Raw genomic sequence first — 144,179 nt, 5'->3', positions numbered from 1 at the left:
GACTTGCCGATCAGAAGGTCGGCGGTTCAAATCCCCCCGATGGGGTGAGCTCCCATTGCTCAGTCCCTGCTCCTGCCAACCTAGCAGTTCGAAAGAACGTCAAAGTGCAAGTAGATAAATAGGTACCACTCTGGCGGGAAGGTAAACGCCGTTTCTGTGCACTGCTCTGGTTTGCCAGAAGTGGTTTAGTCATGCTGGCCACATGACCCGGAAGCTGTACGCCGGCTCCCTCAGCCAGTAAAGCGAGATGAGCGCCGCAACGTCTGGACCTAATGGTCAGGGGTCCCTTTACCTTTACTTTACCTATTCTTTAAAAATCAATTTGTCTTAATAAGCTTTCTTTGAAGGTCAAATATAGTGTTTCTATGGGGGTCGATATTTTCTTTAAAATTAAAAAATGTGAAACTAAAATATGGTTGTCAAAATGTGCCATATGATATTCTTTGGAAATCAGTGTGATTACAACCTTTAATATTCACTAAAGCTTAAATAAACTCAAATTAAGCCCCTTATTTGTAATGGGTAAAGCTCAAGGTCTGAGCACTTTAATGTCATATAAATCTTGTGTTGAACAATTTATTTGTCATTTATGCATTACGTTTATTAATCACTTCCTATAAAACATTGCAAAGTAATCTAACAATAAAAATTTCAACAATAAATATATACAAAGGATTTCAAATCCAGTACAGATATAGACTAGGATAAAATTGTTTACTTCCAAGAAAGATCTTCAATAGGTGCTGAAAAGATAAAAGCAACCACGCCTGTCTGATATGCCAGAAGAGCAAGTTGCAAAGCGTGCAGCCTGCTGTGTTAAAGGTTTGATTCCTACAGGCCGAATGGAATCTTACCTCAGCGGCCTATTCTGGGTGTGTGGGCACCGCGCCTATACATGGGTGAGCCCACACATGTCCGGATCCTGCTTCATCGGCTACATCGTTCCCGGAATTAGAATATTACCACACCTACCGCCCGGAAGACAACGGAACAAAAGGGAGCAAAAGGAGCTGTCAGACCTGTCAGACGTTGCTGCAAATGGAGAGACCGTAGGCCGAGCACTCTTCCCCGCCTACGGTGCCGGTTCAAACCACGTGGATATTCTCCGACTCACCGACATCCTCCTTAAGTTCATGCAGGAGGCGACTCAGATCACAGACTCTCTAATGTCGGAACTATCCGAGGTAAGACAATTGAGCCTACAGACGAGGATCGCGACAGACTTCCTCTTGTCCAGTCAAGGAGGTACCTGTGCATTAATAGGCACAGAGTGCTGTACATACGTGACTGACCAGACCTTAAATATAACTGGACATTTAAATAACATTCATGAACTAGCAGGGAAACTCCACGACATCCAGCATGAGGGGCTATCCGACGTAGACTTATGGGGATGGTTGCCCAAGCTGGGATGGCTCAGACAACTATTGAAAGTCGTGTTGTTCATCATTTTAACTGTTTTCCTCTGTGTCTCTATCCTATGTTGTACTATGCATTGCATTACCCCTTGCTGCTCTCTCCTCCGTCATTCTGCTTCTGCTAGCTCCTTTCCTCTTCGAGCCTATTCCCGCTCCCGACATGCTCCCACTTTCCCAGACTATGTACAGATGAGACATTTGGGAGAAGGTGAATATGAGATCACCGAAATTTAGTGCTCAAATGGTGCGGAGAAAGGATTTGCAAGTTCTTACAGAACTTTAATGCAAATCTATCTCCGAATGGGGGACTGATACGGACTGAGGGGGGGGGTGCCTATTTCCTCCCTTCCTTTTGGCGGTCCGAGGCGATGACCTCAAGGGTACCACCGCACACCCACCCTCGAACCCCTTCACCGTTGCACAAGCACCACATGTTTCCCAGACCTTTTCCCGAGCGAAATAAGCTCGAGTATATATATATTCCCTATCCTTTCCTATGCCTATCTGCGCTCCATACTTAGAATGAGTAGACCGAGTGTTTCCCTTCTCCGCTTATTCCTATGGCCGCGCTTTGGCCAATCACAGCCATGCATTCGTCCTGCAGGAGCTAGCTCAGGGAGCTCTTGCACGCCTCATTTAACCTCCTGACGAGCTGCTGACGGCCCCCCATGGCGAGAACAATAGAACCGAAACTCCCGACCTCGTAAAACTGTCAAACCCTTGTTACAATGTATCCATTTCTGCAAGAATGGATACATTCTGCTTCCGCTTTTGATCTAGGCTACGGAACGGACTGAAAGTCATCAGAACCTTTCAAAAATTCATATAAAATCAACCGCAGCTCCAATTTTCTTGCTCTTGGTGTCATTCGACTCAGTTTCCCCAGGACTCCATGATGTTGGCCGACTCCATAATCCTCGAGACGGCAAGTCACGTACACAGGAACTCCTTAATCCTGTCAGATCGCTCTGCCCAGCCCGTCCCCCGGGCAATACCAGGTGGCAGACAGTGCATATCAGTAACCCATTGTCTCACCGCCACCGGTACTCATGAAATGTATATTTGTGTATGACCCTCGCTCTGCATATTCCCCCTCCCTTTCCTCAAATGTAAATTAGTCTAACCCCACCTTTTCTCTGACATATTCATGACGTGTGTAATGTATTCATGATGTAACCCATGAAATCCAACCTTCCCATAATGTATTCATGACGTTTCTCGCACTGTGTTATGGGACTTGGTGGGAACTTTTAAAAGTTTATGTCGCCCCATTCTCGGGGTTCAATCTCGTCTTGAACCTGTTGCGCAATAAACTTGGATCTTCGCATTTTGCTCCTGCGTCCGGCTGAGCTTCCTTTTCTTCCGCTAGAATCCACGGACTTGGTCCGATTGGCTGGGTGGCAGGGTAGATACGCACCCAGATTTTCCGTAACAGCTTGGGGTCACTTGTTACATTTGTGTAATTGGGGCTCCATCCTTACTATACTTTTAAAGGAGTGTTACCCCACTTTAAATAGCCATGGCTTCCCCAAAAGCATCCGGGAAAATTTAGTTTGTTAAAGGCACTGAAAGTTGTGATGGGACTCAGTCCTCTTCCAGCAATACAATTCCCTGGGAAGAGGGACTGACTGTTAAAGCTCACTGGGAATTGTAGCCCTGGGAAATGAATAAGTGCCAGGCTCTGAGATTCTCCATCCTGTTTCTATTGGCTTACCATCCTTCCCCTCCTTATCAAGCATATGCTATAGAAAGCAGAAAAGAATTGAACAAATGATAAGAGGGGTAGGTAGGAAGGAAGCAACTGTGTTCTTCTGCCTGACACATATCTTTTAATGAAATAGACAGGATCTCCATATTGCATTCATCAATATGGAAGGGGAAGTGCCTGGAAGGGGAAGATGTATCCACCGATACCTGTGACTCATGGTCAAAAGTCTGGAGGTAGGCAAGCAAACATTTCCCAATTACATGTACTCTCCTGGGCAGTGGGAGGTTCGGGTGGTAGTGCTACCACCAGCACAAGAGACTGTGAAATTTGTGGTGTTTGCATATTTACACATCCATAAGCAGAACAAGAAGGAGATAAGTAGACTCCTTCAGCGAAATTGCTTATCGTACATTAGAGATCTCAGAGCAGTGGCACCCAATGATTCTTCACCCTCAGCCAACTCATAGTTATCTCTCACATGGTCTGTCTACATTTCAAATGCTAACTGGCTCCTAACTATCTTCATTCCCACCTACCAGCTAGAAAGTGTCATACTGCTGGGTATTACATTACAAAAGCTGTAGGAAGTTCTGCAGCTCTAAGAGAAACATCTGTCATTAGTTGAGTGAGCATCAGCTGAAATTACTAGAGAAAAAAGGAGATGCCCTATAGTGAGTTGGATTATTTCCTGGAGACAAAAATACAGTCTACACCAGAGTTAACCAGTGTGAGGCCCTCCAGATGTTGCTCAATCTCCATTATAATTGACCACGCTAGCTGGGGCTGATCAGAATTAGAGGCCAAAAGGTAGTGATTTTCTAGGGTTTAGACAGGGGTCTTTTCAAATGTGGGTGGGTTATATAAAAAAGGTAAAGGGACCCCTGACCATTAGGTCCAGTCATGACCGAATCTGGGGTTGCGGCGCTCATCTTGCTTTATTGGCCGAGGGAGCTGGTATACAGCTTCCGAGTCATGTGGCCAGCATGACTAAGCCGCTTCTGGCGAACCAGAGCCAGTGCACGGAAACGCCGTTTACCTTTCTGCCGGAGTGGTACCTATTTATCTACTTGCACTTTGACGTGCTTTCAAACTGCTAGGTGGGCAGGAGCAGGCACCGAGCAACGGGAGCTCACCCCATTGCGGGGATTCAAACCGCCAGCCTTCTGATCAGCAAGTCCTAGGCTCTGTGGTTTAACCCACAGCACAGGGGTTTAAAACCTTATGCATCCAAAGCATGTTTATTTTATTTTTCTATATTTACTTATTTATTATAACATTTATATCCCATCTTTTCTCCAAAGACCTCAAGGTGACATACACAATTCTTTCCCCACTTCCATTTTTATCTTCACAACAACCATGTGAGGTAGATTAGGCTGATAAAAAGTTATTTCTCCAAGGTCTCCCAGTGAGCTTCATGGCCAAGTGGTGGTTCAAGCCCTGGTCTCCCAGGTCCTAGTCCAACACTCCAGCCACTACCTCACACTTGCTCTACCACAGCCCTTACCCCAAGCTACCCACTGCCCAAGCACCTGGAACAATACGATCCATGTCATAAATTTATTGGTTCTCCTTAAGTGATGCCTTTTGGATTGAAAGGCAGCATTTTTGTTTATTTTTGTTACATTCTCATTGAGTGTTCCCAGCAAGTGGCAATCAAGGTGGCTTAATTACTTGGATATTGACTATTTTAAATAAAGTAAAACAAATGTCCAATACAGTCAGAGAGGTCCTTCCACCTTAAGACAGTCTCACAGATAAACTGAGCAGCAGAGTTTTATCTTTGCTACTGCCAGTGCATTTTAATGTGTCAGCTGATGACATCTCTGAATCCGTCTATCATCACACAATAAAATAATATAGTAAGCCAGACTAAGGCAATTCTTCTTAACCCAAACTAAGGAAAGTAACAAAATTCATCAGGACACACACACACACACACACACACACGGGAATACTCTTTTGCCTTTTCAAAGAATGTAAAGAGACAAGGTATCTTTCTTTTCAAACAAAGTTCTCCTTTATAGTGCACTTTAATTTGATTAGACCATGAAGTATCATGTGTTTCCTAAGGGAGAGTAAGAAGCACAGAATGTTTATCTGGGAGTATGTCAAAGTTCACCTCTCTAGCTGGCTATTTTGATGCACTGACTTCATTAATTTTCAGAGAGTGAGAGGCTGCTGCCTTTCCCCTGACGTTCATCATTGCGAAGGAAGTATTGCCAAGTATTTGGGCTGTAATGCTCCTGGTCTGTCAGTGGGTGCTTCTATAATGTTGCTTGCCTCTGCATTCATTTCAGCTATTATCAAATCACATTAAGGATGGGGGGAAATTTAAATTCAATTACATTTAAAGAGGAATCTACTTAAATCACACTTCGCAAAACAATTCATACATGGAAACCAAGCTGTCCTTTGAAATTTGCACTTCTCTGATTTTCTCAGTGCAGTTCTCTGGCCAAGAAATGTGTAAATAAATGTGTATAGTTGGATAACATGTGCATAAAAATGCATACATTATTGAAATAGCATACAAAAATGCACTGTATTACAGAAATTTGCTTTGCAAATATTGTGTGTAAACGGCAATATTGCATTAAAAAATGTCTTTGCTAAGACAAATTCACACTAAAATACTGGTGCATTTTAATGAGGACTCTTTAAAAATTAAGAAGCACAAACTGATGTGGAAATGTGAAGAACTGAACTGATAACTGGAGAAATGAGAAATGAAGAGAAATTGAAATGGATGGATTCACCTATTCCTAGCTTAAGGGAAAAGATAAACAGAGAACCTTTGAGGAAATTAAACAACACAACAGAAAACCCACTCCCTCAGGCATTATCCATGACAAGGTAGCAAAACCCTCTTCAGTTCCTGGACACCAGATTCGGAATTAGCCGCAAACGTTTTTGATGCCTGAAGCAAGGGGACAAGATAGTAGTCTCCCTTCACTGTACAAAAACTGATCAAGCTAGCAGCTGGATCTTATTTCAACATGTGATTGGGCAGCTTCCGTCACAATACCTGAGGGCAGCAGTCTAGTTTACAGGGCAGATCATGTGACACACATCTCTATCCTCCACCACTTTGCCACCAGTCCTTGCACACATGAGCAATTGACTTAAAGCTAAAGCAGAACAGCCAAGGAAGAGGACTATCAGTGTGGCAAGGTGTCATTCCCTTTACAAAAGATTATATACTTACATGGGATGCTTAAACAAATCCACATGTCCTGGATCATGTAAGCTCTCCTGTATGCATAACACTTCAATAACTTGAGACAATGGTACAAAGGGAAAGGATGATAGCAGGAGCTTTTTACACCAATCCTCTGGCAGAAACTTAGTCCAAAATGTGTCACAGTGATGAGATGGTTCTAAGGAGCTCGTGACACTTTCAACTCCTATGATAGATGCTGTCAGCTAAGCAAGGAGAGACTGGAATCCCTGCATTTAGCTGAAAGTGTTGGGCGGAAGGTGTACCTCATTAGGCAATGTCAGTTTCTGGCTAGATTGATGCCCCCTTTCATGGGGAAAGTTGTTGATTTGGTGTGGGCATCTATGAATCCAACAACTGCATGCTTGCGTAAAGCTGCTGTGGTACATAGGAAGTTGCTAGAGCAAGACAGTTCATCTAGCTCAGTTTTGTTGGAACTGACTGGAAGCAGCACTTCAGGAATTTAGGCAGGAATCTACCCTACTCCTACATGGAGATGCCAAGAATTGGACCTGGAATCTTCTACCACGGAACTACATTCCTGTCTGGTGTGCTCTGTTACACTGGTTTTCTTCAGATGCTTGCAGGTAAGGATGGACATTTCCCTCAGCCTTGCTTTCCCCTTCACCATTGTTTCTCTCTGGTAAACTGTATCGCTGGCCACTGCAGATTGTTCCTTTAAATTAGCACTGTGCTGAAAAATTACCTTGCCTCCCAAAACCATTCTCCACCAATTAATAAGAAAAGAAATTGCATTCAAAAGATATCAAAGATGATAGGAGATTTTTGAAGAAATTCTCATGAGTGGGGTGCAGGTTTTTCATTGCACTTGCCTTACCCTTGAGGTGGTCAAGGGGTATTTTATTTATTCATTCATCCTACAGATCATCTCAGTACTGGTCTATCCTCTGGAGTGCCACACTTCAATCAAAGACCAGCAGAAGACATTCCCAGGAAGCTTTTTCAGATCAGGAGCATGGGCAGCCAAGAGGGCTGCAGAGTGTTTACTGGAAAGAAAATACAGTGGTACCTCTGGTTACGTACTTAATTCATTCCGGAGGTCTGTTCTTAACCTGAAACTGTTCTTAACCTGAAGCACCACTTTAGCTAATGGGGCCTCCTGCTGCTGTCACGCCGCCGGAGCACGATTCTGTTCTCATCCTGAAGCAAAGTTCTTAACCTGAAGCACTATTTCTGGGTTAGCGGAGTCTGTAACCTGAAGCGTATGTTACCTGAAGCATATGTAACCTGAGGTACCACTGTACATACATCACACTTGGCCACCTTGCAAGACTAAACTAATCTCAAAACCCTGTACCCTACCAAAATTCTTAAGTTTTCTGAGAATGGGGCAGAAAAATGGAAACCTCTTTCACAGGGAAAAATAAATTGGAGAACAGATTTTGGCACAGCAGTGATTTTATTATTCATGTGAATTTAGAGAATGCAAAACTCCCTCCATCCACCCAGATTTCTTATTTCAAATTAGCAGAAGGTTTGATACCCCTACTGCAATCATTTTCCCCCCGGGTTGCTGAAGAAGCAATTCCTCATTTAGATAGCTAACAGCATGTTTATCATATAAAAAGAAATTGGACATGAAATGACTTTTTGTTCCAATATGTCATATCATGTGCTTTGAATATTTCAGTCTTGTTGTTTTATCCAAAGCCAGAAGTATGCTAACCAGGATTTATGGTTCTGCTTTAAAATGTCATTTATTTATGAACTTTACATAAGTGTGACCTCCACTATAGCAGGGACACTGTTAACATGGTGGGTTCTTCTTCTTCTTCTTGAAAGCCTCTTTCTACTCCTTCCCCCAACTGCCTGTAATGAATAACTTGGAGCTACTTCCTCTGTGGGTGGATGTGACTGAGAGAAAAAAGTGATTTCATTGATTGTCATAGATGGGTTTCTTAAAGAGTTCAAGACAGCCATGGCATTTTTCACATTCTTCCAAAGATGCAACGGTTCGGGGGATGCCAGGCCCTTTGCATTGGGGACTTGCTTTGTTCTAGATTATTATTGAAAGGAACAGTTATGTCTTCATTGGAGAGGAATGTAGCTCAGTAGTAGAAAATCTACTTTGCTTGCAGAAAGTCCCAGGTCCAATCCCTGGCATCTCCAGGTAGAACTGGGAAAAGATCCCGTTTGAACTCCTGAAGAGCCTACACAGTCAGTGTAGACAATGCTGAGCTAGGTAGACCAATTGTCTGACTCATTCTAAGGTGTATTTCTATGTGCCCCACACCATTCTCCAGACCACAGTGGCAAACTGTTAGTTATTTTAATTTGCAGAACGGGTATGCTGACTACATATTCTCTGCAGCAATCACTTTATGTGAAAGGCAGACTACGGCTTTTGTTCTTCTCACCACACGAATAATCAAATAGCTTTCCGAAGCTGTATAGCATCACCGGAAAAGCTCAGAACTCCTTTGATAATAATAGCTTGAAGTGGTCTTGGTTAAATTAAGCCTCCTACACAAGGCTTAATGTGTCTTTGTAAGATGAGGAGAGGTGTTAAATTCAAAATATTTATGAGCTGGTTATCTTGCAACAAGCCCACATAGTGCCTTGATTTTAACACCTTCTTTTGCGGCTTGTTTGGCAGATATGGCAATTTGCAATACATAGTTCAAGCATCTATTTACAGATTAAATCTTATCCTGGCAGCACAGGGTCTTCTCTTACAGTGCAACGCAATATGTGCTGTCCACTTAGAAGTAAGCCCACTGAGTTCAATAGGACTTACTTCCAGGTATGTGAACACAGGAGAGCAGTTTTATTCTGTCCCTGTCCCTGAAGAGTTTGCAATTTGTTTTCAGCAATAATAGAAATCCTGTTTGGATGTGTAACCTTGTTCATTTTAGCTTTTATCCATTCCATTTTGTACTGTGAGAAATTTGGCAAAACATAAACCAGCCTGAAAACCCAGGGGCCACCTAATAATATCATGATCATGACCTAGTACATTGGCTTCAGTGAAACAACATCAGTGTTGTAGTCACAATTTAATTACCCCTGGGTTATGTAACCAATGTCCAGTTGTGTTTCTTATATACTTTGAGATTGTGCACTAAAAGCATTGTGCATTTGTTGCACACAAATAAAATTTGTTGCACACAAATGTTTCTTTGTCACTGAAAGCAACATAACTGTAATGTGATCTGTTTCCAAGTGTTACTTAAAATAACCAGCAGCTTGCATTTAGATATGTGCCTGTATTAAAGACACATAGATCATTAGTCTATTTCCAGATCGTGTCAATTTCACATGCATTCATTCTGTCCTGTTACTGGATTTATGTGTGGTTTCTTTAAATCCACAAAAAGATTTCTGTTTAGCTATGCTACATATGTAGTATGCATTTCTAAAAGCACTTTAACAAAATGCATTAAAAATACGTGTTTTAGAATAATGGGGTTTATTGAGCTGAGAATTGAATCACAATATTCAGATAAGTGTGAAATTCAAAATAAAAATATGTTCCAATCTATGAATTAGTTTGTCAGAAGTAGATCGGTTCAGTTTGCATCAGAATTCACAGAAACTAAATTCCTCAAGCATCATGCATGCAAAAACAAAAAATTCTATGATGTATGATATTCATTTCAGTTTCCTTTATTGGCATAGAAAGAGTGTGACGTATACAGGTTCAGATTTTTGCTATGTTAGTTAAACACATGTGCAAAGTTACCCAAAAAGACATCTGTATTCAGGTACAGCTTTGTGTGTTTACTTAATCTCTACTATAATTTATCCTCTCTGAGGTGACCATTGTCACAGTCTCTTTTTGATTCTATGCTACCTTATATAATGGCTTTTAAAGAGGTTCCTTGTTTTTCTGTGAGCTATCCAGGTATAAGAAGACTGAAACAAAGGTGTACATTCATTATCTTTTCTTCACAATGGAAAGAATAACTTTCAGTTGCTAGGAGATCAGGCAAATGATGAGCCCTTGGTTAAGAGACTATGCACAAAAGTGCCTCAGCTTTTATTCCTTTACCAGTGCTGCTTGAGCAGTGAGGAGGTACAAAATGGAAAGGTATATTCATTATATCTTTTGCCCTCTTCGCTGGTGATTTAATAGCATTATTTGATGAGTCTAGAGAAGAACAAACATCTCCCCTCATGTTCGCCCCATGTCTGGCTTTAGCTTCAACACAGACACAGCCTCTGTTGTAATGTTGCTCTGCCATCCTGGGTTGCCAGACAATTGCTTGCACTATTTGGGAGTTCAGTGGAAAATCAGGACTGCTATAACTCATAGGGAAGAAGTACTATTTTCTGCTTATTGAGAATCACATACCCTCCAAGTGTCTCAATTTTCCAGGGACAGTCCCGGAATTACAAAAGCCATCCTGGCTTCTGATTCGATCCTGGAACGTCCCTATTTCCCCTGCCAGTGCTGCCGCCACCGAGCTTGGGGAGGAAGATAAGCCAGTGCTTGTCCCAAGCAATGGCAGTGACTTCAGATGCAAGGGGACATCTCCATGGCTGCCTCCTCCCTTAAGCAGCTCCAGCTGCTGCTGGAGAGCAGGCGAGCAGGAGGAAAGGCTGCCACCACCAAGGCCTAGCCCTTCATGATGTGCCAGCTCTGTGGGGCAGGCAGAAGGAGGAAGCCTGGGCAGGAAGAAGGAGGAAGCAGAGTGGAGTGCAAGGAACCCTGTTTTGTTGTTGTTTGTTTTAAAGTGCTGTGTGTGTCCATGTCTCAGCTTGCCCCTTTCTAAAATTTATTTACTGATGTGTGTTTTTCTTTTTGTAGGTCTATCAAAGAACCGCATAAAATAAAATCAAGATTAGGGGTATTTTTCGGGATGGTAGAGGGTGTGTGTACTGCATCACATTGGTGTAGTGCTGGCCCTTGCTCTTCCTCTGGTAGGAAATGCTGTGGGGTGGGAATGGGGGGGAGGATCAGTTGGGAGGGAGTGAGAAATGTCCCTGTTTTCATCTGAAGAAAGTTGGAAGATATAGAATAAGGAAATAATGCAGGTGTCAATAACATGACACCCATGGGCAGCAGTGTGGCTGCCAATACAGCAGTACCTTGGGTTACATATGCTTCAGGTTACAGACTCTGCTAACCCAGAAATATTACCTTGGGTTAAGAACTTTGCTTCAGGATGAGAACAGAAATTGTGCTCCGGCGGTGCGGCAGCAGCAGGAGGCCCCATTAGCTAAAGTGGTGCTTCAGGTTAAGAACAGTTTCAGGTTAAGAACGGACCTCTGGAACGAATTAAATATTTAACCCAAGGTACCACTGTACCTCATTTGGTGGCTGTGGAAGGTCTCAGCAAATACTCCCTTAGAAATTTGCAATGCATGAAAGATTGCTAATTCTTCCTGCTTGTTTGCTCTGCCTCAGCCTTTCTTACATGGAATATGCCCCGTTAAACATTTCATTGGATGCCAGGACTGGACATACTATCTTTCATTTGCAGAGGAGAGATGCAAAGAAATACTCTTTGGGACTGAGTAGGTGACAAAGGTGATTTTTCTTCATTGATGGAGTGGGGGGGGTGCCTTTACGATTTTGTGGTCCTGACTCTTCTTTCTGTGGCAGCTATTTTGTGTTAAGCCACACCTCTAGCGGTCATGCCCTCAAGCACATTCTCAACATTCCAAATCTGCCCACTGATCCAAAATGGTTGGTAGCCCCCAACATAATCATATTTTCCCTGTTTGCCTTGCATAGTTGTGCCTCATTAGCAGTTAGCCCTTGAATCACTGGGGTTGCTCCATAGGATCAGCCAAACCTAAATAATAATAAAAAATATTGTTAATGTCTTAGGACCCACATACTGTGCCCTCAAACTCTACATTTCTGTTCCCATGATGTTAATTGCCTCCATAAAGTTAATTGCTTTTGCTGTGTATTCTCTTCCCTTCTCCACAAAGTACTTATCTCCTTTGAGATGCTGTGTTGATTACTATGCACCAACATAGCAATTACTTGGTTAGGTTGTCAGTCTGTCAATGAGCACAGTAAGTTCATTTCAGAATTGGTTCCTTTCAAGCAACTACCTGGTAATTTTGGTTGTTCTTGAGAACTTGGCCATGGGGCTTCAACTTAAGAGAAACCACATGCATTATTAGCATGTAGTGTGAGGTGACTTTTATTTGGAACAGGCTGCAAAATACGGCAGTTGCGAAGTATTTAGTACAACATCGCATTCCTTTAGTGCTATTTTGCTTGATTGGGTTGCATTCAGGGCTTCTTATTTATTCATTCATGGGAAATCTGTCATTCACCACAGAGTTCCAGGGTGACACATAATAAACATTAAAATCATACTTCACAATAAAATTTAAAACAAACACGAAACAAACACATAAATCCCAAGAACAATGATAGTTTAAAAATAGGCAGCAGAAAGTGAAATGAAGTATCACCGCGTATTCCATACCTTCCCAAAGGCCTGGGCAGAATGCTTACTTTGTCAATGGTGTCAATGGTGTCAACAGCTATTCCAAAGCTGTGGGACTACCTCAGAGAAAGCCCTCCTCTAGGTTCCTGCACTATGAAGCTCACTCAGCAATGAAGCCATCAATGCAGCTTCCTCTGTAGATTTGTTAAAATGAGCAGGTAGGTTGTTTAGGGCTATAACTGAAATCATAAGTACTGTGAAGGAGGCCTGGAATGCTACTGTCAGCGAATGCAGATAAATTCAATGTAGTAACTGGTGTTATATGCATGCAACCAGGATCACCCATTTGTATCCTATCCAGCACATTCTGCAATTGTAACTTCCAGACCATTTTCAAGGCAGACCCTGGTAGAGCACATTAAGTAGCTCAGTATAGAGGTTACTAGAGTGTGGATAATTGCAGCTAGAAAAGCATGACCCTATGCATGTCATCTGAGTTAGGACATAACACAAAATGGCAGTCCATCATAAAACCGTCCACACTCTCCCTGTAACAGTCAGGACAATTTATATGTGCGTTTGGCAACCAGAACTGGCAACCAGAAGTTACTCACCCTAAACATTGCCAAGAAAGGAGAGTCTACTAATTTATATCACAGCCCTATGTTCAGTATGACCATCTAGTTCCACTCTTTTCCCAAAATATACATAGGGTTTCAGTTTTAGTGTTGAAATATATATCATTCTTTTTTGTTAATATCCTTACAATTATTTTTTTTAGTAATTTTGGGTTAGGTATATCTTGGTTTCTTTCCCCTTAAAGATGAACGATCGGCATGAATCCCTTGGCCTGATTTACATTATATAGGACCTTTTAAAACCATTGTGTAGTTTTGTCCAGCGAACATGCAATCGTTACCCACCATCAACTTTGTGCATCTACTGCAATGCTGAACTATTTGGAAAAGGAAACATTCCCCCAACCCCCACTGAACTGGAACTATGTCAGTCATGAGTACGTGGCTGCCTTAGATCCATGAGCAACAATCTAATGGCACCTGTGGCCTAATATCTGCTACTGAATTACGCCATGAGATGGTAACTGATAAGGGTCAACCATTCCAAGACTCCCCCTTATATCTTTTCTGGATAGATATCTCCATCCCTCCATTGCTAGAAACAAGTGCAGGCTGATCAGTTTTAGAGCTACGATAGCCATCACCCCACACCCCATCCCATGCCAATAAGTAATCACACTAATGCAGTTTCTAATGAAAAGAAAGTGGAAAGTATGCACATTGCATCAGCTACTAGTAGGGACGAGAATCCGTAGTAATTAAGGTTGCATTGCCAGCTACATTTTGACTTTATGTTGGTGAATAAATTAATTAAGCAAGGAAGGCAGAGGAGAAACTATGAAAGAGAGAGAGTGACTTTGGCGTGTGTAAAACGATTCCTAAATGATTCTGACAACAAAGAGGCCACATCCTCCCTGCTAGAACACAGCGCTTGCATCTGTGCTTTTTGCAGGGTCATTAGAGATGTTTGGACTGCAGGGACTAAGAGGTTCTGAGTAAATGTGATCCATATTGAATCAATAAGCTTGTGGCCGGTGGCATGAAAATCCATAGCGCTTGTCTCTGTGTTTATTTGATGCCATCATAAATGGCACCAGCAAAATCCATTATCTTTTGTGTCAAGCATTTAGAAATAGATGTAAGGCAACCCCAAGGGAGTACACTTATTTACAGTCTTGCTGCTGATTTAATTGTCAGAACATGCTTTATAGTTCAGAAGGTGCCTGAAGACAGCAGGCAAATAAGCTCGGTGCCCACAACCCGCAGAGATCACGTGGCTCTCCCTAGTTTTAAAAAGTATAGCTTTTCAGTACTCTTTGGCATGCGAATTTGCTTTGGAGGTGATTCATAAATAGGATACAGTCCAATTAGCACAATGTAATATGCAAATAACATCTTTAATTACTATGCATTTCATAGAATCGTAGAATTGCAGAGTTGGAAGGGATCCCAAGGGTCATCCAGTCCAACCCTCCGCAATGCAGGCATCTCAACAAAAGCATCCATGACAGTTGACCATCTGAACTCTGCTTAAAAACCTCCAAGGAAGGAGAGTCCACCCCCTGTCATTGGACTGTATTCCACTGCCGAACAAATCTTACTGTCAGAAAGTCCTTCCAGAATCTCATTTCTTGCAATTTGAAGCCATTGGTTTGGGTTCTAGCCTCCAGAGCAGGAGAAAAAAAAAGCTTGCTCCAACCTCCATGTGACAGACCTTTAGATATCTGAAGATGCCTGTCATATCTCCTTGCAGTCTCCTCATTTCCAGGCTAAACATACCCAGTTCCTTCAATCATTCTCCACAATTTTATGATGTTTCAATGCTTTCTATTTTTGTTTACAGCAGCACACGAAAAATAAATTAAAATTATATTTCCCTCACCAGAAGAATCTCCTGAATTATACTCAACTCAGGGTGGTCTGATAGATGAAATGTTTTCTTCAGGATGGCAGCAAACTCTGGATCCAACTACACACACACACACACACACACACAGTTGTTGTTGTTGTTTTTTTTAAAAAAAACCAATCTCAATGTAATAGTGAATTCCATAAAGGTAAAGGTAAAGGTACCCCTGCCCGAACGGGCCAGTCTTGACAGACTCTGGGGTTTGTGCGCCCATCTCACATCTATTGGCCGGGGGCCAGCGCTGTCCGCAGACACTTCCGGGTCACGTGGCCAGCGTGACAACGCTGCTCTGGCGAGCCAGAGCCGCACACGGAACGCCGTTTACCTTCCCGCTGGTAAGCGGTACCTATTTATCTACTTACCCCCGGAGGTGCTTTCGAACTGCTAGGTGGGCAGGCGCTGGGACCGAGCAGCGGGAGCGCACCCCGCCGCGGGGATTCGAACCGCCGACCTTTCGATCGGCAAGCCCTAGGCGCTGAGGCTTTAGCCCACAGCGCCACCCGCGTCCCAGTGAATTCCATAACTGTCATTAAAAAACTATATATCAGTTTATCAACAAAGAAACACTTGATACTTTTAAGGCACATTGAAAGCACATTCTTTCCTACAAAGAATTCTGGGTAGTTTACCTCTCACAGAGTTACATATCCCAGCAGCCCTTAGGAAACTACAGTGCCCAGAATTCTTTGAGGGTAAATATGTTTCAAAAGTGCTTTAAAGTTATAGTGTGTACATAGCCAAAGTGACAGGGATGTGCATCTTGAGCCTAATAAGCACATTTATGAGGAATTTGCATTGAAATGAAAGGGCTTGTTTCTAAGCAAATGCATTTGGGAATCAGACGGATGGTGTCAAATCATTTAGCTCCATTGATCTGAAAGACATTTCCCTAGCGAGCTCATATTTTTAAGGAGACGTCTTGAGTTCAATCCCATTCAGAGTAAAGTACTGCTTCATAATGGGAGGCATCAATAGCACAGGATGTTTAGTTTCAAGGAAGAAAAAGGAAATGTGCATGTACTGACAAGATGAATGAGGAAGCCAATGTGAGAGGTTAGACTTGGACTGTGATTGGCTGAGATGTTTCCATTCCTGGTTAGACGTAACCATGCAGCCATTATGCAAATTGAAGTGCTCCGGTTGCATGATAATAAGTTCCAACTGAAAGGGGCTTGCATATTGCATGGAGGAAAGCAATAATTGTAATGACATTAGGTTAATCAGCCCCACATAGCCAATCAGGATGCAGAAATAAATGAAGCAGAAATAGCTTTACAGCTACCACCACACAGACGCCACAGTCTCTCCACTGCTCTGACTTCTTGCCTTGCCTTGCTGTGTGTGTGTGTGTGTGTGTGTGTGTGTGTGTGTGTGTTTTAAAAGGTCTAGACTATAGAGTCTCCACTTGTATACTAATTAAGATTAATGTGAATGTGAAAAGTTGTTGACACTGTAAAAGCTAGTAACCCAAGGCATCTTTGAGCAAAATGCTTTTCAAGTTAACTTAATTGAAATAATTGTAATACTATAAAAACAGAACAAAATGGAGTACATTGGCAAAGGCCAACACAGCTTGGGGCTACTGCTTGAATTGTATTATCCTACTGAGTAATGATGTAGTGTGGCATTGCCATAAAGAGCACTATATATTGCTTAGCTTCAGTGGGAGGGAGATAATGTAACGATGGTTATACAGGAAGTCAAGTCAAAAGTTGATTGTGATTGGAAGCAAGTTTCTCTTCATTGTGCTCTTCATCCCCTTTCTTCATCGTTAGAAGTTATCATTGTCATGTTTCTCTCCTTTTATTCAGTGTATCTAGCCATCTGTTACCTTATTTCTCTTGCACTACCTAAACATTTCCCTCCTCTGCTGCCATCCTGAAGAAAACATTTCATCCGGAGGAGTGGTTTGCATTGGAAGGAAATTTCTCATTGGTGTGAATGGTGGGGTTGGATGCAGATTAGATGCCAGCTTGCTTAACTTTAGAGTGGTACCTTGGGTTAAGTACTTAATTCGTTCCGGAGGTCCGTACTTAACCTGAAACTGTTCTTAACCTGAAGCACCACTTTAGCTAATGGGGCCTCCTGCTGCTGCCGCGCCGCTGGACTACGATTTCTGTTCTCATCCTGAAGTAAAGTTCTTAACCTGAAGCATTATTTCTGGGTTAGCGGAGTCTGTAAGCTGAAGCGTATGTAACCTGAAGCATATGTAACCTGAGGTACCACTGTATTTAAAAGGTAAGGGAAAATCCATGATGATCACTCCAATGCTGTAAAACCTGTGAGGCTGCATCCATACTATAAGTGCTGTAAAAGTCATTTTGTTGGATCCCTCTGTTTACTCTGGAGCTGCAAGTTTACAGCTTGGAGTTCACAATTGGGGCAGGGGGAAGCGGTTCAGACTTTTGCCCCCCGTGGTAAAATTTGTAGATCTGACACTTAGCCTCAGTCTAAAGGTATTTGTTGTAGAAATGGGGACTAGTGTTTCTCTTTCCTCCTGGTTTAGCTCCAGACTCCCTGGAAACAGGCTCAGACAAATCTATTGCTGCTAGGGACCTGGGGAGTTAAGAAAGAGGTTCTACCATCAACTTTCCTTACCCTCAGTTCATCTCATGCACATAATAAGCTTGGGGAAAGAGAGAAAATGGTGGAGGCCTAATGATATTGAAGGGCCATGTGAGTTTGGTTTACTTCTCTTGAAGCACATGACCCTTGGCTCCCTTCCAACTAATAATTCTGTGATTCTGTGACTTTGAAGTTTCTGGACTTTCTGTGGGAGTTCTTCAAGAAAGACCTTGTCAATTACAAATTGAGCTGAGGCAAGCTCACTGCCCCACTGCCATCCTACGCAAAGGTAGGAGTCCGTGTTTCCAGCATAGCATGGAGATCGTAAGATCTAATACAAGTGTGATATTTCTTCCAGTTCCATACTTCATGTGACACTTTTCAGCATATATTAAATCTGTTCAATTCCTGATTTTTCCAGGGTAAAGTACAATTTTGTGTGCTTCAAACAAAGCAAAACTTACAAAACATCTATATAGTCTCTCTGCTTCTCACAGCAATCAAAGCATTCTGAGTGGTTGTTTCCTTCCATTTAGTTCCTGACTTTTTTCTACTATGCAGCCCAAGATGGTATACATTGAGCAGATCCAGACGGGATTAGTTCTTCAACTTGATAGTCCTTTAGGAGGCATACTGGAAAATGCTCTGGAAATATCTATACCACATTCTGAGTTTGCAGTTGCTGGTTTACTTTCTTTTCTTTTCTTCTTTTTATTGTTTTCATTAAGAATTTCCAAACAAATATTTTGTAAATACATCTACACACACACACACACACACACACACACACACACACACCCCATAAGGGCAATAATAGTTTTAATATTATATTCACATAATGAATATAAAGTATCAGCATACTAAAGCTGATAAGTAAAAGCTTAAGGGTCAAATGAGGAGAAGTATTATGGATGTTTTTCTTCTGGCCAAGGTAGGTATAGAACGGGTTACTTGTTCCAGATATCCATAGCTGCTGGAAGATGCAATTGCAAGTTTGCCTGTTGCCAAAGAGTTAAATACTGAAAGCTTTACTGAAAAAGGAGACAGGAACACCTCCTCAGAACTGGACATTTCAGCACCCAGGGGGCACAACAGAAAAAATATTGTTCCTAGTAAATTCAACCTAAAGTCTAGAGCGGGAATTCACTGACAGATTTCAACACTGATCCAATTTTTAGAATAAGGCATACTCACATTGTATTCTGGTCTGATCCCTATTATCTGATCACAGGAAAGCTCCAAGCTATGCTGGTCATCTGCAAAAGTGACTTAAAATGTTAGCATGAGGTATAGTGTATTTGGCTACAGAAAATGTGGTTTATGGCTGAGTAGAGATGTATAGGATTGCACTGTAAAGCAGTGATCCAAGAAAGCCACCATGGAGACTTCCCCACACTTTAATACTAACAAGGTTTTGTTTTTGTTTTCCTTCATCGGTTGCAGTCGTGCTTCTAAACAATGATTCCTGAAGCCCAAGGGGGTTTGTGTTTGTTTATTGCATTACATTTCTATCAAAACTGCAATATTCTGTGTTTCTCTTCCTCTAAACTTGCTGCTGCGTCAGGGACTCTTGCTCAGCATGCTAGTAGGAGTGACTGCCCAAAAGCACAACTTGTAGCAGCGGAGCCAATTTATTTTTTCTTCCATGTTGATTTAGACTGTAGCAAAGTGAAATGAACATTATAGGAGGAAATCTCAAATTGCTTTGTTGGTATATTTATTTTCATGCTACAGATGTCTCACCAAAGTTTAGAGCCTTTCTCAAAATTCTAGGCCTGACACAAGCACCAGACATTTGCCAAATTTGCCAGTTATGTCATCCAGTTCTCAAATAAAGAATGGCAAATTCGCCTCTTGACTGACAGGTGTCAAAAATGAAATCACAGAAACCATCAAATGTCAAAAATGGTCTACCACTGTATGCTTTCTACCAAGTGCTATCAGATAAAAATAACATTACATGTCAACTACTAAATACTGTAAAATACTGAATGCTATTACATGCAAACTATCAGATGCAGTTTTATAGGAAGAGTGTTCAATTATTCTTTTAAATTTACCACATTCCATAATATCAGACAAGCTACCCTAAAAGGCAGCTGATCTGTCATTCTCTTCCTCAGTGATCTGCAGCTACAAGGAAATAGTGGCATACTTCACAGTGGACCTCCTAGAACATCTCCCAGAATCCTCTACACATTTTCATTCTTCTGACACCTTGCTCAATTGCTACAACACAGGGGTCGCCTATATCCTGGTCCCTTGAAACATCTGAAACATCTCAAAGGTGACCACCATTTCATCAAGCTCATAAACAGGCTCCCTTCTGAAATTCCCTTTGAAGAACAAGAACAACTGTGGCATAATTTCTTTCCCACACCACTATACTAATGACAAAATTGTTTTCTCCCTCTTTCATAACACTAGAACTCATGGATATCCAATGAAGTTGAAAGATACAGGACAGACAAAAAAAAGGAAAGTACCTCCTTACACACTGCATATGGAATTCATTTCCATAAGGGGTAATGATGGTCACCGTCTTTAAAAGAGTATTGGACAACCTCATCGAGGATAAGTCTATCAATTTCTACTAGCCATTATAGCCATGATAGCCATGCACTGTCTCCACAGTTGAATACCAGTTTGCTGGGAATCACAAGTGGGGAGAGTGTTGTTGCACTCAGGTCCTGCTTCTAGGCTTTCCATAGGCAACTGGTTGTCCACTGCATGAGAAGAGGGTGCTGGACAAGATGGACCGCAACCTGACCCAGTAGATTTTGGGTTCTTGGGTTCTTTGATCCAGCAGAGGCTTCAGTTCAGAGAGAGGTGATTTTTGCAAGCTTCCCCTTTCTCCTGCAGCCCCTACCACATTGTTCCCAAGTGGGCTCCCAACCCATTAGAGCAGATTTTGGAGGAATGTAGGGGGCTGCAGAGGCAAGCAGGAATCAGTGGAAGTTGCCCCATTTCTCTCTTCCTGCTAACAGAAGTTTCGACTGGATCAAAGGACCATACATAATGGTGGATGTCTCTTTGATTCTGACTGCAAGGTACTTTGAGGGCTGCATTCTTTGAGGAGTACTTTGAGGAGCAGCATAAAATGGTGTCAGTAAACAACAAAAAAATAAGCAAACACTGTAGCCACTCCTAAAACCTGAAGATAACACCAAAAAGCGACTGGAAACCGCATACAATGAAATGTTTTATTGGCAATTTTCATGAAAACACTACACTCTCCTTTGAAAATATCGACTTGATACTGTGCATTTACGTTATGGATCATTTTAAGTGTGTGGTTGAGATATGCCTATTATTCTTCAATAAATGTATGGTGAAAGAGACTAGAAAATGTTTTTTTTTTTAAGTGATACATTATTGTACAATAAAGATTTAGCCTAGTGCTCTGGGAAGAACCTGGCAGTTATGGAAACAACAGTTTGCATTTAAAGGTGAGCCAGCCTTGTTTGCACTTTCTCCAGCCTCAACCCCCAAAATAAGGCAATGAAAGGACTCATAATCAATTGCATGCATGAGTTGCACTTTGAAAAATAATGAAGGGAGAGCTATTGTATGAAGAAGGGTCATGGCTCAGTGGCAGAGCACATGACTTGCATGCAGAAAGTTGCCCCTAGGCAGATCTGATATGGAGTTAGAGTGGCTTTGTGTCCTGCCTTATGGAAGACAGTGCACTTTGGTAAGCAGTTGTTGATTTGATGGGCCAGGGGTCAACACACTTTTTCAGCAGAGGGCGGGTCCACTGTCCCTCAGACCTTGTGGAGGGCCGGACTATATTTTTTGGGGGAAATAAACTAATTCCTATGCCCCACAAATAATCCAGAGATGCATTTTAAACAAAAGCACACATTCTACTCATGTAGAAACACCAGGCAGGCCCCACAAATAACCCAGGAGATGCATTTTAAATAAAAGGACACATTCTACTCATGTAAAAACACGCTGATTCCCAGACTGCCCAGGGGCCGGATTTAGAAGGCAATTGGGCCTGATCCGGGCCCTGGGCCTTAGTTTGCCTACCCATAGGCTATCCTGTCCAAATCTGGTTGAAAAATGAGGAGCCTCAAAAGGGGACAGTAAAGCCTTGAAACAGCCTAGCAACCATTAGCAGACTGAACACGCATTAGTCAATGATGGCCACCAACTTGGATGGCTCTCAAAGAAGATTGGACAATTTCATGGAGAATAAGGCTATCAGTGGCTACTAGCAATGATGGCTATACACTGCCTCCACAGATGAAGCCAGCAATGCTTCTGAATGCACAAGCAGGGAGAGTGAATTTGCACTCAGACCTTGATTTCAGGCTTCCCATAGGCAACTGGTGTTGTAGAAGAGCAGAGCAAGCATTGGCGAGATACGTGTGTGTTTGTGTATATATGCACACACAACAAATAGAGCATAACACAGAAACATAAGTACGAACAATGGACTTACTTATATGTGATTGTTCCAAGGAAATGTTTGGCTGGTAGTAATTAGGTACACGGTAAACCACATGGCCCATGTAGGACTCATGTAAAATGTATTTAATCCCATCCACACATCTCTAGGGCTCCTGCCCAAGTTGATCCCTTCCTCATCTTCATGGCAAATTGGCACGGTGGTGAGATTAAAGATCTTTGCAAACCAAAGGGTTATTGTACTTTGCTATCCACCTACAACAGTTATGGGAGCTGTTGTCCTTCAGATATTGTTGGTCTACAACTCACGTTATTCCAGGACTGAATGTGGATCACCCCAATCCTAATTTGACCCTCTAGTAACAATACTATGCTGGAAATACCCTGTGTAGCCAGTATATTCTCATAGCTAACATATAACAAGAAATAATTGAATATAACTTGGGGAGAAGATAAGCTAAGAAGACACCATTCCATGATTTTAGCAACACAGATTCAAACAGCCAATATCTAGATTGCCCGGTCCTGTCATATTTATACTGATGCTATATTGTCCAGGAATTACAGTAGGGATACCTTTACCTATTATTTTTCAAGCATCATTTTCTGGTTCCTTATTTTTCAATCCACTCAAAAGAGCAGATCTACTAATAGTGTTCTTTTAAATAGCAAAAAGAGATAATGGTTTATTATTTAAGTAGACAAAAGCACAGGCAGTTATAGTTTGGAAACATTTCTTGCTCTTGTTTTGTTAGGAGACAGCAGCAATTTTAGTTGACATGGATTGTTGTGGCCCATGGAGCTGGAAAGATGTATTCCTCAAAATGTGCATACTGTATACAGTTAATAGCAGGATACAGCTGGATTATAAAATGCTATTGCTGTTCGTTATTAATAGAAGAAATAAAATAATAGCTTTATTTATTTGCAATATGTTTCTCCCACTTCTGTGCACAAAAAGAAAAGATGTCCAAAGTAGCCGCAATCATGAAAACAACTGTTCAAGAACAAACAGCTACAAAAATAATGTACAGCAGAGCAATAAAGAAATAACTCCACACAGGGTGGCTGCTTGTGTATCACCAAAATAAAAGAAAATACATCAGCATAAAGGAGGACAAAAGAAAACATAGGTTTACATAAAATGTGCATATGGTAATTTCTATGTATAGATGCACATTTAAAAATGTTATCCCATTGTAGTGAAGATTGTCCTCAGATGGCCAGCATGCCTGCTACGGAGGGGGAAGAAATTCAGTGCCGCTTGCATTTAAAGGCAAACTCATCTCATTTACACCTTATTTAGTTCTTCAGCTAAATGATGTGCACAAAAATGCATACCCTAGAATAAATTGTGCATAAAAAGGAATAAAAAGGTAAAGGACCCCTGACAGTTAAGTCTAGTCGATAACAACTCTGGCGCTCATCTCACTTTACTGGCTGAGGGAGCCGATGTTTGTCCACAGACAGTTTTTCCAGGTCATGCAGCCAGCATGACTAAGCCGCTTCTGGTGCAACGGAACACCGAGACCAGAGCAGCACATGGAAACACCATTTACCTTCCCACCGGAGTGGTACCTATTTATCTACCTGCACTTTGACATGCTGTCGAACTGCTAGGTTGGCAGGAGCTGGGACCGAGCAACGGGAGCTCACCCTAAGGCTCAGTAGGGACCACCCGCGTCCCTAAAAAGGCATATGTCAGTGAAAATTGCACACAAGCATGTGCATATTATGAGAGACTTGCACTCAAATCCTGATGTTTCTTTTTTAAAAAAGAATGCAAACTGATGTGGAAAAGTGGAGAATTAAAGACTGGAAAGATAAGAAACTGAAATGGATAGATTTGCACATCCCTCATGCCTACTCAGTCTGCTATTGATTGTTAGGCCACTTCAAGGTCCTACTCTCCCTTTTTAAGGCTCTTCATCTTTTAACCAGGATAGCCCATCAAATCAAAGACTGATTATCAAAGAGAACTGTATTCTGTAAGGTAGGACACAATGCCACTCCAGCTCCATGTCAGATTGGCTATGGGGCAATTCTTGAAGCATCAGCTCTCCCTTATTTTTCAAACCGCAACTCATGCCTGCAATAGAGTTCTTTCATTGCCTTATCTTTGGGGTTGAGGCTTCAGGAATAAAAACAGAATTGAGCTTTAAAAGGCTGAAAAACATGCTCCTGGGAGGTAGGGTTTCTGCTGTTACAACTTAGAAGCTGATCGGCACTGTCCACAGTCATCTTCAGCTGCAAATGTATCCAAATAGTTTCCTTGGCCCTATCCAAGGAGAGAGGACTAGGTATGTTTGACAGCAGAGGAGAGAGAATTGCCTGTGTGGGGATGCAGCTCCATCACTACGCTGACTCCTTTTTATGCCTGTCTCTCTACATATCCTTAAGCTTCAGAACTGGGATTACTCGGGACTGAACAAGTTGTGATCAGGTCTCCTGGGGAAGAAGGGAGATTGAATGATTGACAGTTGAATCGGCAGCACATTCTTTCCCCCATTTTATTGCAAAGGCAGGGCTGGCCAGCCTTGTTCTGCAGAAGGAGAAACCACTGTGACCCCCTGTTTTTGTAAAAAATATATAATATCTGTTATGCACTCTACAAACGGCTCTCTTCTGTTGTGGCTTAGGCACTCTCCTGCAAACTGAGATGTATGATAACATTTTATAGCTAAGCTCCTTTAGGATAGAGCCTGTCACAACAGCAGCTCCTGACTTAAGAGGATGCCTTAAAGGCACAACTGCTGCCCGAGCCATGTCACCACTTATATACTCTTTGCCGTTGCAAGTATATGGATAGCTGGAACTTGGTACATGTTGCCTGTTGGGATATTTTTAGACGATTTTCATGCAAAAGTGGCGACGTGTTTCTACTTTGGAAGCCGAGCAATGCGCTGGGAGGAGAAAGAAAGCATGCTCAATTTACAAGCAAACTATGCTAATGCCTGCTCCGTGGAAAGGGAAAATACAGCAAAAAAATGTATCCATTTTAAAAAATCTGTTCTGAATGGGAAGATCAGGAAGTCCTGAGGTGATCTGCTGAATAAAAGCCAACCACATAGGTGAAAGCTGCCCAGTGGCCACTTTCAATTACGCTTCCACTTTCTGCATTCACAACGCGCAATTAAAGGATCCCGCAACAATTCTTTGCACAAATCAATGCCTCAACTCTCAAACCCTCCCCCCAAAGTGACTATTCAGAGTTATGAACCCAAGTGCATATTGGGGAAAAGACACTGCCTTGGCAGAAGTTATTTGTTTTGTTTTTTAAATCTTTATTTTGTTACATATAACAATACAAATGTTTGTGAGATACAGAAGCAAACAATAGCTTGCCTGTTTGACATCATATGTTCAACAACTTAAGAAAAAAATGATGTAGAGTGGGGAAATGGTTATTGCAGAGAGATGAAAATAATGCTGCAGATAATAAGATCATGATTTTCTGCAAGCACAATGAAGCAGCCAATAAGTCCTAGAATACCATCAAATCCAGGGGGGGGGGGGAATACTTTGCAGGAACTTGTCAGCCACAGGCTTGTCTTTTGACATAAGTCATGAGCAACTACCATGTAGCTGCAAAGTCCATCAGTTTGGCTTTACCCCTGGAAATGTGTAAAGAATAAGTGAGTTTTTTTCAGATATTGAGATACAGTGGTACCTCGGGTTACGAACCATCCTACTTACGAATGCTTCAGGTTATAAACGCCACAAACCCAGAAGTGCTCCAGGTTGTGAACTTCGCCTCGTGATATGAGCGTAATCCATTTCTGGGGCCACGGGAAGCCTATGTAGGGAATGTGTGCCTCTGGTTAAGAACGCTTCAGGTTAAGAACGGACTTCTGGAATGAATTAAGTTCATAACCTGAGGTGCCACTGTATATAAGACTTTCTTTTAAAAAGTATCAAGGGGAAATGCCAAGGTAGTCATCCAATTTGGGCAATGGTTAGTGGAGGGAACAGAAAGAGAAGCCAGACTCAGCACTGGGAACTGTTTGTGATATAGATCAAAGGAATAAGATGAGGGTGGCCCTGCAAATCAGTGGCTCTTCATGAGCCCAGATGGCCTATTATTTTGTGTGCATAGTTCCTTTGAAGCATAAGGAGACAGGCAGGGGGAAAGATAACTTTAAACCGTGATGCATAGTAGTCTGGTTTATTATGATGTCTTCCGTCAATGCCTTAATGGCTATACTTTGCTATTTTTAAGTCAGGACTTGGCAGAAGAAGCTTCTCCTGCAGAGGCAGTTGATTTCTAGTTGAACATTATGGTGCACTGCTGATAGTTCAGTGAATGAACCTGGAGTGTGGGGGAAGTTATCATTCCCCTATTCCCTCAGGACACTCTCTATTGTACCTTCAGGCTACATAATGCATGCTACTCCCACATCAGGCTGGGTTAACAATGTGGATCAGCCAGGCCAAAAATATCCCAGGTGTCTGAGTTGTTGGTGACTGATGCACCCCTGCAAGGCATCTAGTTACTGACACCCCAGGGCCACTGGGAAAGCGCCTACTACTAGGATCTAACCAAATGTAAATTCAGTGATCTATACTCTATACAGGTTGACAGCAATGACTAGTGGGTAGAGTCAATACAGTTTCATCCTTTAAGCTGCTGCATCAGAAATACAGCTTTTCTGATAGCTTCAGAAACAGCTGAGAGTATTTGAAGAATATAAAGGGTGAGATAAATTCTTGGAGAATATGCCATTTATTAGCCATGACAGCTAAAAGGAACTTTTGTGCACAGAGGCAATAGATATCAAAAACAGCATGCGAAGGCTGCAGCTGAACCATAGGAAAGCAGACACTATTATGCATGGCTTCTGATCAGAGCATCTAGGCATCTGTCTGACTGGCTACAAGCATGACTGCTGGGCAGTGCTACATCTCTCTTAGATCACAATGTCGCTGCTCATTTCTACCAGGTGGAATCTGGTTCGAAATGATTTTAACCTTCCCCAAAGAACCTGGGGAGTGGTAGCTGATGAAGCTGTAGTATGCAAAGGAGTGCTAAATTCCCATTAGAGATCCCACAGGGCTAAATAAGAAGTTATGTTTACTATGTGAATGCAAGTAAGGCACATAATTTTTAAATAGCAGCCGTAGAACAGCAAGAGACGGAGAGGCAGAATTTAGCCCTTTCTTTCACTGATTGGGTCCTGATGAAAATCCCCCCACCAGCTCAACGCACAATTTCCCCCCAAACTGCCATTTACATTGTAAAAAGCATGCATGTTTAATTGAAGGTATGCATTTAATGTCACATCTAATTTAAGCCATTTTAAAATTATAAATCCAGAGACTTCCTTGTTTGGGAACCATGGTCTAGATTACCTGTTTATTGCGCAGTCATCATGGCTGGCTTGAACAAAGCAGAGGTTATACAAGGCCTGTTCCTTACTTATCATTTATTTTGATTTGTTTGAGGGGAAGTTATAGGTCTTTCTGGCAATCAATTGTTATCCCAGCCATTTTAGTGTAGTTCTCCATCACTTTCCTAACTACAGAAGTCCACTGTTTGGATAGAGAAAAAAAGGAATTTGTTGTAGCAAAGCCCTTTAATGCGCCTTAACTGCAGAAATATAAATACCCATTATATGATTTGATCTCTCCTGTGAAATAGTGACAGTGTGGAGGCAATCCATAACAATGAAACAAGTATGAAACTGATTTAAATGTGTAGTGTCAATGTGCCCTTCCTTGTTTGTTCTTGCATTTCACATACTGGAGCAGAAAACATTGCAAGAGCATAAGAAGTGTGTGCTGGGTCTTTCCCTAGATGAAACAAGGGCCATCTAATCTAGCATCCAGTTCTCACTGTGGCCAACCAGACCCAGAAAGTGGGTCTTCCTACCTATTGTTCCCAACAGCTGGTATTCAGAGACATACTGCTTCCAACTATTGAAGAAGAACATTACCTTTGTGGCTAATAGCAGCCTTTAACCTCACTGAATTAGTTTAATCCTCTTTTAAAGGTTGAGAGCCATCACTATGTCTTGGGGAATCAAATTCCATGATTTAACAGTGCACTGGGTGAAGTAGTACTTTTTTTGTCTGTCCTGAATCTTTCAACATTCAGTTCCACTTAATGTTCTAGTACTATGAGAGGGGGTGGACTTTTCTCAAGCAACTTTATCACTTCATGCACAGTTTTATTCATGACATTGTCTGTCCAGTTTCCCTTCTTTGAGTATCCCACATCCTTTCTTGCTTACTTAAGTTTCAATGCCTTTGTGCTGCACATCTGCCTGTGATGGATGCTTCAGATGGTGACTTCTCTTCAGAGATGTGCGGCAGTTCATGTTAGCTTTACAGTATTGTTCTCAGGAGCTCATATAGCACCACTTTCCTGGCTGTTTGTTCTTTCTCTGTCTCTCTCTGTCTTCAGTTCTCAAAATATATCTGCATTTGAGTTTCATTTTGATTCTCTAATGCCCTGCATTTTATCTGTGTCTTTTTTTATTTGAATGCAAAGTGCCAAATACTTTTGTCTTTTCTTGTTTGTTTTCAGTAAATGCTGAAATGTTGTGCACCAATAATTCTTTGAATTTCTTCTTTTAAAACTAGTGGACAATCATTGGAACAGACTCAGAAAATAAATGGGACACCACTGATATACTTACAAAGTTTTGTTCCATAATGTCAGAGGTGGAGGACCTCTGGCCCAGGGGAAAAGGTGGGCCTCCAAGCTTCTATATCTGGCCCTCAGAACTCTTCCTACATCATACCGTCTCCCCAGCCACACTGCCTATCCCAAAACCACATCCCATTATTGGCCCAATGGCAACAGAAACTTTATTCGCCTCAGCCGATGGCCATAGCAACAAGAGAACATTACAATATATATGGAAGAAAATGGAAATTACAAAAACACAGTTTAGGGTCCTGAATCGATTGTCAGATAATGGACCTTATTCTGATTGGATTGGCCCAATTTTGAATCCGGCATGAGCGGTTTTGCCTGGCTGGAATGTGTCCTTGAATTCTGGTAATGCCTCTTGCTTGCCTGGATGGAGGACAGGGAGAGGTGTGTGGGTCTATTAACTATTAACTATAAATTCAACTATCAAATATAAACTTTCACCTGTGGGGCAGGTTAGCAGAAGTATGTCATTTGGGTGGGATGCATGGGGTGGAGCACACAAAGCCCTGAAGCTGAAAGGCTGAGTGAAGTGGAATGAAATGGGCTTTGTGAAATGGGCCTTGATTCTGAGTGCGGCAAAACAAAGAGCCTTTTGGGTGAAGAGTATGTGTGCTCCACCCCTCGTGCCCCCCATGACACACTTCTGTGCCTCCCTTAGTGCTCTTCCTCCTCCTTCTGTAGAGGGGAAAGAGAGGGAAGCAGCCCCAGACTGGTGGCAGTGGCCTTAGCATGGTGGGAGACTTGCCCCAAGAAGAATATTATTTGGGGAGGCACAACAGGCCTGAGACCCATACAGTTGGCGCCTATGAAATCTGCCCTTTTGTCCTCAACATTGCCCTCCCCCCCCCTTCAAAAAAAAACAAAACACATTTTATTGGACGGGAACGAAGGAACCTGGTCCCTTCGAGTTGGCATCTATGAGCCAAAACATGACAGATTCTTTATAGATACCTAATACCCTTTAGGTGTAGATTTTCTTAAACGCAAAACAAAACTTTAAAAAAGAGACTAAACAGCCTGATCTGAAATATATTTATGCAGAAGTCCCAGTGTGTTTTCAGTAGATTTTACTTCCTAGTAAACAGCCCTAGGATTGCAGTGTTAAATGTGACTTCTAATAATATCTCCCATTCTCAAATGCCTTTGTTAGTTTCGCTGCTCAGTGAGGTGGAAATATCCCTGCAGATGTTCTTTACAAAGAATGAAAGCACTGAAGCAGCTCTGAGGTGCTTGAGCTTCGTCAATTGCATATGTTGCCTGATTAGTGAGTGTATCTAGCAGATACATATTCAAATAGTGTCATTTATCCTTCCCAGAGAGCTGTGCACTGGATGACACCAATGGGTTCTCATGCCATCATTGCTTTAACTAAGCAGAAAGTTAGCCTCCACAGTGCACAAATCTTTCAGTAATTTCCTGTAATTCAGCCTGGTGGCACTGGCATTTGGGAGAAAACGGCTGAATAATGAGATGAGACACAATGGTATGGGTGAACTGTAATGTACTGACTGTTTACAAAAGAGCTGCAGCTGAAACAGGGATGGGTCGTCACTCTCATTATAATTGGTATTGAGTAAGGTGGCGCTGTGGGTTAAACCACAGAGCCTAGGACTTGCTGATCAGAAGGTCGGCGGTTCAAATCCCCGCGACGGGATAGCTCCCGTTGCTTGGTCCCAGCTCCTGCCAACCTAGCAACTCGAAAGCACAAAGTGCAAGTAGATAAATAGGTACCGCTCCGGCGGGAAGGTAAACGGCGTTTCCATGCGCTGCTCTGGTTCGTCAGTCATGCTGGTCACATGACCCGGAAGCTGTACGCCGGCTCTCTTGGCCAATAAAGCAATATGAGCACCACAACCCCAGAGTTGGTCACGACTGGACCTAATGGTCAGGGGTCCCTTTACTTTTTTAAGGTAAACGAAGCTTGGTCTCTGAGTCTGGAGAAGTCATGACTACATTTTCCTGGAAGCCACAACTTCTCAGGCAATGAAGCAGACTTCCTGAGCCATCCTCTTTGTAGGCCCCACATCTCTAGCTTGGTGGCCATGATTGGCACCAAAGGGAACCCTTACTCTGCCCCCCCCCACATCCCAAAGCCCTGAAGGGCAAGCCTCCTTAAAGGTGCCCCAGATTCTGTTTCTCCAGATGATGCCCGAATTGTCACCATATTAGCCTGCAGCAGCTGCTCAGATCTAATTGCTATCAACAAATTAAAAAAAGATGAAAAATCCTGCAAACATAGGCCAGTACTGCTCATGAACCAATTTTTTCTCCTCAGCACAGAGTGACCAGTGAGCCTATACTAATACCATGGGAGGTTCAGCAGACTCGGGAAAACTGGAGAGATGGGGCCATGGGATGGCATAGAATCAGGGCCAGCCCACCCATGAGGCAAGGTAAGGTGATCACCTCAGGTGGCAGAATCCACAGGGTTCCAACCTCTAAGGAACACATTGCCTGCTGCTGCCACTGCTGCCACAGTCACTGCCGCAATGGCAAGCAACAGCTGCAGTGAGCTCCTTGAAGATTGGATCTGACACCTCCTTGGCATTCCCCAATGCTGCCTCTATAGCAGCGTCTTGATGAATTGGAGGTGCTGCTCATCTTCTCCCATCCTTGTTCCCATTTAGATCTTTAATCTCCATTCCATTCCACTTGTTCCTGATGTAGTTTTTCAATCACACCTTCCCAGGTGGAGGACATCATTTTTTTGTTTGCCTCAGGTGCCAAAAATGTCTCACGTCAGCCCTGCATGGAATTATATAGTCAGCGAGCTCGACATCCACACTTTTGCTTGACCTATATATTGATTGTTTCGTGTACCAATTAATTTCCCTGGGTCCGAGAGCTTTCCTTATCATTCCATGATTGTGCCTTGTGAAAATCCAGTCTTATCCGCTGAATTGAAGGTCGATTAGGCAAAATCTCTCTTTGGATTTTCCACACATAAGTTCTGATTTAGCAGGTAAGATTGGATTTTCACATTGAACAATGAGAAAACCTCTCTGATCCAAGAGAGATTTATAGAGAGACAATATGATCCAAATATGGGTCAAGTGGAAGAGCCCCTCCTCAAGCCCTTTCTTCATAGGTGCATATTGGCATAACATACATCTGCATGTTTCCTCAACTTGGGTTGTTCATGGGTACACACACACACCCTGATGCATGCAACTTAACCCCCACCTTGCACTGTGGTTTGTGGATGGGAAAGAGGGTCGCCTGCATTCTTCTTGTGCTCTTTCTCTCATGCACACATTACTTTATAAACATCGAACTGTCAAAATTAGGCTGTGTGCATGACTTCCCTCAAAGAATCCTGGGAATTGTTGTTTGTTAAGGGTGCTTGAAATTGTAGTTCTGTGGAGAATAGACTGTGGTTCCCGACTTCCGGGGTTGGCGCGATCTGGGAATGGCGGATTCCCTCCGAGCTCCGGAGGGAATCGGCTCAGCGGGGGACGGGTCTTTGCCGTGCCGGCGACACGGGGACCCTTAAAACCGCAGGCACGAAAGCCTGCGGACTGAAGACTCGGTGGGTGCCTTAAGCGCCCCCCCTGATTCGCAAAGAGCCTTTTTAAAGGCTGCGGAGGGGATACGGGGGGTGGCGTGGCACTGAGAGTCCATCGCTACCTCTGCTGAGCGAAGCCGCGAGCCATGACCGGAGAGCGCTGACTTCCTTCCTTGAAATTCGGCTGAGAAAAAGAACCCGTGAGTTAATTGAATTTGGATTCTAAGAATTTCACCTATTGAATTTGAGACGATCGGGGGATGTGTTAAAAGGAAGTCCGCACCCCCCCCTTGCAGACGATCCAGAGCAACGATAAAAGAACTAAGCTGGAGTGCCTACCCTGTAAAGGGTGAGTTTAAAAAGACAGTAACTTCCAAGATTTGGAAAAGGAATCTTTTTTTGAGCAGGAGAGAGGAGTGTTGGAAGGGGTATATTTCTGTTGTAAGCAACCCCCCCTCCCGGGCTCGGGAGTGTCCTACTTTGGAGCTGGGATAAGAAGAGCAGAGTTTGACAGCTGTCAAAGCTGTCAAACGGATTGTTAATAGTAGAAAAATTGCTACTTAAGACCCCTCTGGATTAAAAGGAGTTACAATAGAACTAAAATTGTTGGAAACAAAGAATCAATAATAAGACAGAGGACTGTTGGAGAAAAGAATACTAAGTAACCAGATTCCCTCTAGGGGGAAATCTGTGGAATTACAATGGCTGTGGATGGAAAGATACTGGGAGAAATCGAAAGGATGTTTTATTTGGTTGGAATCTTACAGGAACAGACTACGGCTATGAGTGAACAATTGATGACCTTGAATCCTGAAATAAGTAGTTCTGTTCAATGTAATGAGAACCTGGTTGAGAAAGAATCCACAGCTGAGCCGGAAATGATAACCAAAGAAGAGGAGAAGACAAAACAAGAAAGAGAAGAACTGAAATGGGAAAACATTGTCCAGAAGCTGACATCTGTGGAATATAAACAAGGAGACTATTGGACTGAACCTACTACAAATCTACGAAAGATCCAGAAGATGAAAGTGGAGGCCCTGGGAATTTATGAAATCAAGGAATTTAAAATAAAGAAGTATAATTGGGGCCTCCACATAGACTCTGACTTTGATTATGTTCAAAATTCATGCCTTGTGGAAATTCCTCAGCAGTTGCTTGCAAATATGGGAAGAGATTTTGGACTGATTGTGAAAGAACTCTTTCGAGACGTGAAGACCGACATAAAGGATTGCCAACTAGGCCGGCGGAGAGGGACTGAAAGAGATTTGAGAGCCTCGGACGTAAGGAATCCGGGCTAATAATTGCTATTTTGGACATGTTTTCGGAAGGGACACAAACCGGGGAAGGGAGGGAGGGAAGAATCTAGTTTCAACAACACTTAAGACTATGGGATTTAGCTAACAAGATTATTATTTAAGACAAAATGGGAAATCGTTGGAAGGGAACTGAGGTCCAACTTAGAATAAATTTAATTTTGCTTTTTTTTTATATATATATATATATAAAGGACTAATATTAAGATGGATAAGGAAATGCCAATTTGCTGATACAAATTTGGGAATAGGGATGCAAGGGAGGGGGTGGGGGGGAAGTCAATGACCAGGGTTAGAAAATAAGTTTTTTCTGGAAACTATATATGTTTGTTGTTTTACTTTTCTGTTTGTTTGTATTTATGTTTTTTGTGTTTTTGTCTTTGTCTTTGTCTATATAAAATGTGAAAACCCAATAAAAATTTTATAAAAAAAAAAGAGAATAGACTGTGGTTCCCAGGATTCTTTGGAGACAGCAGTGTGCTTTCATTGCATTATGTGTACACAGCCACAGCATATACCCATTCAAATTTATAGAATGTATGCTAATTATTGCCTAATTTAGCCCCACTGTTTTAAATGGCATAGTTATAACCACTTTTGTTTTCAATATTTTAAACAATGGGTTTTTTCCTGATATTTTGTGCATGTGGATTCTCTTTAAAATAGGAACCGTGAGTTAGAATATATTTGTTCTTTGTTATTCTTCTCCAGCCTCCCAAACTTACTAATGCACCTAAGTGGATACTTCCCCTGTGACCCATATACAACCACCATTTTCAAGCATAACCATATAAAATGTTCACTGCAGAAGAAAGATGTATAAGTTTGTATAATGTTACTTAAGACTATACCTCCTACAAACAGCAAATGCATAGGTTAAGAGAATAGAGCGATTCAAATGGATTTCAAGAGCTCTCTGTGTCAACCGTCAATATAAATCCAAAAATGCTACTGTTGACAGTAATAGCAAGGTATTTTTTATAGAAATAATGCACCAGGGCTTTGGGCATGCCACTTTCAGCAAATATAACTATACATTCTTAAATAACTTCAAATTCACATTACTGTTTAGGATTGCCATGGGATACACGCACCAAATAAAAACATACTTTAAAGCATGTGAAGGATGAAGTTCGCATTTTATTCATAGCAAACAGTCGGCTCCCATCATGAGATTTTGTTAAAAGCTTTGCCAAATCTGTATCGGGTTGTTTATTTGTAAGAGCCAGAACAAAGGATAAGAGAGAATATTTGATAAAGACTGAATGTCAACTACAAATGTTTCAGGAAAAGCTCCCGAGCCTACTAGAAAAGGAACGTTTTGATGGCTGCCTAACTCACATATGATATGTGAACCACTCTGAGACTTCCAGGTATAGGGTGCTATATAAATTCAATAAATAATAATAAAATAATTTATAAACAGCAGAGAGAGAAAGAGAAAGATCATGAGATCAGTTGGTGATAGTGGTTCTCTCTTTTCACCAAGGCTTTTCTGCTTCATTGTGATGTCATTCCATGATCCAAACCTAAACCCCTGGATTAATTCCATCCCAGGACTTCTGTTACTCTGGAAAGACAAGAGCCATTCCATTGTTAATTGACATGCTAGCAGGAAGAAGGGACTTTTGAGAAGTCCCTCACCCCTAATTTTCATGTCGACAGTGCAACTGCCTAAAGTAATCGGGCCTTTCTATTCGTAGCCAGACATGCCAAGACTTCCACTTGACTTGGAACCCAGATTGTGCAGGGTTCTTGGTCATGAGGAAGTCTTCACAAGGACAGTTGCACATGCAAAGGCTCTGATGCTACAGATGGTCATGATTTCCTTTTGAAGGTTAGACATTGGGACTAATTGGCACATCCCCAGTCCTGTGCTGAGTGTTAATGTGGACTTGAACTAAAAGAGATTCTAGAAAGAAGAATAAGAGACTGCTCATGGTTGTATGGAGGAAAGGAACCCAAGCATTGAACATTTACATCTGCATTCAGATTCTTTTTCCTAACAGTCCCAGGTCCTCTGACTACAGTACATTGTCTACTGCGTCATTTTCTGTGTGCAGAATTATTACACAAACACACACACACGAAACATTCCTATTAAAATTACATACTGAATACACTACAATTACTTGCACTGCAGGGCAGTAGAGAGGAGAGATACATTTCCATAAGTGCTTTGGAAACAAAGAAAAGTGGCAATGCATTCTGAACTGGTATATAAATTTATTGGTTTTTAAGATACTATATATTAGGATAGTTTCGAGAGCCTCCCCAACTCTTTTTCAAGCACCTGCCGTTTCAACATTTCAATATTTTCTTTGGAACTGATAATTAGCATGCCAGTGCATAGCAGCAGTGACAGGTAAAATTATCCTTTAAGAGCATTAAAATATTCTCTGGATAAACTATTATATTAAAATATGTCTGAGCAGTATTTTTTTTTTTCCTTCTGGGTCATAAAATTATTACTTTTAGCCAGCAAAAATTACTATGAATTAAGTCATCATTTGTATTTTTTTATAATTTAGGTACAATATAGTCTTTGGGAAAGGAAAGTGCTTTAAAATAAAATCCCTTTGCCCTTTGAATGCCCTGCAAGCTTCAAAATATCGGCTGACAGACATCCAAATGGAGAAAAAGGATGTTTAGGTTTTTAAGGCATTGCAAAGCCAAGACATCTTCTTAGAATTATGTTTAAGCATGGCTTGGATTTAATAGCATGCATAAACAGGCTGCTTTCAGACAGTGACTCTGTTTGCCTCCCCCAATTTAGATTGTTATGTACTCAAAAGATATAGCACAGGAAAACTACTATCCATGAAGGTACTGCGACACATAAAGCATATCAGAGAGAAGGAAATTCTGAGGCCATGGTGAAGTGAGTATTCTTATTCATGATGCTTGATTCTCACAGGACATATGGCACCTGTGCACAACCTCACTCACCTGTCGACATGATAGACAAGGGATCATGGCAGGACTAAGACAACATTAGAATTATTGAACCGAATCTACATTGTATATTGCTTTCTTAGATGCTGCCTTCCACCCTTCCTGGCTCAAGTGGGCATACAGGAAACAGGCATATAGATAAAGTCCATTACCCCAGTCTGACAGCCACAATTGTCCTCTGAACCATTCTGGGCATATTTCTCAAAACCAAAAGCAGAACTAGATGAAAAGTTAGCAGACGATGCCAGATTTCATAGTTTCATGTTACTACTCACTTTGCAGGGCAAGTCAGCTAGGACCCTCTTCAAACATTGTATCATTATTCACGCCCAGCTGCACCACCACCACTGCATGCATGCCTCCGCAGACATCTTTGCCCGCACCGCTTGGGAGAAGCCCCTTCCAGTGCATTCCTCATCTGGACACGCAGGAGACATACACATGTTCGGGGAGTCCGAGCCTGCATCCGAGTCCAGACTCCACTGCCCTCCTGTCAGCCCAGTGGACAATGCTATCCAGACATGCAAGGCAGATGGACCTAGGAATGAACAAAACAATATTAATAACTGCACCTCAGTGCCGCTTCTGCACATAACCCCTGTATTCATCAGACTTCCAGCAGCCCAGATCCTTAATCCTGTCAACAGACAAGCCCTAGTGCGCAGCAATACACCAATATGGAAGGAATGAGGTGCATAATCACTGGCCAGCAGGCCACATGCTGCAATTGCCTTATGCATCACTGCAGCAAATTTATGCCTCTTTAACAAGGTCATGTCCTCATGAACCAGGAAGGGACCATCCCAAGGTGGGCGAAGTGACAATATCTCTGGGCATCTTTCACTTGACAAGGGACGGGCTTACCAGTGGCATGCAGCTTCTCTTGTCCAAAAAAAGATCTTAGGTAAGGAATGGTGGAACTCTGGCCCTGAACATATTGTTGACTACAATTCCCATCATCCTTAACAATTTTATATGCTTACTGGCACTGATGCTGAAGTCCGGCAACATATGGAGACACATAGGTTCTGTATCCCTGTCTTTGACAGATCTGAGATCTTATAAATGGACTTGTTGGAGATTCAGCCTAGGACTATTATACATGCTAAGAATATGAGCTCTTTCTGTATTTGTCTGTCGGCCTGACTCTCTCCCTCTCCCTTTCTGAATGATGATAAAGATAAGATTGTTTTTCATATTTGATTGCATACATGCTCACCAATGAAGCCCTTACCATTGAAGAACCACGTGGAATCCTTTCACACCTGGAATTATAGCAACATGCTCCTGCTCACAGAACATGACTTCCAAACAGGCTGACATCTTCGCCTCTCTCATTTTGCAAAATCAATTATTGTTTTGTGTGATTACTACTTGAAGCCACTCCAGCCATTCACTTCTTCTACATAGACAATATCCGATACTGACACATTTTTCAATTTCAGTTTGCAGCATTTCAAGGCATCCTGGTGATTTGAAAGACATAGCACAAGATTAGATTTTTGGCTGTAATATGCCTTTGCCTAGGTGTCAGGGTCACGAAATAGCATGATATGCCTTTCAGAAGCATTGCTATACATCACAAAATGCTGCTGACTTTTTTTATGCTGGCTTGCAATACATACAGTTTTTGTTCTACGTTGCACTTTTATACCATAATAGCCCTGAAAATGCTGCTAACATTTAATTAGGTAAGTAAATGATTACTATTGGAAATGGCAATGCAGATAGAGAACATCTGGGGCTTAGATGATTCAAATGTTTTTAAAGCAAACTTGTAGCTCACACAGATTTCTTTACATTATATATATAGGCTAATTAATTGGTTTTCTCATCATGAACTGCAAATTGAGAGCTTGGTTTCTTATGACAACCATATTTTTAATTCCAAACTTAAACAGAGGAACATTAAACAGAGGAAAGGGCAGTAGCAAATGAGATGGCACAGAATTAACAAAACTGCTAAAAGGGGCATCAGTAATGGAACTGTTCATGTTTCAGCCTCATATACACACCTGAAGCTGCCTTAGAATGAATGAGACCACTCTGAACTGAAGAGACTGACTCACGGGCCTTTCCTATAACCTCTCACCATACCATTTAGCTGCAGATGTCAGGGATTGACCTCTGGACTTCCTGCACGTGGAGCAGATGCTCTGCCACTGAGCTGTGAACCTTTTCCCATCCTCTAAAGCTGCAGCCCCTATTCCAGACGTATGGCAGCCCTAGGCACAGGTCTCCTGCAGTTGGTTGTGACCTTCCTTCACATGCCGCACAGCCCACCTGGAGACCTGATTGCCACAAAGGCCATGTTCACACCATACATTGAAAGCACTATGATACCACTTTAAACACTCATGGCTTCCCCCAAAGAATTCTGGGAACTTTAACATGTTGAGAGTGCTGAGAGTTGTTAGTATACCTCTTTCCCCCTCCCAGAGCTACAATTCCCAGAGTTCTCAGTAAAGAAGGATTGACTGTTAAACCACATCTATGTAGCTTTCTAGTAAGGATTTCATTTTTTCAGATTTTCAGCTGGTCATAGGCACCCTTAATAAAATGCAGCTCCCAGAATTATTTGGGGGAACCTATGGTGTTTTGACCAAACTGCGGGAGGCAGTGGAAGACAGAAGTGCTTAGCGTGCTTTGGTCCATGGGGTCACAAAGAGTCAGACACAACTAAACAACAACATGGTGTTTTAGGGTTGCAGATGGCACTGTAGTCTAAACCACTGAACCTCTTGGGCTTGCCGATCAGAAAGTCGGCAGTTCGAATCCCTGTGATGGGGTGAGCTCCCATTGCTCGGTCCCAGCTCCTGCCAACCTAGCAGTTTGAAAGCAAGCCAGTGCAAGTAGATAAATTGGTACCGCTCCAGTGGGAAGGTAAACAGTGTTTCTGCATGCTGTTCTGGACTCGGTGTTCCGTTGTGCCAGAAGCGACGTAGTCATGCTGGCCACATGACCCAGAAAAACTGTCTGTGGACAAACGCTGGCTTCCTCGGCCAGTAAAGCGAGATGAGTGCAGCAACCTCAGAGTCGTCTGCAACTGGACTTAACTGTCAGGGGTCCTTTACCTTTACCTTCTATGGTGTTTTAAGGTGGTAACATGGTGCTTTTAATGTAAGGGGTGAATGTGGCCAAAGTAAGAGAACAGAAAAACATATGAGAAAACTACAGCAGGAGAAACACAACAAGACATGGCTGCCTTTCTTCCCCCTTTTGTGCAAGATGGGTAAATGCTAAATGTTGATTCAGGAAAGGAAGCTACATGGAGTGCAGGAACCTGACTCCTTTGTTATGTGCAGAACTCTCAATAGAGCTAGTCAATGTACATTCCATCTTTGATGTGTGATAATTTTCAAAGGAGAGTTTGCATGGATTTATAGAGATAAGAAAATCAGAACTCTCCTCATTTAGTTTGCTACAAATCACATCAGCACCTACAGCTTTCTGTGATTATTTATCTGCAAGCGACAGCGTGCATTGTTTATTACACAGCCTGCTCATGAGGTATATTGCATTTATGAATTATATCCCCAATTAACCAAAGCCATGGAAAGTGCATCAGTAACATATGCATGGTTAAAGCTTCTAATCTTCAGCCACATGGCTGCACAGTATATTTCAGGTCATGCTGAAACCTTGAAAGTGCTGCAACTAAGGGATGCTCATTGAAATTGGCCAATTCAGAGCTTTGTAACACACCCAACAATTGGGAACATGGTAACAACTTACGATTTCTGTACCTGCCGATTCCTCTACTTGTGATTCCTGTACCTGTTGTCTTTCAGCCTATGACCAGACAGCTATTGTACATCTGCTTCTGAGCAGAAGCTCTGAGTAGCAGAGGCAGAAGAAAATGGAGTGGTCTGATCAGTAATGGTATTCAACCTTTCTGTTGCATAGACAGTGTTTAGTTAATCAGCCTGGGTAAGATTTCCTTAGGCCAATCATAGACAGTGGCTTTGACAGCTTGCTGATGCAAGAAATCAACTACTTACAACATCCTTGATAGAAAGTCGTCTAGACTCTGCTTAATAATATCTAATGAAAGGGAGACCACCCACTTCTGGGGCATTTTTCCTAATGCTTATTCAAAATCATATTTCTTGTAATTTGAACCTATTGTGTCAGGTTTTACCTTCCAGAGCAAGAGAAACCAAATTTGCTCATAATCTATGGGACATCCCTTTAAATACCTGAAGATTTCCCCTCTTAATCACCTCTTTCCGAGGCTAAAAATACCCAGCTCCTTCAACCTTTTCTCACAAGATTTATCCATTTCCATCTTTGGTACCCTCTTCTGGTCATGTTCTTTGGTCCATATCCTTTTTAAAGTGGACACAGTACTCCAGCCAGGAAAGAAAGATACCTATATGCTGATTTCAGGGAACCATATGCAATACAGAGGAGGTCACATTCACAACGTAGGTTGAAAGTACAAATATGCTACTATTAATATGCCTGCTATTATAAATATTGCCAAAATCTCAATGTATAGTACTGAATATTGTCCTTCCGCCAGCAGGTGAAGACTGTTTTTTATTCTGACAGACCTATGGGAACTGACTGGGTTGTTGTTGTTTTTTTAAAAAAGAAAATGCTTTTAATAAAGTTGTTTTGTTGTTTTCCTTTTTATTATCTGTAATTTAATAGTTTCATTTTATGTTGTTTTAATTTTGTTACAGTTTAATTATTTTTAATGACTATCTGTTATATATTTTTAGCTTTTTGTATTTTAATCTCTCTGCTTTTAATTTGTGTAAACTACATTGAGTCCCAATCTAGGAGAATCACATTGAATACAATTGGCCCCATTTCTGTTAGTCTTCCTATAGAAGTAAAATCCCACAGAAATTCTTTCAGATTACTAATTTAATATGCACAAGCACGAATTGGTTTGTATTCCAAGAGTGTGGTGAAAAGCTGCAATTTTGTCCCCCCCCCCATTTTTTTAAATGTCAAACCTGAATCTTCAGTAGCATCCTTGCTATGTTAACACTTGGCAGAAATTCTGTAGTGTTCAAATAAGGTTTTAAGTCAAATATCTAGAAACAAATGAAAGCTAGAGTTGAGCAAACATCCTACTGTTTGCCTTGATAGTTCAGCCGCTTTCCCAATGATAAATGGTTATTCACAGACTAATGATAATTCTCTGAGCATGAGTTCCCAACTTTTCCGCAGCAGAGTGGAAATTATTTTCTATTAACTCTGAAACGGCATCTGTTTCTTTTACGTCAGTTGCAAAGCTCTCTAGAGGAGTAGGTTCAATGTCCTGCTGAAAAGATACGGTTCTGTCTCCTGCAGGGCGGCCCTCTGTACAAGTTATTACTCTCCATGAGCACTTTGGGAGTAGGGTGACTTAAAAGTCTAGGGAAATTTTTTGCAGAGAGTAGCACTTCTGATGCAGAACTGAGGAAGAACAAAGGGATACAGTGAATACTAGGTGACTCTCGGGGGAATCCAGCAGCAGTGAGTAAGCTTAAGTGTAGCTAGTGAAGTACTGATGAGTGAGAAGCAGCAGAAGTTGAGATCTAGCTTCTAGATGCCCCTTTCCTGGATTGTGGAATGAGTTATTGACAGGGGAGCTATTCTTCCCCTCATTTTCTTAATGGCTCTAGATTTTTCGATGCAATGGAAACCATTTTAGAAGTTATCATTTTAGATTATTAAAAATCTTAGGCCCACCTTCATGTCCCCCTTTTTACAAACATTAGGTAGGTGTGCACCTGAAGAGTCTTTTTGGAGGTAGTGTCCCAGCTTGGTGATGGCATCCAGAGCTCACTTTCATGTTTCCTTTTGAGGCAAAGCTAGACATGACACTAATTTTCCATTTGCAGTTGCACATGGTTGCTATAAATCCCAGGGGGAAAGCTCCCATTTACACCAGTGGGGACTTCCATCATAGAACTAGTTTAAGTATTTTGGAGAGAGGGATTTTTTATCAGGACACAGGTTACTGTCAGGGATTTGGCAGAGGAGGAAAGGTGGCGATCACCTCCCCATCCTGACCCTTCCAGGGAAGAGGAAGACATTACAGATTTACAATAGGGGTTTGAGGGAGGTCACAGCTCAGAGGCAGATGAGGGGGAAAGTTGGGAAATTGTGGGAAAGCCGGAGCAGCTGGCTGACACATCATTAGAAAGCATTCCAGACCCACCATCTCCCAGAACCCAGCAGGTTTTAAAAGTAGGAGAGCGAAGAACTCAAAGACAGAGGGCACTTAGCAGCACCTGTAGAGGAGGTGATGATGATGATGAATGAGGAAGTGGGAGAGACAGGGGTGGAGATTATCCAAGAGGCTGGGTTCTATAGCATCTCTCTGTAAAGATTGGAATAAAAAAAGATGGTAAGAAACTTTTCCTTGTCTTTATACTTTCCTGGGCAACCAGCCGGGAGCCGCTGACAGCATCCTGACAGTTACCCTTCCTCATCATATGCCTCAGTCCTTATGGAAACTGGCCCACACTTACTCAGCCAATAAAAGTCATCCAAGCAACTGATGTCATGGTACTTCACCTACAAACCTTCAAAGATTCTTAATCTGAGCAATACAATGCACAGGGGGATAGAACGAAGTAATGCTCTGTTACCTTCCATCTGTCCTGTACCGGTCTTCCTCTTGTAGCTATTACCACCTTCCCTTGTTCCCTATATTTTGCTTAGCTCACTTGGACTCACTTCTTGCCTTCTCAATTTCACTTTGGACTATGTTGTTAGTCAAACCCTATGACGGCTGAACTTTCCATTTTGACAGCCCTGGGTCTGTTCCACTGGAGGAACCTGCCAGACCTGCCAGACCTTCCAAGGGGAGAAATGTAGCTAAATCATCTTCTAAATACATCTTCAGGCCAATGTGACATTGAACTGGCTTGTGGACACATAAACATGCAGAGAAAGGATTGTCCAGACAAACATAACGTTATAAAAGGAGTGAGTTAAAATATGAAGGGAAAGTTGCCTTCTGACCTTTATCTTCATAAGTGATAACTTTCATATAATGACCCAAAGGTTAGCTGAACTGAAAAGGTCATCTGTCAGTTCTCACTATGAAGACCCCTTTGCTAGATGTTCAGCTCCTGTTCGTTCTAAACACCTTTTCACCGTACTGTGGTGTGTGTGTGTGTGTGTGTGTGTGTAGTTTATTCCAAAGTAACATTTCCCATTCTGCACTTTAAAAGAATATGGTTGAATGACACCCCAATCTCTGAGTGAGGGAAGGACGTTTGCCTGCTCCCTCCCAAACATGAAGGATCACTGATTTCAGATGAAGGACAGTAGTCAGCTTTTACAAGAAATGATCAGAAGAAGGCTGCAGTGAAGTAGGTAAAAGAAAAGTAGGTGGTCTTCTGGCGATATGCTTTAAAGTGTTGAAAACTCCTTGGGGATATGTCAGTGCTGTGTGTACAAAAATGACGTTCCAGAATTAGGCATTCAAAAAGAAGAAGAAGAAATAGCTGGTGCCTGGGTTAGGAACTGATAGATCACTACAGATGGTTTAGGTTGTTTGGTTTAATGGGCCGAATGTTGCCAGATGGCCAAAGAGGTCCATGAAGTGAGACAAATGTTAGTTGTTACAGGGGTGTTCCACTATTCTCTCAGTAGCAGTAGGTAATGGAGTGATATTGAACCTAGGAAGAGAAACCAACTGGTTCAATTAGTGTTGCATATAGGAAAGCAATAAAAGCAACATGGCAAGAAGACAAGGAGTAAAGAGGCCACGTTTTGCACCAGATGGTTGGTTAGTGGCATATCTAACCTGAAGCCATGTTTCCACAATTTTTTTTATATAAAAAACCCTCTAATACATGTTATAACTAATGCAGCGCTACAGACTGCATCAATTATTTTTCTCAATGGCCAAGGGTTATATTATATTAATATTAGTATTTGCACAGAAAACAGCTGTAGACTACTGAATTCCAAATTCATTGTACGTTGTCTAGGATGCTAAATAAATAGATAAATAAGAATAAAAATGAATTCATGACAACTGAAAGCACATCCTTCACTTTACATTGCTGAAAAAATACTTTATTTTATATGTTACCTGAATTATTTATTCAGTTTCTAGACAACCCAAGTATGCAACAACCCAACACAATTCATATAGCTCCTAGATACTGCCCTGTTACTGTTAATTGTTGCTAATTGTTATAGTGTTCACAGTAATAGCTGCCCCCATTCCCACTTTTTAAAAAACCGCTTTCTTAAATTCCTGATCCTTCCGTGTGGAATTCTTGCTCCTCAGTAGGAATTGAGTAAAAAGATTCTGGAGTAAAAATGCCTGTGAGAACATAGCTACAAACAGATGACTGTACTGTGGCCATAACTGAAGGGACTGACTACATATTACACATAAATGCATGTCTTGGACATTAGAAGAAGAAAAATAACTTGGCGGAGATCAATCTGGAACCAAGGAGGAAAGGGATTCCAAAGGCTTTCCCCGGTGACCATTTCCCTGTTCCTAGCTTCTAAGGCTGCTTTTCTTTCTTTAATTTATTCAAGCATCACATAGGTTTCTCTCACATAGGTATGTGTGTAATGTGCAGTAGCCATGAAACAGTGATGGGAAATGACATTTTGTTTCAAAATGACAAGATAACTAACTTTCCTTCTACACTATTAGTCATTGTTGCTAAATTGAGGCTTGATATTAAGAAGCAATATCAGTGGTGTGGCCAGAGCTTCAGCCTCAGGACTGAAGAACAGGACCCTGCAGACTAGGGTGCCTCCAGATGGCCATTCAGAGAAGAGCTGGTGATGGGGAAGTGGCAAACAGGCCTGCTCCTAACACTTCAGCTGATGCTTCTCACAACACCCTTTCTTCTCATTTATAAAAGCATGATATCGTTAGGAGTCAGCCGGTTGGGCTTTTACATGGTTACAGATGCTCATCTGTTTTATTTTTCTTTACAAATATATGATCTGCAACAAAATGGTGCTTATTCCCAAGTAAGTGTGTTTAGTGTCAGGGTAGTAGAGATTAAAATGTGGAACTGTATGCATTCAGAGCATTTTTTCAAAAAAGCAATATAAACGGTTGGCAAACTGTTTACTTGCTTGTTTGTTTGATCTATGTATGCCAGATGTTGGGACAAGGGCTTTCATGTCCTCCTTAAAAGCTTCTGGAACCATCTGACTGGACACTAATGGGGACAGAATGTTGGATAAGGTAGATCTATGGTCTCATCCAGGAAGGCTCTTCTTACATTCCTACACAACGCCCCTCAGAATGAAAACTGGGACAAATTGATAAGACAATGTAACCAACTGATGTTGAAAAAGCTGCCATGTCTACTATATTGAAAAGGCTCAGAATGTGTTAGTGGTTCCCTGAAAATATTACCCAGCCAACACTAGAAAACACTTTTTTCGGGAAAATATTCATCTGTCTGTCTTTACAGCATGTAATGTAATTCTCCTTCAGTCTAGAATGTTGATAACACCTTAAATGTGAGGGGAAACTGACAGTATGAAAAGCTCTTCTGATCTATGCGGCAGATTTAGTTTGTTGTGCCACATGAAAGGGCCAAGCCTTAGAAGCAAATGAATTCCTTTCAAAGTACCAGGCCAAGTCTTGTTTTGTTTTCATACCCTTTTTAAAAAGATGCCCATGCTCCCATTAAGAAAACACTTCAAGGCATTTGCACTCTCTAGACAGAACAGATGGGTATTGATGGACATGTTTTTTCTAGTGAATGTGAGGACTGTGAAAGGTTCAGTTTCATGTTGAATAGAATTAAATCAATGGAAAGGAGCCCATTTGGTTGAAGGGCATTGGCGAAACAACTTCAGACTGTGCTAAGCCACCGCCACCCACCTTCTTACTTGCAAGTTGTCTGGGTGGTGGTGGCACTGCCTGTCAGGTTCCTCCTCTATGGTCTCAGCGTTGCCCTTGTAGAGCTCAGCCATAAGGTATATAAAGGCAAAACTAGAATTTGTTGGCTCTGCCTGTCATTGGCTATGGCACCGCCTACTGTTGATTTCCCTCTTTTCTGTCCTACCAATCCCAATGAGCACCAGCTACCACTGAATGCGCTTGGTGCTGTTTCAAAGCTTACTCCAAAGCAAAGAAGGTTACACTTCTGAGGAACTCCCTATCCAGCCTGGCTCAAAAACTGAGAGTGAATTTATTGCCTAATGAACCAAAGGTTGATGCATAAGACCAATCTTAGCACACACACTTCTGAGAATTTTTCCAGAACATCTGCCAGAGCATCAGAGTAATCAATGGACCTTCCTTGCCCTGAATGAATATGTATCTCTGCAAGATTTCTCTGATGTCTTCTCCCTTCCTCCCCTTACACTTAGGGCTGAATGACTTCAGCATGCGATGAGACTTTGAATATCACTAAGTTCACTTTCTCACATCACTTAATGACTCACATATGATTGTTTCATCTGTCTCCACTGATAACCATTGTGTTTGAGCTAAGATGATGCAGCAGTAGTACCCTATGGCAGTAAAAAGAACATTATTTGACCTCTAGGGATTGACATGTGTATGTGAGCCTGTCATCAATAGACCCTTTCTCCCCTTCCCTTCAAACATCAGTGTGTTGTTATATTTTCTGCTTGTTCCTTTCACTCTCAGGAATAGCAGGTCCTTTGCTCAAGCTACAGGACAGGCCTGTACATTCTGTGGTCTTTCAAGCAAGGAAGCACCAGCTCAGCTGCCATGGCAACTGGGCAGCCATCTCCTTAAACTGGTGTACCTTTAAAAAAAGAAAAGTGTGACAAATCATCCATAGAATACAAGAATGTTTCTGAAACATCCCACCCAGCTTGGCTCAACATTACTATAAGTAGATAGCAAATGGTCTACAAAATTATGTTCTGATAGCTCTGATTTTCATGGCACCCTAGGTCGAAATCCTCTCACTTAATCTCTTTTCAGTCCCACAACAGTCCACATATACAGGCTGTTTCAGCTTGCATTGTCCCCTGTCAGCCCATTTCAGAGGCCAGGACAACATGTGCAGCTGCATAGCTGTTTTCAAGCTATCAAATTAATTTAGGGAGCCTTTCTCCACAGTGTTTCCCTGCAATCTTGCCTGTGTGGTACAGAAGAGAACCAAAGAAAGCATGTGGCAAGCTAGTATTCAGAGCAGGTGCCCAAGTTCCACTGTGGGGCATTCTGCACAATGACATATGTTTTCAGGAAGACTTCAATTTATAATGGTAGCAAATGGGTACACTAACAATACTTGCAGAGGTCACCTAACTGAGGCAAAGCATAGATGTTAGAACCAGTCTTTAAATGGCATTTTACTGTTTCTCTTGCACCTCTAACCTGCTTTCTAGAGAGAAGTCCTAACACAACTCATAAAAAAGATTCTCACACAGCTAGGGATCACAAATACAGTGTAAACATAGAGTCATTCCTGACCTGTTATTTACCTGCCATTGTGTTTGTGTGGCTTTGGTTCTTGAACACTCCTGTTGGAAAGAAAACATACAATTCTCAAAAAAAGAAAGTACTGTAGTGAAAGTGTGTGTGTGTGTGTGTGTGTGTGAGAGAGAGAGAGAGAGAGAGAGAGAGAGAGAGAGAGAGAGAGAGATTAAGGGACTTTTAGTCCCAATAGAAACCACTTTACAAGTAGCTGCATTATTGTGTGCAACAACATAACCATTTTCTGTAAAAATAGAAGCCTGCAGAGAAACCTCTTTAAAGTTATTAAGTGAAGTTACTTTGATCAGACAATTTCAGAATGTTCTGCAAGACAGTTCAGCATGCGGGGAGTCCTGTTCCTTTCAAAAACTGATGTGTGCCTTCCTTTTTTCAAATGTGTTTGAGCATTCTGGAACTTTCTGTTCTCTCTCTCTCTCTGCATCCAAATGAAGATGTCAACGATGAATTTGGGGAGCTAATCCAATGGGTGATGTGTGTGTGTGTCTTCACACACACAGGTCTATCCAATGCCTGTTCCACCCTTCTGTGACACCAGAGCAGCTAAGCCAATGACAGCCAGAGGATTTGTCTGCTAGCCCCGCCTTTGCTTCAACAGACAAAATTGTTGTTGTTGTTGTTGCTGCTGCTGCATACACAGGCTTTTGGAGTATAAACTGATTTGTAACTGTGTTCAGTTGGCTAGATTACAGATGCAACTTTATACGTATTATTAATTGACATAACGAAGTTATATTAGAATACTCTCTGAGAAAAAATAGAAATGACCCATAATTACAATGAAACAGTAGTGTATAAAGAAATTATTGTATTTAATGATATAAATTTCTGGTTTGGTTGTTGGGGTCCCACTTTCAGAGGCATTTGGCAAGTACATAACAAATACGCGAGTAAATAATTCTGATGAACCGATATAGGAAGATTTCAAAGAAAATGCAGAATGATTTAGAATCATAGAATCATAGAATCATAGAATCATAGAATCATAGAGTTGGAAGAGACCACAAGGGCCATCGAGTCCAACCCCCTGCCAAGCAGGAAACACCATCAGAGCACTCCTGACATATGGTTGTCAAGCCTCTGCTTAAAGACCTCCAAAGTAGGAGACTCCACCACACTCCTTGGCAGCAAATTCCACTGTCGAACAGCTCTTACTGTCAGGAAGCCCTTCCTAATGTTTAGGTGGAATCTTCTTTCTTGTAGTTTGGATCCATTGCTCCGTGTCCGCTTCTCTGGAGCAGCAGAAAACAACCTTTCTCCCTCCTCTATGTGACATCCTTTTATATATTCGAACATGGCTATCATATCACCCCTTAGCCTCCTCTTCTTCCTTCTTTAGGAACTTCTTTAATTATACAGAAGAAAAGTAGATTAAATATTTTCTCGCATTAGACTTTCTCACATCCCATCTGCCTCTCTAGAACCAACGCGGCAATCATGCTTCATGCCAAAGTCTTAATGACTCAGTTACTTCCCTCTTTCATGCTGTGAGTCATCACAGGACCAATTCAGTTTCAAGTATTATCAGTCACTAATTGGAGGGTTAGTCTTACAAATGAAATATAAAGCAACATCTTCAGCATGTGGGTCATGCAAGAAGCTGAACAGAAAGTCCCTTCAAGAAGAAGGACCAGTGCTGCGATATACACAAAGTCTCAGCATCTGTAACAATTAACATTATATAGTTCCTATGATGTAGCCTGCAGGCTTCTTTCATTCTATAACTTCAAAACACCACAACATATATTGCTCATTATTAGCTTTGAGCATAGTGTGACAACTTCTGAACTGCCACAATATACATAGGTGGGGAATTATTTCAAGAGCCTGATCTATGCTCTGCAGTGCAGTATCAGCACTGATATTCAATTCAGCAATTGCCAAAGCAGTAGTGGTAAGGCCGTAAGTACTTCTTTTTTTGGCAAGACAGAGTTTTCACTGCACAAAGCAGATGAAATTTCAGAGAATTTGCAATGTGTATATTTTGTGTGTGTCCTAATATACATTTGTATATACATTCACATGTAGAGAAAGACTGGGAAAACTTGCCAATGCAAGTTTCTGATGCTCCAAGTATTAGCTATTGGGTATAGGCAAATACTTCTGAGAATATCCACGGTGTATTAAATGCATTGTGAAATTAGTTTTCACTAGCCAGATACTTTCCTAGACACCTATCCTATCCCATCCCATCCCATCCTAGAAGCAGTGTTGTCCGATGCCCATTGGGAGTGGTAGGGTAGAAAGCATCGAAGCTAACAGCAGTTGCAGCTTTAACCAGTGATACACATCTAAGTCTACCGTTGTACTCCATCCTTGCCCCATGCAGAATTCTATAAAGGTAGCTCTGAGATGAAGGAATCATCCAGTCATAGAACTGTATAGTTGGAAGGGGGCACAAGGTTCATCTAGTTCAGGAATCTTTTGCCCTATGGAGGGCTCAACCCATGACCCTGAGATTAAAAGTCTCATGCTCTACAAACTAAACTACCCTGTTCAGGGAAGTTTTTAATATGTGATATTTTAGTGTATTTTTGGTTTCTATGGAAGCTGCCCAGAGTGGCTGGGGTACAAATAATAAAGTATTATTATTATTATTATTATTATTATTATTATTATTATTACCCCCTTGAGTAGTTTGGAAGCAGGCAAGTGGGGACTGGCTGATGGCAGACTGAAGGGGGTGGGGCATTGCCCCGTTCACCTTAATAGACCAGCCTCCACTCCCTAGAAGATGAACATACAATTCCCCCCCCCCAACAATTGTGCATTGCTGCATCATCATCATCAAAATCATTTTCATTATTTTATGCAAACTTTAACAGTGCTAAAGTAAGTTGATATAGAATTCAAAAGTCATAATCATTACCCACACTAGCTTTTCTATTTAAAGTTAACTCCACTTTGAAATAATTAAATGTTTTGCTTTAGTGTTTTTAGAGAGTTCACACTGCTGTATAGTTCTTTTTTCTTTTTCTTTTTGCTATTCTTGTTGCATGGATATTTGGATACTTGAGGATTTAATCTGGTCTGTATTTTGAAATGAACCGATCTGATCAACACATACTGGATTAATGGGTGGATTGCACTGCAGCTGTCCTTTGGATATCACACACCACCTTTTCCAGTGTAGTTCTCACTTCAAAATATGTATATTTAGATTGATAGATTTAGAAAGGTCTGTTGTGAGAGAAAATGCATTTAGAAAGCCGTATTTTGTGGGGAAATACATTGAAAATATGTATTTCAGTAAAATGGATTATTTTTTTTATTTCATCTATCCCCCTTTGTTTCCCACCACCCTTCTTTGTTAAATTTGCTTTTAAAAAAAATAAATATGAATTTTCATGTGGATTTAAAGCAGAATCAGTACTGTATAGACATGGACTCATGAAACCAACATAAACAGGAAATGGGTTGATTCATCCACTCTTAGTTTAAATATCAGCATACTGTACCCTCAAATCTCTTAATTAGGCTGGGGAATTAGTCTTGGGAATCCATTCAACCTACATACCCAATAAGGAATGAAATGTGCTGGTTGAATATATGTGGATACCAATTTATGTATGATTTGCCCAATATTCACAACCTTTTCTTCCAACCCTTAACAAGCAGAAATGTGTTCTCTGTGATATCGGTTGCTTCCACCATTGCTCACAAGCCGGGAGGCACTTTCATCCACTTATTCACAAGCCAGGAGGGACTTAAGAACTACAGGATATTTTGGGAGGAAAGAAATAAGACTTCTCAAGTCTGCCAGCCCCTGTCACTTCTGCGGCTGTATACCAGGTAAGTCTATCACAGTCTTCCAATTCAAAATACGTACTTGAAAGTTTCAATATAAAGTGAGTAGAGGAAATAGCTGTTACATTAAATACATTACTGACTTTTCTAGATAACACTGTTACAATCCTAAAATGCTGGTGTGGCTATAGGAGGGTAGCATTGAGGGAAGGAACAGTAGTGATTTCTGTGATAATTGTGCACAGTGACAAGCCTAGGAGAAGGAAGTGGGATAAGCCTAAGCAGAGAAAATAGGAGAAGCCCATAGGACAGGTTCCTGTGATAAACTGGGCTCCTGAATTTAATAAGAAAGGACCTACCAGGTCTGCTCTGAAGCAAGAGTGGCCTGGCCTTCTGAGGCATCAAGAGTGGTGGGTTAGAGAGGGGACCAGCTCACTGTGAAGTGTAACAAGGTTGCAAACAGACAATTTATATTTATGTACACTTAACCCACAGGTGGGTAACCAATGATAAGAGCTTGGTTCACATCCCACCAGAAGTCAAAAATTACTGGGAACATTAAAATCTGAACTGGCTGTTTCTTTTTCTGCAATGAAGAATGCAACCTATGCCTGCCATTTTTCTCTTGACAGGTTTGTGAGGGCCTTTTAAGTTGTGGTGCCTTGTATGTGGACTCCTCCCTCTGAGGTGGCTTGCTTTTCACCAAACCTTTTCTGTCACCAGGAAATGCCTTTTTAGTTGTCCAGGCCTTTCAGAAAGCCTCTCCTCCTCCAAGAGGGGAGGTGTTGTGGGCAGAACGCGATTTCTGCGTCACACAGGGGGCGTTACGCCCCTGCCCCACTCACCTGGCTGGTGCACCACGCCCACAGGTAAGCACCGAACTGGGCGGCTTGGAGGGGGCATGGTTTGCAGTTTAACTTACTGCTGCACCAACCATTCCGCCTCATTTTCCGCCTTCTCGTCGCGAGTCACCCACCCTCCACTCCCTTAGAGCTTAGGGCTTAGTTTTTCTCTTGACCTTGCTATGGACCTTAGGTTGGTCGCCCAGGTTGCCCAGGGGGGCTGGATGGAATTTTTCCAATTGGCATTAGGCCTTTTGGTTTTTTCGCCTACCTCATAGCAATCGTCACAACTTTCTTGGTATTGGCGGTTAGGTTAGGCATTGGAATGTGTTGATGGTGTGTGGAAGGGCTAGGTGTGGCCATCGCCTACCCCTTCAAATTTGGGTATTCCATTAAAGGAATCCAGCGGTCGTGTATTCTGTCCGATGCCTGTGTGGCGGGGGGCCATGGCACGACCCTCGGTGACATCAGGGGAGAGCTTATAGTTGTATTAGCATCAACAGGCTCCACCTTCTGGTGAATAAACCCCCTTTGGGCTCACCCTTCTCCGTGTCAATCTGTCGTGGTCCAATGCCTAAGCCAATACCTTCTCACTTGCTGTAATCAATAAAGTTATGGCCTTTTCTTGCCCATTAACCTTGTACTCTGTGTCTGTGTGTCTTCATTCCACAAAGCAGGGATCGGGTCCTCGAACCACAACACACATGAAACGCTTTTCAAAGGTTTTTTTTTCTGATCTTGCTTCTGTTGTCCTGTTGATTTTATTGTATCTCATATTTTTAATGCCTTTTGCAAGCTGCCTTGTGAGTTTTATAAACTCATAAATTGTTTAAATAAATAAATGGTCAGGAGAGGCTTAATTTTTTCATGGCTTAATTTAGGATCTTTATAATTGTCATTTACATTTTTAATATATTCAGTTATGTGATAGATGCGTTAAAAGAGTAGAACACTGCCAAAATAGACAAGGGAAAGAAAATGGAATGGGCAGTCTGGGAAAATGAGAAAACAAAATATCAGCCAATTCCAAAATGTTTTTGATCAAGATTCGTTTGCGGAGTTTCATGTTCTATTATACTTCAAAAAATTTCCATAAAATTTGATATTCTGGGTGACTTGAGTCCTGACTGTGACAACATTTTTAAGACCAATGCAAAACATATCAGTTGAGTCAATATTGTGTAGTGGATTGAGTGCCAGACTAGGAGTGAGGAGGCCCAGGTTTATATCCCCACTCAGATATGAAGCTCACTGAGTGACTTTGGCTCAGTCACAAACTCTTAGTCTAACCTGTCTCACAGGTTGTTTTAAGGATAAAATTGTGAGCAGGGAGGCTTGTGTGCCACCTTTTGCTCCCTGGAGGAAGGGTGAGGTATAAATGAAATGAATTATTATTATTATTATTATTATTATTATTATTATTATTATTATTTTGCCACCCATCTGACTGGGTTGACCCAGCCAGTCTGGGCAGCTTCCAACAAAATATTAAAAAAACAATAAAAACCAGTCATTCAAAGCTTCCCTGAACAGGGTTGCCTTTAGATAAATAACACCCCCCCCCTTGGCAAAAGAACTAAAATAACCATTTCTGTTTTCTGCTCAAGACAAAAGATTGTGTTGTAACTCCTCTGAAATCCATGATGCCTGTTTTAGCCATTACAGGAGACAAACTCATATTTAAGGACATGCAGATGTGACGGAAAACCACTTACAACACCTCAGGGGGCTTGTATATGCTTCAAAATATATGTTTTCCTCACCCGTGGCTAGCGGGCTCAAAATGGTGGGACTCAAGTTATGCAGGAAGCATCATAGCTCAGTGGTAGAGCATCTACTCTGTATTCATAAGGTCTCAGGTTCCATCCCTGGCATCTCTCAATAGGGCTGGGGCAGAATCTCCCTGCTTGATATCCCGAAGAGCTACTGCAAGTCAATGAAGAGAATACTGAGCTTGATAGACAAATGGTTTGACTTGGCATAAAACAGCTTTCTATGTTCCTAATTTCCTGTGTTACAGATTTATACAGAGTGTGATGTTTTAATAATTTTGGTCAGTTATGTATGCTTTCCATTTGCAGTACAAGTTGATACTATCCAAAAAAAGGTCTATAATATACATAGCCATTCTTCTTGTCATGTGTCTCTTAGCTTTCTTGTAAGGATTTCTTTCTTCAGATTTTCAGCTGATTTTCATTATTTTATAAGCCTTTCTTTCTTTCTTTCTTTCTTTCTTTCTTTCTTTCTTTCTTTTGAGTGGTGCTTTGTATTCCTCACTCCCCTGCTCCCACAAAAGCGTTATCATTAAAAATAAGTAAATGTCAGCATTTTTTTTCTGGTAACAGCATCCGTTAGAAAGAGGAGGAAAGGACAAAGTGTTGGTTAAAAAAGAAGTGTCCAATACATAAAAGGGATGAAGAATTTCAACAGATGGTATCATTGGACTATATATATATATATATATATATATATATATATATATATATATATGCAGGTTTTGGTGTCTTCGGGTGTCTTCCCGTGTAAGAGTCGGGGTGTCTGTGCGACGTTTCGACGAGGTCTCACTCGTCATCTTCAGGCTGGTGCTTTCGGCTTCTTGTTACCAGCCTGAAGATGACGAGTGAGACCTCGTCGAAACGTCGCACAGACACCCCGACTCTTACACGGGAAGACACCCGAAGACACCAAAACCTGCATTCCTGTACCCGTGAAAATCTACGAAAGCATATATATATATATATATATATATATATATATATGTAAATATATATTGAAACATCCTCCAACTCGGATTGTGAATATGACTCTCAAAGCATAACTGCAGACAGTTATAAAAATAAAGTGACTGTGAAGAACAGTTGCTCGGTTTCGTTTTGTGATAATATGCTGTGCTAGTCCTTTAAACCTACAATTGGAAGTGAGGAGAGAGCAGAGGAGTTTTTAAACAGGAACTTGGCCATAGCACAAAGAGCGATAGAAACTTTCATGCTCAGTTTGTCAGCTTGCCAGTCCTGCTAAACTGCAAATGCAGTACAATGCAGTACACCCACTCCAATGTAGTACATCTACAACAATGTTGGATTTGGGCCATTAGTGTCATGGCAGCTATCCTTTGGAACTTTCTCCCTTTATTTATCAGGCAGGAGCCTTCTCTAGTGTCCTTTTGGCGTCTATTCAACACATTCCTCCTTCTACAAGCCTTCCAAGTGGAGACTTTTAATTCCTGTGGGTATCTGTATTGGATTTGAATGTAGATATGTAATTGTTTATTTCAGGGATTGGGGACCTGAGGCCCATCAGCCTTAGCCAGCATGTCCAATGATCAGGAAGGATGGGAGTTGTAGTCCAAAAAATATCTGGAGGGCATTGTGTTGGCTACCCAATTTAGAAGTACTTGTGCATGACCTCTTTGCATGCTTCTCAGCTTGTAAATGGGAGATGTACTCTAACAACTGAAGGGACAAATGTTCCCCATCCCTGGTTTTTTATTGTAGAATTAACCTGTGGCCAAAGTATAATGCTTCTTTCTTGTGTCTCTTTTTGCACATTTTACGTAGAGTCCACAAAACAGAGACAGTGGTTTCATGGAGGTAAAACAGATTTCAAAGGAAGGTGTGGGAGTTCAGTCTCATAAAATGATTAAAGAACTGCCTTGTAAAGATCACTTTGCTAAGAGAGCCAGCGTGGCGTAGTGGTTAAGAGCAGTGGACTCGTAATCTGGTGAACCAGGTTTGCTTCCCCACTCCTCCACATGCAGCTGCTGGGTGACCTTGGGCTAGTCACACTTCTCTGAAGTCTCTCAGCCTCACTCACCTCACAGAGTGTTTATTGTGGGTGAGGAAGTCAAAGGAGATTGTTAGCCGCTTTGAGACTGCTTAGGGTAGTGATAAAGTGGGATATCAAATCCAAACTCTTCTTCTTCTAATCAACTGTGGGAACAAACACTGCTCACTCTGTTGTTTGGATTAAACTTAGCATATGCACAGGAGAAATATGGTACTATATCAGGCAGGTGTAGACGCTTGGTTGCACTTCTGCAGGGCCAGCTCAATGCATTTTGGCACCTGAGGTGAACCATAAAATGATGTGTGTGTCCCACCCACCTGCCAAGGAAGAAGGGGTGAGAGAAGGTGTAGATTGTAAACAAGAGTAGAGTGGAGATCTGCATTGGGAACAGGGGAGGGGCAATCACATCGACATTACCTGATGGTTGAAGTGGGAATCAAAGGCTGTCATGGGGGTGTGGGGAAGAAGCCAAGTGAATCGTGCCAGGCATGTGCAGAGCCCAGGAGACACCAGAGGGCAGCCCCTGCCATTTCCTCCCTGGAGATGGGAGGAGACCAGCAGTGCCTCCAGTTCTCTGTGAGGTTGCTATAGAGGTGACATTCTGGGGGGTGCTGAGGAGGAGGCAGATCCAGCCTCCAAGGTGTGTACCACAGCTGTCATTGATACAGAGACAGCAGCAGCGGCACTGCATTCCTTGGCAGCTGGATCTGCTGCCCCTGTGGATCCTGCCACCTGAGGCAGTCACCTCACCTTGCCTCATGGGTGGGATGGTCCTGCACTTCTGAATGCAACAGAAGCTGGAAAGGCAACCAGTGAGGTACAGTTGGCATTGCCAATGATATTTACACAGTAAACACAAATGACTTACCTACAGTTGAGAGTGAATCCATGGGGTAGATTTCCATTGGGTGCACATTGGTGTTACGCTATGGATGCAAACTGCATTCTGCCCTATTCCCATCTGCAGTGTGGAGAGGTAAGACTGAAGTATCAGCATGGTGTTTCTCCCTTTTTAAAGTCATTCAATTTAATTATTTGGTTGTTAACACCTAGAGAAAAATGATGTGGCCTTCCCTTTGTTCAATAAAGTGCATATAAGTCTGATTTCTTCCCCGCTGACATAGTGATCCCTGAACACTTCATAGTATATTTATGCCTTCATTTCAGCAAACCTGTATGGAAAAACACAGTATGACTCGACATGAGTGGCTACTTTTTAATTGGCATTTATTCAGCTTTCTCTCTTTTCACACTTCTAGTTTATAAGTCTGTGTTAATAATTTCATTCCTTGCATTCAAAACACTTGACTTTGCTCTCAAGCTAACACACCTTGAGTTAATCAGGTTGTTCTCAACACAGGAGGGACCTTCTGGTCTGGATATCACGGGGAATTGATAATAAGCAGCATAATGGTTTCATTCATTATCCAAAGATTAAAAAATTCAACAGTGAAATGATCAGACTGTCCCCATTCCAGTTTCTATGACACCTGCCCAAATAATACACAGACTCCAGCAAAATATTTATTTATGGCCTTGCTTATTTATTCAGGTCATGTCACTGAGTCCTACGATTGTTAAAACATTCCCTTCGAAAATGTGACACTGGTTCACTTCCCATCAAAATGCATGGGTCTCAGGCAGGCAAAGCATTTTGAAGATCATGACCAAAGCATTTTAAAAGAAAACTGAAGTTAATGTGGGTTATTCTTGGAAAACGAAGCCTGCATCCCTATGTACCCTTTCCCTATGAACACAATGAAACTTACTCTTGAGTAGACATGCATAGGATTTCACTGTAGGCGACAGAGCTCTGGCTTTACACATGGTGGCAAGTGATAGCACGTTTCTGATGCGCCTAACCTCCTTCCATTACATGTGAACCAAAGCATCCAGATGCATGAAAAAGCATGTCCCACCTGTGCAATCCATCTGCCTCTTCTTGGTAGCCAATGCTTTAGGCTGCAGCCTAAAGCTTATGCACATATTATTTTTAATTTAATTTATTTCAAAGCATCCTGTGCTGATAAGTGCCATTATGTACTTTAGCTGCTAAGTGGCATTGGGCACTGTTGTGTCAGGGTAGAGTCAACTAATCTCTGTTGTTTCACAGAATCATAGAACTGTAGCATTGGAAGGGACCCAAAAGGTCTTCTAGTCCATCCTCCTGCAATGCTGGAATCTCAACTAGTTCATACATGACAGGAGGCCATCAAACCTCCGCTTAAAAACCTCCAGTGAAGGAGAGTCCACCACCTTCCAAGGGAGTCTGTTCCACTGTTGAACCGTTCTTACCACAGAAAGCTATTCCCCTCAACGCTTCTGTAAAAGAGGAATGCAACATTTGTCCCGGCTAACCTAAATAGCCAGAACTATTTACGTTTTCAAGAGGCATAAATTGCCTTTGTTGTATTCTGTTCCCTTTTTTATGTTGTTGCAAGTCTGGATGCATTAAACAGATGCTTGATGTATGTGACAGCAGAACAACTATCTCGCCCTCTGAGCTGGGGAGCCAGATGTCTGTCATGTGGATCTCAGTGGAGATGAAGCCTTGGCTCTGGAGCTTCTCTCTCAGTCCCCAGATAGAGGCCCAAGTGGAGATGCCATTCCTTGCTTGACAGCTTAGCTAGATGATTCTATCACCAGACCACCAGGCCTGAATTCCCCCCTGGGGCCAGGTGCCATTCTTAAGGGAAGAAAGCTAAACATGTGGGAGAAGATCAAAGGGAGTGGACATGGTTTATTATTCTTGTTTCACTAAACATCCATTCACCTTCTGGTATAAAAAAGACAAGATAAAAATTGGTAAGGCTATCCATAGGCAGAGGGGTGTTTTCTGTGTGCGAGTGTGTGCTACTCAAGACAACCTTTGTGATTGTATAGCTCCTTCAATAATCTGTCAAAAGCTGCCATCGCTGGGTAAAGAAGAGCTGTTCATTTCTGTATCTCATCTTGGATTGATGTATGTGCCACTTCCCTCCCCCCCATCCTTCAGCTCAGGATAACATTTGCCCTTTCATGTTCTCAGTTTAAGCCACTGGGAATTGAGAGAATTTCAAAGGATAATTATACCAATCTGCATATAAAAGGCTGGATGTCCTACAGAGGCTTCAGTCGAAAAGCAAACTCTTCCCAAAGATGAAAATGAGAAATGAGAAGTAAATCCCAAAACTAAAGATTCAATAAAGTTAATGCATTTTTCATCTGATGGGGTGAATGTGGGTTTGTAAAGTGACTGGGAGATTTGCTAAGCCACTGCCTTGAGTCAGTCTTCTTACATAAAAAGGGAGCTGTAATGGGGCCCCCAAACTCAGTCTCTCTCTTGGTTTGCGCTAGTTTATTGACCTTCAGGGCATGCTGCAAGGCATATTTTTTGCATTTGATGAGGAGAATGGAGGGGTTCTGTTAGAGATCCTAAATGGGATCCCCACCCCCACCCTGTTGGGATATTGTTAGGTCTCCTGAAGGGAGGCTAAAGAGTAGTGTGATCAAGCTTGAGCTATTTAAGAATTGCTAGTACACATCCATACTAAGGAGTGCACATTCTTGTGATTTAAGTCTTGTTGATAATTTTAATAAATAATACATTTTAAACTTGCCTTTACTATATATACACTATCAGAAGTACAGGGACATCCCACATTTTATAGCAGCAGCTGCAAAATGGCATTCCAGCATATCAGATTGAGAGACAGGCAACCCATACTATGACTTGAGAACCTCATTTTCACCTCTAGATTTGATCTAGGGCCCCAACCTTGCTTTTGGCTTTATTTTTTTATTTATTTAAAAGCACCTAATATTTCAAAAAACCCTAAGTGTTTTTAGTCTGGTCAGTATCATCTAGCATTAGCAAATATTTTCTTTCCATTTCATGTAAAATAAGCAGGCTTCGTTTTACATGAACTGAGCTGCTAGGCTATTGCATTCCATGATTTAAGTCACAGGCTTGGACATGCTTTGGGCTTGTGTGATCTGCTGTGTGTGTGTTTACTACTAAAACCTCATGATCCACCAATCAGAGCATAGCACAATAGAAGCAAGCTTACGATTAAAGAATTCTCCATCCATGAGTTTGTTACAAGTCCTAGTAGAACTAACCTGACCTCAACGTCCTTCTGTACAAAAATCTCCTCCTTGTTACCAGCAAGAATCCTTCATTTCAGGATAATTTAGGGACAGTGGAAATAATTTCCCCCAAGTCAACTATTGTTAAACAATTAAGAATATGAAATCCTTGACACTCTACTACAAATCTAATCCGATCTACCTTCTGTTCTCACCTGCTTTCAGATCACCTGCTGAGATCCTCCTTTGTGTGCTGCTTCTTCTAGAAGTAGGGTGGATGCTAGTGGAGGGCCTTTTCAATTTTGGAATTTCCTTCCCAAAGAGACCTGCCTAGAACTAATATTGTTCTTTTCAATACCAGGCAAAACCTGGTGACCTTACATTTATAATTCTAACATGTGGTATAGTCTTGCTTTTATTCTGCTGAGTGCATTACACTGTGCTTTATTGTGTTTTAATTGTGGAATGCCCTAGAATGTAGATAGGTACCTAAATGTTTTAAATATCTGCATCTGAGAGTCCTGCCCCATTATAATATATAAAAGGCTTCAATTTCTATGAGCAGAACAAAATAGCAGAAAATAGTAAGTTCTCTTTCTCCTCTTTAATAAGAATATGGAAAAGATGTTGAAGCTAATTACACTGGCATTGTTTTCAGTGTGGTTGGAGACAAGAATAGGCAGATCTATAGATGTGAATTTTAGCTTTGCATAGTATGCTACACCCCACCCATGCAAAAGTCAAATGTTTCTATAACCACCTACATCTTTCCATCCGGCATCCAAGCAACCAAGCAGCAGTATCACACCTCAAAGACACATTGCCACAAAGCAAAAGTACTTAAGGAGGGTACAGAGCAGGGTCAAGAAGGCGTGCAGCCTGGGGAGAATCATATGGGCTGAATAGAGGTCTGGCAGACTTGAAAGTCCCTACGCTTGCTAGAAAGCCTGGTTTGTGAATGCAACAGAGTAAAGTGGGAATGAAGAGGTAGGATTTTGAGGTATCAGAATGACAGGTAGAACTTCAGATTGCAAGCACCCTAGTATGACATGCATTTCTTTCTTTTTGGAAAAAAACAATTTTCCCTTAGCGGTAGAAAACAAGTGCAGTAGGGACTGGACCCGTCTAGAAGTTTCCCCACCTTGCAAATGTGCTAGTGTTTTAGTTTTACTCTCAGTGATCCCTCCCCCTTATTGGTAAGGATCATTCAAAACAGCTATTTCACATTTTTATAGAATTTGAAAGTTTCGGATTGCTCTTGAACCTCTGTGCTGAAATGCGTTGATGAGCTGTAATAGATGTTGACTGTCTTTTCTGAGAGCTATTTTTTGCCTTCTTTTTGGGAGGAGCCTCTGAGCCTGTTTTGCAGTTGGTTTAGGCCTTGTACAACCCCAGCAGAAGACACCTGTCCATGATCATGCAAAGGAGAAAGGGCATTAACTCTGTCTCGTTTGATGTCTGTTGGTTCTGTCTAATTGTGGAGTGATTTTATTATGACCCGAGACCTGGGTCTCTTTCTGGCACTGAGCAGAATCTGGCACAGGGGGCATCCAATATTAATTAAGCCTTTGGGGTAGATTATCATCTGAAGCCATTAACCTTTAAACAAGCTTTAAAATGCAAAGTTGAGAAAAATCAAAACCAAGCAAAATAATCCAGTGCTCAGAAAATGTTTATGATGATGGTTCTATTTCTCATGGGAGGCACAGAATTGTTTAGTCTGACCATCAGAAAAGCAGGCTTTGCAAATGAAATATGTTTATACTGTATGTCACAAACCTTGTATATTCCAGGAACTATATAACTGAAGGCTGTTAGCACAAACGTGATACAGCACATGGTGATCCCAGTCTCCAACATGAAAATGTGCCTGCCTGTGCCAGCTCTTAATTACTAGCTCATTAACACTCAGGTGTCAATTGCTGGTGGCAAAGGCAATACCCAAATGGCATGGTTGCTGTCATGCACAATGTAATTAAATTGACCTCAGCGAAAGGAGCCCAGCAGTTCCCTGATACTATTTGGACACTGGTTTCAGGCACTATTCACAATAGTGTAATTTGGTGAATCACAAAGTGTAATGAGGGAACGACTCTGGAGAGCAGAAAATTGTACTTGCATATGTAATAATGACTTTAAGGACAATTAAAGGAATATAATCACTGCTGTGTTTTGTTCCAAGCTAGTAAGTGCAGTAACTAGTTGATTTTGCATTGTTGATTTAAAGCTCTCGATGCTATTGGGGAGTGACTTTTAAAAGTCATTTTAAACCCTCAGGATTAACATTAAATGTTTTAACGCTAATTGAAAAAGTCTTTAGTAGTTCCACTATAGGCCCTGGCTTCTAGTGGGTTATTATGAAGCACTTTTATTTGCCCATCACCTCCTAATTGATAGTTGTAGTGTGTGTGTTTTCAGACTATGTGCACTGCAGTTATTGAGGATGACTTTTTAAAATAAAAAAAATGCATTATTGCACACATGCACATCGCTGAAAAACGTTTTCTGTTGAAACACAGTTTACATCAGTCTTCTTTGGCAGGCTGGAAACTGATTCCAGTTACATTCCAGCTAGATCTATGGAGAAGCTGCCTTGTGATTTGTGTCCTATAGAGCAGGCAATAACTGACCACCTGGATAAGCCTGATTTAATTCCCGAAAGCTTATGGGTGGGGCAAACCCAGGGGGAAACTGGAGTTAATTCCTGATTCCTTAATCAGGCCGGGCCTTAGCATCATATACAAAGGATGTAGAACTGGCCAAGAAGGAGAAGAATCTTTCACTGTAGCTGTAGCTCTGAGCAGGCAGGGGTGAAGCAAGCACACTATTCCCTCCAGTGGTTCTGTTAGGGTTGGGCAGAAGTCCAGGGCCCCGCAATGCAGGGGTGCCAAATGACTATGAGAGGAGGCGACGGCAGAAGCTCATAGGGCAAACAATGTGACATCAGGATCAGAAAATGGTGCCCAGGGCTGATGTCAATGGCTGCTACATATCTTCCTTAAACATTTAGCCAGGTGTGTGTACTCCACACAGGGCTGTCTTAAGCATACCCAGTGCCCTGGTGCAAAGCTCCCTCTGCTCCCCCCCCCATTTCCCAGAGTTTTTTTAGGGAGGACAGCGCTGTCAGCGGGGCTGGAGGAGGCAGGGAGCGGCTGGAGGGCAGCTCCTCCGGCGGGGAAGAAGCAGAGGCTGGATGTGGCACCTCCCAGCTCTGCAGGTCGTTTTGTGCCACAGTGGCTACAGCAGATGGAGGTTCCAGGCATGGCACTGCTTCGACATGGCATGGCAGAGGCGGGTGAGGGCGGTGAGCTGATGCTGGGAGGCACCATGTCCAGCCTCCGCCTCTTCCTTGGCGTCCTGGCACCCCACGCCACTAGCCTCTATGGGTAAGATGCCCCTGACTATACAGCAAAATGCTGCCGCTGCATGCCAGAGGCACCGTGGGTAAAGAAAGGTGTTTGGCATGGCTGGATCCTCAACAGCAGGCACTTTGCTGAGGAGTGCAGCTTCCCAAATAGCTGTTTCTTGAAAAAAGGGAATATGGACAAAAAGAGTCTGATTCTCATTTCACATCACTACCTGGGAAGCTGTGGGAGGGAAGCAACCAGGTGGCAGCAGCAGAGTAGCCAGGGTGGGACATTATGGGGCAGGAGAGGGTAGAGAGGATGCCCAAAGAGCACCTTGCCCACTTTCACTCCAACCCAGCACAGCTATTTACTCCCCGAGTTAATTTCCCTTTGACTTCATGGTGGATGTTTGGGCAACAGGTCCCTCCTTGATCAGGCCATGATAGCACTGCATTTACACTAGTATTTATTACTGGGTTGATATTGCTACTAGTGTTGTGGTGATTGTTTGCTGACAAAATGAAAGGGGGGCAGTGAAGTGCCCCCTAAGTGGGGCATACAAATATACCTCGTTGTTGTTTTTATGTGCTTACAGCTGGACTTAGTTACTTCTGTTCGTTGCCTTTTCAGGGTCACTTTTTCCCTTTCACCATGTGGCACTAACCCACTTAGGAAGATTCTAGTCCTCTCGAGATATTATTAAAATGTAGTCATGTGGTGAGTGCAGGGCAGGTGTGCTGGTACTCCCCCCCCCCCCGCCCAGCTTTGAGCATGCTTACAAGCAGGGCTTTTTTTCTTCAAAAATGTTGAGGGGTACTCTCATTTTCCTACTCATATTGAAATACTGCCCCTTAATGAGGCCAAACTTAAATTCACAAAATGTTTAGGGGTATGCGTACCCCTGCGTCACCCCAGAAAAAAGCACTGCTTACAAGCCTCTCCCTGGGAACTTCCTCCTCCACTGATCTGAGCAGAAAATCCTGCTCTTACAGGAAATCTGTGTATGGTTTGAACCCCCAAAATAATCTGGTTTGGGAGCCTGGACTATAAGACATGCTTGGGTTTTTACACATTACATTCAACAGGTGTACAATCTGTGTACCTGTGTACACAAGTAGTTGAGCTGTACACTTATACATATATTCACATGTACTTGGAAGCCCTAAAAGGCACTCCCAATCATGCTTTGACAGTGGAATGAAGCCTGCGGCACCAGCTGTTCAAGCAAGCTCCCAGGGGAAAAGCAAAAAGCATCTTTCTACTCTACCACCTATCAGCTCTGCCCACCTGTTAAATTTGGGCCACAAGGCTGTGACTGGATAAGGATCTGACCTACAGAGCCAAAAAGGTTTTCTGCCCCTGCCATACAATCATTTAAAATCTGGTTCTGTGTGCTTCTATTTCTCTCACCTAAGAAAAGAATTCATTGCTGCCGGATGCAGCATGGCTTGTAGTACCAGAGTGAATACAAGCAGGAAAAATTACCGTATTATCCATGAAAAAAAGTGCAACCCATCTCATAAAGTGTTTCTGAGCTGGAAAATAAATAAAAGAGGCTTTGTTTTCCTTGTGAATGATGTAAACAGATTTGCTGACAAGTTTATGCAAAGGGAGAAGTCATTTCCAGAGGCATTACAAAAATCTAATGAATAGATGAAAGCATTTTCTTGATTATGTATTTATTAAATATTGAGAAATCTGGGGGGAAATGATCTAAAAGAGGGAAGGCAGGGAACAAAAGGAGAGCACTCCCTTGAAGAGTGACAAGCAGTCACACAGAGATGGTTTCCACTGAAGTGCTAACAGCTCCTGCAGGTGGGAATGAGCATGCTGAAAGGTACCCAGCCTAAAAACAGGAGGAAATCAACACCTTTTGGTTTTTCCCTGGAGAAAAACTGCTTAGGTTAGCTTCAATAAACAGTGCTAAGCGAGAGAAGCAGAGATGAGAAGAGAGGAGGGGTCAACACACACACACACAAATCAAAGTTAGGATATTATGAAGATGGGAATCTTGTGGGGGGTTTTTCCATTTCTACAAGAATATATAAATGAGCCCTTTCTCTACCCATCTCCAGGGCTGACATAGTCTCACCCCCACACCTTATGGGAGCATTTGGATCCTATGTACTCACAGCAACTTCTGACATGCCTGCAAAACACCCACCTTTTTGCCATCTCCAACATCATAGCCTGACACAGCTTTACAGCTGAGGTCTGCAAATTTAGACCTCCCTCTCTAAGACCCTTTTCTACACCTTCAAAGAGGGAGATCTGAAGAATCTTGTGTCCCCTGGGATGCCCTCCTGAAGACCACCAGCTTGCAGCCTAATGTATGTTTTTAACAGATGTATGTTGGGAGGACAGGGAAAAATTATATAGCAATTTTGCTGCCATCATTTAAGGTATATTATTTGTTTATTTATTTTCTTATTTACTTATTTATTTATTTACCTGCTTGTCTATTTGTTTGGATGGTTATAGAAATCTGTAGTGCTTCCTGGCCAGATTCCCTGAAGCAGCTTACAACAAGTCACAAAAGACAATCTCGTTGAAATGTTACAATTCGAAAACTGAAATGGAAGGCCTCATTTTGGAAAGATTCTTTTGCAGAAGGATGTGATAAAGTAAACCACTAAATGAGAGCTTCTTCCAAGATTGTGCTGGTTTTATTGGATGTATTTAAAATGATACAAGGACTGCAGAGAATGTGTGATTGATTGATTCCCTTATAACGGCAAGGACTGAGAAAATGGTAAGGACTAAATGGAAAAGGGAAGGAGCTCTCTATTGATGATTGGCTAAGGTTAATGTGGGGCGCGGGTGGCGCTGTGGTCTAAACTACTGAGCCTCTTGGGCTTGCCAATCAGAAGGTCAGCAGTTCGAATCCCCACAACGGAGTGAGCTCCTGTTGCTCTGCCCCAGCTCCTGCCAACCTAGCAGTGCAAGTAAATAAATGGGTACCACTATGGCGGGAAGATACATGGTGTTTCTATGTATTCTGGTTTCTATCATGGTGTTCTGTTGCACCATGACCTGGAAAGCCATCTGTGGACAAACCTTGGCCTGAAAGCTAGATGAGCGCTGCAACCCCTTAGTTGCCTTTGACTGGACTTAACCGTCCAGGGGTCCTTTACCTTTACTTAACCTTTTATTGTGGTGCACCATGCATGAAGGCTAGAACTTGATTAACAAATAATGGAAATTTTGGAATTTTGGAATAGACAATTTAGTCAAAATAGATCATGTTATATGTTATATGAAATTATATTGGCATTGCTTGGAGATATATTCTAATCGGAAATGTGAAAATAATATACATAATCATTTATTTATTTATTGTAAAAAGGTTTTTTTGGGGGGGAAATCACTCATAGATAGAAACTGGGGAGCAGAAAAAGAAAGAACAGGTAGAAAAATAAAAATTAATGCTGAAACCCAACAGCTACAAAACAAAAGCAAACAAAATCTCATCTGCCTTTAATGTCCGCACTTTCAAAACTGTATATAGCAGTCTAAAGTTCTAAGAGGCCCTCTTTATGGTCATTGCTGTTTTGTCCTCTAGTGGAATATTTTATTGCTTTGCTTTTACTGACTCAGTATCTGTCCATGCTGTTCTAAAAGGTGAAAGTAACTGGAGCTGCATCTGCAATATGGCCTGGAATTATTATTCTCCATGGAAGAGCAATTCCCAATAAGTGGGTCATAAAACAATAATGCTTAAGTATTTTAAAAGAAATATTTCTGTTCCCAAGATTGCATTAGAAATTTTGGTCCATGCTACACTCCACTATTCCAAGCCTCCCCTATCACCTCAAGGTTGCGATTTTATAAATGCTTACATGATGTGAGCTAATCCCACCGAACTCAATAGCATTTACTTTTGAGGAGACATGCATAGGCTTGCACTGTTACTACCATTTTCTAACTAGTCTATTTGCAATTATCTTCTATCAGGATGATAGTTGGGTATCTTCTCTTGCATTCTCAATTTTATGCAACTGTTTCAAACTCCCCAGATTGTTTGGTAGGCTAACTTTTCCCTTTTTTTTACGATGTTTTCATTGCTGATAAGCAAAAGCCTATATATGGCAGCTAATAGTACCTAGGGAAGTCAACAAAACCCGAACAAATGGTTAACTTCACTTGTTACTATACAGTTTAGTGCTACATTTGTTTCCACACAGTGTGCTACAATATGGCACCATACAGTTCCTTGGCCAATTTATCACTATGCCTATATAATTCATGGATTTTAGATTGTCTTCTAATACAGTTCTGGCACAAATAATGGAAACCATTAGAGCAGCTAGATCAGTGATGGTGAACTGGTAGCTTTCAGTATGGTGCTGAACTGCAACTTCCACCATCCCTGAACACTGGGCTTGCTGGATGAGGCCAGTGGGGGTTGGAGTCTAAAGCCACTTTCCCCATCCCTGAGCTAGGGTGGAAGAATACTGGTGCTTTGCTTTCCTGATTTCACAAGCTTTAATTAGCAGCAGCTGAGAGAAGGATGTGTGGACATAATCTGAGGTAGGTATCTGTGGAACTGAAATCTTTTTGAATTCCTGGCCTAAGAAACTGATCGTTGCACAACAAACATGGAGAAAGGTAGATTTGTCATAGTGCTACCTGAACTAGCTTTACTAGTCTGCTTGTCTAAACAATCATGCATCTCTGTGGCAAGGCAACTTTGTATAATTACCCAACTCAGTTGAATCTTCTGTTTCTAACCCATTGGTAGAAACCTTGGCCTCATTCTCAAGCCTTCTCCAAAATGTATATTTCAAACTTGCAAATTGTGCTGTCTAGATTGGCTCTGGGCAGATGACTTGCTCAGAACTTCACTGAGGCAATGCAGATGCATTTCTTGTGCATGTCGTGACCCTGTCAACCCATTGGATTGATAACTTGGACTTAATCTGCAGTCTGAATCCATATTTTGTCTCAGCCTTCATGGCCGGAATCCTGACAATACCATCATCATAATGTCTCTTATCCATCAGCCATTAGCAGAACAAAACCAGCCACAAGGCTTTTCTCGAACTTGTTCTCAACTCTTACTGTTCCCAGGTGGAAAAGCATAGTTTAGCTTTGTCTGAGGAAAAAATGATCTTCAGTCATACACACACACACACACACACACACACACACACAGACACTGTTTTAATCATTTCAGGGAAGGTGAATGAATCTGAATAAAATATGATTGTGGGAATTGCACACTGAACTTGTGTGTTTTTGAGTTTACATATTTTAACAGCACACAGTGCACACGGTATGTTAAATATGCTCTAAGCTCTGAGAAGAATTAGTTAGCAAGTCCCTTTCACATAACTTAAACATTCCTGGGGAGAAGCTTGGGAGCTGCATAAGGTGAGCGCCCGCAGAGAGACAGACACTCATTTCTTCTCCTCTGCACATCAACAGACACTTGCCCATTAACACTCACAGTGAGAACAATCCAATCTTAATAAAAAGTTAAAACTGTGCAATCAATCACACCAAGAAATAAAGCTAAAGGTGACGTGACCACAATACATTCAGCTCTATGCTAATTTAAAAGCCTGTGCTCTACTTTAGGCTGCAAGCCTATGCCATTTACCTTGGAGTAATTCCCTTGAAATTCAATAGGACTTCAGTTGGAGCAGACCTGGACTGGATTATGTTCTGAAGAAACCAACAAACAGTACTGTCAAGTCTCAAGAAGCTGTTCAAAGTGGATTAATGCTGGCATAATGAAGTGCTGTCTTTATTCCTGGCAATAGCACTTCCACAATGACATGGAGATTTTTATTTAAAAATACTACTTTAGACAATCTGCAAACTCAGGCAGATGTGTTTCTATTGGCCCAAATTATTGAATTTTGAAAATAGCTCCTCTGACCCCAGATCCTAAAAAAATTCCCTGGTGCTTTCTCTCTGAAATATTGGTAACTCATCCCTGCAACGTCAATACATACATAAAACTGTGCAACTGCCTGTATACCACAGTTCAAACATTTTGTTCTTTCACTGCAAACCTTAGGGATGCTTCAAACCTAACAGATTTCCTGAACAGATGTTACTTATGTGTAATAAGAAAAATATGCATACATATGTCTTTTCTGATATACGTTATATATGCAGCCAAACAGAGAAATATACAAACATCACACATACTCTTTGCTCATCCTCTAACCACTCAAAAGGAAGATCTGTGCAGGGAATAATCTGTTACTCATTAAAATGTATAGCCACCTCCATAGGCCTAACATGCTTCTTCCTACACAGATGTACTTTCCAGTTAGTAAATTGGTCATGTTTGAAGAAGCCCCTGGGATCATGACAAAGATTAATCTAGGGGAGGAAATATAAATATAGAACCAAATAAATGTAATATGGCTTCTGCATGTGCATGTCCCACTACCCCTCAATTTCCCAGGTACAGCTCCCTGTGGGTCCAGGGACCTCTCTAGAGCAGCTCTGGCATAGCATCAGGAGCTGAAGCCAGAAGCAAAAATAAGCAATGTATTGAGAGCATTCAGGAGAACATGCATAGATAGATAGATAGATAGTGTCTATGTGATGCAGGTGAACATTATAAGCAGCCTGAAATTCCTGTGGCCCGTGCTTTTAATGTACTGTATCTTGAGATTGTTTCTACCTACATGCAGGAACATACAAAAACTAATTTCTGGTGATAAAGAAAAACATAACAGAAACACCCAGTATCTGCCCCCCCCCAATATACATATACACCATGCACTCTATAGTTATCAAGAGCTACTTTGGTTATCTGTAGGACCACAGTGAGCTTGCTGGGGGAAAATGATTGTGTGCACAGCCGTCATTGCTAGGCATTTGTTCACTGGGATTCAGAATGCTTAGGACAGAGATTGGGAACCTGGGTCTCTCCAGATGTTGGACTAGAGCTCCCATCATCCTTGACCATTAGCCGTACTGGCTGTGGCTAATGGAAATTGGAGTCCTAAAACATCTGAACAGTCACAAGTTCCCCACCCCTGGTTTAGGATAAAACTCTGGCTAAATTGAAATAGTGGAACATGATTTCTTACAATTGATATTTTACAGAGACCTCGCTTCTATTTCATCTCAGAAACCTAGATCCTAAAAAAACAAACATCATCTAAATAAAGAATTCCATTGTTGACAAGATTACATTAGATTAACTGCTTGTTTTCAGTAGACTTTTGACCTAATAAGCCAGAAATGACAATATAACTATCCCATGGACAAATGCATTGTCCCTGCTCATACTTATTCTTAAAAGTGTATATCATTACTACTTTTGAAGTCGTTGAAGAGAACTGTACACAGAGACCATTGATTTATATCCCCATAATAGAGTGATGCCCAAACTTGGCCCTCCAGCTGTTTTGGGACTACAATTCTCATCATCACTAGCTAACAGGACCAGTGGTCAGGGATGATGGGAATTATAGTCCGAAAACAGCTGTAGGGCCAAGTTTGGCCATCACTGCCATAAGAGGACACAAAGTTTCATGAACTTTATTAACAAACTCAAATTCTAAAACAATTTAAATTTGAGAAAGCTGTCAAAATATGCTCTTGCATGTCACACAGAAGATTATCTACAAAGACACAGCTAATTAGAGCCAGCCGAATACATTTGGGCAGATGCTGTGAACGACAAAATGATGCCAGCTTCTGCCAGTGAAGAAGGGGTGAGTGAAGATCTGCATCAGGAACAAGGAGGTAATAAAGATCTGGGTGGGGGGAGACCAGCAGTGTCTCCGATTCACCCAAAGGCTGCTGTACAGCGGTGATGTAGGAAGGGGGGTGTGGGTTGTTCTGGGTGTCATCCCTGAGGGGGGTCACAAAATGACACACCACGGGGGGCAGCACTTAGCATGGGGCCTGGCCTGCCGTGCGCCCAAGCCACACGTCCCTCCTGGGAGTGACGAAGTAGCTCAGCCCCTGAGCTGCCAGAAATGGCAGTATGGGGCTTGCGTATGCCAGGTGGACTCCATGGGCAGCTCACCACGACGCCCCCATGGGCGGCTCACCCTGCCCCCATGTGTGGATCACCCTGCCCCTGTGGGTGCCAGAGCAGCTAGCTACGCCCCTGCTGTACAGATGGCATTGCAGAAGAGAGCTGCTTAGGAAGTGGAAGATTTGGTACCTAAGGAGCATCCCACAGTTGTTGCTGCCACCATGGAACAGCATCCCTCGGAGGCTGGATGTGCTGCCTCTGTGGATCCTGCCACCTGAGGTGACTGCCTCACCTGCTGGTAATCAGCAAAGTGTGCGAGAGGAAGACAGTATTTATGTGCATACTTCCATTTATACCAGAGGCATATTAGCAGACACGTGGGGTGCAGGATAAGATGGGAGAGCTCTTGAAAAGATTTTCCATCCCTGGTTATATGAAGTCTTGTTGGAATACTGGACAGATTACACCATTTTTATTCTCCATTTAATCCACAACTCCCAGATACATTTGGTCCACCCCTGAAGTTTATTATTAATTTCAGGATTGTGAACACAACCCATTAGAAGCTGCTGTTGACCAAGGCACATCAAAATCAATGGGAATCACACATCTTGTTGGGATGTAACAGTATTTCATTTCACTGAGGCTCACATGTAAAGCCTACAACCAGGACTTCACTGTTCCTTTCAAGAATGGTATCTATGTGTGCATGTTGCTTCCACAAGAGTCCTGTAGGTAGATGAATCTGTGTGTTCAACAGGTCACTTGGATATGAACTGATGGATCAAGGCGCTTGGCCAGTAGTGACCTTCAGGAAACTTTGCAAATTTTCCATCGTGTGTTAGAAGACCACCTGCCATTATGGTGTTGCTTTACCTCCATAGTTGGGGTACAATATGCCTATAAATAGCAAGGAACACATGTGGGGAGTTTGACTACACTCAGGTCCCAAATGCAGGTTTTCTAAAACCATCTGGTTGGTCACTGTGAGAATAGTATGTTGGACAAATTTGTCTTTGACCTGATCTGGCAAAGCCCTCATGTTCATGGAATAATGGCAAGGGCCAGTTAAATCAGATCATTGGTGCTTCCAGCCCATTACTGTCCACACTGAATGGCAGCGTTTTCATAGGGTTTCATACAGGCATATTTCCTGTTGCCAGGGTATGAACCTGGAAACTTTTGTATGCAAAGCCTGTGCTCTGCTACCAAGCTAAGAGCCTTCCCTATATATGCTGCATGTGTGTGTGAACCATGAGTGAGGCAGTCCTAAATAAGAAAAAGAATGTGTAGATGGGCGATAACTAAAATAAATAAATTAAATAAAAACTTGACTGTGCTTAGCAAGAAGCATATTGAAGTGTGTTCAATTGTATTTAGGATGCAATTCAAACTCCCTGCAACCCCTGACCTTGTGCCTTTTTGGAGAGATGGAGCCACAGCTTCTTCTGAAGTCTCATGGGTATGGTTGCCATCTATCTTCTGGCAAAATACAGGGCAGGACATCTTTTTTTCTTCTAGTGCTGAGGTAACTTCAAAGCAATCCATTAAGATCTATCGCAGCCTAATAGGATGGCTCCTCTGGAATTTGTCACACACGCATGCACACATGCGCACATAAACATGAATTTGTAAATCTGTCTGTGCTCGACTACCCAGAGCTTAAAGACATGACCTTTCACACACATTTTCAAACACATGCATTTGGAGAGGATCCTTAACTGGGCAGAGAAAGAGACCTGAAATACAGGACAAAACTGTATCAATACAGGACACAGCATTTTACATTGAAATATGGGACTACTCTGTATTATACAAGACATGTGGCAACTCTACTTATGGGAGCCACAATGGAATGTGTGAGGCAGGACCATCAAGTCCAGACTGGGCCCAATGTCAGTTTGCAAAGCTGCGAGACTGGCTTGGGGGTCAGCAGGTCCTCAGCCAGCTCAGTCCCTTCCCTGGCCCAGAAGGCCCCATTTGGGGCCTCTTCACTGGTTTCCACTGGTGGGGGTGTTGCCTGCCCACAGATCTGGAAGCCAGCTTGCCTCTACTCAACCCAATAAGTGGTGGTGATGGTGGTTGGATTGCTCTCCATTAACTGAGGTTGAAGTTGCAGCTTAAGCTACGGAACATAAAAGGGCTAAATCTTGTTTTCCATCTATTTGTTGGACATTTGAACTATTTGCTGGACATTAAAACCATGATATTAAACAAAGTTAAAAAAATTGCAAAGAAAGTATAGTTTGGAAAATGCTACTGACTTAAAATTACGCTGAATGACCACAGCTCCGTGTTAACAGCAGAGGCTTTGAAAGCTAAAGGTCCAAGGGTCTTTACCTGGCATCTCAAGTAGGGCTTGGAAGGGATAAAAACATGGAGAGCCACTGCAAGTCAGTGTAGGCAACACTGAGCTAGATGGACTAATGATCTGATTCATTATAAGGCAGCTTTCCAGGGTTCCTAACATGTCAGGCTGCATCTGTTTACAATCTCTGTGACATAACCAAAAGCAATTATAATTTAATTGTGTTGGCCAGGCTCAAGGCAACCTATTCAAGCTTTAAACCTGGACCTGCTCAATTTTTCACAGCTGAAATCTCCTCACATTGTGAAATTTCTGGCAAGGTGCAGGAGAATCTTGCTGGACAATGCAGATCAGATCAAATGCAGATCCTATCAGTGGCTTGCTGTTGAAAGGAGGAAGCTGAGGTTCTATGCCATATGCAGCTTCGTGAATCTGGGGCTGAAATACTAAATGACATTTTACATACTTCATCAATATTGAAAAACTTAAACTTCATTTAGAAACGCAAGGAATTGTTTATTTTTACTCTAGAGAAAGATCCTCAAAGTAAAAACAAAACAAAATAAAATATATTGGCTTTTAAAACTGCCCGTCTGTTATGGGATTTGGGGCCCATTCATGTATTTTTGATGAAAAATCCAAACCACACACACACACCTTGATATGCTATCTAATAAGTGGATGCAAACTATTCTAAAAGTAGCTGTATGTTGTCATTCCAATATCCCCCTCCAGGCTGCATTGTTACATGCCAGAGAAACTGACATCCTGTAGTTCCTTCAAAGAGTCCACAACATACTTTTCTCTTGTACTTGGGTGGTTTCCCATCAGGCAGCTTACAAGTCTTAAACCTGCTTAGCTTCAGCTGCAGAACTGCATTTGTACCACGTAAGATATTCTATACCTGTGTAGGCATTTGGCATGCAGAAAGCTAGAAGGAGCCATTCTCTTTAAGCAGATTATGTTGGTTTTAGTTGTGTTGGATAAGTCCTTTAGGATCACACCTGAAACTTCTATATCTTTCACGGCAACTTCTCATACTGTATTGGAAGCTGCTGTGAATGTTTCCCCAAGAGTCTAGGGATGAGTGAAAGTGCAGAGAATTAGGAGTCTTGAAAGAAAATCAGATTCCACATTTGATGGTTCACAAGGAAATCGGGGGGGGGGATCCCAGTTGCCTTTATGCCTGCAGCAAAAGTGCATCAAGTCAACAAACTTAGTATTTAAGCTATTTGAATATTTTACACTCTTGTCTATGCAATAGCTAAAGCAGAGGTGGCCAGCGTGATGCTGTGCTGATGAAATTGGGCTATAACTTCCTTCTAGCCCAAACTGTGCAGCCCATGGTCAAGGATTATTAGAGCTGAAATCCCATAGATCTGGAAGTCACCACATTGGCTGCTGCTGAGCAAGACGAATATGCTTAATTTCTCCAGCAGGTCAAATTTCTCTAAAATTGTTTCTTCAAAATGAAGAGATTTTCCCACATCAGTCCGTGTGGTGAATTGTTTCACCTGCATAATGTGCTACTGGTTTTTAAAAACATAGTTTTGGGTTTCCACCAGGCCACAAATACCAGAAAACGCTCTGCTAGGGACACATACCAGAAGACACATTGTAGTAACAAAAGGTAATCACTGACAGTAGTAGATCAGGCTACCCCACAACCAGATGCCCTCCAGTCACTGTTGGACTACAAGACTTATCTTCCATGAATGACCATTGGTCATGCTGGCTTGAGCTGATGGGAATCCTAGGCCAAAACATCTCTGGGCAATCAGGTTGGGGAAGGAAGTTGCCCTTGAACCATTCCCCTTTGTAGTAGTTAGCATCTTCTGTTTAGGCATCTAAAAGCTTGATCATGTTTCCATGCACAAGTCTCCCACTGACCTCAGTTGCATTGAGCATATACAGAAACAGTAGAATAAGGAAAGGCGAAAGCATGAAATGAATTGATGCATGCCCATGTCTTCTACTCATAATCCATTATAGAGAGAGATGGAATAAATGCACTAGAAAAGACAGATGAAATAACAGCATTATGAATACTTTCCCCAAAAAAGTTGCGGGCAAAATGTGAGGGAGATTTTCAGTAAATAAAAACACCTTTAATAGTCTATAAAAAAGAAAAAGAAAAAGTGATATTTTTTTCTCCACAGGACTAGAAACAACCCTAATTTACAGTATACACCTCCGTATAGAGAGGCTATAAAAATAAAGCAAAACCAGTTCCAGGAGGGGCATTCCATTTCTTGCCTTAAAAGCACGCTCAAGTTGACAGATTTCTTCAAATGAAATATTCTTCACACATTTCATTATTAATAGCCCATTCCCCCCTCCCCGCCATAAAACTTAACAAGGCATATAGGTGACCAGAACTCCCATTACCTAAAGCTAAAGAAGAATTTACGGCTGTGTTTGCTCAAATTAATAGTTAATTTGTGTGCTTTCTTCTTCTTCTGTGATTCATATATAATACACATTGTTAAATGGATCCCAAGAAATCCCTGTCAATATATAAATAATTTAGAAATATGCACTAAAAGTATTTAGCAGGAATATTTTGTTTTGTTTTGTTACGAGTTTGGAAACTAACATTGCTTATAAGTCAACAACTTTTGTACACACAGTTCCCATTCACACAATGGGAATACGGCAGAAAATAATTGGCGGAATAAATTCTTGTAGCTACTACTGGTGTCAGTCTGCTCTGCAACAATTTGCAGCTATTGGGACTCTGATGCACTTACACACCTGGAAGTACAAAGATATGTTTGCAAACAAGTTACCCCCACCACAGAAGTGAATGAGGAAGTCTGCCTGCAGGGAAGCTTCATGTGTGCATTGCTGTATACACAGACTTAATAATAATAATAATAATAATAATAATAATAATAATAGTGTAATAGTATTTTCACTCCCCCCCCCACCCTTACTTATACCGAGTCATATATACCCTGTGAACAGAATTCATTGTCAGCAAGGAAGCAAATTTATGGTCCTAGGGTATGAACCAAAAGCTTCCAAAATAAAAAGAATGGATTCTTATCCTTCATTCAAAAGGGCACTGCATCCATTACCTCCAACTGAAACACAAGACATGCTTTTATGGTTGTTGTTTTCCTGAACATTTGACAGGTAGTCATCAGAGAGAAAGAAAAAGACAGCAGCATTACGACAGAAAGAACAAACGAAAAACCTCACTATATTTGACCTTTCTTTTTTTCAATGGTACTTGTAATCAGAGGCCATGAAAGTAAAGGAAGCCTTTACTTTGTAGCATTTTGAAATTTTGACAATTTATTCTTTTTCTGATAAAAATATCCTTTCTGAGATGCTTCAAACCATCCAAACTACAAAACGATAACACAGGCAGGACTAACCTGCTTACCACTGAAGCTGGTTCTGACTATTCCTAACTTCAAATCGCTTTTATGTTAAAGAGAAATTAATCAAATTAATGGCTTGGCAACATGTATGACTTTGTGGTTGGTCTTTCTTTGAAAACCACTGCAAGTCAGCATGAAAAGATGTATTTGTGCAAAACAAGGTTAAAGGATGATATATGTTGTCAGCTATGAGTCTGGTGGCGCATGTGTGTGTGGGGAGATTGCCTTAAAATAGTTATCTTCACTTAACATTCATATCTTACATTGCAAAATGTACAGACACCCAGTGTACTCTTTAACAACATATACATGTGAGTTTATAGAGCCTTTATAAAAAGTTTTTTGATTCCAAATTAAAAACCATAGAAATAGAATCAAAATAATGGAGGTTGATATATATACTTTGATAGTACATAGTCAGTGCTCATTTTCATAATTATTGACAGCTGTATCTTTGGCATTGAAAATTCAGTACAACTTTCAGGAAAAAAATGTTGTTGCTTACAGCTTTTTTTTTTTTTAACAAGGACAAACAGGATTGACCAAAGTACAAAAATTTGGGAAGTATTATTAAAGATTTATTTTATTTTTAGGCAAGGATAATTTAAGGACCCTGAATTACCTTCTCGCTTTAGTGTATGGTGCGGATTGTATGAATTCATTTAAAAATCAACTAAATGGTACCACGTTTCCCGGAAAATTATATGTAATATAATATATATATTTTATATTTATTTAGAAGCTTTGAAATAGTACAGTAAACACTTTGCAACATGGTGTATAAACTACAGAATGTCTTTGATATTTTGTGGGTCTGCAGATTAACAACATTTCCATGACCCACAGGTGAAAAGAACATGATTCACAATTTCTTTTGTAAAGTTGGAATAGTCTGGGGGACACTTGATCACACAAAAATAATATAAAACAGTCAAGTTTAAAACAGTGATATTGCATTTATAATGCACGTTTCCTTTTTTAAAATCTGTACGATTGGCTTCTTGTGGCGAATATAAACATCTAAAGGGCTCAGTGACATTTTGGAGAGAGAAAGAGAAACAGAGAGCGATATAGTGCTGTAAACAGGCACACACTGATCAGGGAGGCAAAGTCAGTTGCCCCTTGAAGTTTCTACAGTTCCATACATTTCAACTCATTTCTCAGGCCTGCTGAGAGCAATTAGGTCCTATTATTGGCCAAGATGTCTCCAACAGCACAGTAAATCTTCAGTTTTACACAGAATCGGATGGCCAAGATAATGACGTTGAAAAGTTGATGCTTTTGTTGGTCGACTTTTGTGCAAATCATGCTGCTTCAGGTAAGTCCCGTAGAATTGACTAGCATATCCTTTTCCGTGCTGTGGGGGGAAAGAAAGAAACTTCTGAGAAAACAAAGAATAATTCTGTGGCATGTTAACACATAGCTTGTGCTCTATATTAAATAGAAGAAACAGCAGTGGGGAGAGGTCAGTACTCCATAGGGAGCAGTGATAGCTGGGCTTTAATGTTCTATTTCAGTAGTTTTCCATTTTGATAGGCAAATAGTAAAGTTGTTACAACAAAGTGGATGTGGTTTAGCAAAAATACAGTGTTTTAAAGTCCCATTTGTAAAACTGAAGATATTTGAGCATGTGCTTTATTCTTCCCCACTGAAATCAACAGGTCATGCAGCATAAATCTAGGTAAATTCTGTCCAATTTCCATGGGGGTTTGCTCCCAAGTATATTGAAGCATCACAAATTTTTTGATTTGTATAGGATCATGCTGAATTACAGATTTATGAGAGGAGAATTACTGTGATTTTACATTACTGAAACCCAACTTCTTGTTATGACTTCTCTCGTAGCCCTGGTTATAGCTACCTATGTAGAAATGTAACCTAGACTGAAGAACATGGACAATCTATACAATGTATTTTTCCAATCACAATCTATTTCTGCATGATAGTTCTACTATTTCTAGAGCAGCTTGCATCATCAATCCATCATATTCAGAGCTGGTAGTGCCAAAATTGCACACCAGAGAGACAAGGGGCGAGTGGCCTGGTTCACACATAATGCTCTTGTTTATCCCAAGATTGCATTATTGTATTCCAGATGCTCTTGTTTCATGCCTTTATAGCTTGATTACATGTCTGGGATGGGGTGGCCTAACATACTATGGTTAAGGATGTGTACTGGGTTTGCACAAAACACCAAGAAATAGTTAAAGCAAACTATGGTCTGTATGCCAGCAACAAACCATGGCTTCATACTGTGGTTTGTTCACAGTAAAGAAACCCTAGCTAAGTTGCTGGGCAGGGCTTGGACAATCAAACAAATCATAGTTTAAAGAAACAAAGTTTAGCATTATGTGCAAACCAGGCTAGAGAAAGCTTTTACAGTGGTATCTCTGGTTACGAACTTAATTCGTTCCAGAGGTCTGTTCTTAAGCTGAAATTGCTCATAATATGAGGCACGCTTTCGCTAATGGTGCTTCCCATTGCTGGTGCATGACTTCTGCTCGCATCCTGCGGCAAAGTTTGCAACCGGGAGCATCGGCTTCCAGGTTAGCGGAGCTCGTAACCCACAAGTGTTCGCAAGGAGGACGGTACGTAATATGAGGTTCCACTGTACATCAACCACATTCACCTTGAAGACACTAAAAAAAAAATTCATTGAAAACACCAATTCAAGCGATATCAGGTATATGTATAGGAACCTACACTGGACCTAGGAATGGCTGGCTAACCAATAGCAGCTCTCTGGATTTATGAGTCAAACTTTTCTCTGCTATCTCAGGTACTTGGAGTCACCTGGGATTGATAGTGGGATACTATAACTTCAGAGCCAGTGAGCCACTGTCTCTCTTAAACCTACAATCGTTGGTTTAAGAAATGACTGCTGGAATCCTAGTGAAATGGCCAGTAGGATTATACGGGAATACAAATGAAACAACTGGACTTGAGGAACAAACTCCATTTGTTGAAGGCTCTGTGGTACTCTATTTTTTGATAAATAATCTGGTACGCCAAGGCAAGGATTCAATAATGCTTTTTGTACATTTTGGATGAAGAAGAAGCACACTTTCACTTCAATATCGCATTATAAAAGTAGCACTTTGAAACCAATTTGCTTTCTCCTTTCTCCTATTTGCTAAAGCTAAAGATCCCACAAAAATCTTAAACTGGTTTTTCCTTCCCTTTATTATCGTAGTCACCAACAGATATATGTATTTTCTGGGACTGACAGAAAACGAAAATATGTTGCACTAATCCCACCATTCAAATCTAGGCATTTACTGTCATGCTGAAAATTGACCTTCTTTTTTGTAGGTGAAAAGGGCCAGCGCATTAGCAGACGGGTATCCAAATCTGCCAGCTATGCTAGCCATGTATTGTTAGCACCAGACATCAGCTATTTTGACTGTAATTGGGAGCAAAGGTAACAAACAATTTGTAGTGGCATTCAGAAAAGACACCAAATCAAATTCTCATCTGAGTCGCATGCCTGCAGCTAAGATGAGAAAGAAACTTGCTCTCTTGAAGTGTTCTTTTTGAAAATATTACACTTGTGTCAATACACGGTTTGCCATCAAACTATCAAAGGCCACATGGAAGAATCATCATTAACATGTTTTATAGGGTGAAATTTAACCTCCAAGGTTTCAGTGTCTTCAGATTATAAAGTGTGGGTTAAAAAAATAAAATAGCTTCATTATGAGGGAAGGAAATACAAAGAAATTCCTAAAACTGCTTTAATGAAACATTGCTACATGGCAATAAATTAAAACTTTTTTCAGAAATATTGTTGAACATTCTAGTTTGTTTTAAACCTAAATTGCTTTGAACCCTAACTTGTTTCAAACACATTTTGATATTGTGTTTTAATTGTTGTAACCCACCCTGGGATCTTGGGGTGAAAGGCAGGCAATAAATTGTAATAATAATAAAAAAAATATGATCCTATCAATAATTTTAAAAGAAACTATGGCGAAATTATACAAAACACCACAAAAGGTTGGAATAATATTTAGTCCAAAGAATATGCAGCTTTAGTATCTATTATGTTTATACTTGTTTATTTATTTTACCTATGTCTTTATTTGCATTTTACTTTTATGTAGCCTGTGATTATTTTTTAATGAAGGGCAGTATATAAAATTTACATATATGCATTTATTTTTACTGAAAGACATATGTAAAAAATACATATATGCATATTTATATTTATAAAAAATAAGCAACAAATTTACATACATCCTTTCCCCCAAAAGGCTTACAATATATTTTGATGTTATCCTATTGTAAACTAAGAATAAACACAATCCAAATAAAAACTAAAATAAACAACGAAAAGCAGGAAACTCTTAAACTTATATAGGATGCTCTATCAAGGTTCATCACTTGATAAACTTGATACTTTATGGATTTCAGGTGAAAGAATGAAACTCTTCCACTGAAAAGCAATAGGATGAAGATTCCCTTCCTTCAACAGGAGCTTTCTGGCTATTTTGGAAGGCATGATTGGATGTAGTGGAGAAACCATTAGGCTTTCAAAAAGGCATTGTTTAAACATTTTATATTGACTTTTAAATGAACAAAATACATGATGATACTAACTGCCTAGAATCCAATGAATTCAGTTCTATGAGGACAACACTATTAACAACAGTCCTCCATCCCACATGGTAGCAAGTTTTGAAAGTAAGGGGAGTTTTAAAAGGAGTTTGCGATATGGTGTGAGGATCAGTTGCTCAAACAAAGAGAAAAGATCCCACTGAACTTCTTGCAGAACTGTAAACTGCAGTTTGGATTTCAGTACTATGCGGTAAGCTACTAGAATAGTAAAACTGAAAGTAGACTCTGTTCATTATGTATTGGAATACAAAGTATGAAGCGAACTGAGATACTGTTTCCTCTTTAGTGTGGCTTTACTTTACATTTTTAAAAAAGAAAGAGAATGCCTATTTTCTTGAAATGTTACTTTTTGCAACATCCTACAGCTAGTGTTGACATCACAGTAGCCAAAGCCATATGGAGAATCTGTTGTTTAGGTGATTTGTGGGATGGAGGTGTTGGGATCAAAGTAAAATGTGTTTTCATAACCCACAGCTGAATTAATACATGCAAATCATGTATTTGCAGAAGCAGAGACATCAATAAATCAAGTTGTCAGTGGATGTTATTGTTGTGTCCAGTTGTAGTCTCCCCCCCTCCACACACACCTCGTGGAAAGCACTTTGATCCTGGAAAGGCCAGATCTAGAAAGTGCTTTTTCCAATTTCCCTCTTTCTCCTCCATCCTACCTCACACTGTGCCAGTTGGTCTCTGGTCTACAATCTATGTAGCAGGGTTTTGGGGGTATGAGTGCAGGGGCCTGAGGAGGGAAATTAGCAAAAAATAAAAATAAAAAATAAAAAATCCTTCCCCTTCCAGAAGAGGAGAGCCAGGGAAGGATGTAACCCATAATGTCTGATCTGAGCAAAATAAAACAGGAGGAGATCCATGATCTCCATTTTCTTTAAAAAATAAAATAAAATACCAATTTCAGGAGAAAAAGAATCAGAGCATTGGGAATAGGAGGTGTGAAACCATTCCTCCAGATGTTTGCTTAAAGGTAAATGTAAAGGTACCCCTGACCATTAGGTCCAGTTGCGGACGACTCTGGGGTTGTGCACTCATCTCGCTCACTCTATAGGCCGAGGGAGCCGGCGTTTGTCCGCAGACAGCTTCCGGGTCATGTGGCCAGCATGACTAAGCCGCTTCTGGCGAGCCAGAGCAGTGCACGGAAACGCTGTTGACCTTCCCGCTGCCGTGATACCTATTTATCTACTTGCACTTTGACACGCTTTCGAACTGCTAGGTGAGCAGGAGCTGGGACCGAACAATGGGAGCTCACCCCATCATGGGGATTCAAACCGCCAACCTTCTGATCAGCAAGCCCTAGGCTCTGTGGTTTAGACCCTAGTGCCACCCGTGTCTCTCGATATTTGCTTACTAAAGCTCATATTGTGCCCCCTGGAATGACACAGGTTCCATGTCTTTTCCCCATTGTGGAATTGGCAGCTTGTAGGGGGCATTATAAGAGGGACGCGGGTGGCGCTGTGGGCTAAAGCCTCAGCGCCTAGGGCTTGCCGATCGAAAGGTCGGCGGTTCGAATCCCCGCGGCGGGGTGCGCTCCCGCTGCTCGGTCCCAGCGCCTGCCAACCTAGCAGTTCGAAAGCACCTCCGGGGGCAAGTAGATAAATAGGTACCGCTTACCAGCGGGAAGGTAAACGGCGTTCCGTGTGCGGCTCTGGCTCGCCAGAGCAGCGTTGTCACGCTGGCCACGTGACCCGGAAGTGTCTCCGGACAGCGCTGGCCCCCGGCCTCTAGATGTGAGATGGGCGCACAAACCCCACAGTCTGTCAAGACTGGCCCGTTCGGGCAGGGGTACCTTTACCTTTACCTTTTTAGGGGGCATTATATTGGGAAAACAACACAAGTTCTAAAAGCTGATGTAGCCCTGAACAACGAAGTCTCTTCTGCCATGTCAAAAACTGACAGTAATTATGGCATAAGCATTTAAGGATTAACGTTCACCTTGTCTGATGAAATGGACTCTACTTCATGAAAACTTGTGCTGTAATTAATTTAGCAGTTTTTAGAGTACCGCAAGACCCTGTTGTTTATGTTGCAACAGATTAACAGCTATCTCGCTGGAAACTGTACCTTTGAACTGATTTACCACCCTGGCTGCTTTTAAGGTTTAAAAAACAAGAGGCACTCACAAATAAATAGCACAGAGGCTTTGATCCAGTCTCTGTACAACTTTCCTTGTGACCACTTTTATCCTCATCTAGTCCAGCCGCTGCTGTAAAGCTAAGTCATCATGAAGACTCATTCCAAACAAACCACAAGCTGTAACCAAGGTTTGTTTTATGGCTTACCTCTCTTAATTTGTCTTGGGGAGACAAACCATGATCTTGGGTTTGGATGGGATGGTTTAGTTTACGGAAGCACAGTGGCAGCAGGACAAGAGGAAGAGCAACACAGTTTGCTCTTCTTTCTGGAATACTCACTTGTGCTAAGTTATGGTTTTGCTTAGTGTTATGTGCAAACTGGACAACTATTTACTGTTGGGGAAGCCACCTATAAAGCAGTGACCAAATCAAGCTTTATATCTATCTATCTATCTATCTATCTATCTATTCACACAATTTCATTACAGCAGTGTCATGACAATGCTGAATATCCCTTTCCAGGGGGCACTATCAATTAAAAACCAATTTAAACACTCATTAGAATATGCAGTTATTAAACTAACAGACTGTAGGCCTACTTGATCAGATCCTGGGACAACAATTCCTGAACTCACTTAATCTTCTGGAATTTAACAAAGTTAGCATGTAATCCAAGGGTGAAGACTATGACTCTACAAATATTGTTGAAGTCACATCATCCCTGAGCACTGGGCATGCAGGCTGGAGCTGATGGCAGCTATAGGTTCTCTATCCCTGTTATAAAACAATCATAGAATCATAGAGTTGGAATAGACCACAAGGGCCATCAAGTCCAACCCCCTGCCAAGCAGGAAACACCATCAGAGCACTCCTGACATATGGTTGTCAAGCCTCTGCTTAAAGACCTCCAAAGTAGGAGACTCCACCACACTCCTGGGCAGCAAATTCCACTGTCGAACAGCTCTTACTGTCAGGAAGCCCTTCCTAATGTTTAGGTGGAATCTTCTTTCTTGTAGTTTGGATCCATTGCTCCGTGTCCGCTTCTCTGGAGCAGCAGAAAACAACCTTTCTCCCTCCTCTATGTGACATCCTTTTATATATTTGAACATGGCTATCATATCACCCCTTAACCTCCTCTTCTCCAGGCTAAACATGCCCAGCTCCCTTAGCTGTTCCTCATAAGGCATCGTTTCCAGGCCTTTGACCATTTTGGTTGCCCTCCTCTGGACACGTTCCAGTTTGTCAGTGTCCTTCTTGAACTGTGGTGCCCAGAACTGGACACAGTACTCCAGGTGAGGTCTGACCAGAGCAGAATACAGTGGCACTATTACTTCCCTTGATCTAGATGCTATACTTCCTTGCGTAGAGTTGAAAGACAGACAATAATCCCAACAAGACACTCCCTTGACATGATGGGATGAAGATAATGTTAAAATGATCATGTGGACAAACAGCAGGGTCAGTATTACTTGAAGAGATGGGGGTAGAGTTAGCATTTTCTATAAAGAAACACACTGAATTGTGAATCACTCAAAACAGCCAGAAAAGGTGTGTAGCCTCAGAATTATCTGCTTGCTGAGACAAAGGTATCTATTAGGGACAATATTATCTAGTCCATGTGGGAACTGCTGTATGGTTCAGAGAATGATTAAAAAGCTTCTGGAGACCAGCCTGACCATATGGATGGGGCCTGATTGTATGGGTCTTTCCAATGAAAATTGGTATCATGGAAGAAGAGAGGGGCTGAAAGTCTCATGTAGTTGAACCCGGCCCACAAGGTTAGGGCATTTAAACATTCTGCCAGTCTGCAAGAGCTGCTTTTAAATAAACAGCTCCCCCAAAACTGGGAGAATCTCTAAAGATTCAGAAACTCTATGAATCCTGACAGTGTGAAACAGTATCTGATTTATTAAGAGAGAGAGAGAGAGAGAGAGAGAGAGAGAGAGAGAGAGAGAGAGAGTTTATTATTTAGTTAAAAACCAGCATACTCTATTTAATACTGCAAGTACCAACAGGGATAAAATAAAGTAAAACATAAAGGTAAGTAAGTAAAACTGAAGGCTTAATAATTTAAAAGAGAGATAGGAAGTCTATATATATCCAGTAGGTGAGAGTGACTGATTTTATAGGCTGATGTGCAAAACTTTGTGACTAATATTGTAATCTCTGGTTTTCCATCTTCTAGAAGTAAACTAGACAATACCAAATTAGAACTTCTGGACATTCTTCTAAGTAATGTGGCAATAATCTTTCTACGAGCATCCTGGTAGTAGGGGCAGAGTAAAATGATATGGTCTTAATTACGTGAATGTTCTTAATTACTTATGTGGTCTTAATTAATTACATGAATCACCAGTATTTGTATAAATCTGATTAAAGACAAGTACAAGCTACACATGTGTTTTCATCTTACATGTTTTTGCTGTGAACGACCCTGAGATATTCAGATGAAGGGTGGCAAACAAATTAAATAAATAAAACAAATAAAAGTAAATGTAAGATATGGTGGAAATGTTAGTTTCAATTAGTGATGCTGCCAAAAGGTCATAAATGGGGAAAGGGAGTTGGGAATCAGTTCTCCCAGTTTTGGACATCTAATGCCAATAACAAACCAAGCCAATACCCCACCACCACCTGAAGTTTGCACTTAGCTCGTAATGGGCTTGGCTGTCATCATTTAAGCAAATAACTGCTGCCCATTTCTTTCTCTAACCAAACTTACCAAATAATGCAGGGAAGGAATTGCATCTGAGACTCCATGTTGGCCTTAACGGCTAAAGCACTACAGCCACCAGGAAGCAAGGGAGATGTAATTGCCTCTGTATCTTTAGTAAAAGTGTAATGGATGCACCTGGCCATGTCTGCACACCCATCCTGCAATGCTATGCAGGTTTGGTTTGGAAAGGGAAGAGACAAAAGCAAAGGCTGTCTGGGTAGGGGTTAGTGGCAGAGAACTTCTTGGGTCCTGATGGTAATGAAGTCCAAATTAAGGTGTTTTAGTGAAATCCAGATTGAACTAAGTCTGGGGAAGCTTGCACATTGCTAACTACAACCACATGAAATGTAATACTTAGTGTCTTCAATATATCACTTTGCTTTTCATCAGTTAATGAATGATTACCATATATATGTAAGCATCTGCACAAAAATCTTTGAAAAAGAAATATTATTACAAATAGTTTGAGAATGTCAAATCACAATAAAACAATTAACCAGTATTTCCTTACAATTGCAAGAAATAGATGTCAATGGTATGCATTTTGAATATTATCACTATCTCAAAACCAACTCGGTTCCAGGAAACATGATGTTTACCATTCATTTAGTTGCTGCATGTATACATAGGCAACAACTGCTAAATACTGGAATGTTTTGGCAGTCAGAGCCATACACACGCACAAAAAGCAATTTGGTTTTACTAAACCAATGAAGGATGCATAAAGGGATTCACACAACAAATGGAGTTGAAGTATGCACATTTAAATCCATTTAGACCAATGGGAATAAAGTGGCATTCATCTAAGGATTTTGATTTACCTTTATCATCATAACCATCATAACAAACACCACCACCCCTGCAGATCTTGGGGATTCATGGAGAAGAGATTCTGAGACATAAGCTGTTGTAAGAAAAGTCCCTTCTGAGTCTAATCAATATTGATTTTTTTCCTCGAGTAATAACACACTTCTGCTGGGATTTTATTTTCCTTTTTGCTTGGTCTCTGAGGACTCACTGTTTGCCTGTGGCTTCCATATAAGTAAAAATGCTCTTTGGAATCTTGATTAAACTGCCTAAATTTAACTGCCTAAATTTATCTATATAAAAATATGATGCATGTTCATCTGTTGTAAACTCCTTCACTGCTTCATTAGTTTGGCCATCAATGGGATGATACTGAACAATTATTTATATTAACAAACAAACAAACACCTGTATTTAAATTCTTCCAGTTTTGGAAATTTAGCAGTTCAGAGTACAACGATGCCTTTTTTTTTCTTCTTTCTGACCGTTTCTAAATCACATAAAAAAATTATTATGCCGTTTTTAAAACTCTTAATTCACCATACAACGAAAGTTAGCCAATATCCTGCTGAATTAATTCCTTTCCACAAAATTTAAGAGAGCTTTTTTCCACTCCAAACTTCAAGTGGAAGAATATGACCAGCCTCAAAGGTGGGGTCAGACCTAAACGTCTCACTTTTCAGCAGGCAAAGAAATGTGCCTGCACGAATATCTGTCTGAACCTGTATTATTATCCTTACTTTACAGTTGGGGAAATAGAGTCAGAGAGGTTATGTGGAAAGAAGGATTGCCATGTGGTTAAAGCAGGAGATATGAAGACAATATATCTGAGCTATTTCTGGCTTTGTCTTGAGGTTGGGGGAGGAAATCATCACTAAACCTCTCTGTCCATGATTCCCCCATCTGTAAAATGAGAATAATAATGCTTACCTATCTCACAGAGGATCTGCTGGCCTTAAATCACTATTCTTTTATAATCCACTTTGAGATCCACAAATGGCAAGGCCTAGAGAGGCGGAAAGCATAACGGTTATTACAAGAGTTCACATCAAAAATAAAGAATTCTAGCTCACACTATATTGAAGCTTTTTACAGTATCCTCATTATGGTTCACCAAAAGAGAATCAAGAGGATAACTTTATGTTTATCCCTTGAGTCTGATGCCTTTTTTTTTTTTTTGCTTCATTTCTTCTTATTAAATCATTAGCAAAGTTAAATAAAATTGCTACTATATTTGCACAACAAACTAGGTCCTGTAATATGTGTCTAGAGGGACAATGGATTAACAATCAGTTACACAGAAGAAGCAGGAGGAGAAAAGGCTTTTTAAATCTGTTCAGGGGTTTTCTACCTTAACACATTTATTCCAAGAAGAGTTTGGATATTTTTAAGGCAGAAATCACAGTATGGTATATAAAGCAGTTTCTATCCCAAAAGGTGATGGATTTTAAGAGCTACACAGAGAGGACAGGATGTAATATAATACAGCAACCACCAAAAAACATAGCAAATGTATTTATAGCCATGTGTGCATTTATTTCTATGCATGTGAGAGTCTGTAAAAAGGCAATGACAATATGGATAGGAGAAAACTAATGAATCCCATAATCAACAGGGAAATGGGAAATCCTACTTTTTATTTAAATGCTTGTATATAGTGATCTGCCAGATTAAAGCTCCATCCCTAGGTACTTACTGGATGTAAGCTTCATTGAACATAGTAGCTGTTCAGATGTTCGGCCATGGCTCCATAAACCATGGTTTATTATGCATGACCACATGCCATGGCAGTATATTCCTCACTTTCTTTGATACAGAAATCATGGCTTGCTTTGGACCAGAGTCACCCATTGCATCTGAATCAGGAAACTCTCATTTAATGTTGTAAAACAAATCAGAATAAGAAACCAAGATCTGATCTTCAGCAGGTCCTGCATGCAGCTTGTTCACAACCTGTGGTCCAGAGCTGTGATGCTTCACAAATAGACATTTAAATGTCTGGAAAAATAGCCATAGGGATTATTTGATGGAAATTGGCAGGAGAAAAATGCAGCCCTGCTTATGGTAAATGGCAGCTTGTGGCTGTCCTCATCTCAGTAAGTTAGATCAGGGAAAGGCAGAAGATTCTTCCTGCCTTTGTAGAGTTTTCATACAGCCCATGTTCTAAGCACAGCATGTACAAAAATCAGCTGCTGCAGCTCAAGGGAGTCTGTGACTCACAATTAAGTATTTATTCCTGTTCAGATCTGACAGTGCAGTGATGGAGTATTTGGGTCATCCTTTGGGGGCTCATGGCTGATACTAGCAGGAAAGAACATTGCAACCATCTCTTCCAAACACTGAAGCAGACAACTTGCTACTTGTGCAGAGCCAGCAGCCGACAAGCAGCAGAGAAAGGCTGCTTCAAACCATATTTAAGATCAAATAAAGAGCAGATTTCTTTTTTGAAAATGTTGAAAATGTACAATGGTAAAAGGAAAAGTTAAGCTCCTTTGTACATTCAGGAGTCCCAGGGGACTTGTACCCAGGCTAGGGAGAAGCATATTCAATTGTGAATCCAGGGGAAGGACTTTTGAAGAAATCTCAGTGTACTGAAACCCCAAGGATTTTGCAACGAATGGCAAAAGCCCCGTATCCCATAGCCAATGTCTATTTAAAGTGGGGTCATAATTTCCTCTGAGAAGGCAGTTCTGCTGGTCACACAAGGAGCTCTCTCTTTCTGCTCTCCACACCCTGGCATTTTCCTTATATGGCAAACCTGGGGATGAACATTTCATTTTTGGCAGACACACTGTCTGTAGTGTTGTGGGGGGGGGGTTGTTTTTTAACATCTGAGCTTTTAAAGCATCACACAGCATTATGGAGGCCCCCACTTCAGTTCATGGCACCTAGGAGAGATCTTGCTTCAGTTCAAATAAGTCCCAGAACTGTCTTAAATAGCCCACTTTGGTTCAGGATTTGTCAGAATCCAATGCACTCCAGATCCCATCCCAAAACAGATCAGGGCAAAGATAGGGAGTGAGTGATGTAACTTGGAAGACATGACCTCTACTTCACAAAACACTAGAAGCAGCAGCCATTCCACAAATTCACTCTTCATTTCTCTTCAAAAGCAGCACAAAGGAAAGCAGTCCAGCCATTTTAAAAGCATTCTGTAGCCAGACACAACAAGACAAGACAAGACCACCCTTTAAGAGAGCATGCAAAAATGTGGAAATGTTTATAACAATAGAGGAATTTTGGCAGCTAAAGGAGCACAGTTCCAAATGTTTTTAAAAAAGACATTTTACTATCATGTGTTAGGAACACCAGAAGCTGCCTTACAGCGAGGCAGATCATTGGTTCATTTAGTTCAATATTGTCTACACTGACTGGCAGTGACTCTAGGATTTCAAGCAAGAGTCACTCCCAGTTGTACCTGGAGACTGAACCTAGGAAGCATGTTCTATCACTGAGCTATTGACCTACATGATGCAAATGGACAGCCAAATTTCCTTGAATGCCAGCGGTGGTCTCTATAGAATAGATTTCTGGGACAACTGATTTCTATTTTTTTAAAAAGATTCAGGAGCTGATGTCACCGTTATTTCTAAAAAGACATACAAAGGATCTCCTGAGATCTGCATATGGCAGGGATTGTTTTAAAGAGAGAAGAGAATATTCTAAATTGTCTTGGATGCTTTAACGTACAAACAAACTGCATAGAAGAGCAGCTTGTGTATACTATGTAAGTGATATGAAGTCAAAACCTGGATAATCTCAAATGTGGAGCAACGGCAGAATGGGACTGTGCAAAACAGTGGGATAAATTTAAGGAGGGTTTGGACACCCTGGTCTAATAAAAAGAAATCCTATGGACGTTTTAAGACCTGACACCAAACCATACAGCATGCAAACAGCCTGCAGAACACCCATTCCCTTACTCCACAAGGTGGAAATGGACCTGGAAAGGATGGAGGAACATGGCATAATTAAGGAAATCAAGCCTACCTTGTGGTGTGCACCAAAGTTCCTAGTCATCGGGGGAGAGGTGGAAAAAAGAAGAAGATCTGTATTGATCTTTAAAAGCTGAATGAAGACGCACTCTAATAAAAAAAAATGTACTTCCAACACTAGTATCTTTCCCAAAAGTGACAGGAATAAAAATATTTGTCAATTTGGATACCTCAAGTGATTTCTGGCAAATACCTTTGACAAACCAGAGTGCTAAATTGATTACATTCATCACACTCTTTTTGAAGGCTTGCCATTTGGAACAACAAACGCTTCCAAAAATTTTCAAAGAAAGGTGGCAAAAGTCCTTAAGAAATTTAAAAGGAGCAATTGCCCCATGGATGGGATCCTAATACATGGCACATCAATGGAAGACTATGACAAAATCCTGGCAATTGTTTAGAATTAGATGCATGAATCCTAGCTAGGAGAAACATGTTATTTTGCAAGATGAAAGAAGAGTCTATACAGAAGCTGTGCATACAGCTACCATACAGGGTAGGCTAGTTTTGAACATCTATCCTTTTAAGAGATTTCTGCCACCATCTCTTCTCTGCATAGATTCAGCAGACAGAACCCCTGGATGGTCAAAAGAGGTGAAAAGGAATAGGGGGATCATATTCCATCTTTGAGATGTTTAGCTTGAGTGGCAAACAGGTGGGCTCAACCAATTAGATGAGCACCATGTGGCCAGAAAGGAACTCTTGGCACCTTGTGGGGAGCTAGCAAATGAGGTCAAAAAGGTGTTAATTAAAAGGAGATTGCTCAGGCTATTCTCTGGCATATCAAAGGAACTCTCATATCAAAGGAGGTCATTTATTTGAAAGTGTCAAGAAATACATGCATTTACAACAGCACTGACTCATAAAACCTTTCTAGGAATGGAAAACTCATTAGGCCATTATTTGCAAGCCATCTCAACAGAGGACTAGCCACCAATCTAATACTGAAATGTGTAGCATCCTAGTTTTTGAACCAGATCAGGAAATCTAAAGGAAACAACCTCCAAGTATGTTCCAGGATTTATTCAAGCAAATACTTTCAACATCATTTGGTGGGGAAGCAGGATATACATTTAAGAAACAAATAAATAAAGTCATAAAGTCTCAAAACACAAGTAGACACTTAAAAAGTCATTCTGCGCCAATCAAACACCAGTTCTTTTTTCCATCTAGCTGTTAACAGTGCTACTTAGCAGCACGGCATTATGAAATCTACTACTAAATCTGTGTCTATTGCTTCCTTGCAGTTTAGTAAACAGTCTGTCCTAAACAGACTCACTTAGTTTGCTAGTACAATTTGGACAGGGAAATACCCAATTCCTAATTTTGGGACTACAGATGATCGCTCTTAGCTACAGCAATAAGGCCAGACTGTAAGCAAAACCTAACCTTACATTTCACTACCTGAGAACAGCAAAGTACCCAAGCCAGCTAAGTTAGTTTGGCAGTTGAGACGGCAAACACCATAAACTCCCAAGGCATGGTGCACCTTGCCTGAGCTTAACACCTTCCTGAAGCTAAGCAGGTCTGGGTCTGGTCAGTGCCTGGGTGGGTGACCTCCTGGGAGCAACATGTACACCACCTTGGGTTCCATGAAGAAAGGATCCATAAATGGAAAAATAAATATAAAGGTAATAAAGTGAAATATTAAAATAATGAAACAATATAATAATCAATCAATAACAAATTTCTGTGTTTCATGTCACACAAAATCAACTGCCTGAGATTGTAGCCTCACTATGGTAACATTCACACCATCAGCACCTCCCCATTATCTAACTAGAGTTCCTAGGGTTCCTTGGGGAAATCCATAACTGTTAAAGTGGTACAAGAGTGATTTAAACGTATGGTGTGGGTGTGACCTTTGCCTAAAGGTAGTGCTGCCTCTGTCTGTTGATACCATTTCCATCCAAATAGAAACCTCAGCATTAGTCATTATGTGCTTTACAACTAAAGCACCAAGCAATCAATGGCCCAGTACATTACTGTTTTCCAGCATGATGTCCTCTGCTATTGGGTACCTGCTTTCCAAATAGATTTTAAAATCAGCTACCCCCAACATTGCAGACAAACAGATTCCTATTAGTGTTGTGACATGGGAATGGAAAATAAAATAATACTAGCTACTTATTTCTCTCAGGACAGTAAAGCATACCATGACGAAGGGCGAGATACCTGTAAGAAGGCGATGCAGAGCCACACTTGTCTCCAAAATAAAAAATGAATGACCAGAATCCAAAGACCTGTCCAGGCTTTCAAAGGCAGAGAAGCTTTTTCCCTTTTGAACACCACTTGATGGAATGATGTGGCTCAAGGCGCATCAAAACATCTCTTCCGATTTTTTGTAAATATGTTAGGTGTATTACTTTAGGGCATGCCAAGATGAACATTCAGAACTGCATGAGTGGCACTTGTTTGTGTACTGGAGTAACTTTCTCAATGGCCCAGAACCCCTACCCAGGGAGTGGGGGCCTGCAGTGGAGAGTGAAAGGAAGTAGGATGCTATCAATGTGGATGGTTGTAAAAGAGGGTTAGATAAATTTAAGGAGGACAAGGCTATCAATGGCTTATAGTCATAATGGCTATGCTCTACCTCCACTGGCAGAGGCAACATGCCTCTGAATATCAGCTGCTGGGAATTACAGGTGGGCAGAGAACTGCGTGCTCATGTCTAGCTTATAGGCTTCCCACAGACATTTAGTACAGGATGCTTGATGATGTGGGCCACTGGCCTCATTCAGCAGATTTGTCCTAGGTTCTTGTGCTCTTGTCATTACAGGCTATGGAAGACTGCTGAGTACTTGAAAAATTATGTATTCTCTTTAAGACTACTTTCCCAAAATAAAAACAGATATGCTGACAACTGGTGATGCTGGAATACGTATACAATGTTGGTCCTTATAGCAACATTATTCAGTGTTTGAAAAGCAGCTAAATGTAGCAGTGAAGAGCCATTTGAAGCCATTTCTTACCGTGACCCCTATGTGCACTGTCACAATGCTAGTTATTTAACGATACATTTCCTGCTACAGTTCAAATGAAGATCAGGAAGGAATTTCCGCTTTTGGGCTCATGCTCTGAAGACAAGGGTGAAGTTAAAAATAGGCATGTTGCCACACTTTGCAGAATTGGTTTTATATGTTTTCTGGGGAGCCCTGAAACACACACAAGCACAAAGCAAATTAGCAGAAAAATGAAGCATGATGAGGAAAGGAACGGGAAAGGCATCAAGGATGGCTGCATGATGTCAAACACCACAAGATCAGAGCTGACTATATGAATGCACTCTAACCATGAGATCCGTTGTTGTGCAGCGATTATAGTGTAAGACTTAAGACTGGAGAGACATAAGTTCAAATTCTTGGTTCACTGAGTTACTGGCAGCATAGAGAAATACTAGATAGGGAAGGCAAAGAAGAGCCTTTAGAAATATGCAATAGGAAAACCTCTCAGGCTGTGATCCTGGATGAACTAAAATATTAAATACCGAAGAAAATTCTTAGTTTTCATCTGGTAAGGCATGAATTGTATGCGTATTGAAGAAGAAGCTATGATACACTTCAGTTTAAATGTATTCATAAATGCTTATGCATACTGGAATGTGACCTCTCCTCCGCCTCTCCCCCATCTACCCACATATATTGAGGTGCACTGTAGATGTGGATAGATGTTCACTGTTTCATAAAATGTATTAATAAATCAATAATGCATGTGAGAAAAGACAGGGTATAAGGGGGTTTTTTTGTTTGTTTTTTTAGGTAACTAGCCCTAGAAAGCATAAACACACACTTCACATACAGTTCTGTGGGCATGCTGGAATTAGTATATTAACAGTTTTCAATGCCTTCCACATTTCGTTTCTTCTTCTTAAAATGGATGTGAAGTATAAGCTGTTAAGGTAAGGTGCCATGTCTTAAAATATACTCCAAATATGGCTTATGTTGCCTCGACATTCTAACAAAAAGTAATTTTGAGCAGTTCTGCAGCTCTGGATTTTAATATTAATTTGTTTTTTTTAACTAGCTTCCAATCTGTTGTGTTTTTTTTAATCTGCTCGTACTTGATTGTTCTATTGTTTTCACTGTGGTTCTGACATTACATGGTGTTTTACATTGATATTTAATCGCATTATATTGATTAGTACTGTCTTCTCATTATATCAATTAGTACCAGAGAAGAAATAACATCGGGAGGAGCACAGAGAGAAGAAACAACATTTGCACCTTTAGTAGCAAACCTGGATGCCTTCCTCTGCCCCACCTGTACTAAAAAAACATGTCTCTCCCAATCAGTCTCTACAGCCACAGCAGGCACTGTAACTCCCCAATAGTTTGACTTTTTCATTGTCTCCTGTGAAAGCTGGATGGCAACAACTGTGTACTTTGTTTATTAGCCGCTTTGGGAATTTTTAATGTCTCTGCATATAACATTTTGTAAGGACATTTTAAATGTTCATTAGTGATATTATTTCCCTCATCAAAAGCTCTTGTTTTGAAAAAAACAACTTTGAGAATTAATATTCTGCAGTTCAGTGGTGAAACACATGCTTTTGTAAGCAAAAGGTAACAGATCTCCTGACATCTCTAGTAGAGCTGGAAAAGACTCCTGTTTGAGAGCCACTGTCAGCACTGAGATAGTTGGTCCAAGATAGTTGGTCCTATGTTCCTCTGAGCATGTGAGCTATCCATATAACCAATACTCCTTGCCATCACCTATACTCAAGTTTTCTAGCATTCAAGACACCTATATGGCTCTGTCTGTTATACACCATTGGCATAGCATAGGGTTCAAACTAAGTATTTGATAAATGTACAGCATGCAGCTATTTTTACTTACTTAATTATAGGTAGCGGGGACTGAGCAATGACAAACCTAGACAGCATCTTAAAAAGCAGAGACATCACCTTGCTGACAAAGGTCCGTATACCGGTAGTTAAAGCTATGGTTTTCCCAGTAGTGATGTATAGAAGTGAGAGCTGAACCATAAAGAAGGCTGATCGGCGAAGAATTGATGCTTTTGAATTATGGTGCTGGAGGAGACTCTTGAGAGTCCCATGGACTGCAAGAAGATCAAACCTATCCATTCTGAAGGAAATCAGCCCTGAGTGCTCACTGGAAGGACAGATCCTGAAGCTGAAGCTCCAGTACCTCATGAGAAGACTCCCTGGAAAAGACCCTGATGTTGGGAAAGATTGAGAGCACAAGGAGAAGGGGATGACAGAGGACGAGATGGTTGGACGGTGTTCTTGAAACTACCAACATGAGTTTGACCAAACTGCGGGAGGCAGTGGAAGACAGGAGTGCCTGGCGTGCTCTGGTCCATGGGGTCACGAAGAGTCAGACACGACTAAACGACTAAACAACAACAACAAAGTGGGGACTGAGATACTTACTGAAAAGGCTGCATTTGGGGAGGATATTGCATCCTTCCTCCGTGTTATTGGAGTTAAACTCTTTACCCACCTAAACAGTTAGGAATCTTAAAAGAAAAGGACCCCACTGACATAAAGGGGAGCATTATTCTTAAGACTCCTAGCTACATGTAGGGGGTGGAGGGGGTGGAGGTTCACTCTAATCAGGCTGAGGTGGTGAGATATAAGCCGTACCTCCCTAGGAGCTGCTTTCCCCATAAGGGTTGACCCACCATGTCTGTGATTAAGTAAGAAAAAAACTAGGTGCTTAGCAGCGGCATGCTACATGTCTAGCAAACATCTAGTTTGTCATGTGGCTTCCAGAGTAGCTGAGAATAAAGTCCAAGAGTCACATATGAAACTCTAAAGAAAGCTGGCAATGCACACGCTGACATGTACAATGATTTATAAGCTGTGTAAAAATCAAATGAGAGCTGTGAGCATCAGCTCTCAGGGTTGTGCAATAAAACAATGATTGCAGTAATTGCTGTTTTCTCCCCCTTTGCAACAAACATCCTTGCTTTCATCTATATAAATATATAAATACAACAGATCATTTCATCTCTATTCAGTGTACCAGTGGTTTTGTCCATACTCAAGAGGTCAAAAAATAGGGGGGGGAGCACATCCAAAAGCTATCTTGCCCGCAGCAGGAATAAAACCCTGTCCTTCATCTTGTTGCATGTAAGTGCATGTGTAATATTGCTGCCCAAATCAACTCAAATCCATTTTGGTGACACTGATACAAACATAAGCAGGGATGCAAAAGGCACTGATGGACATAGCACTAACCATTCAGAGCTTTTTATCCATCAAAATGACTTTGATGCTGATGCTGTTACCTCCACCATCAAAATGGGGCAGATGGCTCATCTAAATGCAAATAGGTCACTTTTTCTGTCAGAGCATATTTGTGGATACTGGACCAGCAATCAAGTGAATTTGCTAAAAAGGGTTATGAACCAAATTCTGCAGACAGACAGACAGTCTGTTTCGTCAATTCCAGCACAGAATACGTCCTAGCAGTTTAGATGAGTCTGGTAGTCTAGGTTATTCAGGCAATCTAGTAGAATTCTGATAAAAAGACAAAAAGTCCTCTTTATGTTAGCCTTTTTGTAAGAACTACTGGTACATTCTGGGGCTAAAATCTAATCTACACTTACCTGCAACTAAGCATCACCAAACGTGCTACTGAGTTAATATTCATTGGTCTATGCTGTTCATATGCATTCATTTCAAACACTTAATACCACTGATTTCCCTTAGGAGAGCTCTTGACAATTAAGCAAGCATTTAATGTTTAGAATATAAGTGTGTGTGTGTGAACACACACACACACAGTCATACCTCTGGTTGCGTTCGCTTCATGTTGTGGATTTTCGGGTTGCGAACGCAGCAAACCTGGAAGTATATACTTCTGGGTTTCGCCCCGCGAGCACGCCAGAAGCAATCTGCGCACTTCGCACATGCACAGAAGTGCTCTATTGCGCTTTGCGCATGCGCAGTAGCAACACTCTACTTATAGACTTTTTGGGGTGCGAATGGCACCCCAAAATGGGTCGCATTCATAAGTAGAGGTACCACTGTATGTATGTATGTGTGTATGTATGTATGTGTGTGCATATATATATATGTGTGTGTGTGTGTGTGTGTGTGTGTGTGTGTATATGAATGAGACAAATCTGATCCTGATATTCCAGATGCAGCATAAAATGTTAGGTTTTTGTGGTCAGTAGTGTGAAGTAATGTACTTCAACCTATTCCTAAATTTTCAACACCTGGGGGATGGAAAAAGTTATCGCAAATAATTACTGCACACTGATATATTACTGTACATTTGTATTTGAAATGTAGCCTCTGATGTTGATTATCTTGTGACAGCTATCCCATGCTTTCAGAGGCTTTAACTGATTATTCAGTGCCACTGTTGTGGTGACTTCTTTAAGCACATATTAGCACATATTCAAGATCTCTCTAACTAGCGGCAACGTTTAACTAATTGCCAAGCTTGCATATAACTGCTCAAAATACCTGCTAAAAGAAAAGCTTAAAGAAACTTTCTAGAAGTGAGATAAATGTGACTGCAATTAACTTGGAGTGCAATCTCATGAATATCTATTCAGACTTAAGTCCCACTAAGTTTTATGGGGCCTACTCTCAGATAGGTGGGTATAGGATTGAAATCAAAATGTATTAGCATAGCTTTTCTACATCTTCATGTAGCATCATCCCTACCCTTTTCCTAAATGCAGATCTTCCACTCTATTCCCCCAATGTAAACAACACAGGTGATATGCAACCAACCTTCACCACATCCTCCTCATGTTCCCAGATCCTACAATCCCATGTCCTACCATCTCAGCAGTCTGTCCAGCAGGGGTGAGGCATCTCATTTTTCTGCCTGAGGTAAAACAAGAACGTGCTGCTGCACCACTTCTGCAGCCTCCCTTACCTGAATTGCAATGCCTGTGAAACAGCAATGACGATGATGTATTCTGACAAAATTTCATGAGGTCTTTTGCGAGTTCTCATGAAATTTCTGCCACCCAAGGCAGCTGCTTCACATTGACTCATGGGCAGACCAGCCCTGCTGTCCAGATTTCAAGCCAACATGCCTGCATGACACTTTCCCTTCTGGGCCCTTGAGATTCTTCACTTCAGTCTACCTTCTCTCACTGAAGATGCCAAAGGGCATACGTACTACTACAGTTCTGCCTCTTGGAATTATCAGTCCATCACATTTTTTTGGGGGGGGAGACACAAGCCCTCATTACTTATAACGCTGTTGCTATTAATAATATTATTGACTTGGCTCACAAAATTGACTCAAAGTGACTCACAACACAGTATGAACATGAAAACAAACAAATAAAAACTTTAAAAAATCATGCATATAAATAAAAGACAGGTTTTACAGGACCTGCCCATTAAAATTGGCCACAAATACTCAAAAACAAGTACTAAATTGTGTTCGGAGTTTCCGCTTGTGACCCATGACACACATTGCAGCTACTAAGCACCCTCTTCAACTTCTGCCAGTTATGAAGCCACCATCCTACCGTATTCTTCTTTATAAATCCTCCAATTGGGGCTACGTGGTGACCGCCTTACATTTTTATGTATATAGGGATACATATACAGTTTGTACGATAAACATGTCATCATCTCTGCTTTATTTCTTGTATGCCATTTATTAAATATAGATTATTTCAGTCAAAGCACACAGATATTTGCCACAAGGATGCAGAAGAATGTTGAGATACCAATGAAACCAGTATTTCTTTAGTCTCCATTGGCATGGGCAGCTGAAAAAAGGCCCTCCAGCTATTCCATCTAGTCAGTTTAAGGGGGTGGTCCGGAAGGGTCCAACCAGGGCCAACAGTATGCTGATGTGGTTAACTAGCTGACTCAAGGGAGCTAATAGAGGAAAGAAGGCTTCCTTCAGAAAATGGAAGTCATTTCCAAATGAGAAAATGTATACAAATTTTGGCCAAAAAAAATGTAAGCAGTCAATGAGGGGAAAGAAAGAAAGAAAGAAAGAAAGAAAGAAAGAAAGAAAGAAAGAAAGAAATCTAAATACATTAAAGCAGGAAATTGGCTAAGGATGTGTTGGACCTTTGGATGAGAAGGCAGTTGAAAGAGGAAAGGTTAACTCACATCCCTGCCCTGCCAACTGCTCCACTCTGTCACATAGGAGTGAGACCACCTATAAGCAATAACTCATGGAAAGGGTCCTTGCCCTTGTCACATTCAAAAGAAGCAACCCAAAGGGGTACCATTCCCTTCAGAGTTGATCCTCTGGACCTGGGTTGTCAGTGGGTGTTCTCCAAATAGACTTGTATCCTGGAAATCATCTACAGCAATGGAAGTTCTTCCTCTTCGTGTGTAGGGCTAGCTCGCCAAACCATCTGATTACTCCACCCAACTGTTCTCCAGATGCAGTAGAAAAGTTCAGGAAAAGCTAACATTCATAGCCATCTCCTGTCCAGCCATAGTCCTGCTACTGTTACCTATATTCTTAAAGTAAACCCCACTGCATTTTACAATGGAAATGTGATGTTTTCCTTGCAGCACTAAGTTTGCCACTCAGTAGCAGTGAAAATATATCCCAAAGGGTTAGCTGAATAATATATGCACATCAAAAGACGAGTCTCTCATTTTTTCCTATATTTTGCTGGATATTGGCATGGATCCAACATACCACTGCAGTCGTGCCAGAGAAAATCAAAACATACCCTCCAACATTTCTCTGATCTCTCCCCCTCCCCACAAGCACACACACATCTGGCCACATAAAAATCCTCCCCCAGGCAATCTTAAGCATCAATAGACTTTCAGGTGCAGCTTTGCAGGGATACGCGGACTACAGTGCTATAAAAGCCCAATTTCAAACCTAATGTGATAAAAGTCATATTAGATACAATTTCTGAAATAAACATTAACACTTGGGGGGAATGAAATGAAAAAGCAGAGAGTAGATCTACCTATTTGGGGAAAACATGTGGTGCACTCCTCCAAGAACAGTAACCAATTTAAAATGCAACTGGTACTGGTGGTGTCAATGATTTCAATGCATTTTAAAAATCCCTGTGTATGGAAAGTTAACATGGCAAGGAGAATGTTTTAGCAAATCCTTCTGTCTGGCACTCAAGTTTTATTCATGCTGCAAGTTCCTTTTTTCTTCTTCTAATCTGCAGGAAACATCAACCCTGTTCAGGCATGGTGCCTGAAGGACGTATGTGCCAGCCCTTCTTGCAATGCTCCTGCCTGACCTTCCCATACAGCGGTACCTTGGGTTACAGGCGCTTCAGGTTACAGATGCTTCAGGTTACAGACTCCGCTAACCTTGGGTTAAGAACTTTGCTTCAGGATGAGAACAGAAATCGTGCGGTTGCGGCGTGGCAGCAGCGGGAGGCCCCATTAGCTAAAGTGGTACCTCAGGTTAAGAACAGTTTCAGGTTAAGAATGGACCTCCGGAACAAATTAAGTTCTTAACCAGAGGTACCACTGTACCATGAAGAAGTTTGAAGGCTCCCATACTCAACACAGGAAGGTCTCTGGCAGGGATGCTGCAGGTGGGACCTGCATGCACCCTTTTCTTAAAGGTACAAAATGAGTTCACATATCCAGAATGATGCTTTCCATCCATTCTGGCTGTTATTTATTACAGCACAGATCTTCAGATAACAGCATTATCATAATCCAGCCAGTGTTTCCTTAGACTTCTGCACATTTGAATTACTCGTCCCTATTTTCTTCTTTTTTTGTGTCACTTCTTTATCCGCTTTGGTCTTTGATTTTGTGTTCAAAAGCAAAGTAATTATATCGTGTTTTGAAGTGCTATCCTATCAAATTTCAGCCCGTCCTCCTAATTTATCAAGATTATAGAGTACTTAATTGCGTTCCGCAAAAGATTTGCAATCCTTTCCAAGCTTGTATTGTTTAAATATGTGATTAGCATACTCTTCACTGCAATGTCTAAGTCACTGGTGAGTCATATTATGCCTGAAATAGGCCACTTGTTATCCTCTTCATCGCTGACACTAGGCCATCATAACAACAATTAGTGTGCTTTGTTACCGCAAGCTATATTTCTGAGCTCTTGTTTTATTTAACTACAAAAAGGTACTGACACAATGACTTTGATTTGGAATTGGGCAAACTTAACGCTGTAGATTTCTGTGCCCCACACTGGTAGGCCTAACAAAATGTTTACTGCCTCCTGGGTTTCAGATGGCAAAAGGGGCCAGGCAGTTCTGAATCTTTGTTAAAGGACAGGCTACTACAAATATAAACAACTCAATTCTTTTTATAATTTATTATTGAAAGGCAGTTTACATAAAAGAAATCAATTCATTTTGCTTCTTGTAAAATCACAAATGAGGAAAAGAGGCTACTGAGTACCAAGAAGAAAAGGAAAACATAGCCATCTGGCATATTTAAGCCATTTAATGTACATTCTGTCCAAGCTAAATTCTGCTAAATACATTAAATTCCGTACTAAATTAAGAAATGATGGGCCAAATATCTCTGCAGCACCTGCCATGTGCAGGCTGTAGCTAGCTAAGTCTCTGTGTTCACTTGGGAAACTTGACAGGCTAAAACTGTGGTAAAATATTTATTAAATTTAAATCCTACCCTTCCACTCAAAGGAATGCAGGAAGAGGCCCATCCCTCCCTCCCTTACCTGGTATTTGTTGTTTAACAATATTGATGCAATTGCTAATCACATAATTAATGCAACACAAGGTGCTTGGTATTTTAAAATTTTGTCTGAGGGCAACTTTCACCTTTGGCCAGCTTTGCATGGGACACTTGCTAACTATGGCTTGGGGGACACACACAGAGTAGGCATATAGCCTCTCCTCTCTTTTTCTGATCCATGCAGATAATCTGTAGATGGGACAACTGTCTCCACCCTGCTCATCATATGGTCAATCTGATGACTGAGGTGGGGACAATTTGCATCTCCATTAGAATCCCCAAGTGCTGTGTCTACTTTGACTTTTTGTGTCTGTTTCTGCCCAAATTGGTATGTTGTGGGTGGGTGGGTGAAAAAAAGTGCTTGGAGTGCCAGATCAGAGCCAGGAATTAACCACATCAAATGCAATGTATATTTTTTGTTTTTGTTTGTTTTTTATATTTTTTTTATTTATTAAGGATTTTCTTGTTTTACAGTGTAATGCCTCGTATTTTTTCCATGTAACATTTTTACAAATCTGTTTCATTTGTTGAGACATTAGGGGGAGAAGAAGAAGAAAGGGGGAAAAGGGGGGTGGAGGGAGGGAAGATGGGTGGGGTCAGGTGGCGATGTTTCTATTATGCTTAATGTATGTAGAGTTTGGTGTCAGCGTTGCTTGTGTTGTTCTCTTGTGTTCCTTTGGTGGTGAGAGAGGTTGGGGTTGGCCTAGGGTGTATGCTATGCGAAGTTGTCAGTTGGTTCAGAACATGGCAGCTGGAGTGCTAACTCATTCAACGCTTGGGAGTCCCCTATTACAACAGCTGAACTGGCTTCTGGACCACTTCTGGGGACATGTTGAGGTGCTGAATAGTAGTAGTAATAGTAGTTATTAATTAAATTTGTATAATGCCATTAATCAAAAGATCATCAGGGCGGTTCACAACAGAAAAACATAAAATGAGAATACAAAAATACACAATGCAACAAAAACAAACCAATAGCCCCCCTCCCAAAAACACATTCAAACAGTCCCCTCTTGCCTTTTAATTAGATTCTGCTTTAGTTCCTAATGTATTCCAGATAGATTGATTAAAAATGTTTTGCTGTAAAATCACAGAAATGGAGGGAATCCAGTAGCCCTCCCAGTCCATCTCATTGCAAGATGAAGGAAATCCAGAGCTAGAGCATTCCCAGCAAATGTCTGCACAGTCTTCATTTGAATTTTCCTTTCAAGAGAGCCCACCACTTCCCTCAGTAATCTGCTTCCATCATTGAACTTCTCTTACCATTTCTCCTAGTACTCAACTGAAAACCATCCTCCTGTAAATTCAATCCACTGAATCTAGTCCTTTCCCCTGAGGCAGCAGCAAAAAACCCATTTGACTTCACCTAGGTATGACAGCCTTTCAGGTATTTGAAGATTGATATCTGTTGAAGCTGGATGGACAGATCCTGAAGCTGAGGCTCTAATACTTTGGCCACCTTGTGAGAAGAGAAGACTCCCTGGAAGAGACCCTGATGTTGGGAAAGATTGAGGGCACAAGGAGAAGGGGACGACAGAGGACGAGATGGTTGGACAGTGTTCTCAAAGCTACCAACATGAGTCTGACCAAACTGCGGGAGGGAGTGGAAGACAGGAGTGCCTGGTGTGCTCTGGTCCATGGGGTCACGAAGAGTCAGACATGACTAAACAACTAAACAAAAATCTGTTGCAGTCAGCAGAGAGAGGCATGGCCATACACCTGACCTTCCCACAGCAGGGTTGCTACAGCTTAGCAGGAGGGAGAGAGAAATGGGTGCAGTGGTGGGTTTATTGAGAGTGCTGGATCGGCTTGGCTGATGTGCCTACACAGTACAAACTTCTCCACCACCTCACTCCAGCAAGCTGCTGCTGCGTAGTCAACTTTGCCTTTCTCTCTCCCCACCCCTCACCTCTCCTGGTCTTCTCTTCTTCATGCTAAACCTATGCAGTTCCTTCCATTTCCCCCTCACAGAAACCAAGTTGCTTTGAGTATTTTCTGCTTTAAAATAAATCAAAACGCCAGTTCAAGTATGCAAATATGTTTGCCAAGAAACTGCAATGTGTGTGAATATTTAATTCCAATTATGGGAAGCAGTTGCTCATGATACAAGCCAGGTGGGTGGCTAGGGCACAAAATGTATCTTTGGTTGTGACAATGTCCCTGAACGTACCCCAGATCTAAAATACATTTAACTCAGGCACGATCGCCTGCATAACATGCTCATCACAACAGCCCACATGTCAGTCATGAGAGTGAGGCTTTAATGTGGATCAGAAGCAAGCCACAGAGTAGAAAATGCATGGTAGATGAATGACAAATGTAATGCATGTTAAACCTAACAACTTTGTTATATTGAAGACTTTAGTCCTGACTTATTCATGTTCTTCATTATATAATGTAGCACTTAACTATTTTCGTTCTTACTAAAATAGCGTTGGCAGTCATTTAGATAGATAAGCTTCATTTTCTCCTTTTTAGTTTTGACACTACATACATCCTTTCCCATTTTTCTCTACGGGTACATAAATTAAATACACAGTTATGGCAAAGTGAATGTTATTTTCATTTGTGCTTTTAACCTCACAGAGAAATCTTCTGCTTCACATTTTGAGAAGGCTGCTCTCAATCACTATGCCTCAAATATTATTGTGTGTTCCCCACCACTACCTTCCTGCAGATGAGCAGTGGCATAGCACTATATGATTTACTGCAGAACATTATTAACCAGAACTAACACAAGTATTTTACTGTATATGGTGATTACATAGGAAACTGACTTTTACATGGTTAGACTATTTGCTGATTTGGCTGAGCATTGGTTAATGCAGTCTTTGCCAAACTGGTGCCCTGCTGCAGTTTTTGTCTACAACTCCCATCAGCTCCAAGAAGCCCAACTGGCTGAGCTGAGGGAAGTTTTAGTCCAAACCATCTGTGGGCACCAGCGTGACAAAGCCTGGCCTAATTTGACTGGCAGCAGCTTTTCAGGTTCTTCCAGAGATCTTTCACATTTATTGCTGCCTGATCCTTAAAAACAAAAACAAAAGGAATTCCAGGAATTTAACCTATGCAAAGCACATGTTCTACCACTATGATAACATCCCTTGCTAATTAAGTTTGTGTAACTATTATCTTTGGTATAAAAATGAAATCTAGTTTTGAAAAACAGAAACCAGGGGAAGAAGGTTGGGATTCAGATTTAGGACAACTAAATCTCTTTGATTACAAACCATAACCCATTCACAGTATTTTTTTCTCTCAACCGATTTGTCCAATGCAAGCTTGTATTCCTATGCATGCATAAACAGGGGCCTCTCCAAGAGCTAGTTTAATTCTCTGCTCTTCATACGGTTGCTTCTTCTGCAGGACGAAGGTAGTTGAAAGGAAGTCTTCTTAAATGAAGGTGGATGTTTTGGAACCAGGGACCTTAAGATATTAGTGGCAGAGTATTAGGAAAAACATAACAAATTAAACAAATTAAAAATATGATAGCTAGAAAATATTGCTGAGAGATAAATTAATTACTAACAGCTGGGTTTCCTCCCTATCATACAGATCCAAAAACAAGAGAAACATTGCAACAGGAAGCTCTACTGTACACCTCCTTGAGATCAACGGATTTCATACTTCATGGAAGGTATTCCAAGCAGAAAGGACAAATAAAGATGGTATTTATGGGGTTGGGGATTGCTCAGTAAGAATCAGTAATTCTAATGCTTAAAAATTTCTAGCTGTGTACCCTGTTAACTCATGTTCTCCCAAATTAAGAGCAACTATTCCATATCCTAGTTAAGATCTCCACTACTTGAATTATAGTAAATGAAATCATTATGACTGCCTCATTTTAGTACTATCTCAAAACTGTGTCGCAGTGCCATTTTTCAGTAAGATATATACCTAAAATTCTGAAAAACAACCATAACAATCCATAATATGCTAAAATCATTCTTGCCAATTTACAGAGGTGATGGCAAGCTGTCAGACCACGAGTTATGGAGAATGTGGAAGCTGGCATGCTATTTTGTGATATTTCTGGTTTGCCTAATACAGTTGTTAATTTTCAGTTTCTTTGTGCAACTAAATGGTTTCTTGAACTATTAGCGCATATATAATTTCTCCACCTTTTGGTGATGAACTAACATTATCTATTCTTGGTTTTGCAAAGAAGCTTATAGTCATTGTGGTTGAAAGTACTACGCAAATGGCACTGAATCATCTCTGTCCTTGCTGCATTTTATAGAGACATCATACTGCAAAGTTCTCTTCAGCATCTTTACCACACAAAGCAGCTCTTGCAATAGCTGCATAAAATAGCTGCTTTGTCAATCATATATTTAAAACTAGAAAAGTGGATATATTCCCCTTCCTGTTTTTCTTGTTCTTTTTAAGCAGAATTCAAAATATTCATGGAATAAATATTATTTATATGTAATTTTATTCCCAAAATGAAGTTAATTTTCAGGACATTTCAACATAACTATTTTCCCACTGCCCATTATTCCAACCATCCCATGGCTATGACCCTCTGAGAGTGCAAGTAACTGTTTCCTTAAGATTACTAACAAGAGATAAAGTATGAGATAGAAAATCTTTTCATACATTATAACAGTTTAATAAATGATTTTTACAAGATCACATTATTACAACCCATAAAAATGAACAACAACACTAGTTTGGTATGGGGAATTTTTTTTCAATTTGTTTGTTTGGTTTTTTTGAAAAAAGATTAGTTTATTTATTTAAAAGCAGTGATTTTTAGAACTGCAGGCAGTCCTATGCATGTTTATTGAGAAGAACATCTCAGTATGGTCAATGGGGCTTGCTTCTGCTAGGTATGGTATGAATAGAATTATAGGTTTAATATCTCAAAATGCAGGTGGACTAAATGTGGGAAATTCTGCACATAGTATATCTGGCATAGTAAAAGGTCTCTTTTGCATCCTGATATGGTCCAGACACTTACATGAGTCGTTATTTTGAAAGCTTGTCTTCTCAAAAGTTTTTTTCTGGCCATGCCATTATCCATGGCCAAATTACAGGCTGCGGTTATAACATCTGAATTATGTGGTTTCGTCTGAGTAGCATAATATTCCCACTGAAGTCAGCAAGGGTTTGGTTCAGATACAGAGGATCTTTAAATAAAAGCCCAGTGTGGATTCTGCTTGTTGCCATCACAAATTATAAAAGACTTTCTTCATCCTCACTTTTAACTGCAGCCTCTTTAACTGCAGAGGGGCACTGACTTTCAGGAGTGGCTTTCAAAACATGTGGCGGCTGTGAGACGGGCAATCTGGAAAGACTCAGCCTATGCTTAACTCAAAGTTCCCCAACCTGGTGCCCGCCACTATTTTGGACCGCAACTGAAATCACTCCTGACCAATGGCCATGCTAGCTAGGGCTGATTGGAGTTGTAGTTCAACAACACCTGGAGTGCAACCTTTCCTATCTCTTCAGCTGGAGAAGAAGAAATAAGGCTTTTCAATATATGATTACATTCTACCTGACTTGAACAGACCAGAGCCAAGGCTATATCAAATACTTAGCATCATCTCAAGTTTTATAGGCAGATGCCAACTCGAGTCTAATAAAACGCCCTTTGGTCACTTTTCCCAAAGGCTGGACAAACAACCTGGAAACCTTTTTTAATCCAGCTATCGATCAGCACATCTAGTCTCAAGTCTTTGCCATGATTAATTATCACTTTTAGTGACTGTAGAAAGTCCCATTCAATAGGACTTGCTCCTGAGGTACATTCACAGAATTTCCGTTTTGGTCTCAGTCCAATCTTAGAATCCCATTACTTGGTTTTTGACTCTTTAATATCATTAAATAACTCCAAAAGAATAAATATCACATTTGCTCTTTTTTTAAGGCTCCAGACAGGAGAGTTTCATAACCCTAGCTGGAGATGTTGGAACTGAGTGCACACCACTGAGCTACAGAGCTTCCACAACATACCGTTATTATCTAGATACTTACAATCTGGGGCTAACATTATATGTAAGTCTCAAGATTATTTCTGTCCATATGGGAGAAGGGGACAACTTCCCTGCCATTTATACACTCATTACTGTCTCCTTTCCCACTCTATTCCCATTTGGTTTTCCACTTCATGTCCTTTAACCCTTTCTGCTGTCTGTCCTCTCTGCTTCAACAGACTTTATCATTCCTACCATTGCAGGAATTGTGTTTTGCATCTCTTTGACCCAGAATCCATTTGCCCACATTTTGTCTTTACAAATGTCACCAGATAGGAAAAGGACTACTCTTCTCTTAGACATTTCATGTCTCTCAATCCTTATGACGTCTCCTGACTTTTTAGTAGTGTCATTCTAAATGGATGAGATTTAATAACCACAGCAATTATAAAGTATTGCAAACAGAAACATTTTCCAAGTTTAATTTATCTAGAACAAGGGACAGGACTATTTCTGTTGGAAATAAAGTCAACTTCCCCCCTGAAAATCATATGCAACGGTTGGATGAATACCATCTGGTATAAGCAACTTATTTTTATTTAACGTGTTAGTATGTTCCAGCACTTTGTCACTTGACTTCTTATTCTCAGATGCGGCCTCTTAATTACCTGACATGAACAGATAAAATGAATGCAACTGTCATAACAGCTACTTTGGAATCTGCTTAATCTTATGAGTTGATCTCTGCTAAACTAAATTATTTTTATGCTGTTCCAACTACCTTTTAAACACGCAACTGCTAGGCTTGGGCATTTATTAGTTATGTGAGATATATGCTATATTTTATTGAGTTAGCTGTAATTTTCACTAACCCACTCTATATTCCTGACTTACTCTGTGAAGCTCTATTTAGCATATTGAAGTTTTGTGGTGCAGAATGTATATGCCGCTTTTACATTTCTGGTTAAGTATACATTCTTTGGCTATCACAGGAGTGGGGAAACCATGGGCCAAATGTGGTCCCTCATACCTCTCTATATGGCCCTACAGCTCTCCTCGTGCCACACAACCCCTTCAACAACAAACACTCTCGCCAGGCCATTCACCAGCTCTGCTTCACTATCCCTGAGCTTTCATAATGGGATTAAGTCTGCAGCTGCTGCCTGTTGCACTGCAGTCCTCCCCACCCCCTGTTATCATTTCTCCAAATGTATGTTTCACAACAAATGTTTCCCATGTCAAAGGCTGCTCACGGAAACATTTTCAATCACACGCAGGGGCTTCTGCACAGGCAGTGTGAGTTTCAGGGCAGCTCTCCCTCAATCCTAGGAACTGGCTTCTTGGGAATTATTAATAGAGTCAAAAGTCCCAGTGGAAATACAGACTGAAGTTCTAGACTTTATCCATTCTGTTTCTGGGATTGCTTTGTTCTTTATCCTTTGAATAATTAAACATGTTTAATAATATGCAAATAATATATTTCTCTCCTCCCATCCTGAAGCTAAGAAATAACACAATTTAAACAATAGGCATTTTATTTGTAGGGTCGAGTATGGCTGCCCCCCGCCCAGCTGCAGACATGGGTAGCATACCTTGCTCTGTTAAGAGTTTTCTAAATTAGCTTTTTTTGTTTGTTTGTTTTAAATCCCCTTTGTAGCTTTCAACAGCTCCTTGATACTTTTTTGGGGGCACAATTTGCCCCAAGAGAATGTTAAACTTAATTAGCCTGTGATCACTATAGCTCGACTCTAGTTACCACTTGAATAAACTCGGTTGCTTCTCTTAGAATTGCAACTGAGAATAGGCTCTCTCTGTCTGTTGGGTTCAAAAAAGAAATTATTCATTGTAAAATATGTTCTCAACTCTATGAAATATCATGCTCTTCAGTAGCTGGTTTCTTCTCCTTTACCTACCTCTCTCTCTTTCTCTAAAATAACTCTTGCTTGTTATGAAGTTCAAAATCTAACTTTATACAAAAGAAAACATTAATTGCAGGTAGGGGAAAACCTGTCTGATTTTAGATTTAATATAGCTTTAGCCTGAAGTCTAGAAACAAGTCTAGAAGCCAAAAAAAAAAAAAGGCCTGAATCCTATTCCCCTTTAAATGTCTTTCAGATACCACCAACACATTGCACAGGCTTACAAATCTTCAAATGTACATCACAACTTATTAGAAAATAAACAAACTAGAGGGGCAGCTATGTAGAGTGGTATAAGATTTAAATCATAGAATTTTAATCATAGAGTGGTCTATGATTTAAAAAGGCAGAAGCAACAGGAACAGGCTGAATTTGGATGATAAACTTCTTATACCTGTTTGGCACTGCAAAGTTGCTGTTCATTTTCAGCCATTAGGAGAAAAAAGATACACTACCTTCACTGAACAAGCTCAGGCATCACCTTAAAGAAATGTACAATGCTACAGGTCTGAAACATATGACCTAAAATCATGAAAAGGTTATTAGGAATGCATGGCTGAAGTAGTATCTCTAGAGTGAAGGGTGCATTTGGAATGGCTGATCTGCTGAACAGTGAAAAAAAATCTGTCAATCCTCCTCTAGATCATTAAGTTCAAAGGTAACCTAGCAGGTACAAGAAGTACAACCAGATGGTGTTTTGGCTTTTTTCTTTTTTCTTTTTGGAACAAGTGATGTGCCTTAACATCAGCTGCTAGAAACTAAAATATACAAGGCTGGAATCAGAAGCTTCTGCTATGTCTGGCTTCTTAGTCTAAAAGCTAAAATAAGCATAAATAAAGCATAAATTCCCGCTTTAAGATGGGATCCCTCTAGGACAGAACTGGGGAGGGGAGGGCAGAACTGAGAAAAGGAAGCACTGCTATATTGCATTTCAATGGTGACATTACCACTCTCATCAATTAGATTTGCTTTTCTTTCTTTCAGAAAGATCCCTGCAACCTTTGCAGCCGCTGCACTTCCTAAATGAAGGCACTGGTCTTCTTCATTTCCAGACACACAGACTCATCCTAAGCACTTATAATCAAGGGAAGACTTTACGATCTCCTAATAAAACATAATGGGCCGGTAAGCATCGCAATGTAGAATCTCGGGCCAAAGAGTGATTTCAAGGCACTCCACTTGGCACGGAAATGAATAAGGAATTCTCCTCTTTCACCTAACCCTACGCACCATCTTCTGTATCACAAACAAGCACCATCATACTTACAATGGTCTCAAGAATTCAGAAAGCTCCAGAAAAGATTGTTAAAAGTTCATCCCATGAAGGATGGTCAAGAGAACAAAAGGCGATGGCAGCAGCAGCAGAGAAATATGAATCGGAGAAAGAATGTCAAGCCTTGCTCAATGGGGAACAAAGCAGCTGTTGGGTACAAAACAAGTTTGGTACCACAAGTAGTCCCAATGAAGAAGCACCACAAACAGCTTACAAATGTGAGGAAATACTTGTCTTGCTAACTATTTACTTTTAAAAAACTCATTAGGGCAACAGTTCCAAAAACAGCATTTTAAAAAACAAATCCATCTTCAACAAGGTCCTAGAAGTTACAAACTTAAAATGCCATCGGCATTTTCTTTAAAAAAATAATAATAATATATCAACATTGTTCTCTTCAGTGGTTCTTAATCCAAAGGGATTCAGGGCTTCTTCCCCCCATTGCCTCTGGTATACTGTTCTATTCCTAGCAAGCACCCTGGGGAATGGAGTTTTATTCCCATCAAGGGAAAACTCTCTAGCAGCCTTTTGAACAGTACTTACTCAAATATGGTGGTTTGTAAGGCGCTCGTGTATTAGACAGCAGTCCATCCAGTTCCTTCCTCTCCAGAGTGCTGTGAAGGGCCTTCTCTTTGCCAAAGGTGGAGAAGGACCTCTCTGCCCCTGGCTGGGCTTCTGGTGTTTCAAACACTTCAGTGTCTGGAACAGAGTCCATACCGGGCACATGAAGATTGCTGCGGTAATCCGCAGCTTGGCGTCCATCAGAAGGGACAAAAGAGGGCATCCAGCACCGATCCGAGTGGCCCAAGGCTTTACATTCCTCCGTGCAATTAGAGAAGAGATCCATGCCTACAAGCAGGAAAGAGAGAAAAACTGTAGATATAATCTTCAGCATCATGACCAGCTGCTGATGTATGGTGATCAAAAAGGAGTTGGGTGTTTTTTTTCATCACCTTCATTCTCCCAATAAAGAATCTGATCATTCAGTCTTCAAAAGACAGCACCTTCATTTAAAAAGAAAGGAAGTGCTAGAACGCTCCACAAATGGCAAAGCAAGCATAAGATGACAGGAAAGATTGTTATTATATATATAATAAAATATTGCGAACTTCCTCCATCAAGCTATCTGGGAGCTGGTCCCACTGTGTTTGATGGTAATGGCAGCGGCTTGATGCCCAACAATCGTCAACAAGGGGTTAGTATGACACAAAAAGGGTGGCATAGTGGGGAGGAAAGATGAGAAAGGGATGTAACTAAGTGGAATGAAATTCCACTTGTTCGGCTAGTGGAAAATGTCAATATATAGATAGGCTAAAGATTAAGGACTTTATTTTGGAGGAAGGAACATGACCTAAAAGAGCCAGCCTTTGGCACCATTTCTTCCAAGTTATTTTTTCTGCTACCATCTACTTTACAGTCCCTTAAGCCACATTAGTAGCTGTAAAAAAAAAGCCTATTGTGAAATTACTGTAATTAGTGGCACTAAGGGTAGCTGAAGCCTGATGCGACACAGATCCAGATACTATTGACAAACGTGTTAATGCTTACTCTATACCAGCAAACACTGGTCCCTGCCAACATGAAACTGTTTGCTTACAAATCCTTTAAAGCTATTAGAATTCTAAATGACAAGTGAGACTATCTTCCGATAGGCATTTCAATAGACTGATTCCTTTAAGGCACTAGGACAGGTTTCTCGAAGGAGCAGTGATGGTTGAAGTCGTTAAGAGTGGAATGGAATAACCAATGTTTGCTCAAGAGTGATATTACTACATGCTTAAGAATTCAGTGGTCAAAAGTTGTTTTTCATGGCTTTGCTTGAGGAAAGAATTGAAAGGTTTTAGAGCTGAATTTGTACATGTAACAGTGGAAGAAAGCCTCGTGTTGACTTGGCTGGACAACAACAGTAATAAAATCACACACACACCCTTCCCTAACACAAAGCTTACCGCTCCAACAAAACACCAAAACTCATTAACACTAAAGATACTGTTCAACACCAACAAAATGATCCACACAGCCTGGCCACCATCAGATGTTCATCACTGTAAGCCGCAGATCGTCATTTCCCAAACCTAGAGCCAAGACTCACTGGCATTGCATCATGGCAGCCTTGCAAGTCAGTTGGCAGGCTGCGGACTGCAGAGAAAGGAATAATCTGCCACAAGACCTTTAAAGTGTACAGCTCCTCTGTGTCAGGATTCGGGAATGGCAGCTGGTTCCTACAGATTACATTTTCCTGATGAGAAATTTCTACTATTTTTAATGCAATAGAAAAGACTATGTAGCCACTGTCCTAAGTCAGTATCAGCTATCCCCACCCACACTACCCTCCAAGCAAAGATTCATATTAAGAATTCTGCTGCAGCTTTTATAAGTAGAAGCAGTGTCTTAGCAAATTTTCTGCAAATAAGGTATCCCACCCAATTACCAACAAGTGCTTGATAACTAGAGAAACATAAGGGGATTTGTCTCAAGATTAATCTCACTTTATAATGACAGTTTTATTTTAAATTAAGCTTTGTGCAATACAAAGTCTGGATTTGACTGTAACCTTCTACTGATAATTGCTATGCAGAAGTCTGGAAGTAAATTACTAATCGGTGAGCTGTTGAGGAATGCAAACGTGAACGGCAGCTGGGATTAAAGATTTAGGGGAGGAATAGCATCCGAGACATACAAATGGTTTGTGAAATAAATGGCTAGCTTATTTCTTTGCTGACACAATGGTAAAGAAAAGGGGTGGACAGAAAAGGCATTCTGAGACATTTTCAACATTTCTCCAGCAATATTCCTCTCTTTATATAATAAATCCGACTAGTAACTTTCCAGCAGATATTGCAATTGCAAAGCTGATTTTTAAAACATAGCTTAACATTTATATTTCATAAAAAATGAAGCAAATATAAAGAAATAAGTCATAATATTATCCAGAAGGATTTCAAGTTTCATTACAGTCACAATCTCTGTATTTGTTCAAAAAGGCTTCTGAAAATAAATTTCAGTTTTGGAAACTGACACAAAGACATGAGAAAACAAGTAAAACTATATTATATTCCTTGTCTAGGTCATTCCTCCCCCAATTCAAAACTACCTGTTTGCAGTTGTGAAACATCTATGAAATTGTAAACTCCTTTGATTTTTGCTGCTAAATGCAGTGAATTAAACATGTTGTACAATGCTGTGCAATAATATAGTATAATGCAAAATAGGAAACTATACAATAGCTACTATAAATAGGTATAATCAAACCCTAGTTAAGCACTTTAAGTTCCCATGTCATCAGGTAACTGATAATAACAGGTGCTATCCACCTGAGTGACATTCAGAATAGACCCATTGAAACAACAGACTGAAGTTACTTTCGTGCACTGATTTCAATAGGTCTGCCCAGAACATGACTAATGTTGGATATCAGCCACAGAAACTTTTAAAATGCTGTTCTGCTCAGAAAAACTACCATGATTTCAATGGGCCCTACTCCCAGGGGTATAATGTTTGTGATTCAGGTGCTAAACTCTGCCTGAATCACATCCTAACACACACACACACACACACACACACACACACACACTCAACGTAAGTTAGGCAAGCATGGATTTAAGGGTTGTTGCCAATGGCAGGTTGCACAACCAAAAGTGTTTCTTCAAGACCCGGTTTCCACCAACTTCTACTGCCAAATCCAGTGGTGAAAACTGGGTGGCTCTCCTTGTGCTAGCAAATGTGTTTTTGCTAGCATAAAGCCAACAAAATCCCAATTGTTTAGCAAGAGGAGAAACAAAATGTCTCTCCCACCCAAACCTTGAAGACTGAAATGATCAGACCATTACATCCTACAATACAATATAGAGAAATGAAGATTCTGGTTTAGAAATTGCACTGGCAAAAATGCAGACTTTAATTCAAGTTGTGCATTCTCCCATTTTTAAACTGTCTATAGCAGGGTGACATTTTACCAAATGGTTTCTAACAGGTGTTTCTTCATGGTGTCATAATGACCTAGAATTGGAGCAATAGAAGCACAGCTGGTGATGCATAGATTCAGTAAACAGAGAGATTGTGAATGGCTCGGTGTCTGGGAATTGAATTGGCTCTGGGGTGTGTGTTTTTTTGTGTTTTTTTCCAGATCAGATTGCAATGTAGTTTTATGGCAAGCTAGCAATCTTATGCACGTTTACTCTGAAGCATGTCACACTGTATTCAATGAGACCTATACTCTAACTGGTGTTTTTAGGATTGCACATTCTGTCACTCTCATGTAATATTTAATAATGAAAACCTTTTAGAGGAAGAAACAAGATTTGGCTTTGTGCTCTACTTTACAGAAAGAGAGACCGTATCTACCATCAGGGAATGTCTGCTTCCACCTGCTATGCCCCATTCTCCTGCCTTAGGAGGCTTTATCAGAAGATGACAGAAGGGCAGAAGTTGGGGAAGGGGGTGGCTAGATACTAATCTCATTGCCTTAGGGTTATTTTCACAGTTTGTCATATGCCTCTTTGTAATTTATACCAGGAATGTGGAATCTTCTTGCAACCCAAGGGCCACAATATCTCAAGGGTGACCTTCTGGGAGCCATGTACCAGTGGGTTGTGTGGCAATACACGCCACTCTCCACCTTCCATCTAGGCAAGCAAGACGTATTGTCACAGGTAAAACCACAAGAGGAGGATGCAGAGAAGGTTCAGTGAGGGGTGGAGCCTGGGGAAGGGGTGTGGCCTGAATCCCAATGACCTACAGAGGCCTGGTGGGCCACATTTGGTTCCCAGGCACCTGCTTTATATGCTGTCTTAATTTTCTTTGATATATTTTGAATGAATTGTTGCATTGTGTAGTAGGAATATTATAATTGTTGTTATGCACCATGTCTATTGTACTATTGCATTGCAGTTTTGTTTTCTGAAACAGCTCTGAATACAGATGTAGAAACAGTCATAAAACTGACAGATTTTAAGCGCAATGGCTTCAAATAAGTGATTTAAAGCCACCAAGCACAAAACCAGTTTCTTTAAGTTTTATAATACCATTTTCCATTTATGCAATGTCACCAAAAGTCTTTTTATGGCCTGGAGTGTGTATTTAGGATAGAGGGCAACTGCTACAGTGTTAGGTTGGGTTTCATATACCATCTCTTTCATTACATTTATAGCCTGTACCACCCCAAAAGACTGAATGTGGGTAACTTCTCCTCTTGCAAACAAACAAAAACCCAGCAAAACCAAATAAACATGTTTGTGGCATATGATGTTCCGGAAATCATAGTAATTATACATTTCTTTAGACTTGGAGAGCTAACTATTTTGCAAGAAATGAATGGCTGGTGTTATCACTAACACTTGTTGATTTACCACTAAAACACAGCTTGTTCACGATTTGGTAAACTTCGGTGCAAAAGAGCCCTGCCAAGGACTGAGGAAGTGGTTGCTTCCTCTGAACTTCTCAATAAACCAAGAATCCCGTTACTGATTTATATATAAAGGAAATGTTCAGTCACTCAAACACTTCCATCTCAACTTTGTCATAAATCTAACATGATGTGCAGTCTCTCTCTGCTAACTTATCTATTATTCCTGCCAAATCTACATTGGGGGAGATTGAATTAACAATGGTAATTGAATTTGGAAAAAAGGGGGAATTTCCATTACATGTTAAACTGGGATTTTAAAAGTAAATGAGAGTTATGGATTTTCAATGACTGTGCCAAAAGGGTTCTTCAAACAACTAGTACAAGTTACTTGTCAATAATATCCCTCAGTATATCTCATTTGTTATAAACAAAAAACACGAGCAAACAAACAATTTGTCCCTCACACTCCATCTATATTTCTGAACAATTTACACTGCCACTAGCCATATCATGGGGTGTAAACTAGGGAAGCCAAAAAGGCCATGATTATAAAGACTACGGTCAACAGTAGTATTGATTGAAGTAACAAAGGGGTATGCTTGAAACTCCTCCCGCAGTCAGCACCCAGTTTGCAAGAGAACTTAAACAGGGAAGTAGGTTATAACTACGTGTGGAAGTGCAATCCCATTGAATTCAATGGGGCTAAAGCAGTCTAGCTATTCACAATAACGAAGCCTTTATAAGGCATTCAAGTTTACATGAAATAACATTATTTAGTCTCAAACGTTAGGCATTTTTGAGATTTGTTCCTTCTTGATTAAATTAAATTAAGAGGAGAAAGAGAAAAGTATGCACAGAAAGCCTCTAGAGATTTTGAATAATCTTCAAAGTATCAGTCTCTAATTATCCAATTAAAAATTGCAACTGTAAGTAATAAGTATGCCAGACTTTCTTTCCTCCTCCCCTCCTCCCCTCCTCCCACCCGCCAACTGCACCTACTTTCTCCAAAACAGTTACATTTTTAAATAATAAAAGGCACTTCACAGCTCTTTGGCAGCAAAAGTAGTCTTCAAAGTTTGCTTTCAACTACATGCATGTTTTTTTCCATCTGTGCTCTATGTCACCGCAAGGTTTTCTAGATATTACAGTAACGTCATGACAGAATCTAGACCAGTGGGTTGTGAACAATCTTAAGGATAGCATCTACAGGAAAACAACTAAAAGATACAAAAGTCTTCCCAGAAAATAAAAGCACCAGAATGATATTCAAATCAAGGAACAACCTGGAATGAAAAATAAGAAATAGCTATCTATGCTCCTTTGGAATTTTGGCATTTTCATTTCTCATTCTCCACACAGTAACAGGAATGCAATTCTCTTTCCAGTTCCTAGAATTGAACCCTGTTGGTTCTTATCTGAGCAGCTAAGAATTGTTCCTTAAATCCCATGACAAGAGAATCCTGTGAAATTAAACACACACACACACACACCCCCTTGGTCATTGGCTTTTTAATGGCAATTCCCTTAAGATGCTTGGATGCAAGCAAAGATTTAAAAACAAAAACTAAACATAAATCCTTGCAGTACAGCCAATCACACACTGGACAGTCACTCTATCCCTGTTTCATTCACATCTGTGCCCAAAAGCAAAGCCATAAATTTTGTCTACAATCCAAGTCCATTTTTTAAAAAAATTCTGTACTTTAGCTATGTTCAAGTTTGAGAAGATCCCTTGCCTTTTTCTTTCCCTATGAAAAATCCAGCCTTTGCAAGTCAGCGTACTTTTTGTATGTTTATTTCGGGAACATCTAGACGCAATGAGGTGGTGGCTGAGGTCCAAGTCCTGGCAGACAGGTGCTCATATCACACAGCATAAATGCAAACAAACACAGAGAGTGGTACTTAGCACCTATGCTGGAAGTCTCAGAAGAGAAGCCAAGATCTTAATTACTCATGGATTAAACACACACAGACACACACACACACACACACACACACACACCAAGAGAGAGATGCACTCCTAAAAAGATTTATCTTCAGGAGATAATTCTACATGCAGAAAGTGTTTCTTTAATGGAGCACATCCTGCCAAAAGCTACCACAGTTATATCACCTGAAGTCACAATCTAGCACCCTTACTTTGTGTCAAATTTATTGTCTACACTAAAATTACTGCATGAGGATTCATTTGTTGACTTTGGGGTCTTTTCTCTGAACCCTCTCTCTCCTTTTGTTGTACTCCTTCTGTTGAGTTGTGTTGTTTTTTACTTTTTATTTTAGACTCTTGAGATTCCTCCCCCCTCTAAAACCCCAATAAAAAACATTTATGCGGGGAATATACTGAACAGTCCAATGATTTTCCTGAGCTGTAATTGATCTCAATCAAATAATTAGTCCACAATACTTCAGTGAGTTACAGCAGGGAATTGGACTCTTTTGTTTAGATCATATACCATTCCATCTTTCAGGAAACAAAATACAAATAATATTATGTTGTGCTGGTATAAAGCCATCAGTGCCCATGATGCTTTACAGAGTACAAGAAGGCAAAGCCATGTCCAGTGAGTTTACAATCTCTAATTCAACACAGAGGGATGGAAATTCGGGCAGTATAAGCAGAACGTAAGAAAATAAGAGAAGCCCTGCTGGATGACACACTCTGTTCTCATAGTGGATCACCAGATGTCTATAGGAAGCCCATAAGCAGAACATAAACACACTGGGAAGATGCTAGTCCTACTCAACATAGACCCATTCAAGTTAATAGCTATAACTAAGTTAGACTCATTAATTTCACTGAGTCTACTTTGAGTAGGAATTACTTAAGTACAACCGAACAGCACTCTCCTACACATGATCCCTAGCAACTGGTGTTCAGTAGAGCAAGTGGCAAGTAGTCACCGACAGTCTTATCTTCCTTGTTTTTGGCACCCTCCTTGAATATGACTAATAGCCTTATCCTCTGCAAATTCCTCCCTTTTCAAGCTGTCCAAAGCCAGATTGGTGGCCATCACTACATCTTGCAGTAGCACATGCCATCATTCAACTATGGGATGTGTGAAGAAGTGCTTCCTTTTGTCCTTCCCAAGTACTGTACAGTGGTACCTCGGGTTACATACGCTTCTGGTTACGGACTCCGCTAACCCAGAAATATTACCTCGGGTTAAGAACTTTGCTTCAGGATGAGAACAGAAATCGTGCAGCAGCGGTGCAGCGGCAGCAGGAGGCCCCATTAGCTAAAGTGGTGCTTCAGGTTAAGAACAGTTTCAGGTTAAGAACAGACTTCCAGAACGAATTAAGTTCTTAACCTGAGGTACCACTGTATTCCAAAATTCAGGGTTGTTGAAGGGGACTGGGTTCCAGCAGTATAAGAGAGTGAGAAAAACTTTTATCCACTTTCTTCCCACCATAAATAATTTGATACCATGAAATCATGTCCCCTGCTGACTCACCCCTCCCCCACACACACATTTAAAAGCCCCAAACTTTATAGTCTGGCTTCATAAGGAGGTTGTTCCAGCCCGCTTTCCCTTTCTACATAGGGAAATAATATGGGATTCTTTCAATTACATGTACTAAGGAGGCAATCATAGACCCACTTATCTGGAAGCAAGCTCCATTTAACTCAATGACTATACATCTATAGGACGGCACTGTTAAGCTTAGTTGCATTAGGTAATGGGTTGTTGTGCTGAAACACTTAATGAAAAAGGGGCAATCTGGGTATATTTAGTAGCTGTATATAGCACATTCTAAGGGTGGTATTCTAAGGATACCAATTGGTATCCATCAGGTAACAGAAGGCATCTGTCAGTGAAATGAGGAAGGAGCTAATTTTTGGCCCCCATTTCTCTCTAAATCTTGCTTCAGAGTTTTGGTGGGCCCTATGGAGAAGACCTGGGGACACAGGGAGCTATAGCGGGAATCACCTCCCTCTCTGGTCCACTAACTGCCTTCCATCAACTGCGGGTATACAACCTTTAATATGTGTATATTATTTTCCAATGTTTCCAGCACTTCACAAGGATTATCTTGCTGCAACACTTACAGCAATCCTATGGTGTACCTAAGCATACTGTGTGCATATTTGAAGACGAGGAGTTAGATGCTGTGAATGGCTTGCCTAAGGCTACCTAGCGAATTCACAGAGCAAGAGACAGGATTCACACCAGGTCCACTGTTGCTGTGCAGCCCTGCTGGCATTACCCTAAGTACCATTTTCTCCAAGCTTGCCACAAACACCTGACATCTCCAAAGTGAACACTACAGCATTTTCTTCTACCTGATGCTAAACACAGGGCATAAACAAAAAGGGCTTGAGGGTTTATATCTTTTTTCCCTTAATTTCCAGGTGATTTCATTTATTAGCAGTTTTAGATCACTGATGCAGTGCTATTATGCAAGCACTTCTGGAATGAGATGAAACTAAACAAGAATCAGTAAAACAAGCAAAATGTGAAGCGAGAGAGCAGCATTAGGAGACGTGTAGAGTGAAAATGAACTATTTTTAAAAGCAAAAGTGGAAGCGGGGATTAGAAAGACATTGTGGTCATTTCCTACGGATAGAACAACTTCTGCATCCATAAATAAATAATGCAAGCACACACACCTGTATATGTAAATAAGTGGATAAGAAGACGGGGATAGTTAAGTATTCCAGCTGTAGCCTCTTATTTTTTATATTTAGAATACTGATGAAGTTGGAGCCTGAAACACTTAACTGAATTCATTTATTTATATATTACTATTTGGCTGCATCATATATAGAGCCTTCTTCAATGCAGTTTAATTTTGTTGTTTTTCATCCATATATATATATATATATATATATATATATATATATATATATATGAGAGAGAGAGAAAATATATAGTGCCCTTGAACACTCCTCTAGATCATTGTTAGCTACTGGAGTTCAAAGAAAACTAGTTCCCTCTCTTTCACAGAATAAACCAGGCAAAATGGACGGGAGTGAGAGTGAAAGCAGGATCCACTTGTTAGAAAGGGTGATAGGGAAAACGTGACATATGTGAAGAAAATGAAAGTCTTGCATTTATCAAAGAGCTTAATATATGTATCCCAAAGTCACAGGAGTAAGGTGAGATATTCCAGGACACTCCATGAATACGGATTTACACAGTGTCAGTATACCGCAAAAATCCTTATACAAAGCGATAGCCATAAATGCCTAGCAGTAATTTCTCAAAACTGGTTATTTCAATTATTAACTTAAGTCAAAGTTTCAATTCAAAATGTTAAATCTAATTAGACTCAAAAGAAATTGTTCAATATAATTTATTCCTCTCCACTTTTTTTGCGCAAGCCTGTAATTTAACAGGCAAGTCTACAAGTCAAGAATACCACAGACCATGCGCTTTTTTAAGTAAATGGATCATAATTGGTTTAAATTCAAGCATTTTAGCTTGTTGGGTTTTGGTGTTGAAATAACAAATAACTAGATTAAAACAAAATGAAGCCTTTAAAGTTTGGACCCTATGTTGTGAAATAAATAGCATCAATGCATTAGGGCAATGCAAGAATAGATAAAAAGTCTCAGGTCATAATAAATACCCTAATTTCAGATAATCCATTAAAAACACACAGAGAACAGCAACAACAAAAAGCTAAGTGTAGTACACTGGTAGATGCTTCTCAACTAAAATGGCTTTTTGCTTGATGTGCATTACGATGATTATATTCCGGCATTCTGCCTCTCCATTCCAGGCCTTTGTACAGATGTTTATTCTTTTCTCTCCTATTTGGTTATTATGGTTCATTATGTTGAGAGAATAAACTGATTGAAATGTTCAGAGAGATGAGTACCGCAATAAAATGTGTGTTGGGAGGGGGTTGGAAGGAAGCAGACAGGGAGATGAGGGCAAAGGGGGATTTTATCATGCTTGAGCACTACTGCCTCTGAAATGATGCAAAGGAACCAGGGGTAGCTTGGAGGAGAAAGGAGCCTAAAATGCACATATCTGGAAGTCGGGGGTAGGGGGAACCATATGCCAGATACAGAGAGAGAAAAGAGGGGCGGAGGAGAGAGAACGGTTCTGTGTTCCGATGTAAACTTCTGGCAAGAGCTGGTTTGTTGTCAGGTTCCCAGACACAAAATAGATGCTCTGTTCACTAAGCATGAAGCCCTGCAAGGAGCTGGGAGCTCAGAGGCTCTTGGCTTTCCTCAAGTCTCATTAGGTCTGCATATTAATGACTTGCAGTAATATAAAGCAGCCCTTGAACAGGCTTTCCTCTCTCCCCCCACCCAACCCCGTCTTACAACGCGCCCAGGCTTCTCGCAGCAAAAGAAACAACACACTTGGAAGAGCAAAGGGCTGAAAAACCAACCAGCCAGCCTCCACTCAGTCTCTCAGTGCTTCTGAGGAAATTGAGTAGGGTGGGATTCACCTTCATGTCCTCTCTCCAGATGGTTTGGGCTACAGCTCCCATCAGCTCTAGCCAGCCCTGGCTGGTGCTCATGGGAGATGTAGTCCAAAACATTTGGAAGGGACCCAGCTGAGGAAGGCTGTTCTAGCAAGAGAGGAAAGTAAGACATACACACTTCCTCAGAGGATCACCTTGAAAGGTGTGGCTGTAACAACCAACAGGAAGCCCCTTGAATTTTTGTGACTTGATCAATATTAATGCAAAGATTGGATTCCAAGACCTCAGCTGATGATAATTCAGAAACAGCTGGCACTGAATACTGTAGGGTGTGCATGACAGCTACGTAAATGCCAAAAATACCCTTGCTCCTCTCAAACTGGTAGAAGCAGCTCCACCACAAGACTATGCTCTCTTTTCATCCAGAAGCCGGTGAAGATCAAATCACCATGTACCACACAATCATGAATCCAAATATCACAATTAGATGCAGCCCACTTATTGGCTTATAAAAGCCAGGTTAATGAGATAGAAAGTAGCATCCTGCAAGTGCAAGGCATCACATATTAAAGATACCCTGTGAGACGCTACTGATCACCACACACGCACACACACACACAAACCTTCACCATCCAACTGCCATTCAATCATGACTCTTTTGCTGCCTCGCTTTTTCTCATTCAAACCCCTAGGGGCACACTCCTTGTGCATCACACCACAAAGCCTGCTATCCAGTTGATGCTGCAAACTGCTTTGAAATCTTCTAAACAGCTTTTCAGACGATCTTTTTTTGCCTGCTCCCAAATGTATCAGTACCTCTGTACCTCTAATAGGCAAGGAAAGTCCACCACATACCATTAACATACCAAAACTCTGTAGCTCTCAAGAGCAAGCCAAGGTTGTGGTGTGTGTGTGTTTTAAAATCACACACACATAAATATGTATTAAATGGAACACTCTTAAAACCCATCCATGCATCTGCAGAAAAAGACAACAAACACTCTGTATCCCATTACTTTCAGGCCTATTATTTATTTATCTATCTGTAATTGCCCTTGCTGCCTCGCTTATTAAAAGATCAAATATTTAGATTCCCCCTTATCAGACTTACCAGAGGATTGACCTCGATTAGTGGCGTCATGATCGCTGTCTCCTTGCTCACTGTCTCCATGACCACTGTCCTTAGAGCTTACTATGTCTGCTTCCTGGAATGCAGAACTAGAAACATAAAAAAGCGCTTAATATTTGAACACCCGGGAAAAAGGGAAAGTCATAAAACATTCTTCTGCCATCACATGGCCACATGTGGAGCTGCACTCAGCCAGACCTCCCGCTCACAGCACTGATGTTGCTGTTGCTGATGTTGCTGCTGCTGAGAAGCTCTTTCCATCAGAAACAAAACTTGTACTTCCAGGCATTAATAATCCATCTGGACAGTCAGTAGCCATTATTACACTGCCTGTGCTACAGAGTTGTTATGAATAATTTGGCTGAATTTGCTTAAACTGGGAAGCTAATTTCTGCACAGAGAAGTCAATACTATATGCCAGTTCTTGAAGAGAGGCTCATAAGTATTTGAGGCACGTTTCAGACCAGCACAAAATGAGATTCCACTCTCTTTTCAGGTAATCTCTGCAAGACCCACCAAAAGCCATAATTCAAAGGTGTTCATTCAGGGCCGATTTATTTTGCTTAATGTTCCTGTCTGAACAAATTCATTTTTATATTCCCCAGCTATTATTCGACATCTGCAGTAAACACATTTCCACGTCCTCCTTCATACTTGCTGAAATACATCTCAGGTTGTGCAAAATTAGGGCCATAATTTAGGAAATCAGGAGGTCCTACCTGTTTACCCGCCGTGGTCTATCAACTAGATAACTGAGCTCTGCACGCTGGTGTTTAGTCTAGAAAAATAATTAGAAAAAAATAATTGAACTCCCAGTGTGTTTTTTGCAGGCAAAACCAGTTTATGCATCTATAATTATTATAATGGATCTATAAGTGCATTATAGTTAAGCCATTGAATACCCAAGAAACAAGTATCACTGGTGTATCTGAGTTCCTTACTTCCCTTACACTGGCGAGGACTGAAATAATAGTGCTAAGGCAAATAAACAAAGATTACTCTTGAATTCCATGCCTATACTGAATAGCAATGGGTGAAAAATGTCAAATGAGGTACTACTTATTCTGAATAATAAACCTACAATTTGAACACCACTGTGTATTTCATTGCAGCATATGGAAAGAAGAAATACAAAATTTATTTATTTATTTAAAAAAAGATGAACAAGGAGAATATTTCTTCTTAGGTTCCAGAAGAACAATTTTTCAAATATTATCAAAAATTCTTCATTGGCTTCTCCAAGGTGCAAAACACTGTTTTCTCTCAGTAATAGACACAGAGAGTATACACTCAATTAAATACCCAGCAGACCACATTTTAATCGAAGAATGTTAAGTCCAGATTATGTGATCTGCAAAAATTCTTTACACACCAGGGTAACACAAAACATGCATAATGTGGCAGAATGTTGAGCTTTGATAGAAGCTTGCAGTTGCATTCTTTTGAGATGGTTCTTTTATAACAAAAATGCTTCATATGGAACCACTCTGCTAGAGTCATGAAAAGTTAATTAATAAATCCTTAATTCTTGAATTAATTAAAACTGCTGCCTGGTAGTTAGATGTTCATAACCACAAGAAACCCCACCACTCCCCCCACAACCTTAATCATACAGGCAGGCACTTTGAGATGTAAATGACAGCTTTTTTAATTAAAACACACACACACACAAACTTTACTGCATTGAATAGAAGCATCATTACAGAAACTATTTCAGATTTGGTGTTCCTGAAAGGAGCAATAAAATAACTAAAGGACCAAACGAACAGCAAAAAATTCCCTGACATGCATGGATTGGTCTGCACTGAGGGAAAATAAAAACTGGCAGCTGACCCAGGGCTGTGTTGCTTTGATACAGAAAAGGAAGAAGCTAGGCTAGCTTCATTCAAATGCACATAGTGTGGGCGCTTGGCTGCAACCATTTCTAAGATGCTCCCCAGTGCACAATTGCTTCTGCCTCTGAAAAGAAGCTACTTACTGGCTGAAACCAAAAGGTGCCTCAAAACACACAGAGCTGTCCAAGTAGCCTGCCCTGAATCAGGATGGAGCAAGATGGATATTTAGGATGGGTGTGTGTGTGTGTGTGTGTGTGTGTGTGTGAGAGAGAGAGAGAGAGAGAGAGAGAGAGAGAGAGAGAGAAGGTGGACAAGGCATGTCTACACAGAAGTAAGTCCCCTTATGTTCAGTGGAGCTTTTCCCCAGGTAACCGCACATCATGACAGCCTAAATAACAGTGAAGGAATTAGAGATGGTGCAGATGAAGGAAAGCTGCACTGCAGTTTGGTGGCAGTACAGTGGCTGGAAGTGCATGTGTTGCTGGAGAGAGGGCATAAATCAGCTGACTACTCATCTGCTACTACTTGCCACAACTGTAGTAGTAATCTACAGCCCACTTAAGAGAACTGAACTGAGCAGCAGGTTGATAGTGCCAATTAATAAATGACAGTCTGGAGACCTGTAAGCATTTGAGCAGGGAGATTATAAGGCAAGTCAATGCTTGTAACACTTAATACCAGTAGTAATACCAGTAGTAACATTAATAATTAGAGAAAAATATGCAACCAGTTAAGTGAGAGTTCTATGTGCAGCTGCTCAGGAGTAAGCCCCCTAGAAGGCAATGGGACTTACTTATGAGTAAATATTAGTTTACTCCTCACTCAACCACCTTGGAACTTCCACCTGATTTAAGCGCATCAGGTTCCAGCACTGATAGTTGCTAACTGTTACAGCTCAAGAGCCAGTAAGATATAATAGGGTGTCAGACTAGGAGCAGGTGAGACCTAGATTTAAAACTCTTCTCACCCAAGAAGCTCATTGGGTGACCATCATTCAGCCTGGTCTACCTCTAAAGGTTGTTGTGAGGGGAAAATGGGTATGGAGAGCAACATGTGCCACCTGCAGTTCCAGGGAGGAAAGGCAGGCCTGTTGTAAGTCTAGCAAAAGATAGTGAGGGATACAGCAAAGGGAGAGGAGGAGGAGTGCCCTTGTGGCTCCTGAGGTTGTGAGAAGCCCAGAGGGCAGCAAGACGCCTTACCTCGCTGGACAATATACTGCCATTGGAGATGATGTCGGGCTGCTGGTCGGTGTATCCCGTGACGATGGCCCCGCAAGGGTTGTGCTCGGCGTCGGTGCTGCGGGAAGGGCTGCAGGGCTTGAGGAACATCAGGTCGGTCTTGGCCGACTCGGGGGTGAGGCAGACCTGGTAGCAGTAGTTCTGGTTGTGGTGGTGGGAGCCGAAGCTGGCTGACTCCTCGACGGGCACCTGGGCTGGGTTGCTGGGTACGTTGGAGCTCTGCACGAGCATGATATCGGACTTGCTGAGCTTCTTCTTGCGCGCCCGCGCTTGGCGGCTGCAGCAAGGGCAGCAGCAGCAGCAGCTGAGGCAGCAGTCGCTGGCCAGGCACGTGTAGATGTTGAGCTTCTTCTCCTTCTGGCAGCGTACGGCCAGCACGATCATGGCCAGCAGGAAGATGAAGGAGACCGAGCCCAGCGCGATGATGAGGATCAGCGTCAGGTCCAGGGATGTCTCGCCGCCGGCGCCGCCCCCCGAGCGGCTGGGCCGGTGCTCTCCGCCGGGGCCCCCAGCGCCCCCGGAACCCAGCCCCCCGCCGGCCCCTGCGCCGCCTCCGCCGCCTCCCGCGCCCGCGCCCTGCCTCTCCACGGCGCTGTCTACCAAGACCACGTGCAGGGCGGCGGTGGAGGAGAGCGGCGGCTGCCCGTGGTCGCGAACCTCGATGACCAGCTCGTAGGGCCGCTGCGCGTCGCGCTTGGCGGGCACCTTGCGCGCGGTGCGCAGCTCGCCCGTGCGCCAGTCCATGCGGAACAGGCTGGCCTCGTTGCCGCGCGCGATGCTGTAGGTGAGGCGCGCGTTCTCGCCATCGTCCGCGTCCACGGCCGCCACGCGGGTCACCAGGTAGCCTGGCTCGGCGCCGCGGGGAAGCACCTCCCGCGCCGGCGTGCCATTGCGCCCGGGCAGCGGGCTGACGATGGCGGGCGCGTTGTCGTTCTGGTCCACCACTACGATATTGACCGTCGCGTTGCCGGCCAGAGCTTGCTCGACGTCGGGGTCGTCGGGTCCTCCGCCTCCGCCCGCCGCGTCGCGGGCTTCCACCTGGAAGCTGAACTCCTTGAGCTGCTCGTAGTCAAAGGAGCGCAAGGCGTACAGGAAGCCGTTCTCGGAGTTGATGGACACGTAGGTGAACACCGACATGCCCTGGATCTGGCTGTCAAGGATGGAGTAGGCCAGCTGCGCGTTGGCGCCCTGGTCGCGGTCGGTGGCGCTCACGGCGTAGATGTACGCGCCAGGCACGTTGTTCTCGCTCACGTACACCTGGTAGACGGGCTGCGAGAAGCGCGGCGCATTGTCGTTCACGTCGCTGATGCGCACCTGGATGGACTTGCTGGTGCTCAGCGCCGGCTCGCCCAGGTCCCGGGCTACCACCGTCAGCGTGTACGCGTCTCCGCCGGGCTGCTCGCGGTCCAGGGGCCCTTCGGTGACGATGGTGTAGTAGTTCTTGAAGGAGCTCTTCAGACGGAAAGGCGCGTCGCCCTGCAGCAACTCGCACTGCACTTGCCCGTTCTCCTCAGAGTCGCGGTCGGACACGCTAAACAGAGCCACCACGGTGCCCGGCGCGGCAGCCTCGCTCACGGCCTCCTTGACGGTGGAGAAGCTGATCTCGGGCGCGTTGTCGTTGGCGTCGAGCACCCGCACCAGCACTTTGCAGTGGGCGGGCACGGCGTTGGGGCCCAGGTCCTTGGCTTGCACGTACACCTGGTACACGCTGCTCTCCTCGAAGTCCAGCTCGCCGTTCACCTCGAGGCGACCCGTGCGCGGCGAGATGCCGAAGAGCTCTCGCGCACGGGCCGAGATGTGGCTGCTGAAAGAGTAGATGATCTCGCCATTCTGGCCCTCGTCCGGGTCGCTGGCGTTGAGCTGCAGCACCAGCGTGCCCGGCGGCGAGTTCTCGGGCAGGGCGACCGTGTAGACGGGCTGCTCGAAGGCGGGCACGTTGTCGTTGGAGTCCAGCACGCGGATGGTGAGCAGGGCTGTGCCCGTGCGCTGCTGGGGCTGCCCGCCATCTACGGCCGTCAGCACGTAGCGGTGTACCGCCTGCTGCTCGCGGTCCAGCGGCTTGGAGAGCACCAGCTCAGCGAAGCGGTTGCCGTCGGGCTGCGTCTGCACGTCCAGCGAGAAGTAGCCATTGGGGGTGATCTCGTAGGTGCGCAGCGAGTTGGTGCCCACGTCCGGGTCGAAGGCGCTCTCCAAGGGGAAGCGGGTGCCTGGCGTGGCGCTCTCCGAGATCTCCACCGTCAGGTCGGGCTCCGGGAAGGCGGGCGGGTTGTCGTTGATGTCCAGCACTTCGATCTCGACGCGGAAGAGCTCCAGCGGGTTCTCCAGGAAGACCTCGAGGTGCAGCTGGCACGACGGGCTCTGCTTGCAGATCTGCTCGCGGTCGATCTTCTCGTTCACGTACAGCACCCCGGTCTCCAGGTTGAGGTCCAGGTAAGGGCTCCGCGAATTGGGCACCGTCTGGAAGCGGCGAGCGGAAAGTTTTGTAATGTCCAAGCCCAGATCTTCGGCGATATTCCCCACGAAAGTGCCATGCTCTTGCTCCTCCTGCACCGTGTAGTGAAGCTGCGAAAGGGCTCCCTCCACCATCCAGATTAAGGCAAAGACGAATAGCACGACCATCTCCAAAAGGGGAAAAGAGATTTCCCCCCCTCCCCGACGCTAACACTTCCCCCTTCTCCAGGAAAAGAAAAAAAACCCTCCTCCTTCGAGAAACACCGTGTCTGTGCGGGGAGGGAGGGAGGGGAGGGAGCGCCAGAGATTGATGGGAGCTTTAGAAAGGATTTATGATTCCTTTCCCTTCATGTTCTCTTTCCTCCCCCATCGCCTTCCTTTAAAATAAATTTAAAAACTGGGGTGGGGGAAGCTGGGGGAGGGAGAAATATCACCCAAGATGGGCACGGGAGGGAGCCAAGCCGAGCTCCCACCTCATCGGTGATCTTCGCAAGAAATGACCAACTGGAGGCAATAGGTAGGTGGCTATATAGACACAGGAGCCCGCTTTAATTTATTCCCAGAGTCCTGGCACTGCACCGCGGCAGCCGGAAAGGCGCTGGAGGCAGCGGTAGCCACGGCAAATCCCGAGGAACTGGTCGGTTTCAAGATTGTCCTCCGTTGGGCTTCCTGGTCGGAGCGGGAGCGCGGAAGGCTGCGGGAAGAAGCGATGGGCATGCCCCCTTCCGATGAAGAAAAAAGCATGAGAAGGTCCTCTCTCTCTCTCTTAAAACATTTTTTTAAAGAGAGCCACAAAAATATGACAGCCAGAGGAAGGATGGGGAGAAAAGCGGCAGCCCCAAACTTTAAATTCCCTGAATTTCTCCGGGGCTTTGCTGAGATGCTCTTAAATCTCCAGCTCTTCCTTGCATGCCTTTGCGCTCAGTTTCCTTCCGCCGTCTCCTCCTCGGCTGCTTTGCCTCTTTCTCGCTGACTAGCAAGCACATTCACTAAGCAGTGCTGCTGCTGCTGCTACTGCAGCTCCTCGCGCTAGCTCGCTCGCCCTCCCGCCTCCCGTCCCGAGCTCCAGCTCCCGCGATCTCGGCTGGCAGTTTCTGAGCTCGGAGCGCTCGGCTCTTCTGTTTTTGCGCAGCGACCTGCTCCTGCCAACCAATCGCCTCGCCGTCACAGCCCCAGGGCGGCAGCCCATTGGATGTGCCGCACGTCCAGCAGCTGTCGTCACGGAGCAAAGAGGGAGGAGGAGGAGGAGGGGGGAGGAGGGAGGGAGCCCGGGAGAACCCTGCGCTCCAGTCGACTCGGCGCGAGGGCGCGCGTGCGCGCCGGTCTCAGGCAGAGAGAAGAGCCCTGCCACTCCCGAGGCGCTTGCCGGGGAATCTCTGCCTCGGAAAGTTACTATTCCCCTGTCGCGGCTCCTGAGCGAGGAGATCACCTCTCGTCATCAATGCAAACCATGACGCTAATAAACAAGCTGCTCCGTGGAGATGGAATTTCCACCTGCTGCCGACTTTCCCTTTCGCCTTTGCCTATTTCGGTATCTTTCTGCTCTGGAAAGCATCGCCAACAAGGAAAACTTGACATACATTTCCCTTACTTATTTTTCTTTTCCCCGCGGTTTGATTTTCCTTTGCCGGATCGTCTTTGACACGCAATGGAGAGCCACTTGGAGTTTCCACTAACTGCCTGCTGTGGCTTTTTTTGGGGGGGGGCGGCGGTCCTTAACAGCAAGCATTTATCTTCTAATCGATTTCACAAAACAAGCGCTCGCAGAGAGATGATGACACTGAATAACAATATATGGTGAACAAATTTATCCACAGGCCGCCTGTGCTACTATGAACATCGTACCCTCTATGGCTCAGCGGCAGGGCAGAGCAGAAGGTCGCAGGTTCAATCCCCACCGCACCCAGGTCCGGCTGGGGGAGTTTCCTGTCTGAAATTCTGAAGAGGAGCTGCCAGTCAGTAGAGATCATCCTAGACCAATAGTCTGACTCGGTTTCTATGTCTAGCCAAGAATCTGACGGGATGTGGTTTTGTTGTTGCTTTAAAAAACAATAATTGTAGATTAGAGAGCCCATCCGATGCAAGACAATATTCAAACATATTACAAGATCATACTACAAGGGTAGCCAAGATGGTGCCCTCCGGATGTTATGGACTCCAACTCCCATCAGCCTCAGCCAGCCTTGCCAGTGAGCAAGGCTGATGGAAACTGTAGTCCTTAACTCCTGGAGGGCACCACGTTGGCTATCCTGTGTTTCCGAGTTTAAATATAGGTGCTTAAATGGTTATAACCAGTGTCCCGTCCTAGAATTGTAGAAGTGGGGAGCAGGGCTGCCAACTTGAATAAAATATTGGGGGTCTCCCAGGTAAGCCCCACCCTGCATAATCGATCACATGACCCAGTGCGCCCCCCCATTTGAATGGCAATGCTCATCAACTTGAGGGGGCACCCTGAAATATTTTATGGGGGTGCAAAGACCCTTTGTCCCTTAGGAGTTGGCTCCTGTGGCTCATTACCTTGTTAACAGCCATCCTAGTTACTGATGAAAGAAGATTATGGGGCGAGATGCTTTGGCTAAAACTTGGGGTGGGAGGAGTGAAACTAGTGAATGGACGGACTACCAAACTTTTTCTCCCACTGTCGACGACTCTAGCCTAAAACAAGTATACTCAGAAGTTCTGCCGAGTTGAATGGAGCATCTTTCCGAGCTGGGATTTCTGTTTTGCTTTTTTAAAAGTGCTTTGGGGGCAGTGACGGTGGAAGAGATTACGATCAGCGAGGCTAAAAAAAAGCGAACTGGTGAAATCCCCCGTTCGACGCCCCGCGGGACAGAGTCTGTTTACTACAATTGGCTTTCCTGCCTTCGCGCAATGACTAAAGGCTCCTTTACGCAGAGGAATTGCACTATAGCAACTGAACGTAGGTGCTCCCTTGGCGCAACGCTGCCTTGCTTTTGCGCCTTAAGTTAATCTTTGAACTTCCCGGAGCCGCGAGAGGCTTCCACTCGCCTCCCTAAAAGCATCTTCGCGCTGGAAGGAAAGGACGTTCCCGGGTCGTTGTGTCTAACACCCCAGCTCCCCCCCCCCCGCGCGCCCACTCGCAGAGCGTCATAATTTATTACATTTGAGGAGCGGAATCAAAGAGAAGAGGGGGCCAGCGGTAGGAAGTGGCCTGTCAAAGTGCAAAATGCAGCTCAGCAACTAAATGCTCTCACGTCATTTTTACAGTACGATCTTCTATTACTCGGAAGTAAGCCCTTGGGCTCATTCTCCGGTGAACATAGGCTTGAAATCCCACGCTTCCCTTACCTGGGAGGGAGCCCTATTGAACTCAACGCGCTTACTTGCGAGTAGGCGTGCATAGGCTTACACACTGCTTCAGCGAAGCTCCTCGGTCTGAAGCAAGGGGTTTAGGATTGCAGGGGATGGTTTGACGTCACAGGATGGGAAATGTACCCACCAGTCATTCCTCCAAGTTGCCCTCACGTCTTCCTCTAAAATCAATGCAGAGTCAATCGGCAATGGCCACCGAAACTAGTGCTAAAAGTGGGTGACCGCTACCCCTACCCGATTGCTCCGGAGTAAGTGGCTTGTGAACGGCAGCCTCCGTAGACCATTCCCACAGTGCTTCCAAGGGCTACCTTGCTTTCTAAATACACATGCGGGGGCGGGGGCAATGCATCCGTGTGTACACAGATTCCAACGTTCGGCATCTCTCTCGAAGTCGATTCGAATCGGCTTCTCGGTCCCCAGCCGCAGACGCGGAGCTGAGGCGGGCGCGCGGGGGGGGCTTTTCTTTATGATGCAGTATAATTTGGGTCCGGTTGCTTGAAAATGTACACGCGAGCCCTTTGGCAAAGCACAGCGCACATTATCGGATACCTGGTGTCCTCTGGAGGAGGATAGCCTTTTGATCTGCAGCCGCTTTATGCCTTGGCTCTAAGCCCGCTCATTAATTCGGGCCGAGGGTCCATTTGCCCAAGATGGTGTAAAAGCGCAAGAAAGGATTCCGGAAAGGATATTTGAGGAGCAGTGGCAATATTAGATTGGGGACGGGGCTGGTAGTGAAAGAGGCATGACCCTAGATCTGTACAAGCATGACTTCCCCGTGTATAATAGTCCGTCTCCGACTCCAAATAGCCCCAGCCTCCTGGGGAATCTTTCTTTTCGCGAAGACGGCTGCCGCCGCCACGGCCGTCTCCCTCTCCTCCTTTCCCCGCCTCGTTTGCCTATCGCCGCCAGCCACCCATTTCTAAGCATCCTTCCCTGCCTAGCTGCGCGCATCCTTCTCTTCACTGCGGGCTGCTCTCCTCCTCCTCCTCCTCCTCCGCTTCTTTTCACGTGAATGGGTCCTCCTGTCTCTGAGCAGTTAAAACCCTGGGTTGCCTCTCTGCCAGAAAAGGAGAGGGGGTGGGGGTGGAGGGGAGCGACAGACAAAATGGCTAGTCCTTTCACAGCTGCAGTAAATTTACGGGCGGCCAGACAGAGCCAAAAGGAAAACCGCGGCAGCGTCACACGCTGGCCGCAGGGGAGGAGGGACCGGGGAGCCGGCTGAAAAGGGACCTGTGGCTTAGCCGGAGAGGCTGGCGGGGCGGGAAGGGAGCCTGCAGGGTGCCAATTTGAACCTCCCCACCGGATCAGAGACTCTGCTGCACGCTCAGCCTCCGTTATGTACTTAACGGGAAAGAAATCGCCGTCGATTTCAACACCCTCTCTCCGGACTGGCAAGGGACGCGCGTGTGCGTTGGGTGGCGAATGCTTATCAGGTTTCTTCTGTCCTGGTTTTAAAACGCTGTCTTATTGTGGCACCTTGGGTGCCCCGAAGAGAACACCCGAGCCGCCCCTGCCTGTGTGTCAGTGTATACGCGCGCGCACAAGCGTGCTCGAAAGCTCAGTGTCGTTGACTCCGACGCTTAAAAGGAGAGGAAAGCGGGATGCGCCGCCGAGAGATGGATTGGACGGGTCTGGTGGTAAATAATCCACGATATCTACCGCCACGACGTTTTAAGTTTCCTCCAGCTCTGCAGGGGAAGTGGCGCGCGCTTGGCAAATGTAAGCAGCAGGCTCCTCCTAGCGGCCAGAGCGAGCCACTGCTGCAGACGTGACGTTTCGTCGAAAGAGTTGTGAGTAGCAAGCAGCAGCAGCAAGCAGCAGTGTTGCTCCTCCGTGAGCAGTTCAAACAACCCTCCTCTCATCGAAAGAGCCCATTTGTATTTGTAGCTTCGCCTCTTCAGCGAAGAAGCGAACTTCTGCGAAAGGCTCCTCCGCGGAGGAGGCAGCACTGCATGCGATTTAGTCCCCTTGGGCTATAAAAACCATCGCTTTGCCTTGGCTCTGTTTCCCTGTCTGAGCGTCTTCACCTTCCCCCGGCCCCCTCCCTCTCGCCTGGACGTGTCTCTTCCCCCTGTCCCCTTTCTTCCTTTCGCGGGCAGCGCCCGCCGATTTACAACGAAAGAGGAGTTACATCAAACAGCTGCTCGGGTGGGATAACGACGGCTATAAAGCGTTGTGGTGTATATTATAAACAGCGCGGTGCCACTCGAAGGCAGTTGTGGCCACATCACAACTGTCCACCCCACGCCCCCGCGGCTCACCAGCATCGTCCTCGAGGGAGCACGACCCTCCACAAACAGGGGCAGTCTACCTTCCCGATCACAGCTGAGGCTTGAGGTGCTGCTAAGCTTCACTCGCCTCCTTCAGACCAGGGTAACAGTTACTGCGTCACACATGTCCGGATCACTTTTGGGTCTTAGGTGACTGATTTGAGTATTATTATTATTTTACCTTGATTGATACTCTCTCTCTCTCTCTCTCTCTCTCTCTCTCTCTCTCTGTGTGTGTGTGTGTGTTTTAATACTGCCCCAAATGTTCCTTTTCCGAGTGAGGTGGACTGGAGAACGGACTTTCTGTCTTCTGCAGCCTTGGGGAGAAGGAGGGGGGCTGTTTGTTAACATCTGGATAAATGGCTGCTTGTGGTGATTTAACATGACTTGAAAGCAATCTGTTCCTAAATCCTCTTATTATTGTGGCATGGCTTGGGGCTTGGCGAGAGGCGTTTTTCCGAGCAATTGAGGAAAAATAGGAAATCCAGATGGGATAATAAAAACAGGCATTTTCCAAAGCAAGAAAAGGGAAGAAAGGGGCTGGGGGAGATAGTCCAAGTAGGATAATTAACCAATAAACAAGGGGCAAGGAAAACATACAAGCATCTCTTCGGGGAAATTCATGTGGGTGAAGAAAATAAGAAATGTTAAGAGTAAAAGATAAGAAAAAGCCTGGAAAGCATACTGCCCGTTGACCAGAATGGAGTACCGCACAACAGCATAGAGCCAGAGACTGCATCTCCCATCGCCCTAGACCTGTCGTTCCCAATGTGGGGCACATGCCTCACAAGGGGGCAATTTGATTTATAAGGGGGGCAATTTGAGAATGAGTTATTAACAGTCAATGGCCTTTTAGGCTTCCTCCACGTGAACAGGAGTTCACTTTTTGAATAATAAGAATTATATGTCACTGGGGAGGGGGGCAGCGCATCAGGATTTTGGGTGGAGCATGGCCCCCAAAAAAGGTTGGGAACCACTGCCCTAGACCCATTGGGCATGCTCATGGCTGGCGCTGATGGGAGCTGGGAGTCCAGCAACATTTAGAGGTTCCCCATCCCTGGCAAAGAGACTCCTGCAGACTTCCTCACTATAATTGCCTCTTCCATGTTAGGTCTCTGCTAACAGGGAAGACAGCAGAGACATCACCTTGCCAACAAAGGCCCGTATAATTAAAGCCATGGTTTTCCCAGTAGTGATGTATGGAAGTGAGAGCTGGACCATAAAGAAGGCTGATCGCCGAAGAATTGATGCTTTTGGATTATGGTTCTGGAGGAGACTCTTGAGAGTCCCATGGACTGCGAGAAGATCAAACCTCTCCATTCTTAAGGAAATCAGCCCTGAGTGCTCACTGGAAGGACAGGTCCTGAAGCTGAGGCTCTGATACTTTGGCCACCTCATGAGAAGAGAAGACTCCCTGGAAAAGACCCAGATGTTGTGTTGGGAAAGATGGAGGGCACAAGGAGAAGGGGACGACTGAGGACGAAATGGTTGGACAGTGTTCTCGAAGCTACAAACATGAGTCTGACCAAACTGCGGGAGGCAGTGGAAGACAGGAGTGCCTGGCGTGCTCTGGTCCATGGGGTCACGAAGAGTGGGACACAACTAAACGACTAAACAACAACAACAACCCTGTTAGGTTGAGGGTGTACAGAGGCAATGTGCACAATCTCAGAGCTACAGCCCCTCCCCAAGCACAAAGGAACAGACTTCCCAGCCAGTTAGTATTATTCATTGGTTCATTTTATTTGTATGCTGCTTTTCCACACACAGAGAGAGAGACACACACACATCATGTTCAAAGTGGTTTGCTACAATAAAGAAACAAGATATATTTTAAACAAACACTACAAAATAATTTCATGATAACAGAGCAAAACATAACAGTAGCAATTTCATAACATAGCAAAATAATAACTTCTTAAGAACATAGTAAAACAATGGCAAATATAATAACATACAAAGACATATTTAAGTACTATAAATATAACAAGATTACTTAAACCACATGCAGCATGCAATAGCAAAAATAACAAGGGAGCATCACAATTTCATTTTAGTCCTAGAAACGTCCCTCCCGTGATGTTGCTCACAGTCCCTCTCTTTTGGCAGCTTCTTATAAGGCTTCCAACCCCTCCCATGATTATAGATGTAGTGCAATTGGTTTTTTATGTTTTGTAAGCAACTTAGAAGCCATCTGGGCACTAAGTGGTAGATAAATTAATTAGTATAGTAATCACAATCCCTTCACAGGTATGCTATAGATCAGGCTTCTTCAACCTCGGCCCTCCAGGATGTTTTGGGACTACAACTCCCATCATCCCTAGCTGACAGGACCAGTGGTCAGTGATGATGGGAATTGTAGTCTCAAAACATCTGGAGGGCTGAGTTTGCCTATGCCTGATATAGATCTTGTAGTTTTTGGCATCTGTTTGTCATGGGAGACAATGGAAGTGTGTGCCTCCAGGGATGAATTAGAACCACTGGAGAGTTACAGCGGCTAATATGAGAGAGGTATGTGGGCAGGAAGGACAAACCATATTAATGCAGGGGTGAGTAACCTCAGCCCCTGGTCCCAGCCTGTCTGGCTTAAAGGATACTCCCCACACCACATCCCCTACTTGGCCAACCAGATGTTTTGAGACTACAATTCCCATCATCCCTGACCACTGGTCCTGTCAGCTAGGGATGATGGGAGTTGTAGTCTCAAGACATCTGGGGGGCCAAGTTTGCCTATGCCTGCCCTAATCAGCCACACTCACTTGCACCAGGCCCCTTACTAGCCCTGCTTCGCACACTCCCTCACCTGGCTGGAAACTGCCCTTGAAATCTGAATGTGCTTTTGCTTGTTTCCTTGGATGGAGAGGTGTGTGTGTGTAGAAAGGTTAAAAAAATACAGTCCCCCCCCTCTCCATCTATTTTTGCCTCTCATGCCACCTACCACAGGCTTGTGGCTACCAGAAGGTGAGCCAGAAGATGACCTTCAGGTTGATAAAGGGTCCCTTAACCCTTATGAAAGAATGCAGTGGCATTGTGTCCCCAGAGAACATGTTTGTCCATTAGTACTTAGATGCCATCCTGAAGTGAATGGAGAGTAATTTGTGGGATGGAGGATTTTATTTTTACTTTATATTTAAAAAAAGCTGGGTGTTGTAGGCAGAGAAAATTGATTCACTTTATCTTTCACTGTACTTTTCTAGATGGTTATAGTGAATTATGTCCTCCAGATTGTTGTCACCGTATCTGCATCTTCATCATTACAGTGGTACCTCGGGTTACATACACTTCAGGTTACATACGCTTCAGGTTACAGACTCCGCTAACCCAGAAATAGTACCTTGGGTTAAGAACTTTGCTTCAGGTTAAGAACAGAAATCGTGTTCCTGCAGCGCGGCAGCAGCAGGAGGCCCCATTAACTAAAGTGGTTTTTCATGTTAAGAACAGTTTCAGGTTAAGAACGGACCTCTGGAACGAATTAAGTACTTAACCCAAGGTACCACTGTATTATTATTTTTCTAATTATCCATAGGAAAGATCTGATTATACCTTAATTCAAATTTTATTTATGATGGAGATAGGTTGGAAAGCTTATAGGTTTTTAAACACACACACAAAGTTCTTGTATATAAGCATTTCGTATGAAGTCGCACAATCTTGTGCACATTGTGCCTAAATACCCAAACTATGGTCTTGTGCAATTCCCTGTCATTTCCATGTAGTTCCACAGGAGGGTAAGATCTCAGTAGATTATACCTAATATGCATAAACAAGGCTTTGGGGTCCACGAAGACTCTGGAACTGCAAAGGGCATTCTGCGCATCTCTTATCTTTATTTGTCCATGCTCCATGGTTAGGCACTTCATTCTCATATAGTCTCAGTTGACAGACAGGGCTGGGCAGCATTTTGTTAAGCTTTAAATAGTGAATTAGAAGCACTGATGATCTGAAGCAGCCCCCTAATGCAAAATGACAAATTGCACTTAGGCAATACATGAACAAGAAAATGATTTATGGATTTTCACGATGGTCTGAGCAAATGAAGGCAATATGAATTATACATCCTAATGCTCACTATATCATTTTCTAATAATACTGTTGCAGCTGCGAGGCTGTACATGGCCCTCTTCAATAGGGGCTATTGATTAATAAGAAGTCCAGGCCTAGTTTTACAGCACATACGCCTTCTCTCCTCTCTCTCTCTCTCTCTCTCTCTCTCTCTCTCTCTCTCTAAATGCCAGCACCAAATGAGGTTTTCTATTTTATTTTATTTATTTCTTCATTTCTGAGGCAAGTGACGAAAATCGACCCCACCGCCACAGTTCCTGTCAGCTCCTCCATATGTCATCGTTTTAGGCAGCAATTACTTCGACAAATGAAGACTAATCTTTTGCAAAACCACATTTTGCTCCATGCTGCCACTTAGAAATGCAAATAAATGGTTCCAGGCTGGTAAATCCACCTTTCAGATTGAAATGGAAAATTAGCAACAGATTCCTCCCTCCCTTGTAAAGTGCCTTGGTCTTCTTGATCATCATTTATCTCCTTTGCCTCCAGAAAAATGTTTTCTTTGCAATTATCTAAGACTTTGGCATCACGAAAAGATGATTTAAGCACACGGTGTTATTCAACTACCCTTTGTTTTTGTAATGGAACATGTGTGCCAGCCAATAGAATTTCCTCTCCCCTTTATTTTCTGGGAATCATCAATGTCCGCAAGACCTAAATATCCATCATTTTCTGATTATTGTCAATGATCTGAAGAACAACAGGTGGAAAATGTCACAATCTCTCTTGACCTTGGACTTTATATTTTCAGGGGTATTAAAAATGAATGCAATTGATTGATATACCACTGCATTTTCCCACTTCAACGAATGGGTTAATCCATGGAAGAAAGCTTTCTTGAGTAATTTATATATCCCTGTATGAAAAAAGTCCTTTGAATACATGATTCTTAGAGAACTTTTTCATACCTTACCATTTTCTTTTTTCAGGAGTCAGCAGTTACTCTGTCTTTATGGTGCCTGGAATGGATGCATCAAACAGATTTAAGTGTGAACACGAAGTAATTCACACCACTATTTTCTAACTACAACATGACCCTTTGGCAATCTTATTCTGGAGGATATCCACATGGAACCCATTTTTGTGACTGAATCAAAATAAGCCCAGCAGCCTGTGCAAACGAGATGTCACACAAACTGGACGGAAATCACTTCATGGTGAGAAAGCAGTTGTAACTTGCTGAAGAATAGTGGCACTGTGGCAGCTAGAGAACAGTCTCTTAATCAACTTTTCACATCCCTTTCATGGGAAAATCTAATTTGTATTAAATCATTGATTCTGAGTCGAGACAAGACAATAGTAATTTGTAATTGTGACTAGTATTAGTGAAAGGATATAAACCTCAATGCCCTCGAGAGACGAAAAGATTTAAGCTTAACCCAAATATTTTGAAATAGATTTTGTTTAAATGGGATGGAAGACAGTATTTTACATCTGTGTATCTTTTGTTGTAAAATAGCTATTCCAATGAAGATCTTTTGTGTGGAGAAAAGGCAGGGGTCGCAAGTAAATCGTACTCAAATGGTTTATTAGTTGCCTAGACATGTTTAATTTGTATTAATTTGTAGCTCTCCTTTCTTCTGGCAGGGCTTTGGAAGAAGCATAAATTCAAGCAGGTAATGGAGATGGTGTGATGGAGAACATTTCACATAAGGACAGAAGATTATCTCTACTAGATCAGATTAAAGGCCTATTTAGTCCAGCATCCTGTTTTCTGCAGGGGCTAGCCACATGGCTGTGGGAAGCCAACAGACAAAAGCCCTCTCCTGTTCTTTCTCAGGAATTGGTACGCATGCCTCTGATATATAACTATCATGTCTAGAAACCATTTACCTGCTGTATTTATGCCTATCAGATAAAGGCAGGGACAATCTGATTTTACTCTTGCATAGATGATGATAATGATTTTACTAGAATCTCCAATGTGTTTCTAATACTGTTACAATGATGCTCTTGGTTAAGCATAACCAAGGAACTGCATTAGGGGTAACTGCCTGTCAGTGATCTTCTCTTTTTATGAACTTTGACTTTACTTGCAAAGCAGACATGACCGGAATCTCTGTGAAAATTGGATTGCAAGAAATGATAATACTGAAACTATTTGGCTGTCAAAAGATCGCTAAATGCAGAGACTTTCTCTGCTTGAAGGATCATAAGTAAGCTAATAAAGTTTGCACCAATCATCCTTGAATGTGGACTTTGAAAGCTCTGGCAAATACTTTTCCCCATGTACCTTCTCTTTAGTTACACAATAATATTGACCAGAGGAGGAAATTACTTGAATTCCCCAAGTGACCATGATGCACAAAAACATGGCAATTCAATTTCAGACTCATGCAACAAATCAAGGGTTGTTTGTTTTCAGTCCTTACAATTTACAGAAATATTGCACATTATTACTCCTTTAGGTTCAAGACAGGTTCTGATTCATTTGACTGAATAAGTAAATGTTTCTTAGGTTTCACTTTTTAGTCTGACCTGACAGTATAGCATGCTACATAAAGTAAGGATTTCAAACTACAATCTTACTGAATACTCTTTGAAGCATACATGCTCTCAGTTACAATAGGAAATTCTGCTCTCGCTGTAGTTTCTCCATTAACATTAGATGTGGTCTTCCTAGCAGTTCTAAGAGAAATCTCTAGGGTGTCATTACTCAGCTTAATTTTAATTATCTAGGCTTACAAAACAAACAAACAAACACCCTGGTCCTGTTTCAAGAGGATTAATAACTGCTCTTAGTGCAGGAAAGATTACCAAAATCAATGATGTGATTAGGATTGTAAATAAGAAGAACAAGCTGTTGCCATATTTTAAGAAGTTGTCTTCATGTCTAACAGCTCAGTCTACATTGTGCTGATGGGGTAGGGTGATTGGGTGGGCTTAGGCAAACAAACAAACAAACAAACAAACAAACAAACAAACAAACAAACAAACAAACAAACACCTTGGTTCAAACCTTGTGGACTGACTGAACAGGAAATTACCTGGAAGGCCAAATTTAAGGTTAATTGTATGAGATGGAAAAGGTTAACTACACCTGTTACCACCTATTCTCCTAAAGTGTTCTTAATTGCCAGTGATGAGACAAAAAGGAAAAAAAAAATGGAAATCTACATTCCTCTGCAGTCTTGCAAGGAAGTAGGCCTCATTGACCTGTATGAAGTTAACTTCTGCATAAATAGGCTTACTCAGACTGCACAGCTCAGTCCATTGTAAGGAACTCTATGGTATATAGCACAGAGTGGGTTGATGTCAAGCTTGTCTGTACTTGAGACTGGTCCATTAGGATGATTGAGGAAGTGCCCTATCAAGCACATCTGCCCACTGCCTCCTGACATCAGGAGGCAACATGTGGGTCCAGAGGGGAAAACTGTGCCACTGGCAGCCAGCCAGAGGTGAGTGACCCAGGGTAGGGGACTCCATTGCACTGCTCCTCTCCCCATCAGCCACCTGAGGCAAAAGTCTCACATTGCCTTTTGATAGATCTGGCCCTAACCCATAGTCACATGATTTAATACTGGTCTGGAGTAAGTGTTTCAACTTACAAAAAATCCCCTTCCACCTCTGATTCCTTAATGTCTTGCCCTAAACCCTGTCACAATTATAGGGAGTGGAATGATATAACACTTGTTTCATGAGTGGGATGTGTTCGAGAAGAGCAAATACATTTTCTTCTCTTGAACTTCTAATGAGTGCATGTGTTACTTTAAACC

General features: G+C 42.0%; 1 protein-coding gene and 1 long non-coding RNA gene across 10 annotated transcripts; one reads left to right on the top strand and one right to left on the bottom strand.

Annotated features, from left to right (window-relative positions):
* Positions 1 to 76,173: 76,173 nt before the first annotated feature.
* PCDH10 (protocadherin 10) lies at positions 76,174 to 131,887 on the bottom strand. 9 transcript variants are annotated; one of them, XM_082237568.1, is made up of 7 exons: positions 128,309 to 131,887; positions 125,994 to 126,052; positions 125,257 to 125,363; positions 112,961 to 113,266; positions 91,691 to 91,712; positions 88,631 to 88,706; positions 76,174 to 78,833 (listed from the first exon to the last, which is right to left on the bottom strand). In XM_082237568.1, exons 1-6 carry the CDS (start codon positions 130,964 to 130,966, stop codon positions 88,664 to 88,666), a joined length of 3,195 nt encoding a protein of 1,064 aa, XP_082093694.1. In that variant the 5' UTR covers positions 130,967 to 131,887; the 3' UTR covers positions 76,174 to 78,833; positions 88,631 to 88,663. The 9 variants fall into 9 exon arrangements, with proteins under 9 accessions (XP_082093694.1, XP_082093695.1, XP_082093696.1 ...); XM_082237569.1 differs by lacking the exon at positions 88,631 to 88,706; XM_082237570.1 differs by lacking the exon at positions 91,691 to 91,712.
* A 4,433-nt stretch (positions 131,888 to 136,320) lies between these two features.
* LOC309540714 lies at positions 136,321 to 143,361 on the top strand. The gene is made up of 3 exons (XR_014223420.1): positions 136,321 to 136,551; positions 141,393 to 141,620; positions 142,051 to 143,361. It is a non-coding gene; the product is annotated as an uncharacterized lncRNA (long non-coding RNA).
* Positions 143,362 to 144,179: the final 818 nt, after the last annotated feature.

Source organism: Podarcis vaucheri (assembly GCF_965113315.1).
Source record: "Podarcis vaucheri genome assembly, chromosome: 9".
NCBI classification, from domain to species: Eukaryota; Metazoa; Chordata; class Lepidosauria; order Squamata; family Lacertidae; genus Podarcis; species Podarcis vaucheri.
This window is presented reverse-complemented; position numbering and strand designations above follow the sequence as displayed.

Coding starts and splice junctions, on each gene's coding strand:
- PCDH10 (XM_082237567.1), bottom strand. CDS start 130,966: ATGGTCGTGCTATTCGTCTTTGCCTTAATCTGGATGGTGGAGGGAGCC. Junction 113,267..125,256: donor TAATCGAGGTCAATCCTCTG/GTAAGTCTGATA, acceptor TCCTGCTTGTAG/GCATGGATCTCTTCTCTAAT. Junction 106,734..112,960: donor TTACAAACCACCATATTTGA/GTAAGTACTGTT, acceptor TAATATCTTAAG/GTCCCTGGTTCCAAAACATC.